A 144,179-nucleotide genomic window follows, 5' to 3' on the forward strand; every position below is an offset into this window, starting at 1 on the left:
GATACACAAGGCAATTCTAGGTCTTGTGGCATTTTTTGGTTAAACTATCCCTAATTCAATGGAATTGCAACCCTCTGCATGCACAATGCATTCTTCCATCACATGTACAGCTGATTCTCAAGATCTTGCACACTAATGAGATGCTATTGAGCCCACATTACTACACTGTCTGAGCCAAGGACTACATGCTTTCTGTTAACTTTTGATTACAATACTGGGTGGGGTGAATATATTTTATGACATGCATGATTTTGTTATTAAATAGTAGCCTACAGCAGTGTGTTTAAATCATTTCTAACTTAACAATTTCTGCTAGCTAGTTTTTGCTACCATGTGGGTTTTAGCTTACTTGAGCCTGCTAACTGAAGAGTGTTAATTCACCTGTTTATATATTCTTATACATATAGCAACAGCTCATGGTCTTCCTGGAATCTGAAGTTTTTTTTTTGACTCAATGGAGGAACGTAGTCAGAGAAATGCTGAAGAATGTCTTGCTCGAGCTGCGTATACAACTGGTTCACCTCTGATGCTCACAGGCAATGTGTATTGGAAGAGATTTATGAATGTTCTTCACCAAGTGAAGGTCAAGCAAATCATAGAGAAAGCAGACTATATTGCAATCATCTCTGATGGGTGGTCAAATGTTTGTGGACAAGGAACCAGTCTTCTACAAGAGCACAGACACAAGGGACGACAGACACACCGGTCTCACCATTGCAGATGAGCTGAAGGCAGTCAACAATGACCTTGGACCACAGAAGGTATTTGCACTGGTGACAGACAATGCTGCGAACATGAAGGCTGCTTGGTCTAAAGTGGAGGAGTCCTACCCTCACATCACACCCATTGGCTGTGCTGCTCATGCATTGAATCTGCTCCTCAAGGACATCATGGCACTGAAAACAATGGATACACTCTACAAGAGAGCCAAGGAAATGGTTAGGTATGCGAAGGGTCATCAAGTTATAGCAGCAATCTACCTCACCAAGCAAAGTGAGAAGAATAAGAGCACCACATTGAATCTGCCCAGCAACACCTGTTGAGGTGGTGTTGTCATCATGTTTGACAGTCTCCTGGAGGGGAAGGAGTCTTTCCAAGAAATGACCATATCGCAGACTGCCGATATGGACAGCCTCATTAAGAGGCTCCTCCTGGATGATGTATTTTGGGAGAGAGTGGTAAGCTGTCTGACACTCCGGATACCTATAGCATTAGCCATTGCATTGATTGAGGGAGACAATGCCATCCTGTCTGATGTTCAGACTCTACTTGCAGACAAAAGAGGAGAAATCCGTACTGCCCTGCCCACTTCATTGTTGCTCCAAGCAGAGGAAACTGCAGTTCTGAAACGCATCAAAAAGTGTGAATACTCCTGCCTGAAGCCCATACACACTGCAGCGTACATGTTGGACCCCAAGTATGCTGGCAAGAGCATCCTGTCTGATGCAGAGCTCAATGAGGCCTATGGTGTCAATACTACCATGTCTCGCCACCTTGGCTTGGATGAGGACAAGGTTCTTGGCAGTCTGGCGAAGTACACTTCCAAGCAAGGGCTTTGGGATGGAGATGCAATATGGCAGTGATGCCAACATATCTCATCAGCCACCTGATGGAAGGGACTTTGTGGATCTGAGGCTCTTTCACCTCCTGCCTCCATCCTCCAAATCCCAACAACATCAGCCACCTCGTTGCGCAACTTGTCCTTGTTTGGGAACACACACACACACAACAGGCTGACCAATACATGAGTTGAGAAATTGGTGGCCATCCGGGTAAATTTGAGACTTTGAGCCTGACAACGAGCCACCCTCGACAAGGTTGGAAAGTGATAGTGAAGATGAGGTCTCAGAGTCTGGTGTTCAAGAGGTGGACATTGAGGAGGTCCAGGGAGAAGCTTTAGTTTCTAGACTATCATTTTATGTATGTTGATGTGATGGATCATTGGGGATCGTTCAATAGTCCCTTTTTCGTGTTCAGTGAAATCATCCCATGTGAAGAGTCAACTCATTAAAGTAAAATTCTTAACTAAATCGTTTTTATTTCTATTGAAAGGATTTAATCATTTGTCTACTTATGGTAAGGTAAAATGTTTGTTTCGGTCTCGATATTTGGTAAATATATCCAATACAAAAAACATCTGCATGTAAATGGTATTAATGTTAATTTTCATACATTTCAGTTAGCCCGCACCCCAAACACCATCCCAAATCTGTGCTTGCAAGCTGTTATTAAACTGTCAGGCCAGTGTAGCCAGTTCAGTTCCTCTGCCTCATTTGCTGTATTAAAACATGCTTCTAGTGGAACTGTGGCTGTGGGGAAACTGTTGGTGCTGTGATATCTCAATTAGATCATTAAAAAAAATTGTACCCTGTTTTTGTGGTATCCAATTGTTGTAGTCGCTACTATCTTGTCTCATCGCTACAACTCCCGTACGGGCTCGGGAGAGATTAAGGTTGAAGGTCACACGTCCTCCGATACACAACCCAACCAAGCCGCACTGCTTCTTAACACAGCGCGCATCCAACCTGGAAGCCAGCCGCACCATTGTGTCGGAGGAAACACTGTGCACCTGGCAATCTTGGTTAGCGCGCACTGCGCCCGGCCCGCCACAGGAGTAGCTGGTGCGCGATGAGACAAGGATATCCCTACCAGCCAACCTCTCCCTAACCCAGACTAGGCCAATTGTGCGTCGCCCCACGGACCTCCCGGGCACGGCCGGTTACGACAGAGCCTGGGCGCGAACCCAGAGTCTCTGGTGGCACAGCTGGTGCTGCAGTACAGCGCCCTTAACCACTGCACCACCCGGGAGGCCTCAATTAGATAATTTAACAAGACAGGACAGCAATATCCTTTCCCTTCTGTTTTGTTTACATAGAGCAACTTCAGTATAGGGAGGTGTGGTGTACCAGGGGAAATGACGCCTAGTCAGTCTTGTTAGGCGCGGGGTAGAAGAGCTAACCAGTCATGTGACCCATCCATGTTGTCGGCTCTCCCTGGGCAACTCCACAGCCTGCGTCTCCACTGGCAGTCTCTCACACTCACTCACAGGGCTTCAGTCCCTTCCACCATCATCGTAGAGGGAGAGTTAGAGTATTGGGCATGTTTTCATTTGGAAGCGGCGCTGGCAACTCTATCCAGAGGGTCGCTATCGTGTGGCTACACTGTCGCCAGCGTTCATTGACTTTGGCTGCTGTGGCCATGCTCTGCTCTGGGCTTACAGTGAAGGTGGAAAATATTCCAGCACATGTTTGCCTTGTTGCATGTATAATATGGCCACGGGGTCTGACAATGGGAACCCACAAAGACAACCCTGTAACCTCCAAAACGTGTAGCCTACTGTAGGCTCTCCTCAGATGTTGAAATTAGTGGAATATACCATCTTGTTTGGTGATTTTGGGGGGGGATTTTAATAGCACCATTCTCAAACATTAATGTCTTAGAGTTATAAAGATTGAATCCTCCTAGTCCAATTCAAATGTGAAGTTGCTATTTTGAAACTAAACCTTAGAAAAGATAAAATAATGTTTCTGAGAATTAGATTCACTTCTGAGAATTCAAAGAATGCCTGGAGATTCACCCAGGTGTAACAGCTAAATGAGCATGGCTCTGGAGAGACCATGGCATCTTTGATCATGCAGAAACAAATCACTTGCAGTGTCGGTCTCCAACAAGATCACACTGACTGCTGCAGAACTCTCTGTTAGGTTTTCTCTTGAATTCTCGAATTCTCGCTTGTCTTACAAAACCTAAAATGAAAGAGTATCTTGAGTTCTCTCTTGGCTTAGGCTCACAGTTGCCGGTGTGTGGGGGTCAAAAGTGTCTGTTTCGCTGTGCTGTGGAGTTTTGACTCTGGGAGACCATTTTCCCAAGCTTTCGCCTCGCACCATTCCTCTGGGAGCAGCAAGGGAATTATACAAATCTGTTCTTGCACAGGCGTGCAGGGATGGGATCGGGAGCTCTCTGCAGGGAATTCTCAGGCGGAACCCCAGAAATGTGGGTGAAAACAGGAAGAGAAGGAGCATTTGGCAGCGAGTTCATTTGGGAGAGGCTGGCTAGGAGGACAAATCTGATCCGGTGCCAGAGAATAAGTGAACATGTGCATTGAAATGGGTCCATATACACTGAGGCCTATTCAAGACTAGCCATGTCAGTTGCAGTGAGAGAAACCGGCGAGAAGGGGTTTGTCGGTAGTGTTCAAGTCATAAAGTAACGCTAAACTTATTTCATGAGACAGTTCCTTGTGAATAAAACTAGTTTTTCCATCAGCTGTTTGATCTTGGTTATTGAATAGCACATTTCCTTTGTGGAGCTGACAGGTTTTGGTGTTCCAACAACAGGTCCAAGCATTAACTGAAGTACAAGACATGTTCTCGCCCCACCACCATTGTGGTTGAGGACAAGGTGAAACCTCATCGGCTGTGGTGTGTGTGGCATATTTTCTGTTGCTAGATAGCTTATTCCTCACCTTGTGAAACCCTTAGCCAACGCTTCAGCTACACACAGGAGACCCATAGCAGGGGCACTTTCATAATTTCCAGAGCTGCTTTTATTTAGCAAGTCTAATAGTTAATGGCCTGACTTAATCTGTCACTGGTTGGTTTATTGCAGCTGTATGCACACTTCATTTTCACTTACTGTATGTATGGCTCAATGGATGTTGTGCAAGAGTTTCTGATTGATCGTTGTGCATCTAGAGAAGGCCACGCTGAAGAGGTCTGAAGTGAACACGAGCAGGCTTGGATCAGCTATGAAGATTTATGGTATTCAGCAGGCTTGGATGAACTAATGCAGATTCAGACCAAAGTTGAAGGTTTGTTCAGAAAGCTCTGCAGGTTTGGATCAGCTAATATATGCCAAAGTTGTAACTATTTACATTTGAGTCATTCCGCATGTGAAATTATCCAGAGCGATTAGGTTTAAATGCCTTGCTCAAGGGCACATTTTTCACATATTCTGCTCAGGGATTTGAACCAGCAACCTTTCGGTTACAAGCTCCACGTTCTTAATCGCTAGGCTACCTGCCGTCTTAAAGAGGATTTGGATCCTAGCTGTTCTCAGTAGAGCAGGCTTGGATCACTTAATATAGTGGTAGCTAGCTGTTCTCAGTAGAGCAGGCTTGGCTCATTTAATATAGTGGTAGGTAACTAGCTAGCTGTTCTCAGTAGAGCAGGCTTGGCTCATTTAATATAGTGGTAGGTAACTAGCTAGCTGTTCTCAGTAGAGCAGGCTTGGCTCATTTAATATAGTGGTAGGTAACTAGCTAGCTGTTCTCAGTAGAGCAGGCTTGGCTCATTTAATATAGTGGTAGCTAGCTAGCTGTTCTCAGTAAAGCAGGCTTGGATTATTTTAATATAGTGTTGCTAGCTAGCTGTTCTCAGTAAAGCAGGCTTCGAGATTAGCTGGCATAGGCCATGGTCAGTGGAGCCAGCAGGGTAATTGGTAGCAGATTGGGTTGAGGGGCAGCACATGTAGGAGTCTCTTCCTGGGAGGAGGAGGGGAAGACTGGTCTGTAGAGGAGGGGATGAAGGGAGTATGGAGGAGTAGTCTGCTGTTGAAATCTGACCCTTCCCAGATGGGTTGAATGGTGATCGTTTACTCCTCTGCCTCCCTCACTGCTCATTGATTCATCTTCTCCTTTTCTTCACTTATATTATTTTGCTCTTCTCTGTTCTGCCGTCTTCTCCCTGATTTGATTCTCACCTCTTCTCGTCTGCTCTCAAGGTTACTCTTTCCATAGTTGAGTTGAGCCCAGTCCAACAACTGTCAACCTCCTTTTTAAAAGTAACCACACCAGTTTCTTAATGAGTTTTTGCTCTGCTTTCCAGACTGCGGTGTCAGTAGCTTCACCCTAAACCCCTGGTTCTGGAGCCTGGTCGTATCACTGCTAGTCTTTAAGCACATCGTTAACATACTAGCCACACCATTTGCAACGTCAGTGGAATGGGTTTCACTGGGAAGAGCAGGAAGGTCCTTACTATTAAATACTTGCTGCGGTTACAGATCGGTGTGCTGTGGGGTTTTCAACCCATTTACAACCTCCGCTCTGACAGGTGGATCGGAGTACGGTTGTTTTCATAAAGACTGGTGCTTCTTGTTTCCGCACTAGAGTAGAACAGTGGACTTACTGTGGTGAAAGGCAGAGCAGAGGAACTGTCAAGAGTTCTCTAGGTTGTTACAGTTTATCTGCCTACACCACAGTGAGGTGGGATGGAGAGGGCACAGGAAGTAGTACACTTAACCCACATCCTGCCATTCACACTTTCTCTGTCTGTATGACTGTCATAAAAAAACACAAGGGCAAACAAGACAAATGTTTGTCATAGTGTTTGCCCAGAACAGTAAGAGGTTTCTGAGTAGCCGTGGTAACCCTGTGGTCATGCACCATAATTACTGTATATCCTGTGAGGTTTGCAATTGGGGACCCATTGTGGTCATATTTAATTCATTCCTACAGTCCTTTGTGGGGTAGACTGTACAAACCCTTGTCTTGGAAGCAACTACTTACAGTTGTATACAAACCACACAATAACAAGAAATTCTATACTTGGGTGTGAAAAATGCATGACAATACATGTCAAGGTTATTTTTAGATTGGATTGATACAATTAATTGTTTGTGGTATCCCCTTGAGTTCCTGTCTCATTCTGTGGCTAACCCCGTTTTTGTTTCTGTCTGCTGTCCATCCTTTCCCTACGGCTAACAATGGAGGAAGAGGGGCAGGGCGACTCGGCTGAGCAGAGGCACGCCATGCTAGGGGGGAGTCCCGCTGGGCCTGGACGGGACGTGGGCAGCAAGGCGGCCCCTGTGTGTCTACTCGTTCTGGGTTCCCATGGGTCGCCTGATAGGGATGTTTACTACATCCAGTGAAGAAATGCAGAGACTGTTGGCGCTAGGGGATGATTGCAAGGGAGAGAGTGAGAAAGTGAGCACGGGAGAGAGATGGTGAGCGAGAGGGAAACGGGTGATAAAATAAGAGAGAGGAGGAAGGACCGGGAGCGAAGTCCAGAGGCCTGTTGCACACGCAGTCGACCTGCTTGGCTGCTAGCCAGACACCCTGCTATGGAATCAGCATGGGAAAGAGGCTGGGACCCAGGACAGGCAGTGGAGGGAAGAGACAGAGGGAGAGAAAGAGAGAGACTTACTGCTGAGCCTAGATAATATTCCATTGTTCATTTGCCAAACCCTCCTTCCCTCCATACAGCCTTAATGTCTCCCCCACCCCACCCCCCTCTTCTTTCTCATGAATCTTTGTCAGACTGAAGCAGGTCAAGTCAGCATGTGAGCAGGTGAAATCCCTAGCACATAATTTGAACCGGCACATTGTTTCATATCTGGCCGGGGTCCCTACAACATCCTGCAGCAGGGCTGACAACAAATTGGCTTCGCATTACCTCTGGCATACCCTGGAAGTTCCTTCAGAGTAAAAATAAATTCCTCCATCTCTCTCTCCCTCCAGCTCTCATCATATTGCTCTCCAACAGCAACGGAAAAGGGAGGGAGAGAGTCTGCGAAGTTCGCTGTTCCGCAGAGAGCGTGCTAAATGTGAAGTGGTGCATTCAATTGATTGCAGACTAGACTTTAGCATTTGTTAAAGCAAACCTCACCATGTGGGGATAGACACGGCTCTACACTTAGCCATACAGGGAGAGCGAGAAATTTAATCGGAGCATCCTGCACTTAAGTTCTCTGCCACAGTTTTGAGCAGCTCTCTCCATCTGCTGCTTTGCTACCTTTCTGAAGGACTGTAGTCCTTTCTCCTTGGGCATGAAGTAGCAATTTGAGTTTAACCACTTGTGGCGAATTATCATCCTGTACAATCACTCTTTGGTGTAGCGTCCCTTCTTGCTAGCTGTGATATCTGGGGCCGCCGTGGGCGACTTGTCCTTTCTTAGGTATGTGGAAATGACTTAGCGCTCCCCCATTCCGGAGGCTCCCTGAGAAGACGGGTGATGTCATGTCTTTCTGAGAAGCAGCTGTGAGGAGCGGCTTGCAGGCCTCCACAGCTCAGAGACCTGCAACACTTCACAACAGCAGGACTTATCACTGACAGTACTACTGATAACACTACTGACATTCAGGACTTCACATTGACAACAGAACTGACACTGATAATACCAGGTCTAAAGCAGAAGAGGCTGGTGGGAGGAGCTATAGGATGGGCTCGTTGTAATGGCTGGAATGGAATTCATTGAACGGAGGCCAACATGGGGGTTCCATATGTTTGAGTTTGATAGCATTCCATTAATTACATTCCAGTCTTTACAATGAGCCTATAGCTCCTCCCACCAGCCTCCTCTGGTCTAAACTCTGACAACACCATGGACCTCAGCACTGACAACACCGATGACCACACAGGACCTCTGCACTGACAACACCGATGACCACACAGGACCTCTGCACTGACAACACCGATGACCACACAGGACCTCGGCACTGACAACACCAATGACCACACAGGACCTCGGCACTGACAACACCAATGACCACACAGGACCTCGGCACTGACAACACCAATGACCACACAGGACCTTGGCACTGACAACACCAATGACCACACATAAAGTCAAATGCTGATTCCGCACCAATAAACACACCACTTAGACTGGTACTGACAAAATTAATGACAAGTCCATGTCTAATTCGCCATGAGGTGCTGGGAGGCTAGGAATGCAGACTCTTATTTAGTCACAGATGCCATGAAAAGCTGAATTCTGAAGTCGACAGTGGATTGTTTGTAGCTGCCCTATTGTTGTGGAATGTCATGGTGCCTCCTCTGGCCTTGCTAGTCTGTTTCCTTGACCCGGCTGTAGCTAGGTTGTGAATCCTGCTTTGTTAGTGTCCTATGTAAAGCAATCCAGGGTCCTTGGGGCTCTGTCAAAGGCTTCCAGGGCCATCAGTGTGGGGCTGCTATTGTCCACAGAGCCCAGCCCCGGACCAGTATCAGGCTCAGTGGTGTGTTTGTGTGGGTTACAGCAGTTTGTCTACAGATCTTTGTGGAACAGGGATTTATAGCATCAACGCAGATGGCCATAGTCCCCCAGCTCCTCCTTTAACACATCTTGTGCTCTTCTGTTCCCTGTCATTTTGACTCGCATGCACCAGTGAATATATCACACACTCTTACAATGCTCAAACATTTATTTATTCCACGCACACTTGAATACATCTTGCACAAACATGCTAAAAAACATGATAACCATGACCCTACTTCCCTATATTTAAATTTGCATACAATCTTCCCTGTCTTACCGTGATACTGTCCACTTTGCAGTTTCCTACTTGGCTCACCCCTGTGTTTATGTAACTGTATCTGTGTCCAAACACCCAGTGACCAGCCATCTGCTGATAGGAATCTCCTGCTGTCCTGTTGGGTTTATTATGCAACTGATGGGGCCCTGATGCCCTGCTGCTGACCCTTTGGCTAAAGCTCACTCACCCTCTCTCTCTCTCACACACACGTTATGCTTTGGTCTTCTTGCAGGGCCAGGGGTTTACTGATGTGTTTTGATGACAAGGTCTGGGCATTATCAGTCAGTCCTATCCATCTTCAGTCCTATCTATTCCCTCTCACACATCAACAGTCCCAAACCCTTCTGAACAATGCTCATTCCCATAGTTCCTCTGCCGCAGCGTGCATCCGCTGTCACACCAATCAGATGTCAGAGAGCAAAGGTCAGTGGGGTCACATTTCCCTGTGATGTTTTTATTGGCTGGAGCAGATGGCGTCCCTTGGCCACATCATTGTGGAGGTTGTCATCTCTCCCTTCCTGGGTCAGGGTTAACGGCTGCCAGGGACAAAGAGGTGGCTAAGCTAAGGCCCTATGTCTCTCTCTCGCGCTCTCTCCAATGGAGTTAGTTACCCTAGTAACGGCTTGGTCCCAATAAAACTCCCTGGCAGCGCTGTCAGGTTTACAACTTTACTAGATATGGATTCATTGGCTGTCACATTGAGTTAAAGGCATATGGAGCTGTAGTGCTAGGCTTTGTGATTCATTCGGAAACCTGGAGCCTGTAATGGTCAGTCAGTTACACTCAACAATGACGTGTTCCTCAGTTTGAGTTGTGGGACTGAGTCCACAGAACACGTTCAACTGTGGAGAACGCAGTGTCTCAGTGAGGCAGTCGGCGTTCCATCACAGAACTCCTAGAACAGCACTTTGCTTTCACCCTGGGGCTCCCAAAAATGAATGACAGCTGAAAGCCTCAACCTCTTTCACTGCGTAGCGTTATTCTTGTATTACAATTCACAAGATCCACTTTCCTTCCCTCTTTTTATCTCACTCCATTTGCTCTCTCCTTTCCTTCCACTCCCTCACTTTTCCCTCGGTGATGCGCAGAAGGGGAGAGGGGGATGGAGGAGTAGAGACAGGAATAGAGACGGACAGATAAAATGCACTTGGTCACGGTAAGGGGTTTGTCAGCCAAGAGCATCATTTCTCCAGTGTCAAGTTATACTTAAACACTGAAGTGGAAAAAAACAACCCGTGAGCTGTGCAGTTTCAAAACGCTGGACGAACCCCCTGGGCCAACTACACAGTTGACTCCGCCAAGGAAGAGTTCAGCAAGTCAACAACTTTTGTAATTCAGCCAAATTGGGACATTTTCTTCAATGACTTGTTCAGCTACTCTGTGGATAGCAATGTATGGCATATTGCCCGACTGGGCAGGCATTCCCTGCGTCCTGAGGGCTGGGGTGAGGGGTTGCAGCAGGGTTAGCTAATGTGTGCTTATTGGGGCGTTTGTTGGAGTGGGCAGTGCTCAGGAAATGTTTAAAGGCTCATGGATGCCCTGGAGCCCTCTAGCACATCTGGGTGAGGTCACACGTACATTCCCCCATCTGTTGCTTCTGGGAACTGCTTTGTCTAGCTATGTGTATGTGTGTGAGTGGGACGTGTGCGTCTGAGTAACTGCTAACAGGCGTTTGCCCAGATACGTCCGCTGATGCTAACACCTGAGCCAAATCATGCCAGGACGCTTGACCAGTGTTTATTGGCCTGGTCGCTGAGTGTTTGTCAAGTCTGCGTCCCAATTGGCACCATATTCCCTATATAGTGCACTACCTTTGACTATGTTTTTAGCATAATAAAGTACAGAGGAAAATGTCAGCTGGGGAATAGGAGGGGTGCCACGATTGATGGAGGGTAACACAGTAAACAAAATGCTTCAGCACTGCTCTTTGGCAAGTTCCAGGTTTTCTTGGAGAGGTAGTTAGTCCGTGAAGAGGATCGATTGTGTGATCTGTTTTCAAGTGAAAAAACGTTGCTCTCAAGTTGAACTGAATACTGCTTCTTTTGTGTTGGAATGTTGCTGATGTTTTCCTAATAGGCCTTAATTGCATTACGGTAAGCTACATGAATGGAAAACACTGCAAATTCCCCCGTGCCACATGGACTGTCCTCTGTTAACTTCTGTGGGTTCAACATCATTTAAAGCATCATTTACAAGTGTATCCTCCAATTACTAATCAAGTAGCGATCTGCAGTTTGGGGAAATTCCTCACAACCCGTGAGGTCTGTTCCTCTTTCTGCAGTTTGGGGAGATTCCTCACAACCCGTGAGGTCTGTTCCTCTTTCTGCAGTTTTGATTTACAGGCGTTTTCAAGGCTCACAGAACTCCGATGGAGGCTTAAAACCACCAGTATATAGCATACCTATTAGCCTGCCTGACTCTTAGTATTTACCTCTATCTCTGTGTGACAGTCCGACTCCAGCCTTTTGCTCCATGAGGAGAATAAGTCCTCCACAAATGATCTCCTCTAACAGACCCATAGCAATCTAATTCTACTACCTGTATACTATTGTCTGACTGTCTTTCTGTCATTCCAGGATGCCAGCTGCTAGCACAATGACAGGTGGGACGGCCCTGCGATTCTGTACCAACACTGACAACTGTGTCTACCAATCAGTCAACGGGTTTGTATTGCACTACTTCCTGTCTACATTTTACAGTCCACTCCACGGAACCCCTTAGAAATAGGCAGAGGGCAACGGTGGCAGGCAAACTGTCCCATGTGGTGCTCCCACAATGGAGGGCCGGCTGGGCAGAGGTTGCCATCTGCCAGCTGGATACTGTTACTGGTCACCCTGTTGTCACTAGTGGTGAGTAAAGCCCTATAGCCCTGTGAGCTCCCCACTGTGGTAACATTTTAACCAACGGACCTTCCTGACATGGCAGTGCATTCAAATGCATACCTGTGCCTTTGTAGACCCAACTACTGGTCATTATCTCTTGTTAATGTCAAGTCCTTTCTTTCCTTGTTTTGAATCCCCACCCCTCTTTGGCATGTAAAGCTATTGATTTCACAACTTGAAGAAATACCAACATACCTGGAAAAAGCCCAAGCAACAGATCTACCCCCCCCCCCACCAATTAGACTCTTCACCCACTTCAACTCGTTCCCCTTATCTCTTCCCGTCTCCTCATGCTCTGTTAGCTCAGCTGGCCAGAGATGGTTGTTGTAAACCTCTTCCGGCCCCATACCGCCCCCTCCACCCCCACCGTCCTACTCCCTTCATCTGTGGGTGAGATACAGACTTCCCTTAGTACCCTGCTGTTGTCCAGGCTCTCTTTTAGGAAACAGGCCTTTCCCTGCTTTTAGCCAGGCTCTCTTTTAGGAAACAGGAATTTCCCTGCTTTTAGTCAGGCTCTCTTTATGAAACAGGCCTTTCCCTGCTTTTAGTCAGGCTCTCTTTATGAAACAGGCCTTTCCCTGCTTTTAGTCAGGCTCTCTTTAGGAAACAGGCCTTTCCCTGCTTTTAGTCAGGCTCTCTTTATGAAACAGGCCTTTCCCTGCCAAGAAGAAGAAGAACCCTATTGATCCCCTTCTGCATCCCATCACTCCCTCTGTCTGTTCCTTTCCCCTCCCACTTTTTCTTGGCTTTGCAGTTTGACCTAGCTAGTTCTTCTCCTCTGCGGCTTCATAAAAACTTCAGCCTCAACTGAAGGGAGAGGCATACATTTTCTTAACATCTGAGGGATCGTTGTTGCAGGTGCATGGTAACAGTTGATTGAGATGAGATAAAAGAAGAACCCCGCACACTGCTCTTTATTGAGCTTTACATATCGGCCTCAAGGCCTTCCTCAGAGCTTTTAAAACCAAGATAATTTGCATGTTTTTCCCAATTACTCTTCTATCTTGCTCATTACAACATTTTTTTAAGGGAGCGAAGGGAAGTTGTACTGGCCGTTTCTTTTAGGTTTCCCTCAAGATTGCTGATTTCTCCATTTTCCTATATACAATAAAGCAATGTCATCAAAAGTTGCAGTCAGAGGTTGTGTTTCCTCTGTTTGTTTTAAAACCAAATAATTTGATGAACTGGCCTTGATCCAACATGGAGTCAGTAAGTGGGTCAGCTTTAGTTTAGAAAAGATGCACGTCTGCTCTCTGCCGCCTCTCTCCTGGCTGTGTACACTTTCATCCCTCCCAGAAATGGTTGTTGCTTGTGAACTTTGACCTCGTGTTCAAACAGTCACGACCCAGTCATTGTGCAGAAATGCATATTGAAGTTCGACAAGGTTGTTTTATGAGAAATCCTTATTATTTACACCATCAAATCAAGTGGCAGTTATTTTATATCTGAAGAGCCTAGACAATTTAGGAATTTTTAAACGTACTTACAGAGATATTATGTGGATATCCAGAATTGAGCTCGATGATTAGTGCTTTGTCTACACCTGTTTTTGTCTGGGATGGGTTTGGCACTGCTATCCCTAATCTGTGTGCGTATGTGTTCCTATGCATGTGTGCAGGCTCCAGTGTTGCGGCTTGAAGGTTGGGGAGGCTCCGTCTGCGGTCCCCCAGCGGCCAGACGTGGTGTGTGGGGACAGGGACACCTCCAAGCAGCCCTTCTCCCCCCTGGTCTCCACTGTAGACGGGCCAGACACCACTGACACCATCCTGGCTCACAGAAGAGCCACCTCGGACCCCCAGACCACCATGGAGCACGGACTGGTCGGCTGCAGCAAACTCAACAAGACCCCGGCGGGTCTGAAGACCAGCGCCAGCATCCGGGACAAGATCTCCCAATGGGAGGGGAAAAAGGAGACCCTCCCTACCACCCAAGTGGTTGGAAGTGGTCCATGTCTGCTGACCACAGTGCACAAGGAACCAGAGTCTGTGAGAAAGGAGATCTCTGAGGACCACAGGCCGGACAGTAAGAGGTTGGTCAGTTGGGAGAGGCAGGACTCTGGGAAGGAGCATGCAGGAAAGCTGGGGGATTTATGGCCAAAGTCACCTGAGGGCCCCACTACCAAGGGGGACCGAGAGGTGATACTGGATAGAGGACCCCTCAGAGGCAGTAGTAAACTCACAGAGACAGCCAAGGAAAATAAGTCAGTTTTGACTCACATTAAGAAACTGGAGCAGGCCATGAAAGAGGGTCCCACCAATCCCTCCTTGGTGTTGCCTGGGAACTATTTCTGCCCTCCTTCCGAGGAGCCGGAGGAGGCAGAGAGGAGGGGGGAACGAGCCCATATTTGGGACACTGGACGTTATGGGGTCAATGCCTGTAGGGTCATCGTGGCGGTCAGGTGACACTGAGAATGTGTACACTGAGCCTGGCACTGCCAGTCCCTCCATCAACCCCTTACCTAAACCCCAGCGAACATTCCAGCACCACACCCCTCCCAGCACCCCAGCCTCAGGACTGAGCCTGGGCAAGGGGAGACGTGACCTGCCCCCTCTGCCCTCCATCCCCCCGCCTCCCCTACCCACCTGCCCCCCCGCCAGCAGTCTGCAGGAGACCCTGGGCAGACCGAACCAGAGACAGCAGTAACAGGTAAGAGGCAGAGATCAGACGGAGATGAAATTAGACAATATGGGAGGAAATACAGCACCCTCCGATACAGATTCATTCATTGCCACATCAAAGATTGGCGGTGTTGTCTTTTGGTACAGCAGTCTTTCCCTGTGCATGTTTTACCCTAACCGCATACTTCATCCGATAATCCAGTGCAGCATCTCATTCTGCACATCTGCACTGAATCAGAGGGGGCGATGTCATTCTGCTAATCATAGCATTCTAGAGGGTGAGGTCATTGGTTGAAGCTGTGGATTGTACACATGGAACATGAACCTTGCCAAGAGACTCCTGGCAGGAAACAATAACATGTTGCACTGTGTTTTTGTGGTTGATTGGTCCTTGGAATATCAAGGGCTTATGGTGGAGTCATTTTTATAGCCCTTACGTGGCATTGATTTTACTTTTCATTTTCACCGATGAAGTGTGAGGCTATAAAGAGACGACGTTCATCTAAGGCTTCCAAAAGCACAGTACGTGTTTTGAAGTATAGAATTAAAGAAAACCCCTGTCTGGACTCAAGTGTTTGCATGTTTCTATTGTTGATTTCTTTAGTAGACTGCATTTTCGTAAGACTTAGTCTGGCTGTGTAACGTTCCATACCAAATATGGAAGTTTCACACAGCTGAGGTCTGTGTTTCCAAACTCTTTGTGAAGTTGGCCCAAGTTTCAGCCCAGCTAGCACTTAACCCTTTGACACACGCCAACACACGGGTGTGATCATTGTACAGTGGTCCCTGCAGCGTACGCTCAAACCGGTGTGATTAGAATGTCCAGTTTCGATTGAAGCAAACAGTCGGCTTTTGAGCTTTTTTCAAACATTTGGCACAAACACAGTCCTAACAAAGTTATCCTCTGAATTTGGATGCAATGTCCAGCCATGCTGTCGATACTTCTGTGAATAACACAATCATCAAAACCTGAAAAAATGTAGGCTACATTAATCCTAGCGCTAACTGAGGAAAGAGTGACATCACACAAACGGTCATATTTATCCAACTCTCTGCTGACAGAAACAATAATATTAATTAGCTAATAGCAATTTGTCGCATCACAGGTGAGCTCACCATTGGTCAAAATAATTGAGTAAAACACTTTCCAGAAGTCAAAAGAAATCCGACGATGGATAGTTTGTGCACGCCACATGTTTCTTTTTCCGCGTCAACCAAAGAGGAGTTTGGTCTGTTTGTAGACACACCCCCTTCAACATGCATACTCCAGAACGAAGCCATAACCAAATACAACCAAACCAAATACATGTTTCCACAACTTCCAAAGAAACAAATGTGCTAGCTGGGAGAGTGTGCCCAACTGGGGCACTGGTAAAAAAATAGTGCGCTATATATGGAATAGGGTGAGGCTTGTCCAAAATGGCAGTCTTTTGTGGGTTTTACAGAACAATAGTCCTACTGGAAGAGATACTGTCTGTTTCCCACTGGGCCAGACTGTTTGGCAGCAGTGGTGCACACACAGAGATGGGCATTCAGAGCTGGCCAAGAGGAGTATCTGTCAGTCTGCCTACACACCTTTACCATCTGGAGGGCTATGGAGATGGGTAGTTCTAGACTGAAATGCCTTTCTTTGCTTCCTTTACCTCGGTCCCAGAGGTAGAGAGGGAGCATATGCAAACAGTTCATCTTGAATCTTCACCACCAGCCAATACTGTCAAGTCAGATTATTTGTGTTCCTTAACTTAAATCCACTACTTCCACTACCAATGTGTTTCTCCCACCTGGCTGATCCATGTGTCTGTCCTACAGGAAGTCCTATGAGTTTGAGGATCTGCTGCAGTCGTCAGAGAGCAGCAGGGTGGACTGGTACGCTCAGTCCCGACTGGGCCTCCCACGCACTTTATCAGAGGAAAACGTCTACGAGGATATCCTAGGTAACACACCTTCTTCCTGGTCCTACGTATATGTTCCTAACATGGGCTTGATGGCTCAGTTGGTTGGAGCTGTGTTGGTTTGTTTGCAACATCAGAATTTCTGCACGAACCACATATACAGAGTATGTTCTTATACTGTACGTTCCTAACACTGGATAGTGGAAGTGTTTAAGGGTTGACTCGTGTCATGGGCCTTTCTGCTCAGGGGCAACTCGATGCCACAGAGTTCAGGGGCATGTTCAGTAGGTTACACTGTAGCATAACTCAGTGGAAAACAAAGCTATTTTGTTACTGAACACAACCCATGTGTTACTAAGGATTTCTTTTGTGCTTTTTAATTAAGAGGCATGCTGCTTCGGTATTGTTATTTGTAACAATGTGGTTCTCTTACCTACGTTTCTACATTCTGTCTACTGTATTGAACGAACCCCACCTCCAGCCTGTTTAATATCATGTTGGTGTAATGGAGTTTTGTGCGGTCTTAACATTTGTGTGTGTGTGTGTGTGGGGGGGGGGGCACATATTTGTGGCTTAGTCCCCTGGTGCATTTTTGGCAACATTCTCCATAGTTTCTATAGTTTTCTTCGCTCACACACTGAGTATTGGTCGTTACATCTAGGGTATATTCAGGTCCGTGCTTTAGAGCTCAACCATAACAAACAAATGGTGTATTTTATTGCATTTGGGTGCTGCCTATACTTAGTCTGTATTTTCTTAGTGTCTAAGTGGTGTACCTAGAGTGATTTCTAAGACATGGTCTACCGAACCCCCGGCCCCCCATGGGTCAAGTAACTCATGGCTCACTGTAGGAGCAGCTTTAAGTGCCTATGGGAGGAAGAGTTGGAGTTGGAGCTACAGAGAGGGAGGCAAAGGCGGGACAGCAGACTGTCAGAACTGGGTATGAGTGACTCCATTAACCCCCCCCCCCCCCTGAACAGCTAAACACAACCAACTTGAGCTTGCTCTTTCAAATGGACAAAGCAACAACCATCACTCGAGAAATCTCTACCACAGACAGTAGTAGGCCTATAATGATATAGATGTTTGCCAGTGAAATGTGAAAACCAGTATTCTAGCTGATCCCTTGTTTTTCTGAGGGGGAAGAACGGTCTGTCCCGGTCTGACGTCCCCATCCAACAGGTCCATCTGGTAGATGGATCGATAAGGGAGAAGAGACCGGCTCTGGAAAATGGGCCTCACTGTCCCTGTGTGTCTCTCTCTCTCTTATCTGCGTTCACAGCAATGGTTGGAGTTACTGGTGCTGTAGTGTAAACTGCATCTGTGCTAGAGAGGGCAGTTTATCTTGGTGAAATATGATCTTGGTTGCAAGCACTGCTGCTGGCAGGTCTGTACATACACACATCTGGAGCAAAAATATTGGAAATGCAACCAAAATATACTGGCAATGAATTAGAGCACTCGTTTGGGTAGATTGCCGTCCAATTAGAAACGTAGGACATTAAAATCGTGGTTCGATAGCATGTTGCTGAGTTTTTGTGGTGGTCTGTTTCCTTTGCAGACCCTCCGTCAAAGGAGAATCCTTACGAAGATATAGAGTTGAAGAGAAGTTGCCCTGGAAACAAGCGCTCTTTACCCATCTCCTCTCCCTCATCCCTTGTCCCCGACACACCGGCCAAGGTGCATAATGTAGAATGTATTGTCCCTGCTAGTAATGTGCATTGTGCTTCTAGTGAATGTGACCATAGTAATCAACTGCTTGTCGTGATCAGATGTCCACTATACAATTTCAGGGGGAAAAAACAACACATTAATACACATCTCGGCCTCCCGCTCTTCCTCTTCCTCTATTCTGTCTCCCTCCAGCTGTCCTCAAAGCCAGGTTTCTTCAGGCAGAACTCAGAACGCCGCAGCTTCAAGCTCCTGGACCTGCGTAAGAACAACCGGGACACCGGAATCTCCTCGCCCTCCCGCATCAGCCCCCCCTCCACCCCCAGCAGCCCTGACGACACTCCCAGTCTCTCAGGAGACCCCTACAACCGCAGGCGCAGAAAGATCCCAAAGGTAAATGGGGGGCCTACCAGATGCCTAACCTCCCCCATCCTCAGTGATTTACAGGCACAGTCTACTGCTTTGGGGTGCCTGGTGCTCTCAATCGTCCCAGTCTAGTGCCAAGGCATGGCCTGCCTCATGCAGTTGTCTGGGAATAACTTAGACAGGACAGAGACAGTTAAGAGAATGTCCCTAGACAGAACAGTTAATAATTTATTTTGACAATATATTTCCATGGAGAGATAATGTCTCCCAACAAGTGTTGTGTCCAACAACTCTCAGAATAGTACTGTGTGGTTGCTGCCGGTCTGTTAATGCCTCTGCCAGTAATACTGTCGTAATTGCCTTTTTTGGCAAGGCAATGACCAAAGGGCTGTCTAATAAAACAGAAATAGACTGGCACTCAGGTTAACCTATGTAGTGAGAGGGTGATTCTGGGAAGTTACGATGGAGGATTCTATTGTTGTGCTACTTCTCCTCCCTACAGATGGTGCTGAAGATCAACGGCATCTTCGAGTTGAGGAGAGGGAAGAAACGCATGAAGAGGGTGTCTCAGTCTACTGAGTCCAGCTCAGGGAGAGGTGAGGGGAGACCTGCCAGGAACACACCGAGGGGAAGGGGCTCAAGCTGCTTAAAGGCATACCCCTACACTGCTACACCTCTACCCCCTTACGACCCTATCCCACTATTCCCCTAGCCGTTAGTGTCACAGCTGCTTTCGCTACACAGTTTGGACAACACTGCCTCATATCTCCATAAAAGCAACAACACTCCTCCATATGTGTCCACTTAGCTTTATGGGCATGTTTACATTTTTGGTCAGTTGCGTTTGACCCATTTTTCAGATGAACATTTTGTTGTTGCTTAATCAAACACAAATGTGGAAAGAGTTTGTTATTGTGAATGAGTACTATGCCATATGTTGAAATGTTCTGCCTCAAATGTTATTTCACATTATTTACAATGTGGTGGTCACATTCACTCATTATTTTGTTACTTTTGTTTCTCTTTGATGCAGTGACCGATGACAACAGTGAGTCCGAGAGTGACACAGAGGAAAAATTGAAAGGTGAGGACATCCTCAAGACTATCTGTGTGAGCATGTGTGCGTGTACTGAAATGTATAGTGCTCTCTTCTTTCTAGAGGAGGAATGATTGGATGAAATCTGCCATTCCTTTGGATTAAGTGTATTTTAATGATGTGTCAGCTCATAGCCAGCGTCTGTCATCGGTGCAGTCCATGTTGAGGCAGACGGGGCGGTGCCGGACACTGGAAAGGGGCCCTATGGACCTACAGGAGAGGAAGCTGTTTGAGTACTTCATAGTGGTGGCACTTCAGAATACCAAGGCTGGAGCTCCTTATCTACCAGAGGTCACTCAGCAGTTCCCCATCAAGGTAGTCCAAGCTGACAGCTCGTCCTCAACCAACTGGAGTGTTCATGTGTTTATCTTATAAGTGAAAAAACATTTTAAAAATGTGTGTGTGTGATGTAATATCAGACTAGTTTGGAGACACCTACTCATTCAAGGTTTGTCTTTATTTTTACTATTTCTACATTGTAGAATAACAGTGAAGACATAACAACTATGAAATGGCACATATGGAATCATGTAGTAACAAAAGTGTTTGATAATGCGATGCTCCTGGCGGCAGAGAAATCAGGCGCAGGAGAGCGGAAACTGATTTACAACGGTTGTTTAATAACCATAAACCACCGTCAACAGAATAATACAATAAATGCACAAGCACTTCTACAAACATTTACGGCCAAGGACATGGGGGGGAACAGAGGGTTAAATACACAACATGGAATTGAAACCAGGTGTGATGGAAGACGAGACAAAACCAATGGAAAATTAAAAGTGATGGCTAGAAGGTCTGACGTCGAACGGCATCGACACCGGCCTCGGGGACTAGGCGCAGGGCGATCCGGACGAAGACTGAACTCCTGCAGCATTGAAGGGTCCAACACGCCCTCGACCGGAACCCAGCACCTCTCCTCCGGACCGTACCCCTCCCACTCCACGAGATACTGAAGGCCCCTCGTCCCTATGCCTCGAATCCAGTATGGAGTGAACGGAGTAAGCCGGGGCCCCCCTGATGTCCAGAGCGTGCCAGCTCCCACCGGCCTGAGGAGAGACACATGGAACAAGGGGTTAATAGGGTGGAAGCTGTAACCGATAACAAACCTTGCTCACTCTCCTCAGGACATTAACCTCTTACAGCTACCCCCCCCCACTTTTTTCAATTTCCGCCTGAAGACATACCAAATCTAACTGCCTGTAGCTCAGGCCCAGAAGCAAGGATATGCATATTCTTGGTACCATTTGAAAAAACACTTTGTGTAAATATGAATTGAATGTAGGAGAATATAACACAATAGATCTGGTTTAGATAATACAATGAAAAAAAAAACGTTTTTTTCTCTTTATTGTTGTATCGTCATCTTTAAATGGCCCCACAAACCGCGGACCCAGCTTCCGGGCAGGCGGAGGGGCAGGTTTCGGGACGAGAGCCAGACCCGGTCCCCTGGTGCGAACACTGGGGTCTCACTGCGGTGGCGATCCGCATTCTTCTTTTGGCACTTCACGGCCTGCTGAAGGTGGACACGGATGGCTTCCCATGTCTGATCCGCGCGCCTGAACCAGTCATCCACCACAGGAACCTCTGTCTGACTCTGCCAAGGCACCAGAACCAGCTGGTACACCAGTACGCACTGAAAGGGAGAGAGGTTAGTGGAGGAGTGGCGGAGCGAGTTCTGTGCCATCTCGGCCCAGGTCACAAACGCAGCCCACTCCCCCGGCCGGTCCTGGCAATAGGACTGCAGAAACCTACCCACATCCTGGTTCACGCTCTCCACCTGCCCATTACTCTCGGGGTGAAACCCTGAAGTAAGGCTGATCGAGACCCCGAGACATTCCATGAACGCCTTCCAGACCCTAGACGTGAACTGGGGACCCCAATCAGACAAGATATCCTCAGGCACCCCGTAGTGCCGGAAGACGTGTAAACAATGCCTCCACAGTAGGTAGGGCCGTAGGGAGACCGGGCAAAGGGAGGAGGCGACAGGACTTAGAGAAACGATCCACAATGACCAGGATCGCGGTGTTACCCTGTGAGAGTGGACGATCAGTCAGAAAATCCACCAACAGGTGCAACCAAGGCAGCTGTGGAACGGGTAAGGGGTGTAGCTTACCTCTGGGCAGGTGCCTAGGAGCCTTACAATGGGCTCATACCGAGCAGGAGGAAACATAAACCCTCACGTCCTTAGCCAAGGTAGGCCACCAGTACCTCCCGCTCAAACAGCGCACTGTCCGACCGGTCCCAGGATGACCAGAGGAGGGTGACGTGTGGGCCCAATAGATCAACCGGTCATGGGCAACAGACGGGACATAGACGCCCAGCGGGACACTAGACGGGACCGGGCTCTTCACGTAACGTAACGCCTGCTCTATGTCCGTGTCCAGCTCCCACACTATTGGTGCCACCAGGCAGGAGGTGGGGAGTATGGGAGTGGGATCCATGGGCTGCTCCTCTGTCATACACAAAACGGGTGAAAAACATGGCCCACCTTGCCTGGCGAGGGTTCAGTCTCCTCGCTGCCCGGATGTACTCCAGATTGTGGTGGTCAGTCCAGATGAGAAAAGGGTGTCTATCCCCCTCAAGCCAATGTCTCCACGCCTTCAAAGCCTTGACGACAGCCAACAGCTCCCGGTCCCCCACGTCATAGTTCCGCTCTGCTGGGCTGAGCTTCTTCGAGAAGGCACTGGGGCGGAGCTTCGGTGGCGTACCCGAGTGCTGAGAGAGCACGGCTCCTATCCCAGCCTCGGACGCGTCCACCTCCACTATGAACGCCAAAGAGGGATCCGGATGGGCCAGCACGGGAGCCGAGATCAACAGAGCCCTCAGGTGACTCAGCCCTGTCCGCCTCAGCCGACCACTGCAAACGTACCGGGCCCCCCTTCAGCAGTAAGGTAATGGGAGCCGCTACCTGACCTAAACCTTCGGTAGTAGTTGGCAAACTCTAAGAACTGCTGCACCTCCTTTACCGTGGTGGGAGTCGACCAATTACGCACGGCTGAAATGCGGACCCTTTCCATCTCCACCCCTGAGGTCTGGACTTTCCACCGTAGTAGCACCAACGGAAACCTCTAAACACCTCCCCGAGCACTCCCGCAACCACCCTGTGAGAGCCCTCTGTGGCCAAGAAACAGTGGGGTCATGACTAACCAGGGTGGGCCTAGAACCACGGTAAACACAGGAGAGTCAATAAGGAAGACGAATTCTCTCCTTGTGCCCCCTCCCTGCGTCACCATGCCCAGAGGGGCGGTGGACTCCCTGATCAAACCTGACCCTAATGGTTGACTATCTAAGGTGTGAACGGGGAAGGGCACAGTCACGGGAACAAATGGGGATCCCTAAACTATGGGCGAACGATCGATCTATAAAGTTCCCAGCCGCACCTGAATTGACGAGCTCCTTATGCTGGGAATGGGAATGTGGGGAAAAGGGACAGACAAACGTATGAGCAACAGGGCTCTGCGTGAGAATGGTGCAGGCTCACCTGGGGTGACTCCAGAGCGCACTGCCTGCTGCCTCAATCCCCAGAGGAACCAATCCGGGCACTGACCGGCAGTGTGACCTCTGTGGCCACAGATGGTGCACAAGCTGGAACCCCCTCCGGTCTCCCTGCGCACCGAAATTCCCAGCTCCATAGGTATCGGAGAGGGGGTGCAGTGGGATGAAACCACCAGATGAACTCCTCAAACTGATGCAACGCCACATCTCCCTCTCTCCACACGACATTGGCCCACTCCAGGGCTTTCCGGGTGAGGCACGAGACGAGGGCGGACACACTCTCATGACCCGACAGAGCCGGGTGGATGGTGGCCAGGTATAGGTCCAGTTGTAGAAGGAAACCCTGGCAGTTCGCAGCCTTCTCATCGTATTCCTAGGCCAGGGAGAGACGAATCCCACTTGAAACAGGATGAAGAGGGGCGCTCAGTGGAGACCCCGGTTATGCTGGTGGAGGCACTGGAAGAACTCCCTGTCTCTCCCAGCGGTCCATTGCCTGGACAACGAGGTCCATGGCAGTGTCAAGATGTTGGCGTATTGCTGCGTGCTCCCAGACGCGCTCCTCCACCCCTATACCTGGGGTATCTGCTCCTGCTGACTCCATAGTATTGGTCCGTAAATTCTGTAATGCGATGCTACTGGCGGCAGAGAAGTCAGGCACAGGAGAACGGAAACTGATTTACAACGGTTGTGTTTAATAACCATAATCCCCCGTCAACAGAACAATACAATAAATGGGTCAAACAAAACCCGGTAAATACCAGCATACGGTGCACAAGCACTACAACAAACAATTACGGCCAAGTACATGGGGGGAACAGAGCGTTAAATACACATGTAATTGATGTAATTGGAACCATGTGTGATGGAAGACAAGACGACAAAACCAATGGAAAATGAAAAGTGGATCGGCGATGGCTAGAAGGTCGGTGATGTCGACCGCCGAACGCCGCCCGAACAAGGAGAGGGACCAACTTCACTTCTAGTGGTAGCATGAGACGGAGTCTACAACCCACACAAGTGGCTCAGGTAGTGCAGCTCATCCAGGATGGCGCATCAATGCGAGATGTGGCAAGAAGGTTTGCTGTGTCTGTCAGCGTAGTGTCCAGAGCATGGAGGCGCTACCAGGAGACAGGCCAGTACATCAGGAGACGTGGAGGAGGCCGTAGGAGGGCAACAACCCAGCAGCAGGACCGCTACCTCCACCTTTGTGCAAGGAGGAGCACTGCCAGAGCCCTGCAAAATGACCTCCAGCAGGCCACAAATGTGCATGTGTCTGCTCAAATGGTCAGAAATAGACTCCATGAGGGTGGTATGAGGGCCCGATGTTCACAGGTGGGGGTTGTGCTTACAGCCCAACACTGTGCAGGACGTTTGGCATTTGCCAGAGAACACCAAGATTGGCAAATTCACCACTGGCGCCCTATGCTCTTCACAGATGAAAGCAGGTTCACACTGAGCACATGTGACAGTCTGGAGACGCCGTGGAGAACGTTCTGCTGCCTGCAACATCCTCCAGCATGACCATTTTGGCGGTGGGTCAGTCATGGTGTGGGGTGGCATTTCTTTGGGGGGGCCGCACAGCCCTCCATGTGCTCGCCAGAGGTAGCCTGACTGCCATTAGGTAACGAGATGAGATCCTCAGACCCCTTGTGATACCATATGCTGGTGCGGTTGGCCCTGGGTTCCTCCTAATGCAAGACAATGCTAGACCTTATGTGGCTGGAGTGTGTCAGCAGTTCCTGCAAGAGGAAGGCATTGATGCTATGGACTGGTCCGCCCGTTCCCCAGACCTGAATCCAATTGAGCACATCTGGGACATCATGTCTCGCTCCATCCACCAATGCCACGTTGCACCACTGACTGTCCAGGAGTTGGCGGATGCTTTCGTCCAGGTCTGGGAGGAGATCCCTCAGGAGACCATCCGCCACCTCATCAGGAGCATGCCCAGGCATTGTAGGGAGGTCATACAGGCACGTGGAGGCCACACACTACTGAGCCTCATTTTGACTTGTTTTAAGAACATTACATCAAAGTTGGATCAGCCTGTAGTGTGGTTTTCCACTTTAATTTTGTGTGACTCCAAATCTAGAACTCCATGGGTTGATAAATTTGATTTCCATTGATAATTTTTGTGTGATTTTGTTGTCTGCACATTCAACTATGTAAAGAAAAAAGTATTTAATAAGAATATTTCATTCATTCAGATCTAGGATGTGTTATTTTAGTGTTCCCTTTATTTTTTTGAGCAGTGTATATTTTGTATTCAGTAGTAGCCACCCTTTGCCTTGATGACAGTTTTGCACACACTTGGCATTCTCTCAACCAAACCATGTCAATTGGGTTGAGGTCAGGCGATTGTGGAGTTCAGGTCATCTGATGCAGCACTCCATCACTCTCCTTCTTGGTCAAATAGCCCTTACACAGCCTGGAGGTGTGTTGGGTCATTGTCCTGTTCAAAAATGAATGATAGTCCCACTAAGCCCAAACCAGATGGGATGGTGTATCACTGCAAAATGCTGCAATAGCCATGCTGGTTAAGTGTTCTAAATAAATCACTGACAGTATCACAAAGCCCCATCACACTTCCTCCTCCGTGCTTCACGGTGGGAACCACACATCAGAGATCATCCGTTCACCTACTCTGTGTCTCACCAAGACACAGCGGTTGGAACCAAAAATCTCAATTTCCACCGGTCTGATGTCCATTGCTTCTTATTGGTGTTCTTTAGTGGTTTCTTTGCAGCAATTTGACCATGAAGGCCTGATTTCATGCAGTCTCCTCTGAACAGTGGATGTTGAGATGTGTCTGTTACTTGAACTCTGTAAAGTGTTTATTTGGGCTGCAAATTTCTGAGGCTGGTAACTCTAATGAACTTATCCCTTGCAGCAGAGGTAACTCTAGGCCTTCCTTTCCTGTGCAGGTCCTCATGAGACAGTTTCATCATAGCGCTTGGTTTTTGCCACTTCACTAAAACTTTAAAAGTTCTTCGATTTCCGCATTGACTGACCTTCATGTCTTAAATTAATGATGGATTGTTGTTTCTCTTTGCTTATTTGAGCTGTTCTCTTGCCATAATATGGACTTGGTCTTTTACCAATAAGGCTCTCTTCTATATACCACTGCTACCTTGTCACCACACAAATGGTTGGCTCAAACGCATTAATAAGGAACGAAATTCTACACATTAACAACTTACCGAAGCACACCTGTTAATTGTGACGCATTCCAAGTGACTACCTCATGAAGCTGGTTGAGAGAAGCTGGTTGAGAGAATGCCAAGCGGGTGCAAAGCTGTCAAGACAAAGGGTGGCTACTGAAGAATCTCAAATATTATATTTTGATTTTAACACTTTCTTGGGGTTACTACATGATTGTGTGTGTTATTTTATAGTTGGTAGTTACATAGTTATTCTATAGTGTTGATGTCTACAATGTAGAAAACAGTTAAAAATAAAGAAACCCTTGAATGAGTAGGCGTCAACTTTTGACTGGGATCATAGCATTGAAACGAACCTGTTTATTCTGTCAGCTGGAGAGGAGCTTCAAGTTCATGCGGGAAACGGAAGACCAACTGAAGGTCATTCCTCAGTTCTGTTTTCCTGACGCTAAGGACTGGACCCCCGTTGACAACTTCCCCAGGTCAGGCTGCTCACACACACATGCACCCCCCCACCCCACCCCACATAGGTGTTGACAAAGGAAGAATGGGAGGCTAGTGAGCTGTTAATAAAGTGCTTTAGGTACTATGAAACAACCTGTCACTTCTTCCTGACACACATTGCCCAATAGTACCAAGACCAGGTCAATCTCACAAGCACTACTTTGTTTCCAAAAGTGACTGTTTCTGGTGGGAGACAGGTAATAATTACCCTTTACTAAATGTTTTATGGGTACCGGCTTTTGGAATGTTAGCTCAAGTAGACCGAGGCAGCATCCCAAATGGGATCCTTATCCCTATTTGGTGCACAACTTTTGACCAGGTTTTAATGGGCTCTGGTCAAAAATAGTGCACTATATAGCGAACAGGGTGCCATTTGGGATGCAATCAGAGCCCCATTACACACACCTGCAGGGCAGAGACATTGAGCTGGCTGACACGGTTCCTGTCAGAGAGCCAGGGTTGGTCAATGAACACCTGTCAGACAGACTGGAGCTGTCTTTGTGTGGGTTATGCAGAGTAAGTCTGCCCTGGGGGGAGGACTGTAGAACAAAGTAGAGGGTAATTGGTTTTACTGATATCAAGAAATGACCAGGGTGGTTGGATTTTTCCTTAAAACAGGATCAACGAGTTGGCAACGCAGCGAACTATCCTAGACGTTCTTAAAGTTGATAAGATAAGATTAGTTTAAAATGGTGCACAGACAGTGACTCATTTTTTTTCAAATGTCTAAATAAGTAAATAAGAGGTACGTTTTTCAAAGTTGGCTGGCTAATCTGAGGTTGTTTTGTGAAATACAGACAGGAGTTTGAGTGCTCTATTTTCAACACACAACTCACTCAATTTCTTAACAGTTTTATTGCTCCTACATATGAATAGTTTCCAACCTGTGTGAATTATCTTATTTTCCAGTGAAACTTTCTCCTTCGTCCTGACTGGTGAGGACGGGAGCAGACGGTTCGGATACTGTCGTCGTTTACTGGTAAGCTACTCAAATGGCTACTTTTGTTATTTTCACCTCATCCACTTCCATGTGTGTGTCACCGAGTGATGATAGTGATTGGAAATCCCTGTGTTGATATGAATTCAAAATGGAGGGCCCTATCATTCCCTGCACTGTCCTGCTCTGGCTCCACAGCCCAGTGGTAAAAGCCGGAGGCTGCCAGAAGTCTACTGCATCGTCAGCCGGCTGGGCTGTTTCGACCTCTTCTCTAAGGTACATTATACTATACACATATTGCCTGGAGTTTTTCCTGGTCAGGTCACATGTTCAGGCCAAACTCCCGGCCTTCAGTTCAGTATGGCCACCCACAGTGAGAGGAACTGGAGCCCACATGTACCCACAGAGCCCCTCCCTCTCCCTGTTTGTCACTTTCCCACCGCAGCTTTTCAAGCTGCAGCCCTGACCACAGTACACAAAGACACATGTGAACCCCAGCTGATGTGGTTACCACAGTGGAATATTGGCATAGGCTCCCCTGTAATGAGCCACTGATTTGTGTGTCAGCCTACATGCACGTATGTTATGTGAGTGTGCAGTTTCCCGTGCTGCTTGTGTATATTTGAGTGTATACAATATATTATAAACTGGGTGGTTCGAGCCCTGAATGCTGATTGGCTGAAAGTTGTGGTATATCAGACCATATACCATGGGTATGACACAACATGTATTTTTACTACTCTAATTACATTGGTAACCAGTTCATAATAGCAATAAGGCACCTCTGGGGTTTGTGGTATATGGTCAATATACCACGGCCAAGGGCTGTGTCCTAGCATTACTTAAATGTGTTGTAGTGCATAAGCTTCAGTTTAGTGTACTGTTAAGTGTACTTTCCATACCATATTTAATTGCGCAAGTTAATGTGCTTTAGGGTATAGTGACCTACTCCATTGTGAATGTGTGTGCCGTCTTCCCCCTAGATTCTGGATGAGGTAGAAAAGAGGAGGGCCATTTCTCCAGCTCTGGTGCAGCCCTTCATGAGGGGCATCATGGAGGCTCCATTCCCCGCCCCGGGGAGAACCATCACTGTGAAGAACTTCCTGCCTGGCTCAGGCACTGAGGTGAGGGGGAATACCTTTACAGAGTAAGGGTGGCTAGAGTCGATTCCACCACTGGCCATAGGAGGAGGCCTTTGGCTTTACTGAAAACGTAATTGACTTGAGGTGTTTATCTTGTGCGTTATACACTTTGAATGTGTGTACACTGTGCTGTATGCAAGTGTGTTTTGGGACGTTAGTAGCCTGTGTGTTTATGTAAATACATATCTTTCTCGCTCTCTCCCCCTCTCTCTCGTTCTCCATCTTTCTCAGGTGATAGAGCTGTGTCGTCCGTCTGACTCTCGTCTGGAGCATGTGGACTTTGAGTGTCTGTTCTCCTCTCTGTCGCTGCGTCTGCTCCTCAGAGTCTTCGCCTCTCTGCTGCTGGAGCGCAGGGTCCTCTTCACCGCTGACAAACTCAGGTGGGACACTACTGTGAGCTCTGGCCACTGGCGATGGGGAATCTATACAGTTACTTTGACTCCAAGTATCGATTTGTCATAGGTGTTTTTGTTGTTGCTAGTTAGCGTTAGCTAGCGCTAGTCTTCTGTACCTGTGGCAAAACGCAGCTATTTTTCATCCTATAGCTTGTTCTCCAAGGTTTTCAGCATTCCCCCCCATGACTGATCAAAACGAATTTCCTCATGTTCTCTTTTTTTTTCTCTCTACCGCAGACTTATACAGAGCAATATGTTTGGAACATCGAAATAAAATTGCAGGACTGAATCGCGATACATATAGAATCGTGAGAACCTCCATACGTATTGTATCGGCACCTAAGTATCATGATAATATCGTATCATGTGAGGTCCCTAGAAATTCCTAGCCCAAGTGGACACATCCCAAAACAAGCCCTAGCCTCTATTCGGCCTAGTCTAGTAACTAGGGGCTAAGGTTAGAGGTTGTTTATGGACTGGCTAATGGCTATGTGTGTTGCTCAGTGTCAGATTCAGAAAACGTTAATGTCCTCAGAGGCTATTTATCTTGCAGCAGACATAAAACATGTAAAATAAATAGCAAAGATATATATATATATATATATATACAAGCAAATAGGCAGGGTAAGTGCAGTTTCATAGTGCATGTGCTAAATATAATTAGTCCAACAATTTTAAGTTGCAGAATTGCATTTGGAATAAAAGAGTACTTGGCCCCATTTTATTTTGTTTAAAAATATATATTTTTTTTGCCTTTGGTAGTCTGTACCTGTGGCCAGATGGAAGGAGCTGGAATTCAGGGTGGAGTGGATGGGAAGTGTCCACCGCTATTATATTTACCTTCTGGAGGGATCTGCCCAGGTAGAGAGATGACAGTTCTTGCTGTTGCTGACCCATGATTTTTCCACAAGTCCTGACTATCTTGCCCAACCTATTTTTCTGTGCCACCTTGATATTCCCAATCCAGCAGGTCAAGCAGTAGGACAGAATGCTCTCAATGATTTATAAAAGAGAACCATGATGGTTAGATCAACATTAAAGTGCAGTTTCCATAGGAAATAGTCTGGTGGCCTTCAAAATAGCGTCAATACACTGATCCCAGGACAGCTTGTTGTCAATGACTAGCCCAAGGTATTTTTGTACTCCTCCACTATTTCAATGTGCTCACCTTATATCAGTGATGGTCTGTGCATGGTAGTGTTCCTTCAAAGGTCAATCACCATGTCCTTTTGTTTTTAATGTATTTAATATTACATGGATGACTCCGACCAGACAGTAAAATAATTCGGTTTCATCCCCTTCAAGAAGACTGACCAAAGCAGTGTCGTCAGCCTATTTGATCAGGTGGCACCCTGGGAACCGGCTCCGGCAGCTGTCTGTATACAGTATGTATAGTACTGCAAATTGGAGGGGGTCAAGAAGGTGTCTGGTGGTGGTTTATGTATGCCTTGATGATCTTATCAATAGATTTAATCAAGAGAGGTAAGAGTGACAGGTCTGTAATCATTTGATGCAGATGGATGGGAGGTTTTTGGAACAGGTACAACAATAAATTTTTTCCATAGTGATGGAATTTCCAATGTATACAGGAACTGCTGAAAGAGAGCAGAAGATACCACTCAGCTGAGTGGTACAGTGTTTCAAGACACAACCAATTACATTATCAGGCCCCTGGCTCTTTCGTGCTCCAGTGCTTTTGAATGCTCGTTGTACGACTTCCTCATCGATGACAATCACGCTCTCTGTTGCCATGACATCCTCCTCCAGACAGGCCAGGGGAGCGAGGGCGCCCCCTGTTGCAAAGCAAGTTAAGAACTTCAGTTCATTGGCTGTTGAGGGCACGCCCTCTCATCCAGGCAGGGATTGATACGTTGCCTCGCTGTGTAACATTATCTGTTGCACCTTATCCTTGTACTGGCATCTTGCCTTTTTAATCTCTTCGTTCACCTCTCTCTCTACCTCTTCGAGTGGATTCCCGGAGGAAAACACTTGTTTCTTCTTGTTAAGCACCACTTTCAATTCTTTGGTCACCCGTGGCACGCCAAGAAATATCTTCCATGTTTTTTGTGGGGGATCGCCAAATAAACACAATTCAATATAGTCAGATATTACGTGAGTCGACTCGTTCAGGTCAGCTGATGATTCTTCAAATCCACTAAATGAGATACAGTCAAAGCATCCCTGCAGTTGATCACTACTGTCGTTGTCCCACACCTGTGTTCTGTTTTTCCACCACCTGCCCCCTTTTGACTAACTCTCTAGAAGTTGCTCGTAGAAAAGTGTTATGATCTGATCCACCCACTGGAGGTCTGGCCAAGGATGAATACATTTTTGCGACCGAGCCGTAAAACAAATCAATGATCTGATTTCCCCTTGTTAGACAAGTCACATACTGGGTGAAAGTACTCGGTGTGTTGAGAGTGCAGCTATTGAAATCCCCCATGATGAATTGGGTGCATCAGGGGAAATCGCATCAAGCTCAAGCTGCTGCAATGACAGTTTGCTCTTGGATAGATATAAACAGTTGTTATAAAAAGCTGGGTGGAATTTACGGGGGAGGAAGAAGGGGTGCAGTGACGATGACAGTAGCTCTCTATCAGGAGTGCATATTTTCTTCCCTTGACAATCGTAGTTTTCTATCATTTATCAGAACAGACTCCGCCTCCGTGCTCCTTACCACTAGCTTCTCTGCCCATATAGGTGACGGTGAATCTGTCAGGGGTGACTTCAGTCGGGCACCGCCTCCGACAGCCAAGTTTCAGAGGCCATCACACAGGCCTCCCTGTATTCATATAGATACTGAGCAGGCAGGGTAGTTGTTTTGTTCCTCCTCAACCTCTGCCGCACACCTCCTTTTCCTCCTTCACCGGGTTGTTTTTGTCTCACCATCTCTGCAGGTATGTCCCCTTTGATCCATTCTCCCGAACGTGCGGTATTACATTGTAAAAGAGCTATAGCAGATGTGTGGTGCCCACCGACTTTCTCAGAAGTTCGCATGCTGTTTCAGGTACCAGCAAAATGAATCAAAGTAGGAGAATAATCCACTGTATGCACATCATGTCGCTCTACCGTAGCCTAATCAGTAATCCCGACGCAACATAAAACATTAATACACTACTATAGACAAAGCAACAAAAACAGTTTAAACGACGGACAAACGCTGCAGGGCTGCGCTGCGTCCTCCTGCCCATCCTCAATTAAGCCTCACGCTTTCAGCCACCGAAGTATTTTGAGTACATAATGTCAGCTATGGATCAGTACAACTTAGTAATTATCTAGCTACCTTTTTTTTGTTATTCTGTATGAGTAAACTGACTTGAGACCAGTGAGATCAGGTGAAAGGCAGAGGAGAGGGAACAGGATGTGACAGACACCAGACAGACGGCTCCTGGAATAGACAGAGAAAGAGTGTTAAGGAAGGAATGCTGTTGTGTTATACAGTCGTCTAGGGAACAATCATTTCTCTCTGGAAATATGTAATGGAAGCCAGATACAGGGTTGGTGTAGAAGTGAAAGCGTTAAGACTGCCGTGTGCAACCGATTTGGCGCACTAGCATCCACTACTCACCTGCTATTGACGGGTGCCTTGAGATGGACTATAAAGCATTTCCAGGGTCTTTCTTGGATGTGCATTTCCCTGTCACTTAGGTGCTGTTAACACAGGCAGCTCAATTCTGATCTTTAGTTGATCTGATTGGTCAAAAGCCTAATTAGTGGAAAAAGATCTGAATTGGGCTACCTGTGTAAACTCTGCATCATTTAAATGCTTCTGAATCCACAATAGATTGTTGTTCCACTGTGACATTGTTCTACTGTTGCATTGAAATGAGTGGAAACTTGGCCTCACAATCACTGATTTTTGTTTTTGACTTAATTAAATGAAACAGACACGCACATTGGAGGCATTAAGTTAACAGCGCTGGGTTAGTTCATTCACTCCCGCAATATATATTGTAGTGTTAAATCACGCCCCCTAAAGATTAATGAACAAGTTCTCAAAAAGCCATGCTTTACAAAGTGCAATGTTCAGTTTTATGTTCTAAAGCAAGTCTTGATAATAGCTGAAGAATCTGCTACTACCACCTTGTGGTGGAATATAGAACCGCATTGAAAACAGTACAAAGCACGCTGATTTATATTACGTGGCTATGTGTAGGCTACCACTACAGTCATATTTTTGCCGTTAGGTTTTGAATTAATGTTAACAACTTGTTCTATTCTGTCAGTTGACATCCTATTCTCTCCCTCCCTCTCACCCCTCTCTCTGCAGTACTCTGTCTCAGTGCTGCCATGCGATGGTGGCTCTACTCTACCCGTTCACCTGGCAGCACACCTACATCCCTGTGCTGCCCCCTTCCATGCTGGACATAGTATGTACCCCCACCCCCTTCATCGTGGGTCTGCTATCCAGCTCTCTGCCCAGCCTCAAAGAGTTGCCCATCGAGGAGGTGAGACTAGGCCCCTGAGCCCAGCCCACTGTGTGTGTGTGTGTGTGTGTGAACCCCTAACCTCATCGCTTTCCTCAATAAACAATGATCTCTGTGGGTCTACTCTGAGAAAGAGCTGAGGCTGCCACACTGTGCGGAAATGACATCCGGCTCTCTCCTCAGGTCCTGGTGGTTGATCTCGGCAACAGCCGCTTCCTCAGACAGGTATACATCCCTAACAACGGTACCCATAGCAACAGACAAAGAACATACTGTATGTCTCTTACATAATTGGCTACACCCATAGATGTAGATACAGCTCTCTGCTCATGGCACACGGTCGTCATTTCCTCTCACACCTCGGTCTTTCCACTCCAGCTGGATGACGAGGACTCCATTCTGCCTCACAAGTTGCAGGCTGCTCTGGAACACATTCTGGACAAGAGGAAGGAACTGGCCAGTGAGATGCCCACCGGTGAGTCGGTGCCACTATATTAACACCTCTCGCAGAAAAGTAATGTTGTGACTAATACAGGCTTGACAAGTCTATGTGACTGTTGATATATGTTAATTACCAAATTCCTACTCATGACCGCCATGTTGAATCTGTCTCTCTCCAGACTCTAGCTCCCTCAGCACGGTGGTGTCGGAGACCTTTGTACGTTTCTTCGTGGAGATGGTGGGCCACTACCCTCTCTTCATGGGCGGGGGGGATCGAGAGGACGAGTCTGTAGCCCCCTCCTCGCCCACCCCGTCCTGCTTTCAGCGCGAGGCCTTCCGCAAGGCTGTCACTTCCAAGAGTCTGAAGAGGTTTCTGGAGGTCTTCATGGAGACCCAGATGTTCGCTGGGTTTGTGACAGAGAGGGAGCAACGCAGGCAGGGTCTAAGAGGTGTGGAGATGGGTAGTAGAGCGTTTGAATCTTGTTAGTGCCTGGTTGTGAGCACTCTCATAAGATACGTCTGCTTTTGGAGTCTGTATGCCTGTCTGAAATGCATAATTATGACAATTTTGCATAATTACCTGTCTGTCCAGGTTTGTTTGAGGTGAGGTCACAAGATTACCTGGACTCTCTCCCAGGGAGCGAACAGCGTGGGGTCAACAAGTTCCTCAAGGGTCTAGGTAAGGCCCAAATCCTCTCTCATACATCTTATACACTCAAGTACCTACATACACCATATACCAAGTCACTCTGAATAACAGGTGTTGCATTCATGAAACTGCATTCCTCCACCATGTTTGAAAAGGTTGTCACTCACGCCAAAGTTATTTTGATCTGGTTCTGTTGCCTGTTTTTATTTTCAGGAAATAAGATGAAATTCCTGTCCAAGAAATGATGCCTCGGGACGGGACTCCATGAGAGGGAGCATGTTCAAAAGAGGTTGAGAACAAAACACTTTGTCTAAGGACCCAAACTCCCTGTGGATAGCATGAAGAAGGGGATTGTGTGTCCACAAGCTTATGGAGACATACTGGGCAAGGACCGAACACTCCTTGCAATATTTGGACTGAACATGAATGACTTTGGGGGGTGTTGGGGTTTAGCAATCGGACCAAAAACATTCATATTGTTGCAGCCCCAAAGACACAGACCCATCAAGGAACGTCGTTCTCCTTTGAGGTCTTATCATTCGAGAGTGTCTCTCTGTCGCCCCTGAGAGCTTACTTCTGTAAAGCTGTCTGCCTTTATAGTGTACATTGATGTACTGTATAGCACAGTCCATTTCCATTCCTAGAGTTGGGATAGAATGACTGGATGTTGCTGGGTGGGCCAAAAGACCATTCCATTTTGTACCGTACCGTTTAAACATTCCACATATTTCTATTGAGTACAACTTCTATGTTAACAGGAGGCTTAAGTTAATTTATACGGTGTACTTTTTAAGAGTAACTGTTTCTTCCATTTTCCCTCCTTCAAATGAAAGCAAAATAACATCCTGTAGTTTTGTGATGGGCTTTATGTAGTCTGTATGGAGGAGGGGTCATAGACCACTGGGTTACTATTGAGGAAATATACCACTGAGACAGAGTGAACTATGGATTGGAATGGGTGTAAGGGAAATTATCAGAAAGTCATACCTTGGAGAAGGCAAAGGAGACCTAAAATAAGTTGATATGTAATTGTCAAACACCACTAGTTTTGCCTTAAACCTGATTTGAAAATGTTATGAAATAATTAAAGTTATTTTTAATTAATAAATACAAAGATGTGGGCCTCATTCATGCCTGATTGCTATTATAACGTCATAAACTGATTATTAAATCACACATTTTCACTCACAGAGGGTTATTGACTTGATGTCACAAAACAAAAGGACAGTATTGTACAATTGAGCCCTTAACTTAAGTCATTTTCTACATGATCCACTGGAGGGCTCTCGCTATTACCCATTTCATTCAGTACTGACGCTCCAGTTGTTCAGAGTCCACTCTACCAGTGCTCAATGTATTATGGTTTCCTTAAAGATGAATAGCACAATCGATTTTCCTCGTTTGCTAAAACTAAATTACCATTGATATCGAAAGAAAAACATTATGAACGAAATATATCAACATATGTTGCCAAATGGCATTACAAGTTTTTAAAAATTGTATAGTTAGCCTATTTATAGTTAACCTAATATAAATAGTGATTTATATTATATTCCACTTGAATAGTGCCCTATAAACAAATATTGTTTATCTTCATTATAGGGTTATTTCACAACAAATACTTAGAAGAGGGCTGATAAGGTTTCGCAATAGCGTTGTCCCTTTGTGTGTTTGTCCCTCTGTAAAGAGGCAATGACTATCCCCGACCTCTGTTTTTCTTTGTGATTTCCTTTTCCCCCTTACCAAGGCTGGCTTTCTTTTCCTTTTCGGTGCGCCGTCACCTCGAATCCCCCTCCCTCATTACGTGTTGACCGGTCGGTCCTGCCTCCCTATTTCCCCTCGTCTTTTTCGCTCCCTTCCAGGCTTCATGTCATTACCACAGCTAATTCCTGACATTCCAGCCCTCTTCGCGCTTCAAACGACTCAGGAAAGGGGCGACAAAATTTAAATATATTTATTCACAGAAATCTGACCCCAGAAATTCCACTTGCCTGTTTGACCCAGCGGTGTTGTCTGTGGCTTGACTTTCAACAGGTACGTTTACAACATGTTTTTTTCTGTCTCTTTGCTTTGTTAGTTGAACATCTGTTTTCTTTCATAAACCAATGCCTCTCAAGTTGTTGCCAAACTTTCTGTTTCAGACTTCGACTGGTCAGCTCTAGCCGTAGTACAGTCGTCTGCCGGTTACATTGTTTATTAAACGCTGTATGAGGTACAAATTCTTTACATTTCTGACATTTTTTTTGTCAAATTTCTACATTTGCACGGTACTTCCTGCGTTTCAGACGGAACTTTTTAAAGGAAACTAATAACGTCACAGTCGCGCAGTTCAACGTTAGCGCTCCTCTGGGTGATGGGCTACTGATATTATAAAATGAATAGATATGTTTATAAAATGAATAGATATGTTTATAAATTGAATAGATATGTTTACAAAATATATATTTCAGTTGCATCATTTGAGTGTCAGTTGTCCGAAAATCTGAGAATGTTTCAGAAATAATAGACATGACATGAGTGAATTTTGTTGTTGTGCCAAATAAAAATACCAGTCTACTATTAATAATAACTATTACTCCGAATTACTTCCACTAACAATAACTACAGCGATTAATACTAATTTAGCACTTGAGCTATATCTTCAAAAAACTATCTAGAGAGAAATTAAAACAATTACATGTGTTATGTGGCTATGATTATTAATGTGTTATATGCCCATGAAAGTAGTTCTCATGATCTTACATGTTAATATAATGTGTGAAATGTCCACATACCACACATTTACAGAATGCCTGTTATGTCAACAACATGTGGTTTACTGTGTTGTCTGTGCCCAAGCAAAATTCAATTATCAGGCATACGTTTTACTTCGTTTTAACGTCCACATTTTCAAACCATTTTTATTTTCGCCTTTTTTATGATGTAGTGTACTTGGTATGCTGTTTTTGAGTCCCCAAATCCAACCACTGCTACCTGGCATATTGTGTGCACTTTGCGTAGCCAGTGATGACCAATCAGCACACACAGGGTTTGGTTTTGTAGTGGATGGATAAATTGTGTAGAGTCTAGTCATGGTGGTGCTGACAGGCTGTGTGAGGGAATATTTTTGGTCTGGGTCCCAGAGCAGGGTTAGTGTGTGTGTGTGTGTGTCCATCCCTCCCCCGGAGCAACAGGTGGAATGGGCCAGGGCCCTGGAGAGGTAGGGGGCAAGCACACCCCTGTTAGGGCACTCTCTTAAAACTACTGTATGACAGCCAAGGATTATTCATGTAATCAATCCTTTCTCACTTTTAGTTTTTCTGTCTTGGGGTCTCTGAGTTCACTACCCTAGTCTGTTTTTTAATTTACATACTGTAGATTATTAATGATGAATTGCTAACTTGTCATTCTGTCTCTGTCAGTGTGTCCCTATCATCAGGTCTCTGCAATTTATCAAAACTCATAAGCTATCTGCATTGGTGTTTGCGTTTCTTTTGCCTTTGTATGCCTGTGTGTGAGCGAGCATTTGTCTGTGTTTGTGTATATTGAGCTGCCCTGAGACTGTCCTTGTGCAGAGGAGACTATTCAGTGTGCTCATCCCACATAGCGAGCATTCCTCCTCCACTCACACGAGAAAACAGAATAATGCCTTGGATATGATCCCTACAGAACAAAGAAACCCCCTGGCATCCAAGCCCCAACAACCCGCGTCTACCAACAATCCTCCTCTCTCCACATGATATGTCCAACAAGTCATTGGGCTGTATCAGTGCACATGTTTGATGGATCTCTCTGTAGGGATAACCTTGGATTGAACTCCATCTTGACCCTGTAATCTGTAATTATTGTGAGTTATGACTTAAATATATTGTGGGATTTTCATGATGGTTATGCTGTGGGGTTAGTCGAGGTGTATGGAAGCGTTAGTGTCATTGGCACAGGATGTAATTGGGCAGTGTGTTTGTTTGTGTGCGCTCAGAGAGCTTAGTTGATCTGCTCCTTACAGGGCAACACAGTGGGACACCGCACAAAACATGCCAATCAAATGTGTTCCTTTCTCTCCCGATGGTTTTCCACTCCCCACCCAGGCTAATGCCTGATCCTAGAAGACTAATAGCTGTGTCCCAAATGGCAATCTATTCCCTATCTAGTGGGACCATAGGACTCTGGTCAAAAGATAAATATGGAATATATTGCCATTAAGGACACAGACATGGTCTTCTAGGATCAGGCATTTTATGAGAGTATGTTTCCGAGCATTACACTCCGGTCCCGATTAGAGGAGACTGTCCAGTGGAGCACCCCCGTCTCTCCCCCTTCACCCCTAACCCTCTTTGGCGTTGACGCCCCTTGCAGTCCTACCCACCCCACAACACACTGCGTAGGCAGTGAGCACCGTGCCAGGGGCAAGTCGTAACTGATGCAGCTGTTCCCTCTTATGACTGGGGGTCAAAGGGTGGCGGGGGAGTGGGCAACGCTGCATAGTTTGTATAGGTGTGTGTGTGTGGTGTAGTCCTGTGTATTTCTGGTGTCTGAAGTGAAAGTGTCAGGGTGTGTTTGAGTGTGCGTCTTTACGAGTGCATATCGGATTTGTTCCATACTTTTGTGTGTGCATTTCTGTGAGGTACACACCTGCTTTGTGTGTGTGTGTGTGTGTGGGGGGAGATCTGTGCCCCCTGAGTGCAGCATCAGCTGGGAGATTATCCCATTGAGTGGGCCCAGGGGAGAGGGGCCGAGATGGAGGACTGGAAGGGGACACCTGATTTTAAGGGGCTTACGCCAATTAACCCTGTTGGACACTTTGGCTGAGGAACCTAACCAGCATTAATGGTTTATGCCCCACAGCTCTCTACACTAAACTTTCTCTTTCTTCATCAGTGTTGCACTATAACATTTTAATTAACTCTTCCTCCCGGGGAAGGACTGCCCGTTCCATGATCTCGCCATCACGGTTGACAACTCCATTGTGTCCTCCTCCCAGAGCGCTAAGAACCTTGGCGTGATCCTGGACAACTCCCTGTCGTTCTCAACTAACATCAAGACGGTGGCACGTTCCTGTAGGTTTCATGCTCTACAACATCCGCAGAGTACGACCCTGCCTCACACAGGAAGCGGCGCAGGTCCTAATCCAGGCACTTGTCATCTCCCATCTGGATTACTGCAACTCGCTGTTGGCTGGGCTCCCTGCCTGTGCCATTAAACCCCTACAACTCATCCAGAACGCCGCAGCCCGTCTAGTGTTCAACCTTCCCAAGTTCTCTCACGTCACCCCGCTCCTCCGCTCTCTCCACTGGCTTCCAGTTGAAGCTCGCATCCGCTACAAGACCATGGTGCTTGCCTACGGAGCTGTGAGGGGAACGGCACCTCAGTACCTCCAGGCTCTGATCAGGCCCTACACCCAAATAAGGGCACTGCGTTCATCCACCTCTGGCCTGCTCGTCTCCCTACCACTGAGGAAGTACAGTTCCCGCTCAGCCCAGTCAAAACTGTTCGCTGCTCTGGCTCCCCAATGGTGGAACAAACTCCCTCACGACGCCAGGACAGCGGAGTCAATCACCACCTTCCGGAGACACCTGAAACCCCACCTCTTTAAGGAATACCTAGGATAGGATAAAGTAATCCTTCTCACCCCCCTTAAAATATTTAGATGCACTATTGTAAAGTGGCTGTTCCACTGGATGTCATAAGGTGAATGCACCAATTTGTAAGTCGCTCTGGATAAGAGCGTCTGCTAAATGACTTAAATGTAAATGTAAATGTAATTACAGTTGCCCTGCACTCCAGGTTACTCTGTGAGCAAAATAAATAAATGTACTCTCTTTGAGCACAGCAATGACCATTTCACCATAGACCCCTCATTTAAAAAGTTACTAAGATTTACCACCAGAGCAAAGAAAGGGTCTCTACAGTGTACGTTTGCCCTCCTCCATTGTTTCTCAGTGTTGTTAGGTGTATGAGCAGGGTTAACTGGCCAGCTCATTTACAGGAAGCCCATAGGAACGTCGGGAGGCTCAGAGGAAGAGATTGTTCCTCACTCAGACGTGACACCCTGTGACTCATCAGGACCACCCCTTCCCTCCTGTCTCACTCTTTACCACCCCCAAACACACAGTTCAGCACACTGCCAGGCAGCCCAGATACAACCAGGCAAATCACACATTATAATGACTAACCATGTCAATAACCTTAACTGTCACTTGGCAGCCCAGATTTGCCTCCAGAGGAAAACGAACAATGATTGAGATGGGCCTCACCCAGTGACCCGAGCAGGAAAAACTCCAGGCCCTAATTATGAATTACTGAGAAACCTAATGATATATTCCGGTCACATGGTCAGCAAAAACTCCCGGCCCACCTTAGTCATGTGATCGATACTGTACATCCAGGTTGAGTGTTAAAGTGTAACAACCCTGACATGATCTCCTTGATGTGTCTGTCCAAGTCTTTCTCTACCAATGGCGGTGTGGTGGGGATCTCAGTCGAATGTGTTTCCCGGTCTGTTGGCTTAGTGACTCCTCCACCCTCTGTCTCTAGGTGCCATGCTGTTTGTTTTCATGGCTCCATAATTACTTTCTGCTCCGAGGTGCTTTTTCCACGTAGGATTAGCGACTCCCCAGTGATGTGGTCCCGAGATCTTATAGCCTACGCACGCACACCGCTCTTCATTGTGACGTAACTATCACTTTTCTAGGTGGAGCGCCTCCTTGGGCGGACGTCAATGGACCGGAATATTGTTTTGTTTTATCTTCATTTCTTGATGTTTGAACTTCTTGAGGGAGATCTGGCAAGATGTTGAATAGTCACAGACCAGTACTATGGACCCCAAGACATTTCAAAGTACCGAATGCTTAGCAGCATAATCAATATTTGAAACCGATCCTTGTTATCCTGACAAGCGCATAATATGGTGCTTCATTTATTTTACAATGGGTATTGCTTTCCTATGTTGTTCTAACATCCTCCAAGCCAGCACTCCTTGACTCAACCTCCCCTTACCTAAATATTGTCTCTTGCTTCCTCAGGATCACCCTGTCCTATCTTGTCATTGGCCCCTGGAACGCACCCTCTACCCCCTGCTCCTCCCAGCCCGGTCCTGTGGTCCTCTCGGCCCCCCACCACGTCTGCGGAGTGGGTGCCGGCCCCCTCCCCTGGGGGCACCAGTGAGGAGCTGAACGAGCCTCTGGACAAGCCTCTGGAGAACGATGCGGAGGGCGTGTGGAGCCCCGACATCGAGCAGAGCTTCCAGGAGGCCCTGGCCATCTACCCGCCCTGCGGACGCAGGAAGATCATCCTCTCCGATGAAGGAAAGATGTACGGTACGCCCCACCCTTTTCTGTCTATTCCCCGGTGTTGTGTGATGGCTCTGCCGTCCCCTCGCTCTTATATGGACATGTTCTCAGGCGCTGTCCCTTGATGTGCAAGATATTGCCTTTTTTTCCCGGTGATATTTGTACGTAGCGCTGTCCCTCACATATTTGTGCAACCTTTATGTACAAATACACACCGTCTTCATGTTTCAGAGCGCTCTTCACACAGCTGTCCCTGTTTTTAATGTAGTTCTGTCCTTGCTGTTCCTGTCTATTCATGTTCTGTATTATTTCATGTTTTGTGTGGACCCCAGGAAGAGTAGCTGCTGATTTCACAGCAGCTAATGGGGATCCTAATAAAACCCTTTTCCTCCATCCACGTGGCTGAGTAGCACGATTTGATGTGTGCCACTCTCCTCTCCAATGTTTCTGCTCACATTCTGATTGATTGATACTTCACAGGATCTGCTGAACCCCCCCCCCCCCTTCCTGACATTCCTGTATTTTTCCAGTATTTAATTCAGTAACTATGTAGCGAGGAATTGGTTTGGCCATACCTCATTATCAGTCACAGGTACAGTATACTGTATAGCGTTACTTCATTGGCCTTCCTACCTATGTTATGTCATTGGCTTTTAAGTGTTGTAGTCCAATGAAAAGTGAAGAGCAAAAATTGAGACGTTGTACACGGAGTGTGGAACACCTGCTCTTTCCATAACCGACTGACCAGGTGAAAGCCATGGTCCCTTATTGATGTCCCTGAGGGACGCTTTTGACAAATTGAGGCTGTTCTGAGGGCAAAAGGGGGTGCAACTCAATATTAGGAAGGTGTTCCTAATGTTTTGTGCACTCTGTATATAGTGATGAGGTCAAATATTTAGGTTTTGTAAACAAAGGATTGTATTGTCTACCATAGAATGCTAATAGTATAGAGTGCTCATAGACCCTTCAGATTGTCATACAGTGACTATAGGTCAAACTGTCTTGCTGATAGAGGTCTGATAACATATGGCTAGCTGATAAGACGTCTGCTTGACTGTTTGATAGCTAATCCGGACCCCCGGTGGTGAAAAATCAAGGGGCCCAAACAGAATGGGTGATTGTGTGCTTATCATATGCGGTCTGCCATGGCTTCTGTCACTGCGCCAGCTCCTCTAGCCATTAGCCACACGCTAGGCTAGCTAGGTCCAGTGAGGTCATAGCCGTCCCCTGATCAACTCTAAACCCTTATAAAGCTTGCAATAATGGGGGTGGAGGAGCGGGGGCAGGTGTCACAATCTGTGTATAGGGGGGAAAAGAGGGGAAGGGTGTTGAGGGCTGGGAGGGGGGGTGGGTGCTGAGGTACCCCTTCCTCCCCATGGGGGTCAGGGGCGGGTGATGTGCACCAGGGAGTACGATGGCCCGTTAAGAATGGTATGCGTTTCGAGCCGGAGTTCAAGGCAGTGCCGCTGTAACCCTATACCAGAATAGACGTTTACCCTTTGAGCGCCTGGAGGGGGGGAACAAATAAACACCAAGGTAGTGGCGGTGTCTTGTGGGGTGCTCTGCACCTGTCCCTGGTGTCTTTATGCCTCCCTCTGTTCCCTGCTATTTATGTGATTTACCAGCCTCTCATGCACTCTATCCCCCATCCACACCGCGCACACACAAACACACACACACACACACATACACTGTAGGCTCTGCCAGAGTCACCCCCCTCCGGGTCTGTCCACCAGTCTGTCAGTGAGTCTGGCTGCCTTTCAGCTAACCTCCAGCTGCTCCCTAAGTTCACCCCAGCCTCGCGGCCAGCCCAAATTTACAACATGAGAAAAAGGACAAAACTAAGCTCATATCCCCCCCTCCACCCCATCAGCCCCTAAACAGCTAAAGCTTCCCCCCCTCCAGCTCTGTCAGGGTCACCCACAGCCCTTTTGACTCTTTGCTACAACTCAACCTAAAGCTATGTGACTCTCATTCTTATGTTGAGGTTTTGACATGAGCAAATTGTTAGGCTACATTAAGTGAGAGGAAAACCTATGAAAATGTCTATTTTAAGATGTTACATTTACAAGGTTCCTAGAAATCAGGAATTTAGAGTGTTGGATTTCCTCTCTACAACACAGACAGGTTCATTTCAGAGGCAACAATGCCATACTAAGATGGCAAACCGTTAATTATATGGTGTGTGTGTGAATCCTCTTCAATCCTTTGTAAATTCTTATATCGGAGAATATATTTCCTCATGCATTAATGGCATTGTTCTAGTAATAGCCTGCATAGCGCTGGCCGTCGTGACGATTACACATTCAAGTTAGTAGCTCTTTTGTGTTTTTGTTTTTTTTGTGCGGCAGTCAGTCATTCGACATGCATTGCCAATTAAAACATTTCCTATCTTCCATGGGTCCCTGTTGTGCTAGGCCCCACGGGACTTACCCCACTTACCCCACGGGACTTACCCCACGGGACTTACCCCACGGGACTTACCCCACTGGTGTGTAAGGAAATGGGGGATCCACCGGGGAGACTGTCTTTTCAGAGCCTGGGTGACAAATGATGTGTGTTAAGGGAGGAGGGAGGGACTGTTGGATAAGTGCTTTGTCCCGAGGTATAGGATACCCATATAGGCCGTACATGGAGAGGAAAATGACATTGGAAATGTGATTATGTTGGCTGTTTATTCACAGTGATTGGATTATCAGCCATAACTCTTCTTGTAATCCCTTTTTATTATTTACATAATCCAAAAAAAATGTGTCTCTTCTTATGCCTAATGCAGAAATAACTGACATGATCATATTTTGTTCAGTCTTTCACACCTGCTCTCCCTCTGACACCTATAGGGATCATCTGTTTTCCGTGTCCTTCATTACAAGGGTTTTATTGCCGATAAACATGTTGACATGTTTGACTTTGTACACAAGACAGACAAAGTGCCCTGCAAGCAGAGGGCAGCAGTTTCTCCTGTCAGCTCAACCCTCGTTAATAAAGTACATGATGTAGAGGAAAGGCCCAATGGAAAGAGATTGTTCTCCTCCTCACCTAGGTCCCAACTTCCCCAGTCAAGTGAGAGATTCACTGACCGAAGGCTGTGTGTGGCCAGTAGCCTTTTGAGAAAGTACTTGTGTGTTATGTTTTTTAGTCTTTGCAGCTGAGAGGACTGAGTTCTCTGTACGGTCATCATATCATTTGCTGAGTCTCCACAGTGTGTACTAGGGCAGTGGGGGGTCACTGTCTCCAGAGAGAGTATGGCCAGGTCAGTGGGTTGCTGGCTGGTGGGGTGTGTGGTGCTGGAGGGGACAGCCCTCACATGGGATGGTCCGGAGTCTGAACTGGACCCTGGCTGTAACCCTAGCCCCTGTCTTGACCTTCACTCTCACCTGGGATAGGATCCCCTCAGCGACTGAGGAACCAGTACTGCCTTTCTGCTAAGGTGCCGCTGGAATTCAGACATGGCTGTCTGCTTGGCTCCGACATGAATCTCATTATAGGGCCCTGATCGAGCGCTCGCTCCCATAAGCGTAATCCAAGATCAAACATGACTGTATAGAAAGATAAAAGCTATGTAATGAAATCCCTTGCCCTTGCTTGCACCTATCCAATGGTGGAAAATCAGTGATTACTTTTGGGACCTATTCCCAGAGAGGAGATGGGGAGAATATTATGCAACCAGTGTAGATATACATACTGTATGGCCAGGATTCACTTCATTCAAATGAAACTGACGGTAAAAAGTCAGCTACTGCTGTTACCATGGTAATGTCTCCGAATGAATCGCAGTGCTATGTGGACGTACCTTTTTTAAATCTCTTAAGTCTTTGTAGGGACGACACTGTATCAGACAGTGTCCCTGAGAGAGGGGTGAAATAGCCGAGTGGCTTTAGAGACGGGCCTGTTCGCCAGGAGTCTCCACGCTGCTCGGCTCACTATCCTATCAGAGGGGGAATTGTACCCTGACAACACATTCCTGCGGCCTAAATGTGATTATTAATATTGTTATTATTTTTTTATTTTTGTCTCGCCTACAGAGGCACGTGTGCTGGCGGAAGCCTTACGGCTGGAAGATGTGTGTTCAGAGAGGGGCTCGCTGTGTGTGTGCGCTCTCCCTGGCTGGCATATTTGGCCTCCTATCGTGCCCATCGATTGCCACTTCAGAATAGAGAGTAGATGTAAGAAGCTGAGTCCTGTGTTGTTGTCTGGAGGGGGGGGGGCTTATGTGCTAAGGTGTGAGTCGCTGTCCTTCTAGGCAGGGTCATGAGGGTGTGAATGTTTTAGCAAAAGGGTTAAAGGGTGTGCGTGCATATACACACCCAACCCAGTAAGCCTCCCTGAGGCCGGCAGTAGCAGAGAGAACAGATGCAGGGCTGGTGCTGCAGCAGGCAGTGTGTTGGTATGTGAGGAACGCCCGGGAGGATAGAGGTCAGAGGGTAGGGTAGGCTGTTTAGGGTCAGAGAGGAACCCATCCTTTTGAGAGGAAGCATATGTATGACTGGGAGGAGAGCGCTACACCTTCGCGTGGCACAGTCTGCAACCACCGCTAACCCCCTCTGACCCCAACAAACAGAACTGGAAGGGGGGCGGTAGGGCGAGGGGGAGACCAACTCTCACAGATGGTCCCAGAGTCGGACGAGTAGAGTGTTGTTGTGGTCGGTCACTGACTGCTCTTGAGAACTAACACGGGGTCCTTTGACCTGATCCCAGTCCCTGACTATTTATCCTTAAACAATGAGAGCGAGCTACACATTTCAAACTGGCCTTGGACCAGTGGTTAAGGACTTGACCGGGGTCAGGTTCTGTCTCTCTCCGTCAACCTCTCTGGACCGCTCCAAGTGGACACGGTCACACGATGACATCATTGTGTGACTGACCGACGACTCCTCTGATCTGTGATCTCACACTTGCCTGAATATTTTTTTTAATCATACCACCCGTCCATTTGAAGGAGTGGCAGGGACATCTGATATAAACACCTAAAGACCAGCCTCTTAACAGCTCATTAATGACTTGGTGTAATGGTCACAAATACACTATGCTAATTTTGAATGGACTGGGAGGATGCTGTGTGTGTGCAGACTGTGACAGTATGTAAGCATAATCCTGAGTCATGGCTAAAATTGTTTTATAAGCACGATGCTGAAAATCAAGATTCCACTGTCAGTGAATGGAAGAGATCAATAGTTAAGATTACAAAAAATAAAATAAAAATATATATTTTCAGGAGGTTTTGTGTAACACAACACTTACAAAGTTAGATGAAGATGGAACATAATGTAGTGGTTTCCTCAAGTACATATGAAGTACACTGCACTCACCTTTTTGCTACTTTTTAAGTAGCCTACGGTCACGGTTGTCGTAAGAACGGGACCAAGGCGCAGCGGATGTTGAGTTCCACATATTATTGCAAAGTGAAACTTAAAGAAAAAACAAATCAATAAACAAACAACTAAACGTGGCTACGTGGTGCACATGCACTAACGCAAAACTATCCCACAAATGCAGGTGGGGAAAAAGCCTACCTAAATATGACCCTCAATTAGAGGCAATGATAACCAGCTGCCTCTAATTGGGAACCACACAAGCCACCAACCTAGAAATGTATCAACTAGATAAACCCCCCCCCCCCCCCATTCACACTCTGACCTAAACACCATAGAGAACCGAGGGTTCTCTATGGTCAGGGCGGGACAGTAACTCACCCCCCCCCCCCCCCAAAGGTGCGGACTCTGGCCGCAAAACCTGAAACCAAATGGGGAGGGTGGGTGACTAGTGGCGGCTCCGGTGCGGGTCTTTGCCCACGCCCAGAGTTGGGAGCTGAGTTGGCCAACGTGCCTGGACTGGGCATCAGTGCAGAGGAAGGCACCGGCCTTGGAGCGGGACTGGATGCCGTGCCTGGACTGGACATTGGCGCAGAGGAAGACTCCCGCCCTGGAACGGGACTGGACACCTTGCCTGGAAGCTCCGGACCGTGGACAGTCGCGGGAGGTTCCGGACCGTGGACAGTCGCGGGAGGTTCCGGACAGTCGCGGGAGGTTACGGGCCATGAACAGTCACCGGAAGCGCCAGACCGTGAACCGTCGCCGGAAGCTCTGGACTGTGAATGCGCACTGGAGACCTAGTGTGTGAAGCCGGTACAGGTGAAGTGCGTGTAACCAGACCACTTCAGGGCAAGTGCGTGGAGCAGGCACTGGACGTACCGGACTGGGGAGGCGCACTAGAGGCCTGATGCGTGGAGCCGGCACAGGTGGCACCTGACTGGTGACACGCACTTCAGGGTGAGTGCGGGAAGCTGACACAGGACGTACCGGACTGGGAAGGCGCACCGGAGGCCAGATGCGTGACACCAGTCATTAACTACTGGTGGCATCCACCAGTCTTCAGCACGCCTGTACGGCAGCATTCTCATCGCTACCACCTCTCTCCGGAATCATTCATCAAATCAAATCAAATCAAATTTATTTATATAGCCCTTCGTACATCAGCTGATATCTCAAAGTGCTGTACAGAAACCCAGCCTAAAACCCCAAACAGCAAACAATGCAGGTGTAAAAGCACGGTGGCTAGGAAAAACTCCATAGAAAGGCCAAAACCTAGGAAGAAACCTAGAGAGGAACCGGGCTATGTGGGGTGGCCAGTCCTCTTCTGGCTGTGCCGGGTAGAGATTATAACAGAACATGACCAAGATGTTCAAATGTTCATAAATGACCAGCATGGTCAAATAATAATAAGGCAGAACAGTTGAAACTGGAGCAGCAGCACAGTCAGGTGGACTGGGGACAGCAAGGAGCCATCATGTCAGGTAGTCCTGGGGCACGGTCCTAGGGCTCAGGTCCTCCGAGAGAGAGAAAGAAAGAGAGAATTAGAGAGAGCATATGTGGGGTGGCCAGTCCTCTTCTGGCTGTGCCGGGTGGAGATTATAACAGAACGTGGCCAAGATGTTCAAATGTTCATAAATGACCAGCATGGTTGAATAATAGTAAGGCAGAACAGTTGAAACTGGAGCAGGAGCATGGCCAGGTGGACTGGGGACAGCAAGGAGTCCTCATGTCAGGTAGTCCTGGGACATGGTCCTAGGGCCCAGGCCAGTTGAAACTGGAGCAGCAGCATGGCCAGGTGGACTGGGGACAGCAAGGAGTCATCATGTCAGGTAGTCCTGGGGCATGGTTCTAGGGCTCAGGTCCTCCGAGAGAGAGAAAGAAAGAGAGAAGGAGAGAATTAGAGAACGCACACTTAGATTTACACAGGACACCGAATAGGACAGGAGAAGTACTCCAGATAAACAAACTGACCCTAGCCCCCGACACATAAACTACTGCAGCATAAATACTGGAGGCTGAGACAGGAGGGGTCAGGAGACACTGTGGCCCCATCCGAGGACACCCCGGACAGGGCCAAACAGGAAGGATATAACCCCACCCACTTTGCCAAAGCACAGCCCCCACACCACTAGAGGGAAATCTTCAACCACCAACTTACCATCCTGAGACAAGGCCGAGTATAGCCCACAAAGATCTCCGACACGGTACAACCCAAGGGGGGACCCAGACAGGCCGACCACAACAGTGAATCAACCCCCCAGGTGACGCATCCCCCCCAGGGACGGCACGAGAGAGCCCCAGCAAGCCAGTGACTCAGCCCCGTAACAGGGTTAGAGGCAGAGAATCCCAGTGGAAAAAGGGGAACCGGCCAGGCAGAGACAGCAAGGGCGGTTCGTTGCTCCAGAGCCTTTCCGTTCACCCTCCCACTCCTGGGCCAGACTACACTCAATCATATGACCCACTGAAGAGATGAGTCTTCAGTAAAGACTTAAAGGTTGAGACCGAGTTTGCGTCTCTGACATGGGTAGGCAGACCGTTCCATAAAAATGGAGCTCTATAGGAGAAAGCCCTGCCTCCAGCTGTTTGCTTAGAAATTCTAGGGACAATTAGGAGGCCTGCGTCTTGTGACCGTAGCGTACGTATAGGTATGTACGGCAGGACCAAATCAGAGAGGTAGGTAGGAGCAAGCCCATGTAATGCTTTGTAGGTTAGCAGTAAAACCTTGAAATCAGCCCTTGCTTTGACAGGAAGCCAGTGTAGAGAGGCTAGCACTGGAGTAATATGATCAAATTTTTTGGTTCTAGTCAGGATTCTAGCAGCCGTATTTAGCACTAACTGATGTTTATTTAGTGCTTTATCCGGGTAGCCGGAAAATAGAGCATTGCAGTAGTCTAACCTAGAAGTGACAAAAGCATGGATTAATTTTTCTGCATCATTTTTGGACAGAAAGTTTCTGATTTTTGCAATGTTACGTAGATGGAAAAAACCTGTCCTCGAAATGGTCTTGATATGTTCTTCAAAAGAGAGATCAGGGTCCAGAGTAACGCCGAGGTCCTTCACAGTTTTATTTGAGACGACTGTACAACCATTAAGATTAATTGTCAGATTCAACAGAAGATCTCTTTGTTTCTTGGGACCTAGAACAAGCATCTCTGTTTTGTCCGAGTTTAATAGTAGAAAGTTTGCAGCCATCCACTTCCTTATGTCTGAAACACATGCTTCTAGCGAGGGCAATTTTGGGGCTTCACCATGTTTCATTGAAATGTACAGCTGTGTGTCATCCGCATAGCAGTGAAAGTCATCAAATTCCTCCTCCGATTCCCAAACAGGCTCTGGCACTCTCCGCTCGACCGCCAGCTCTGTGCAACGATTACCAGCTGCCTCTAATTGGGAACCACACAAACCACCAACCTAGAAATCTATAAACTAGATGACCCCCTCCCCCCAGTCACATGTGACACCTACATGTACTTTTCCTAACAACGTGCTTTCTAAATGATTAACTACTGGTGGCATCTAGAGTAAATTGCAACAGAATAATGGGGATTTATATTAAAGTTGCCTTGTTCATTTGAGGTAATGAAATAAGAGTGCTCTCTGCCTTCACCATTCCACCTTGTAGTCCGTCGCCTGACTAAGCATCTCTACGGAATCCAGAAGTTACCTCAGTGACCTCACCAAAAAGTATTCGCCTTCAGTCAGCATCTGCAAAAAGGGCACAAGAAATGTGGAACACGTTTTTCATCCAAAGGGATTAAAGAAATATGTATTCAGGTGCTTAAAGGATTGGTGCGCGAGTGCACCTTCCGATATAAACACTGAACGCTTGAGCAATTCCAGCACAGAAATTCAAATAAGATTGAGGGTGAATGAGTGCCGTGACTGGGCCTTGTGTGGAGGCAGACGGAGACTGAGCGAAGGGTTTAAATCCACAAAAACCTGACACAAAGGGAGCCCTACTGCTGTGTGTGTGTGTGTGTGTGTGTGTGTGTGTGTGTGTGTGTGTGTGTGTGTGTGCTTGCGTAAAGAGGTTAGCGTCACCCTCCTTAATATTCCTCCTTTGTGAACATGTCACTACTTCACAGAAAACCATCACTGCCAAAATTGACCGCAATACCCTCTGATTTTTTATATTTCACCTTTATTTAACCATTTAGGCTAGCTGAGAACAAGTTCTCATTTGCATCTATATACAGCGTGTGCAAATGAGGTAGGATAAGAGAGGTAAAGGCAATAAATAGGCCATGGTGGCAAAGTAATTACAATATAGCAATTGAACACTGAAATGGTAGGATGTGCATACATACAGCTGCTACTTTCAGAAGGCGGTGAACTAGTCCCCTATTAAACTTGAATCTTTTTAGAGTTTGATTAGTGGAAAGTAATGTCCTTACAAACGCCGTCTGCTTGAACCTTATCCCCACCAGTGTGGCTCAGAGGAGGGCTGGAGAAACCATGTTTTGCATTCCACTCGGAGGCTGGCATCCTATCGCCTACATAGTGCACTACTGTTGACCAGGGCTTGTCAAAAGTGGTGCACTATATAGGGAATAAAGGGTGCCATTTTGGGACGCAAGCTGAATCTGATCACTTTTAATTGCCTGGCAGCGTTTCTGGGCTCCTTAGGGTTCGGGTTGCCTTTTCTCAACCCGACCGGGCGTTCTGATTGGTCAGCGGCGTAGGGCAGGGTCTTCTGACCCAAGCATCACTATGTGAGGAAAGTCTTATGCTGGTTGTTCCAGGTTGCGATGTGTGACTGATCTCTGTTAATTCACATGGAGATGTGGTGTGAGAACGAGAAATGACAGTGTTTAAGAGGTGGCGCAAACTCAACCCTTCTACAGCTGGGTGGCTGGCTGAGTGTGTTAGTGTGTGCGTGTACGTTGTGGGTGTCTGTGCGTGCCATAAATGTGCATGTAAGTGCAGGGCCAAGAAGAGGTCACATGAGGTCACAAGTCCCTCGCCCTTGATGGTGAAACAAGCCCAAGATTTACTGCAGGCGTAAAGGCATATTCCATAAACATTGACACACGCACACCAGCTGCCGAGCAGCCTTTCCAGGCCTCCATCATCGCGCTCCAGTGTGGCCGTGGCGTGTCTGTTCTGAGCGTGGCTGCTATACCTCTTCACCTGCTCAGCCGCTGTGACCTGTCTGTCAGCAGCATAGCCCCACAGGGCACATGGACCAGGGCAAGCACACACACACACACTCTTGGTCTTAAACAAAATTACACTTTTACTGAACACACACACACACACACGAGCACACCCCTCTCACCTCTGCAGCTAATTTGCCCAGCACGTCCAGCTTGCTGAGGATGAGTTAGCTTCAGTAAACATTTTAATTCCTGACGGTTTAAAACATCCTCATCGTCTACAGTACCTTATCATCCCATATCAACTGGTACCCAGCTTGTTGTATTTAACTGTATTCAACTAGGATGAACACCGTTGGATGATGTGATGTGACACTATGAAACCAAAATCAAGCTTTGTATCTAAACAAATCTACAAATATCACCTTTTTATATTGGATTATTTGAATATTCTTTATGCCATTTAAAAAAAGAAATGTATATTGTCTGGATTTTACAGGACGGAACGAGCTGATAGCACGGTACATCAAGCTACGCACAGGGAAGACACGGACAAGAAAGCAGGTGAGTTTCACGTAGCACCAATCCACTCCTGCTCTGTGTTCCGAGCCCTGTGCACCCCGTACACAACACACCCCCACCCCAACAAAGACACAGAGAAAGCCATAGAACAGCTATGACGGGGAAGTGATGCTGCCTTCGCTCCTGCACAGTCCCCGAGCCCTAGCCCCCTTCTCATGCTGAAATGGGCCACTGCTGAGTGATTTTAGTGGGCCGGGGCCCAATGCACAGATGCTATAGGATCAGTTGACGGTGTGTTTCTTCACTACCTCACGTAGCGCATAGCCCAACCTTGTTAGGAGAGCAAGACGTACAGGATCTTTGCAGCAGAGAGGACGCTGTAAAGGGCTGGATGAGGCAGGGATTTGGAGCCCTATCTGGGACATGGAATTTGATATGGAGAGACTGACTGACAGGTTGGCACTGGCTGATGTTGCGTTACATGGAGGGGGGGGGTCATCTTTGACATCTTATGGGATGGGGGTAAAGAGGGAGAGGGGTTGGGGTTAACAATGAGTTGAAGTGTCTAGCAATGTATGTGGACATCTGCTTGTCGAACATCTTAAAATCATGGGCATTAATATGGAGTTGGTCCCCCCCTTTGCTGCTACAACAGCCTCAACTCTTCTGGGAAGGCTTTCCACTAGATGTTGGAACATTGCTGTGGGGACTTACTTCCCTTTAGCCACAACAGCATTAGTGAGGTCGGGCACTGATCTTGGGCGATTAGGCCTGTGCCCAAACCATTACTCATCCACCAAACTTTACAGTTGGCACTATGCATTGGGGCAGATAGTGTTCTCCTGGCATCCGCCAAACCCAGATTTGTCTGTTGGACTGGCAGATGGTGAAGCGTGATTAATCACTCCAGAGAACACTGCTCCTGAGTCCAATTATGAGCTTTACACCACTCCAGCCAATGCTTGGCATTGTGCATGGTGATCTTAGGCTTGTGTGCGGCTGCTCGGCCATGGAAAACCATTTCATGAACCTCGACATGAACAGTTGTTGTGCTGACAGTGACGCAACCGAGGACAGACGCTACGTGCTTCAGCACTCGGTGGTCCTGTTCTGTGAGCTTGTATGGCCTATCACTTCGCGGCTGAGCCGTTGTTGCTCCTAGACATTTCCACTTAACAATAACAGCACTCTACAGTTGACCGGGGCATCTCTAGCAGGGCAGAAAGTTGACGAACTAACTTGATGTTAAGGGGGCATCCTATGACGGTGCTACTTCGAAAGTCACTGAGCTCATCAGTACAGGCCAATGTTTGTCTATGGAGATGGCATGGCTGTGTGCTCGATGTTACACACCTGTCAGCAACGGGTGTGGTTTAAATAGCTGAATCCACTCATCTGAAAGGGTGTCCACATATACTTTTGTAGTGTAAATCAATTTGTAAATATGCCATTCTTAATTAGTAAAAAAGCTGAATAACATGCCCACATCCAGGTACTTTTGCAGATGCTGGAGTTGTAGGTTAATTGTTTGATGAAGACCTACGGGTTGAAACGTTGTTATAATGACATCCCCTTGGAGCATGAGCAGCAGTGTGCAGCATTTTCCTATTCATTTTCCATTCTTAATGAGTGCCATGTTGGTACCAAACGTTTCAAGACAATGACATTGCACTGTGGTAAGAATGAGAATATCAACCTTATTGTTTTGTCGCACCTTTTGGCGTCAACATGGAGATAGACACATCTACCAAAAAGACCTGATCTCCGTCCTTCTCCTCCAGGTGTCCAGTCACATCCAGGTGCTAGCGCGACGGAAGGCCCGGGAGATCCAGGTGAAGCTGAAGGTACGCTACGTGAGTCTCCCTCGTTTTTTGGATCTTCAACTGTTGCGTTACATCATAGGTTTGCTCAATACGGCAATGGAATGGGTAGACAAACCAATCACAGGGTCTAAATTCTGCAGGATCTGCCAATATGGAGGCGCAATTCAACCTTTCACGATTGCGTTTAGAACACAAGACATTCAAATTCCAATCCTCCTCACCAATGTATCTCGGTCCACATACCATTTGTCGGGACCTTGCTTTCAATGGGAATGCCTACCATTCTACCCATTCCAATTCTGTCTGCTACAGCACTAGCTATGCAGGTCATTTGGTGTAGCATGCTGATGTTTTTAACGTGTGAAGTTAATATGGAGGGTTATTGGGAAGGCTGTGGGGGTGCTTGGCTGTAGCCGTGGTGTTGTTCCTTTAAAGCCACGGAGCTGATATCAGCAGGAACGCTTCCTATGGTCTTCATTGTACCTTAACCCATGTTATTCTCTTCTCATTTTGAGGCTTGATTCCATGACTAAATAACTAAATATACCATGGCGTTGATATCCGATAGGGAATTTCTAATGGATTCCCATTCCTACATTTCAGTGAAAACAATATGGAGAGACAAAACCAATTAGAAACAGAGAGAGAGAGTGGGTTGTATTAAATATCAACCCCTTCATTTGTATGAGCGTTTTATGCAATGCTCAGTACAGATGATGCATCCCTACAAGTCCCCACAGTCAATTTAAATATGCTCCAGCATCCCTGGCTTGAGGCTTGCTGTGCACAATATGAACAAATGCATTTGTCAGGATATAAATTAATGTTTGTAATGCATTGTTCCTTCCAGGCATTTCATAAGTATTTCAAAAGAAGTGTTCCTGTTTGGTGGGTGAAAACTTTCCTTACACATTCCGTCCCCTGCACTTGCGTGTTTACGTTTCTCACCACAGACACATGCAACCATGCGCCCGTACACACGCACGCCAGGTGACACAGCTCTCCGTCTCTCTGGACGGCGGCCACTGGGCCTCAGCGTTGGTCACAAGCCTTTGACAGGCCTTTTTAAATAGGTCTTTCTTGTAACTGAGAACATTAGCAGATGTACTCCGCATATTTCGGCTATGCCCTTGTGTCGGACGGTTCTGGGGAAAAGAATGTGCTGGTTGGCCTTTCATTAAAGGGTTGGGTTGAGAGTGTTTGTAGTCCCAGATGAGTTGGAAACTGCTGAAGTCAACATGATGGACACACGCGCTCACAGAACAATAACGCTTTACCATAAACATCAGACAGGAATGACTCTGCCGTTTCTGGTAGCCACCATGTCTCCTGCTTACCTTTAGCATTTGTCTGCGAACCAGCTTGATTAGCATTAGCATGGCGCTAGCCCTCTGACGTGCCCGGGCCAGCTCCCACTCTGACCTCTAGCAAAGACGTAGACTGCTTGTCAACACCTCCCGGCCTCTGCCAAGGCTATAAACTTTCCTTTCGACTCCAGGGCCCTTGACTGCAATATCATCCAGCCTCCCAGACCAGCACCGGATGATGCAACCTTCCACCCCTCTTTTCCCACCCAACTAACATAGTGGGGCAAGTGTTCCCAGGAAAACAGGTTGCTGACTAAAGTGGAAAGTGTGTTTGTCTGACCCCTGGGGCCTGTTGTGTGTGTCTGCAGGACCAGGCTGCCAAAGACAAGGCACTCCAGAGTATGGCCACCATGTCCTCTGCCCAGATCATCTCCGCCACCGCCTTTCAGAACAAAATGGCTCTGCAGGGGCTGTCCAGGCCGCCGTATCCCACTGCCGGCGGGGTGAGTATGTGCATGGACACACAAACCCTGTCCTTGGGCAACACTGAGGGACACATATAGAAGGAGAGGTAGTGTGTGTAATTAAAGATGTTTCCATGTTTTCTTTTCTTTAGTTTTGGCATGGTGGCCTCCCAGGACAGCCTAGAGGTCCTGAAGAGTAAGTTAAAACCCTGTGTGTGCGTGCCTGACTCTCTGTATGTCTGTCCTGTCTGTCAAAAGGCATTGGTTTACTGCAATGGAATAAATGGAAATCGCAATCCGTCCAAACTGAATATGAGAAACATATTATTTAAAAAGCACTTTAGTTGATGAAGCTGAGCCCCCAGTGTGTTTAAGGGTCAGTCAAGTGTGTGTGTGTGTGTGTGTGTGTGTGTGTGTGTGTGTGTGTGTGTGTGTGCGCGCGGGGTGAGGGTGTAATGTGTCTTCTGCCTGTCTCGTCTCTCCAGCATTAAGCCCTTTTCCCAGCAGAGTTACGCCATGCAAGCCTCCGGCCATCCCCCCATAACAGGTGGGTTTTCCCAGCTTCCCTCACATCCATGTGTCGACAGATGCTGTCATGGTCTGCAAGTGATGAAATACACAAGATGCCGATGAAGAGCTCAGAGAAAGACAGAATGTAACATTTTCTAAACCTTTGGTATATTTGGTTGCCCCTGGCCCCCACCCTTCCTCTCCACCAGGCTATGAGAGCACGGCGGGCCTGTCCATGTCGCCGGGCACCCCCCCGTGGCAGGGACGCAGTATCGCCAGCTCCAAGCTTCGCATGCTAGAGTTCTCTGCTTTCCTGGAGCAGCCTCAGGACCCAGAGACCGTGAGTAGTCACTTAGTAGCCCCTCGCCCTGCCTGATTAGCCTCCGTAATCATCTCACGTAGGCTGCGTTGTCACCGACAACTTGTGAAAAAAGAATCCGAATTGAGCTGCCTTTTTTTTTTAAACGCAGCCTTAGTTAATAGGGGCACTGCAAATTAGTAAGCAACATTTCAGATCTCATCAATGTACAAGTGTGCGACATACAGCTTTAAATAAATATCTCACTTTCATCCAACAAGCCTCTTTCTAAAGTTGTTACTTCCTTCCTCAGGCCATGACAGCATCTTGACCATGAACTGAAGCAGCGCTTTGCTAGTAATCAACATCTCTCTCTCCCCTTTGTTTTGCAGTTTAACAAGCACCTGTTTGTGCACATTGGTCAGTCCAACCCGACCTTCAGTGACCCGTACCTGGAGGCAGTGGACATCCGGCAGATCTACGATAAGTTCCCTGAGAAGAAGGGAGGGATGAAGGAGTTGTTTGAGAAGGGGCCGCCTAACGCTTTCTTCCTCGTCAAGTTCTGGGTGAGTCAGAGCGAGGTGTGTGTTAGAGGCCAATTTATAGTGTTTGTGTGTGCATGCAGGTGTGACTCTGCTCGTGTGTGTTTTTGTTTAACTATCCTTTTGGGTACCAGATGTCCTTACAATTTTGACAGTCCCCGCAAGGAAAAATGCTATTTAAGGTTTAGGGTTACAATCAGGGTTAGAATTAAGGTTAGGGGATACGGTTTGGGTTTAGGGTTACAATCAGGGTTAGAATTAAGGTTAGGGGATACGGTTTGGGTTTAGGGTTACAATCAGGGTTAGAATTAAGGTTAGGGGATACGGTTTGGGTTTAGGGTTCGGGTTAGGGAAAATATAATTTTGGATGGGAATCAATTATTTGGTCCACACATGGGTTGCAGTGAAAGAAAATGTGTGTTTTTCTGCTTTCTGACAGAGAAGCAAAGCAGAGAATCACTCAAATGTGTATATATATTATAACATCTTTGTTTTTTTGCCTCTTGGTCTCCTATGGGCTTGGGCCCAGCCCCTGACTCACACAATTGACCCGTCATATTGATTTATTATGCAGTTAAATGTTTTGTTTTTATTAATCAGTGACCCAATTAAGGCAGGTCCCCCCCCAGAATTCTCCTGAGGTTGGCGGGTGCAGTAAAAAAAATGAGTATTTATTTCTTGCTGCCCCACGGGCCTGGGTCCAGGGGATTCAGCCCTGGTAAGCCGCCATTCATCCGGCCCTGCTTACTGTAACAGATTTCCATAAAAATGGACAAAGATGGCTTTTTAGCTAAATACTTTCTTAAGCAAGCATTTTGCTAGGACTGTGAGTTGGGAGGGGGAAACTGAAAACCAGCTGTTATTGGCAGATCGGTTTAGAATTCTCTTTGTTATTGGTCTATTAATTTATTTACCGCATTGTGATGTCACCATGGAGAGCCCCCCCCTATCTAAATCTGCTAATTAGAAGGTCCTGTGTAGATTGTACTTTCAACTAGCAGTAAATAAACCCGATGAAAATATATACACTTTTAGAGTATTTTTCATCATCTGTTGTACAATATGATATGGAAAACTGAATTTTGACTCCACTGGGCCTTTAACTGTGTTAGGGTAGCTTTTGGACTGGAGCTAAAGGAATTTATTAGCGATTTTCTGTTTGAAACAAATCTAAAAGTAATCTGTTAAGACCTGGCTGTTTTCTGCCCATGGGTACAGCGGGTATAGAGGACACATTGTGGTGTGTGTGACGGCAGCCTTGGGCAGGAGAGTGGCAGGGTTGCTCTTTCACTGGTGAAACCTGAGCCTGGGCACCTGTCCACTAGCTATTAGGCTGAACCCACCCCACACGCATCCACCTATTTATAGATTCCCCCCAACCAAGAGAGGGAATGCACAGAGTGAGTGACCATCTTCTCTGACCATTTCTTTGCGCAGAATGTGCATAACTTGCTTCAGAAACTTTACTTATACACGCTATATTCTACAGAATGAAGATTTTCAGAGTCGCACCTTTACATCCCAACTCTACATTCCCAAATATAGAATGTGCCCCTCCCCCCTAATGACCTCCCCCTCCAGTTAACTTGTACATGAGGTGTTAGTCACCCTCACATGCTCCTCTGAAGCCTTATTTATTGTTGAGAGATAAGCCATTGGTGACACCCAAGTGACACCCATATGAAGCCGCCATCTCCCCCCTTGGGAGAAGCAGCTGCTGAGAGCCATGGCATTTGATGCAGGGTTAATGGGAAGCAGGGAGCGAGGGACCCAGCCATATGTCATGAAAGTGGGAGAGAAAGGGAGGGGAACATGTCCACGCCATTCATTACGGTAGCCTCTTAATTTCAGTGCTCTGTTGGGCTCATATATATACACACACACAGCTAGCTCAGATCCCTCACCACATCATATTATAGTGGGTCCGATTGTCTTAACCCTCATGGCACCCATGACAAAACACACAATCAACCATCCATGCATCCAGCCAGCCGGGTCATGACTTGGGGGCGTCCTGAGGCTCTGGCCGGGTTGTCATGGCGACCGTGACAGGCTGCTTGCACATCTCCAAAGCTATGGCATTCTAGATTGAATTTCCAGCTCCACAGCCGGCCCAGCCTGCTCCCCCCGTAGTGCCCATGGCCCTGTCCTAACGTATTGTCTAGCGCCTTTGAAGTGCCCGGAGAATCCGATTTGAGACGGCCCTTGTAAATTGTTACACAGGAGCCCGGCCTGGCTGATCTAATCAGCCAATTGTGGGCTGTTGATTGTAATTGGATGAATTCCCTCGCAGGCCGTTAAAGAAGGGGGGGAGCGTGGGTTCTGGGAGGGTCACAGGGCCCCGGGGATGAAGACAAATGATAGAATTACAGGAGCGAGAGGTGAAGACGAGGAGCAGGGCGATGAAGAGAGGCTGAGCGCTGTATTAATGGCCAATTAGGAGACAAGAGCCTGAGAGGGGAAAAGGTAAAGCCCTCTCAATGTTTGTCTGTCTTTCTCTACCATGACAGAGATGACACCTTGTCCAAATCTATAATCAGATCTAGGATCAGATTACCTTGACCCAGATCCTTCCCTTAACAGTTAGGGGGGAGATTCTACTTTCTCAGACAGACAGGAGGTTGGATGCACCTGACGGAGAGGCCCAGATGGGTCTAACGCCACAGCTAGACACAGCATCTTGGGAATGCAGTGGCTGGGGTGGCAGCCTAAGCTAAGTCAACACAGGCAACGGCAATAGAGGCTGCTGGGCTTTGCAGAGAATCAGTCGCAGGCTTTGTTGAGCTGTCACACTGGAGAAATACGTTTTGGAAAGACAACTAAGACATACAAACACGTTCCTTAAAATTAAGTATAATAACTGAGGAGAAGAACCTGACAATACTGAAAGAAAGCTTGATGTGTTACCACTGAAATAACATACAGGTTTCTCTTCAGATTTTTTTATTTGAACTGTCGAACTAAAAAGGTCTCCTCTTCAAGACTGGCAGGTTGTTTGATTAATGCCTTATCGGCGCTGACAGAAATGGCCGCCTTACTTCGATTTCCTTGGAAACTATGCAATAATTAGTTTTTTTTATGTGTTATTTCTTACATTGTTACCCCAGGAAATGTTAGGTTTTATTATATTACATATCACCTCCACCCTACCTGAAACCCTAGGAGGAATTATTGAATATAAGAGCAACATTACGACCAGGAATACGACTTTCCCGAAGCGGATCCACTGTTTGGTCCACCACCCAGGACAATGGATCGGATCCCAGCTGGCGACACAAAACCACGGCACCGCAGAAGGGGCAGACAAGAGCGGTATTCTGGTCAGGCTCCGTAGACGGGCACATCGCGCACCGCTCCCGAGTATACTACTCGCCAATGTCCAGTCTCTTGACAACAAGGTAGAAGAAATCTGAGCAAGGGTTGCCTTCCAGAGAGACATCAGAGATTGTAACGTTCTTTGTTTCACTGAAACATGGCTCACTCGGGATACGTCATCAGACTCGGTACAGCCACCTGGTTTCTTCATGCCGACAGAAACAAACATCTCTTTGGTAAGAAGGGCGGGGGTGTATGCCTTATGATTAACGAGACATGGTGTGATCATAACAACATACAGGAACTCAAGTCCTTTTGTTCACCTGACCTAGAATTCCTTACAATCAAATGCCGACCCCATTATCTACCAAGATAATTTTCTTCGATCATAATCACTGTCGTGTATAAACCCCCCAAGCAGAAACATCGACGGCCCGGAAAGAACTTCATTTGACTATGTAAACTGGAAACCACATCCTGAGGCTGCATTTATTGTAGCTGGGGATTTTAACAAGGCTAATCTGAAAACAAGGCTCCCTAAATTTTATCAGCATATCAAATGCATGTCCCCGGGCTGGCAAAACCCTGGATCATTGTTATTCTAACTTCCGCTATGCATATAAGGCCCTTCCCCGCCCTCCTTTTGGAAAATCTGACCACGACTCCATTTTGTTGCTCCCAAGCCTATAGACAGAAACTAAAACAGGAAGCACCCGATTCAGTGAACGAGTTAATTAGCAAGTGCATTGGTACCCACAGCGTCTATTAAAACATTCCCCAACCAGAAACCGTGGATTGATGGCAGCATTCGCGCAAAACTGAAAGAGCGAACCACAGCTTTTAATCAGGGCAAGATGAACGGAAACATGACCGAATACAAACAGTGTATCTATTCCCTCCACAAGGCAATCAAACAAGCTAAGTGTCAGTATAGAGACAAAGTAGAGTCGCAATTCAATGGCTCAGACACGAGAGGTATGTGGCAGGGTCTACAGTCAATCACAGATTACAAAAGAAAAACCAGCCTCGTCGCAGACCACGATGTCTTGCTCCCAGACGAACTAAACAACTTCTTTGCTCGCTTTGAGGACAATACAGTTCCACTGATAGGGCCCGCTACCAAAACCTGCGGGCTCTCCTTCACTGCAGCCAATGTGAGTAAAACATTTATAGGTGTTAACCCTTGCAAGGCTGCCGGCCCAGACAGCATCCCCAGCCGCGTCCTCAGAGCATGCGCAGACCAGCTGGCTGGTGTGTTTACAGACATATTCAATCAATCCTTATCCCAGTCTGATATTCCCACATGCTTCAAGAGGGCCACCATTATTCCTGTTCCCAAGAAAGCAAAGGTAGCTGAACTAAATGACTATCACCCCATAGCACTCACTTCCGTCATCATGAAGTGCTTTGAGAGAAGTCAAGGACTATATCACCTCCACCCTACCTGACACCCTAGACCCACTCCAATTTGTTTACTGCCCCAATAGGTCCACAGATGACGCAATCGCAATCACTCTGCACACTGCCCTAACCCATCTGGACAAGAGGAATACCTATGTAAGAGTGCTGTTCATCGACTACAGCTCAACATTTAACACCATAGTACCCTCCAAACTCGTCATTAAGCTCGAGACCCTGGGTCTCGACCCTGCCCTGTGCAACTGGTCCTGGACTTCCTGACGGGCCGCCCCCAGGTGGTGAGGGTAGGTAACATCTCCACCCCGCTGTTCCTCAACACTGGGGCCTCACAAGGGTGCGTTCTCAGGCCTCTCCTGTACTCCCTGTTCACCCACGACTGCATGGCCATGCACGCCTCCAACTCAATCATCAAATTTGCAGACACAACAGTGGTAGGCTTGATTACCAACAACGGCGAGACGGCCTACAAGGAGGAAGTGAGGGCCCTCTGAGTGTGGCGTCAGGAAAATAACCTCGCACTCAATTTTGACTAAACAAAGGAGATGATCATGGACTTCAGGAAACAGCGGTGGGAGCAGCCTCCTATCCACATCGACGAGACAGTAGTGGAGAATGTGGAAAGTGTTAAGTTCCTCAGCGTACACATCACGGACAAACTGAAATGGTCCGCCCACACAGACAGCATGGTGAAGAAGGCGCAGCAGTGCCTTGCAGTGCCTTCCAGCAACAGTGTGAGAACCTTGTGAAGACTTACAGAAAACGTTTGACATCTGTCATTGCCAACAAAGGGTATTTAACAACGTATTGAGAAACTTTTGTTATTGACCAAATACTTAATTCCCACCATAATTTGCAAATAAATTCATTAAAAATCCTACAATGTGATTTTCTGGATTTTTTTTCTCATTTTGTCTGTCATAGTTGAAGTGTACCTATGATGAAAATTACAGGCCTCTCTCTCATTGTAAGTGGGAGAACTTGCACAATTGGTGGCTGACTAAATACTTTTTTGTCCCACTGTATAAAGTAGTTGTGAAATTTTTAAGTTAGATTACTCGTTGGTTATTACTGCATTGTCGGAACTAGAAGCACAAGCATTTCGCTACACTCTCATTAACATCTGCTAACCATGTGTATGTCAAAAAAGGGGGGAGGGACTGGAAGGTTGTTGTTGCTTGGGTGTGTGGTTCCTCTCTCTGCAGGCTGATCTATTGTTGTTGCCTGGGTGTGTGGTTCCTCTCTCTGCAGGCAGATCTATTGTTGTTGCCTGGGTGTGTGGTTCCTCTCTCTGCAGGCTGATCTATTGTTGCCTGGGTGTGTGGTTCCTCTCTCTGCAGGCTGATCTGTTGTTGTTGCCTGGGTGTGTGGTTCCTCTCTCTGCAGGCTGATCTGTTATTGTTATCTGCGTGTGTGGTTCCTCTCTCTGCAGGCTGATCTGTTATTGTTGACTGGGTGTGTGGTTCCTCTCTCTGCAGGCTGATCTGTTATTGTTGACTGGGTGTGTGGTTCCTCTCTGCAGACTGATCTGTTATTGTTGCCTAGGTGTCTGGTTCCTCTCTCTGCAGGCTGCTCTAGTGTTGTTGCCTGGGTGTGTGGTTCCTCTCTCTGCCGGCTGATTTATTGTTGTTGCCTGGGTGTGTGGTTCCTCTCTCTGCAGGCTGATTTGAGTGCCAACCTGCAGGACGACAGCAGTTTGTTCTACGGCGTGTCCAGTCAGTACGAGAGCTCAGAGAACATGATCATCACCTCCTCCACCAAGGTCTGCTCCTTCGGAAAGCAGGTGGTGGAGAAAGTAGAGGTGAGCGAGAAACAACTGATTGTTCCAGGCCCATGAATAGAGATCAGGTAAATATACATACAGTATACACTGAGTGTACAAAACATTAGGAACACCTTCCAAATTTTGAGTTTCACCCCCTTTTGCCTTCAGAACAGCCTAATTTCGTCAGGGTATGGACTATACAAGGTGTCGAAAGCGTTCCACAGGGATGCTGGCCTACGTTGACTCCAATGCTTCCCACAGTTGTGTCAAGTTGGCCGGATGTTCTTTGGGTGGTGGACCACTGCAACATTGCAGTTCTTGACACACTCAAACCGGTGCGCCTGGCACCTACTACCATGTCCCGTTCAAAGGCACTGAAATATTTTTTCTTGCTCATTTACCCTCTGAATGGCACACACACACAATCCATGTCTCAATTGTCTCAATGCTTCTTTAACCTGTCTCCTCCCCTTCATCTACACTTATTTGAAGTGGATTTAACATAAATAAGGGATCATAGCTTTCACCTGGATTCACCTGGTCAGTCTGTCATGGAAAGAGCATGGGTGTTCCTAATGTTTAGTACACACGACATACTGTTTACATTAGGGTTTGGTGGTATCCGGATATTCATATCTTCATACCGTTTCTATACCATACCGGGGTATAAGGTATTACCGGAAATGCACACAAGTGCCGCTATTAAACTTATTTTTATTCATTTTTTTATGTTACGCACAAAACTATTAAGGCAACAGGGATCTTGATCCAGGAGGGGATTGAATGTCTCTGCGGTAAACAAGAAACTTGATCTGGACATCTAACCACTTAGCAAGTTAGCAAACCAAATGCATAGCTAGAGGCCTGAGCTGGATATCATTTATTAGACACATCTTAGATTTCTTATAGTTATACTTCACTTATAGTTAGTTATAAGCAGTGGCTTAGCACCCACCCCTGAAATACCGATGGTATGATTTTGAATACAGTTTATTTTTTGCGGTATCGGAAATCACATCGGTTTTTCGAAATACCCCGGTATAAGGTATAAGCGGTATTTTGCCCAAGCCTAGTATACATACAATATGCATATACAGTACAAAATACATACCATAGATGTGTAGATAAATACAGAAATACATGTAGGTTTACAGTACCTAAATAAACATACCTTTATATTGAGCATTTCGAGATGGTCAACAGAGTTTTTATGTAGACTCCGGGATTGGCATGAAAATGTTTTAGACCTGCGATCTCAACATTTGAGATAATGACTGTCCGTGAACGGAATGATTATCACTCTGAGAATAAATGAATAACCCAACCAGTGGGATTCAACTCACTACTTAACAATCTGTGGTCTAGAACAGACGGCCAAACAATTCACAAGACACCACTTAACTCCTCCTCACCCTGACTCACTGGACGCGTCCCAAGGACCCTACCAGGTAAAACCCTATATCCGTAACCATGGCAACCCTCTTATATCATCCTGACCAACTTGCCATCGAAATACACCGCTGCTGTCTTCAACTAGGATCTCAGCAATCATTGCCTCATTGCCTGCATTCGTAATGGGTCCGCGGTCAAACAACCACCCCTCATCACTGTCAAACACTTCAGCGATTAGGCCTTTCTAATCAACCTGGCCCGGGTATCCTGGAAGGATATTGACCTCATCCCGTCAGCAGAGGATACCTGGTTGTTCTTTAAAAGTGCTTTCCTCACCATCTTAAATAAGCATGCCCCATTCCCCCAAAAAATGTAGAACTGGGACTCCCGGGTGATCTAGGGCACTCTATCGCAGTGCTAGCTGTGCCACCAGAGACTCTGGGTTCGAGCCCAGGCTCTGTCGCAGCCGGCCGCGACCGGGAGGTCCATTGGCCTAGTGTCGTCCGGGTTAGGGAGGGTTTGGCCGTTAGGGATATCCTTGTCTCATCGCGCACTAGCGAATCCTGTGGGGCGCACTAGCGACTCCTGTGGGGCATTTTTCTACGGCTGGCCATGTTTTCCACCTGGCTACCCCTACCAACATCTCTGCAACCCCTGCAGCAACTTGCCCAAGCCCCCCCCCCCTATTCTCCTTCACCCAAATCCAGACAACTGATGTTCTGAAAGAGCTGCAAAATCTGGATCTCTACAAGTCAGCTGGGCTTGACTAAAATTATCATCTGAAATTGTTGCAACCCCTATAACTAGCCTATTCAATCTCTCTTTTGTATCGTCTGAGATCCCCGAAGATTGGAAAACTGCAGCGGTCATCCCCCTCTTCAAAGGGGGAGACACTCTAGACCCAAACTGTTATAGACCTATATCCATCCTGCCCTGCCTTTTTTTACATCTTTGAAAGCCAAGTTAAACAGATCACTGACCATCTTCATCGACCTGGCCAAAGCTTTCAACTCTGTCAATCACCAAAGCCTTGGCTTCTCAAATGACTGCCTCGCCTGGTTCACCAACTACTTCTCAGAGTTCAGTGTGTCAAATCGGAGGGCCTGTTGTCTGGACCTCTGGCAGTTTCTAAGGGGGTGCCACAGGGTTCAATTCTTGGGCCGACTCTTTTCTGTATATATCAATGATGTCGCTCTTGCTGCTGGTGATTCTCCGATCCATCTCTACTCAGATGACACCATTCTGTATACATCTGGCCCTTCTTTGGACACTGTGCTAACAAACCTCAGACGAGCTTCAATACCGTACAATACTCCTTCCGAGCCCTCCAACTGCTTTTAAATGCAAGTAAAACTAAGTGCATGCTCTTCAACCGGTTGCTGCCCGCGCCCTCCCGCCGGACTAGCATCACTACTCTGGACGGTTCTGACATAGAATATGTAGACAACTACAAATACCTAGGTGTCTGGTTGGACTGTAAACTCGCCTTCCAGACTCGCATTAAGCATCTCCAATCCAAGATTAAATCTACCGGCTTCTTATTTCGCAACAAAGCCTCCTTCACTCATGCTGCCAAACATACCCTCGTAAAACTGACTATCATTCTGATCCTTGACTTCGGCAAACACTCTACTCAGACTACATCCAATTTGCTATCACAGTGCCATCTGTTTTGTCACCAAAGCCCCATATACTACCCACCACTGCGACCTGTATGCTCTCGTCAGCTGGCCATCACTACATATTCATCGCCAAACCCTCTGGCTCCAGGTAATGTATAAGTCTATGCTAGGTATAGCCCCGCCTTATCTCAGCTCACTGGTCACCATAGCAACACACCCGTAAAACGCGCTCCAGCAGATATATTTCACTGGTCACCCCCAAAGCCAACCCTTCCTATGGCAGCCTTTCCTTCCAGTTCTCTGCTGCCAATGACTGGAACTAATTGCAAAAATCACTGAAGCTGGAATCTTATCTCCCACTAACTTTTCTGATTTTTCTATTGCTATTGACTGTACGTTTCTTTATGTGTAACTGTTGTTTTTGTTGCACTGCTTTGCTTTATCTTGGCCAGATCGCAGTTGTAAATGAGAACGTGTTCTCAACTGGCCTACCTGGTTAAATAAAAAAAATAAATGGCACCCTATTCTGTATGTAGTGCACTACTTATGACCAGAGCCCTATGGGCCACTAGCTATAATGTAATGATATTCAACGGGGACATCAATTTGATTATGGTAACCATTGCCTACAGTATATGTTTAATGCTATAGCTATCTTGCCATATATCAGCTACATTATACATTTATTTCCTTGAATTTCATTTATAAAATAATCTAATTTATTTTCAGTGTGACCATCTCATGATATATTAAACATACAGTAGCAGTCAAATCTTTGGACACTTCATTCAAGGATTTATTTGTATTTTTACCATTATCTACATTGTGGAATAATAGTGAATACATATAAACTTTAAAATAGCACATATGTAGTAACCAAATAAGTGTTGAACAAATCAAAATATATTTTAGATTTGAGGTTCTTCAACGTAGCCACTCTTTGTCTTGATAACAGCTTTGCACAAGCTTGGCATTCTCTCAATCAGCTTCACCTGGAATTCTTTTCCAACAGTCTTGAAGGAGTTCCCACATATGCTGAGAACTTGCTGGATGCTTTTCCTTCACTCTGCGGTCCAACTCAATTGGGTTGAGGTCGGGTGATTGTGGAGGCCAGGTCATCTGATGCAGCACTCAATCGCTCTCCTTGGTCAAATAGCCCTTACACAGCCTGGAGGTGTGTTGGGTCATTGTCCTATTGAAAAACAAATGATAGTCCCACTAACTGCCAACCAGATGGGATAGCGTATCGCTGCAGAATGCTGTGGAAGCCATGCTGGTTAAGTGTGCCTTGAATTCTAAATAAATCAGTGTCACAAGCAAAGAACCATCACACCACCTCTTCCATGCTTCACGGTGGGAACCACACATGGGGAGATCATCCGTTCACCTACTCTGCGTCTCTCACAAAGACACGGCGGATGGAACCAAAAATCTCAAATTTGGACTCATCAGCCCAAATGACATATTTTCACTGGTTTAATGTCCATTACTATGGCTTCTTGACCCTTGTCACAAAACACAACTGATTGGCTAAAACACATTAAGAAGGAAGGAAATTCTACAAAATTAACTTTTAACAAGGCACACCTGTTAATCTAAATGCATTCCAGGTGACTACCTCATGAAACTGAGATTCTTCAAAGTAGCCACCCTTTTCATTCTCTCAAACAAATATAAAATATATTTTGATATTATTTTGATATTTAATACTTGATTCCATATGTGTTGTTTCATAGTTTGTCTTCACTATCATTCTACAATGTAGAAAATAGTTTAAAAAATACAATTAAAATAAAAAACCTTGAATGTAAATCATATTTTGGATATATTTTGTTTCCCCAGACGGAGTATGCACGGTTTGAGAATGGGCGGTATGTGTTCAGAATCCACCGGTCCCCACTGTGTGAATATATGATCAACTTCATCCACAAGCTCAAACACCTGCCAGAGAAGTACATGATGAACAGTGTACTGGAGAACTTCACCATCCTACAGGTACACAAGCACACACAAATGCACATTTTAAATATTATATACATAATTCATACAATAAGGATTCAAATATTTCTGGACAGGGATAGCTGGACATCTAGGGAAACAGATACCCAGTGGTGGCAAAAGTAAAGATGCCTTCATAGAAAATGACTCAAATAAAAGTGAAAGTCACCCAGTAAAGTATTATTTGAGTAAGTCTGAAAGTATTTGATTTTAAATATATACTGAACAAAATGATTAATGCTCAATGCATTAATAAGGAAACTCAAATAAATAAATTGGGCCCTAATCTATGGATTTGACATGACTGGGAATACAGATATGCATCTGTTGGTCACCGATACCTTAAGGTAAAGGCGTGGGTCAGAAAACCAGTCAATATCTGGTGGGACCACAATTTGCCAAATGCAGTGAGACACAACTCCTTCGCATAGAGTTGAACAGGCTGTTGATTGTGGCCTGTGGAATGTTGTACCACCCCTCTTCAATGGCTGTGCGAAGTTGCTGGATATTGTCAGGAACTGGAATACGCTGCCATACAAATCTATCCAGAGCATCCCAAACATGCTCAGTGGGTGAGTATGCAGGCCATGGAAGAACTGGGACATTTTCAGCTTCCAGGAATTGTGTACATGAGGTGGTCGGCGGATGAATGGCATGACAGTGGGCCTCGGGATCTCTTCACGATATGGCTGTGCATTCAAATTGCCATCGATAAAATGCAATTAAGTTTGTTGTCCGTAGCTTATGCCTGCCCACACCATAACCCCACCTCCACCATGGTGCACTCTCAGCAAACCACTCGCTCACACAACACCATGCACGTGGTCTGCGGTTGTGAGGCCTGATGGACGTATTGCTAACTTCTCACAAACTAAGTTGGTGGCTTATAGTAGAGAAATTAACATACAATTATCTGGCAACAGCTCTGGTGGACATTCTTCAAGTCAGCATGCCAATTGCATACTCCCTCAGTACTTGAGACATCTGTGGTATTGTGTTGTGACAAGTGCACATTTTAGTGGCTTTTTATTGTCCCCAGCACAAAGTGCACCTGTGTAATGATCATGCGGTTTAATCAGCTTCTTGATATGCCACCTGTCAGATGGATGGATTATCTTGGCAAAAGAGAAATGCTCACTAAAAGTGACGTGTAAAAATGTGTGCACACATTTGAGAGAAGTAAGATTTTTGTGCGAATGGAGCATTTCTGGGATCTTTTATTTCAGCTCATCAAACATAGAACCAACAGTTGAAATATTTTGATTATATTTTTGTTCATTACACTTAAGCACCACAAGTGAAAGTATGAATCATTTCTAATTCCATATATTAAGCAAACCAGACTGCACAATTATTATTTTTTATTTTTTAAATGTACGGATAGCCAGGGGCACACTTCAACCTTCAGACATCATTTACAAACAAATAATGTGTGTTTTAGTGAGTCTGACAGATCAGAGGCAGTGGGGATGACCAGGGATGTTCTCTTGATAAGTGTGTGAATTGGACCATTTCAATGTCTTGCTAAGCGTTCAAAATGTAATGTACTTTTGGGTGTCAGGGAAAATGGATTAAAGTACATTATTTTCTTTAGGAATGTAGTGGAGTAAAAGTTGTCAAACATATAGTAAAGTACATATACCCCCAAAAACGACTTAAGTACTTTACGCCACTGCCGATAGCATCTTTTCCACACAGCAAGCCTGGGATGGCTACGTGCTAAACTAAGGCGTGAGTTGGTGTCCTCTAGGCAGGGTCATGAGGGTGTGAGTATTTGTACACACATACATTGTATCAATGCTACAGATCATGATGCAACAAGTTTTTCATTCGGTGCTAGGGGGAATAAAATTGTGACAGTATCATTCTCTGAAGGAGCTCATGCATTTTTGACAATTCAAATTTGTGTAGTTCGCTTTACATCTCTGTCATGTTCTTAGTGAGAATTGAGACCCACCTGTATGCAAAAGAATGAACAATTGATTTGTTATTTCTTCACAAAGGAAGTGTGCATTGTAGTGGTGGTATAACAGGACAATGTGTGTGTCTCTCTTTAGGTGGTGACCAACAGGGACACACTGGAGACGCTGCTGTGTATAGCCTATGTCTTTGAGGTGTCTACTAGTGAGCATGGAGCCCAGCACCATATTTACAGGCTTGTCAAAGACTGAGAGAGCCCTGTGGACAGAACCAGTATATAGCACAACAACAAACCCAACATTGGACAATCTCCTCTATAAGCTGCAAGCACCATACAATTGTCTGTCAGGACCCAAAGAAGCACTAGGAGAGTTGCTTGCCCAGTGAAACGACTGTGGAAGAGGTGGATTGAGAGCATTGGGAGCTAGAGTGAACTTTACAACTGTGTGATGTGAAAGTGAGGAGCAGAGGGTGGGAACCTTCATTGTGGTATATCTATATGTACCAGAGAAGCCAAACGTCAAGACGATGCATGAGAACGTTGATTTTCATCTCATTTTACTAGTGCTTGCTTGTTTGATTTATTAGATTTTATGCAGCTGCATGAGCGGGATTGTGTTTGGTTGTCCATGGGTGACACCTAATGACTTAATGTATATTGCACACAGAAGAAAGAAAAGTGGGCAAGAGGACAAAAAAAGAACTTTCAACCCCAAGACTGCACATCCATGTCATTGTTTTTGGTGTCAATATTTGTTATGAGTAAAAATGTCATGTACAGTACCCATCTTCACTGAAAAAGAATCCCAATGGAAATAACAGGCAAATTAAAAATAAATATTGTATTCACCTGGTTTAAATTACGGAATTAAATGCCGAACTAACCTTGTCTCGCGCCTCTCCTGCAGGTGGCGATAGCGCAAAATGTCTTTACTTGTGTCCGACCAAGAGTTCAAATGTTTTACTCGTCCATGCAACCGGATACTGCCTTAATTTTGCCGGTCCCCAGGAAGAGGAGCTGTGTAGTTGCCTTGGCAGTAGCTAATGAGGATCCAAAAATACAAATACAAATGCTTTTGTCGCTGATGCAGCACGTGATGAAAACAACACCGCGAGCTAGCTCGTAAACTTTCATGATCTAAAAATGTCTCAAATACAGTTGAGGGGTTTCCTCAACGAGAGATCAACAGCTGCTACTGAGGAAATGTAATGGTTAGTAAAACAAAACGATAGTATCAGGAGGAAGTTGTTTTCAGAGGCTGCTCGACATTGTTCTTCAACCAAAGATAAAGCTAACGTTGCACAGAGCAGGTTTGTTACTCATTACGCTTGTCTAACTTACTCAACCTAAAATGTATCGACGTTCGAGTAATGTTAGTTTAAGTTGTTTTTGAGACTAGGTGTAGGGTTACAGTTGAGGTTAGTGTACTTATTAAGCCCACGTACCCAATTGTGCGCCGCCCTATGGGTCACCCAATCACGGCCGGATGTGATACAGCCTTGAATTGAACCAGGGATTGTAGTAACGCCTCTTGCACTGAGACGTCACTCGGGAGCCGCTTCCATATTTGGATATAAATTTTAAAAATGACTTTTTCTACCATTTTAATATTTCAACCAGTTCATGTGGTTGTTGTATCCATACCCATTTGTATTCTAAGCCAATCAGATGTTTTAAGTTATTGACAGGTGTGTAAATTCCTACTACTGTGGAGGTGACTCGCAGATAAACACATTTTACCAATATTTTTAGTACCTTCTCAGATAAGTGATCATAATTCATGTATTGTCATTTAAGCTTACATAAGACATGTCATTTTGTAATTTTTTTTTACGTTTGGAAATTCATTCATGTATTATTTAAGAGGTGGGTGGGCTTATTCAGAACACCAATAAGGTTAAAGGGTACTTTCAGTACCCATGTGTTTGATACCACCCCCCCCCCCCCAATTAAAGTTCCACCAACCTTCTGTGTTAGTCTTACCCTAATTTCACAGTATATTTTACGAGGAGGGTCCATTTCCATTTCGGCAAGCCATGTCACACACCATCTTAGATTTTTTTCTGTAATGTTTTCCGCAGTTAGAAACCCATAGCTAAGCGTTCTTGCAAAATTATTTTGTTGAAAGACAATTTGACCTCTGAGAAATTAAATTCATTGCATTTCAATTTGTGATTCATTGAATATTCAATAAATATAGTACTCAAAGTCCGATTTGGACCAAACCTCTTCCTAACAATGACTAAGTTGTGAGGAATCCAAATGGTCAAACATTTCCCTTCCCTGGAACAAAGGGGCCTGAACCATGAAAAACAGTCCCAGAACATTATTCCTCCTCCACCAAACTTTACAGTTGGCATTATGCATTGGGGTAGGTAGCTTTCTCCTGGCATCTGCCAAGCCCAGATTTGTCCATCGGACTGCCAGTTGGTGACGTGTGATTCATCACTCCAGAGAGCGCGATTCCACTGTTCCGGAGTACAATGACGGTGCCACGTTGAAAGTCACTGAGTGCTTCAGTAAGGCCATTCTACTGCCAATGTTTGTCGACAGAGATGGCATGTCTGTCTGCTCGATTTTGTAATACCTGTCAGCAACAGGTGTGGCTGAAATAGCCAAATCCACTGATTTCAAGGGCTGTCTACATTTGTGTGTGATAGATATAGATAAACGTCCCTTTTTCAGGACCCTGTCTTTCAAAGATAATTAATAAAAATCCAAATAACTTCACAGATCTTTATTGTAAAGGGTTTAAACACTGTTTCCCATGCTTGTTCAATGAACCATAAACAATTAATGAACATGCACCTGTGGAACTGTCGTTAAGACACTAACAGCTTATAGACTGTAGGCAATTAAGGTCACAGTTATGAAAACTTAGGACACTAAAGAGGCCTTTCTACTGACTGAAAAACACCAAAAGAAAGATGCCTAGGGTCCCTGCTCACCTGCATGAACATGCCTTAGGCATGCTGCAAGGAGGCATGAGGACTGCAGATGTGGCCAGGGCAATAAACTGCAATTTCCGTACTGTGAGACGCCTAAGACAGCCCTACAGGGAGACGGGATGGACAGCTGATCGTCCTCGCAGTGGCAGACTACGTGTAACAACACCTGCACAGGATCGGTACATCCGAACATCACACCTGCAGGACAGGTACAGTATGGCAACAACAACTGCCCGAGTTACACCAGGAATGCGCAATCCCTCTATCAGTGCTCAGACTGTCCGCAATAGGCTGAGAGAGACTGGACTGAGGGCTTCTAGGCCTGTTGTAAGACAGGTCCTCACAGGACATCACCGGCAACAACGTCGCCTATGGGCACAAATCCACTGTCGCTGGACCAGGCAGGACTGGCAAAAAGTGCTCTTCACTGACGAGTCGTTGGTTATCAATGTAAATAGTCCGGTGGCCATTTGAATAATTGTTCAGCAGTCTTATGGCTTGGAGTAGAAGCTGTTAAGGAGCCTTTTGGTCCTAGACTTTGCGCTCCGGTACCACTTGCCGTGCGGTAGCAGAGAAAACGGTCTAAGACTTGGGTGACTGGAGTCTCTGATAATTTTATGGGCTTTCCTCTGTCTATTATATGGATGTTAGGATGCTTGGCCCCAGTGATGTACTGTTTCCATACCAGGTGGTGATACAACTGGTCAGGATGCTCTCGATGGTGCAGCTGTGGACCCATGCCAAATCTTTTCAGTCTCCGGAGGGGGAAAAGGTTTTGCCCTCTTCACGACTCTCTTGGTGTGTTTGGGCCAAGTGGTGCAGTCGTCTAAGCCACTGCATCTCAATGCAAGAGGTGTCACTACAGTCCCTGGTTTGAATCCAGGCTGTATCACATCCAGCTATGATTGGGAGTCCCATAGGGCAGTGCATTGTTGGCCCGGGTTAGGCTGTCATTATAAATAAAAGAGCAACCTGGCTTTATGTTTTTGCTGACGTGTGACACAATGACACTGCCCCCGGTTAGAGGTAAGTAAAGGCATCAGCATGCTTCAGTTCGGCTGGAGCCTAGTCGGCTAGGTGAACCGCACGAGTGTTCTGGAATACCTCCAACTTCTTAGGGATCGGCGTCCCGTCATCGGGACAGTTGTAAATCATGCAGCGCCTTGTATCAAGATCGCAGATTTTTGAGAAATTACAATGTCGGTACATATGTCTTATGTCGGCTGAAAGCTTAAATTCTTGTTAATATAACTGCACTGTCCAATTTACAGTAGCTATTAATGCATAAAAATGCCATGCTATTGTTTGTGGAGAGCTCCTAACAACAAAACACTTTTTCACTACGATAGGTTTGATAAATTCACCTCTGAAGGTGAAATGTATACTTACATTCTGAAATATTGCTCTGATTTATCATCCAAAGGTTCCCAGAGATAACATGAAGTTTCGTTTAGTTAGATAAAATCATTTTTCATATCCTAAAAAGGTCCATATAGCATGCACAATCGATTTTGTATTTCCACTCGTTCAATATGCAAAGAAAGGAATCTGTGAAAATCTCCCCCTAAACGTTGTTTCAACGAGTCAAATCACATTCATATGTATTCCTCAGAGATCCTAGAACGTAACGAGACTTGACTATATCATTAGGGGTGTAGTATATCCTATAGGACACCATATTTGGTCAGAGAGCGACATGTAGGTCCTACCTTTTGCGACAGCATTCCTTTTCCTTTTGGATAAAAATTATATGAATATTCAGAGTTTTGAAAACTGGTTGTTTTGCAAATGTTGAACTTATAATATGGCTACTATTACTAAAAAATTCTTAGTCAAAGTATCCAGATTTTTTTATTTTTAAATCTTCTTTATTTACCTAGGCATGTCAGTTAAGAACAAATTCTTATTTTCAATGACGGCCCAGGAACAGTGGATTAACTGCCTGTTCAGGGGCAGAACGACAGATTTGTACCTTGTCAGCTTAGGGATTTGAACTTGCAACCTTTCGGTTACTAGTCCAACGCTCTAACCACTAGGCTACCCTGCCGCCCCATTTGACGATATTCTTGCAGAACATTTTGTTATGAATGCAATTGTCTCCTTCATGATTTGCCCAAATGTACCTGGGTGACTTCACACTAAATGTCATGGAGAACGCTCATACTTCACGTTATCCATCTGAAACCTTGCACATACACTGCTGCCATCTTGTGGACACCATCTGAATTACAAACCGAGTGATGGCTAGAACTGTGACCTTTCTCTTGCATTTCAAATATCAAGTTATCCGTCTGTATTTTCTTCTACCAGACCTATTGTGTTATACTGTCCTACATTCAATTCACATTTCCACAAACTTCAAAGTGTTTCCTTTCAAATGGTACCAAGAATATGCATATCCTTATTTCGGGGCCTGAGCTACAGGCAGTTAGTTTTGGTTGTCTATTTGGAGAAAATTGAAAAAAAGGGGGCTATCCATTCTGAAAAAACTAATAAAGAGTAGCAATAGTACTGTTTGTCCATTTTTTTGAGACATCGGACCCAGAATACACGTGCTCAAAATATTCCTGATTAATCTAAGATAACAAAAAAAATCTGTCATTTAATTTTGAAGTTTTTGCCGAGGAGATATTCCATCTCATTTAACATTGAAGATGTTTGGTGCAGTATCTCTCAGTGAAAACAAAATTGCATGAAAATGAGTCATGAATGACCACAGACTTTATTGAAGAATCCCTACTGTTGACCAATCACTAACAAAGGGGCTTGACTTAGGCTTGACTTGAGAAAACATTGTGTGCCCGAAACGAACAAAAACGTCACAATGTCATCATAATACATGCAAACTCTACCAAACTGCTTTGGCTGGGAAGCATGTGGACACCTTCAGTTAGAACAAGAGTTAACACTCATAAGGAATTTTATTCAAACACACTGATGGTTTTTGAGTTCACGCATCCAATGCACAACTCCGCCCACAGTAACGCCATCAGGCTCAGGGCAATATTTATACCTTTGCAGGAGTGCGCAACGGATCTGTCTGACAAGTGCAACTCGGTAGACAATGGACCTGATCGGACAGCTCAGAGCCTCTGCTCTTTTCTGTCCATAAGAAACAATTGGATTGGTGGAAGAGGCAGGGCAGGCCAGGCGCAAGGAAGGGGGGCATCCCCAGAGGCTAGAAGCCCTAAGGTTTTTTATCAGAACGGGCGTAGATTAGTTTTGCCTTTTTTATTTTCCCGAGTTTGTGGTGTTTACTTAAAAAAAAAATAGAAGTGAAAAAAAAGGGATAAAAAAACTTCATTCAAATTATAGCTCACAACTGTGCAGGGGGAGAGGGGTGGTGGCGCTAAGGAGTGTATTCACATATCTACACATTTTCATACACACAAATTATTTTTGTAAAAAACAAAATCTCCTCTAGGTCAGTTTCAGCATTATGGACATGGGTGTATCTGTGGTCCATTTGGCCTGTCCCGCGGCTTCCTTCAGTGACGGGTTGTGAGTGGCTCTGTTGATGAACTTCTGGCCAATGATTGACTGTCTATTGTTGATTGATGTCAGTCCAGATATGCTGTTAACGTAGTGGTTGCTGATGTATCTTGGTAGTCTGTAAGCCATTTTTATTGCCATGTTTTGGACCCTCTGTAGCTGATTCATCTGCTGCGGTGAAGCTGTTATCCAGGCTGGCAGGGCGTATTCAAAGAGGGATCAGATGTAGCAGATGTAGACTTTCAGCACTGTCTGAGGTGAGGCTCCATATTTTCTTCTGCACAGCGTTTTTAGGTGTTTCCGTCTTTTTCGTCCCTCTCTCTCTCTATGTTCGCTGTATGGATTGTCCAGCGCATGTTCTTCTGGAAGGTGACTCCAAGAAATGTTGCTTATTTTTCTACTTTTATTGTTTCACCGTAGAGTTTGAGATCTATGGGTTTCCTGTTTTTTTTTTGCTGGTGCTTCTTGTGAAGAGGACACATTGGATCTTTTGTGGGTTCAATTTTACTTGCCACATGTTAGACCATGTCTCGATCATTTCAATAGACTTCTGGAGTTTTTTTGCAGCAAGTTGAGGACATTTGGAGCTGGACCAGTAGCAGAGGTCATCGACAAACTGTGAGACTTGACCTATGGTGGGTGGAGGGTAGTAGATATCTGATATGTAGGGTAGAAAAAGTAGTGGCCTTAGAACTGCCCCCTGTGGGACACCTGCTTCCGGGGTGAAAGGTGAGGATATTGCTGTTGAGACCTTCACTTTAATTGTACGGTTGTGGAGAAAGCTAGTGATGATGTTTCTGATGGAGAGCGGTAGTTTGAGATTGGAGTCTGCGAGCCGGTAACACAGTCCATTGTGTCACATCTTGTCAAATGCTTTCTCTATGTCAAAGAAAACTGCCAGGGTAAGTTATTTTTTCTTGAAGTTCCGAAGGATGTCCTCTGACAGTCTTAGAATGTTATCGGAGGTTGATCTTGCTTTCCTGAAGCCAGCTTGGTGGATTCCAAGGAGGCCCATTACCTCAGTGTGGCCGCTCAGTCTTTGGGTGAGTACTCTCTCCAACAGCTTCCCGACATGACTGAGGAGGCTGATTGGTCTATAACTTGTGACGTTGTCTGGTTCTTTGCCAGGTTTGTGGATCATTGTGTCAACTGCAGATTTCCAAGGTAGGGGAAAGTAGCCTTCCATGAGACATGTGGTGAAGAGGTTAGAAAGGAGGTGCAAGTATTCATCAGGTGCTTGTTTGATGAGTGTGCTGTCAATGTTGTCTTCCCCTGGTGCTTTGCTTTTTGTTTTTTTCAGGTGAGTCTTGATTTCTTCAATGCTAACAGAGCGGGTGAGAGGATGGTCTTCTGGTGTCGGATTTGAGGTGTACACTGTTTTCTGCATTTCTCTGTCGACGATGATTTTCCAGTCTTTGTCAAAGAGGATTGTCGGGACAGGAATGAACATTTTGTAGGTGGTTTCTGAATAATGTTGCTTTTGTTTTGTTGTCCTCGATGAGTTGGTTTTGAGACTTTAGCACAGGTATGATGTTATTGGTTTTGTCTCCGTTGATTGTTTTGATTTTTTGCCAGAAGGTCTGGGGGTTGGTGTCTGCATCTAGCTGGTGATAGAAGGTAGTCCACTGTTTCTGTTTGTGGAGGGTGAGTTGATGTCTGATGTGATTCTGCAACCGATTAACTTCTTCTTTAACAGCCAAGTCCGGGGAGCAGAGGACAAGATCAAGGATGTCTGCCGTGGAGGTTGAAGAATGGATGTGTGTGGGCTCGTTGGTGTTGAGGATGGCCAGGTTTGTGCTGTCGAGGATATCCCTTAATACTCTTCCTGAGTGATTTGTAGTATTACAGTTGAAGTCGATGTGTTTGGCATTAAAATCTCCCATTATGATGGTACGGCCATTGTTGTCTGCAAGTGCAGGGCTAGCTGTGAGTATTTAACCAATCAGAAAATGCGTGATCAGTGCATGGGCAGTGGTGGGGTGCATGTGGGAAGAGTCTGATTGGCTGAAGCCACAAGCTGGGGTGATCGATAACTCTCACCTGAGGGGGAGAGCTAGACCAAACGGTGCCAGACAAATGTAGATAACATACACGCTGGAAATCGGCACGGGGATTCTGTAACACCTTGGATGCCCTACTTCTTGAAGTTTGCAGTTCAAAACATACTTTTTTTTGCCCTTTAGTGTGTGTACTTTATACTTGGGATATCACTTTTTAACATGAAAAATTACAACAACAAAAACAAAATTGCTGGAAGACGTCTTTAAGATTTGAATTAACATGGGGTGTGTTCTTCACACCTTTTACCCGAAACTAGTAACACCACCATCTAGTGGTCAGATCCTGGTAATATCCGATTGTATGATTGGACATAAACCTAACAACTTCAATGCCTAATTTCTCTGAACAGGGGAAATAAACATCCCTAAATTCACTGAGGACACATTACATAGCTTGAATAAGCAATCCTCCAAGCCACAGGTTTATACTACTTGTCAAACACAGAGTATTATATACTGGCCATTGGGGTGTGGTTTGGGAGGGTCTGTGGGTGAATTTTCCTTATTGTTAGGAAGAGGTTTTGTCCAAATCGGGCTTTGGGTATTATAGTTATTGAATATTTATATGAATCCTATAAACTGAAATAGTCAATTTGGGTGCAATCAATTAGCTTAATTTCTCATATGGGTGGCTTTCAACAAAATAATGTTTCAGAAATGCTAATCTTGTCTGTTTCTAACTATAGAAATGATTTTAGAACAATTTGAGATGGTGGTTGTCAGTTCTCTTTCTTGTGCTTGGAGATGGAACTACTCAGAAGGGAATTATTGCAGGATTACCCCCCGCCTGGTGTCAGCATCGAGTTCTGTGTTTTGTTCTTCCTCCAGCAGCTCACTCACTCTCTCTGAAGCAGAGATTCCCCCTGAACAGCAGCACTGTGAGCAGAAGTAGAGACTCAGTCTAGTGCAGGAGGATCCAGAGCCCACACAGATCAAAGAGGAAAAGGGGGAACTCAGTCTTGAGACTCAGTCAGGAGGAAGAGCAGCCTCAAGGGCTTGAGGCTCACACTAAAGACTCCATATTCACTCCTGCATATGATGAGGACCCAACTCAACCCTCACATCCCTATCAAGTCCAAAATGAAGGAAACAGAGAGAGAGACACTCTACCCAGCACTACAACTGAACAGATCAAAACAGAACCTGATGGAGAGGGCTACGGAGAATCAGAACCAACCAGTGCCGTTTAGCCCCTCTCTGCAGTAAATCCATAACGTTCTGCAGCTCAGAGTGAAAACAGTGAAAGTGGGATGGAAACTGGCGGGCCTCCGTCAGGTTTTAAGTCAGTCAAATCACGGAGAATAAAGATGGTAAAATTACAAAGCTCCCTTATCAACACTAAGGATAACAAATCCACAGTTGTCCCTCCTGAAATCACCCAGTCAAAGTCACGCTAACCCCTGTTGTAAATTGTGTGGCACATCTTTTCATCACATGGGCTCATTGTTTGAACATGTTCAAACTCATACTAAGTATAAAGAACAGTTTTGTGGAGTATGTGGGAAACATGTTCAGTCCACAGAAAGCATGAAAGATTACCTCAACTCACATTGCACCTAGGTTTTGTTGTTATGTTTGTAGTGAATGGTTCACCTTCAACAATAAGCTGATAATGCACATGAGAAGCCACACAGGGGAGAAATCTTTTCCCTGCCCTGATTGTGGTGCATCCTTCAATCAGAATGGTCTGAAAATACACATGAAGAATTACACAAAAAAGAAACCACATCACTGCCCTTATTGTGGCAAAGGATTCAGCAACAGCAGCGATCTGAAAGAAAAACACATTACGATTCACACAGGGGAAAAGCCATTTTGGCTGCCCTGATTGTGACAGTGTTACTGTAATTTAATTATACCAATATGTATTCATTAATTGAATTCCCTTAATCTATTTTATGAGAATTTGTAAGATTCTTGTTTGCATAAAATAGACGGAGACCAGTCTTTTCAATAATAGGTAACATCATTTATTCTCGGAGCGCGCTGCCACGTTACCACGAGCAACAGTTTATATACAATAACATGACGTCATTTCATTGCTTATCAGAATCCCCTCCTCTTGACCGGGACAAAGGGAACTTTAAAAGTTCATTCTGAGTTCATTCTGACCCCCCTAGCACATACACAGGACACACAACATAACTGAATTAACTTTTGACCCCTCAACACTATCGATCACCACTTAGCTGACAGTTCTAACTAACAGAAAACCTAGGAATGCACTCACAGCCTTATCTAAAACACCCTAGAGCTCAGTTTTGTCGGTTCAACCATAGGTTAAACTACCTTATCTGCTGACTTAATCCACAACCCATTAGTTTCTGCCTAGTTGGAATGGTGTTCATTAACTTTAATTACTCCTTGTCTGTGTCACACAATCCCTTCATATGAACTCATATTGTTAATCAGATATAATAAACACAGAGTATAAGTTTACTTAGTTTACCGTTCCATTTAAAATGATTTGTTCAGTCACTTAATCATAATTTTCCTAACACAAAGGATTCAGAGTTGCCAGTAATCTGCACATGAAGATTCACACAGGGGAGACAGAAGAATCCTGAAAGTGCATATAAGGCACGTGTCAAACTCCGTCCTCGGCTGGCGAAGGGTCTGCAGGTTCTCTCTCCTCCCTTGTACTTGATTGATGAACTAAGGTCACTGATTTTTAAATAACTCCCCTCAACTGGTTGTCTAGGTCTTAATTGAAAGGGGGGGGGGGGGAATGCAGACACTAGGCCCTCCGCAGAATGAGTTTGACACACCTGACATGAGGACTCACAGGGGAGAGACCACACTGATGTCCTCATAGTACAAAATGCATTTCCTAATCAGTTACACTGAACAACAATCAAAGGCACACGGAGGAAGCACAGTGTATCATACAATGCTTTCTCTGTGTCTGATTGTTATTCGGTGTAACCATTGAACATACAAGTGCAATGATTGCAGCTTTTTTAAATGATAGAACTCCTACAGAGGTGCATCACTGGGGCTGAAATCCCTGCCGTTCAGGACCTATATACCAGGTGATGACAGAGGAAGGCCCTAAAAATTGTCAGACTCCAGCCACCCAAGTCATCGACTGTTCTCTCTGTTATCGCACGGCAAGCGGTACTGGAGCGCTAAATCTGGAACCAAAAGGCTCCTGAACAGCTTCTACCCCCAAGTTAAGACTGCTAAATAGTTAACCAAATAGCTACTCAGACTATCTCCATTGACCCTTTTTGCACTAACTATTTTTGATTCTATGCCCACACACTGGACTCTACCCACATACTCACACTAACACTCCACCACACATAATACTTACAGACAGGCATCCACTTCCACACTCATCATATACGCTGCTGCTACGGTCTTATCTATCCTGTTGACTAGTCCCTTTACCCCTACCTATATGTTCATATCTACTTCAATTACCTCGTACCCCTGCACATAGACTCGGTACTGGTATCCCTTGTACAGTACCAGTCCAAAATTTGGAAACACCTACTCATTCAAGGGTTTTTCTTTATTTTTCCTATTTTATACATTGTGGAATAATAGTGAAGATATGAAAACTATGAAATAACACATACGGAATCATGTAGTAACCAGAAAAATGTATTTTTTATATTTGAGATTCTTCAAAGTAGCCACCCTTTGCCTTGATGACAGCTTTGCACACTCTTTAGCATTCTCTCAACCAGCATCATGAGGTATTCACCTGGAATGCATTCAATTAACAGGTGTGCCTTGTTAATTTGTGGAATGTATTTCCTTCTTAATGCATTTTTCGCCAATCAGTTGTGTTGTGACAAGGTAAGGGTGGTATACAGAAGATAGCCCTATTTGGTAAAAGACCAAGTCCATATTATGGCAAGAACAGCTAAAATAAGCAAAGAGAAACAACAGTCCATCATTACTTTAGAACATGAAGGTCAGTCAATCTGGAACATTTCAAGAACTAAAAACCATCAAGCGCTATGATGAAACTGGCTCATGAGAACTGCCATAGGAAAGGAAGACCCAGAGTTACCTCTGCTGCAGAGGATAAGTTCATTAGAGTTACCAGCCTCAGAAATTGCAGCCCAAATAAATGCATCACAGTTCAAGTAAAATACACATCTCAACATCAACTGTTCAGAAGAGACTGTGTGATTCAGGCCTTCATGGTCGAATTGCTGCAAAGAAACCAATCCTAAAGGACACCAATAAGAAGAGACTTGTTTGGGCCAAGAAACACGAGACATGGACATTAGACCGGTGGAAATGTTAGATTTTTGGTGCCAAACGCTGTGTCTGTGAAACGCAGAGTAGGTGAACGGATGATCTCTGCATGTGTTGTTCCCACCGTAAAGCATGGAGTAGGTGTGATGATGTGGGGGTACTTTGCTGGTGACACTAAGATTTACTTAGAACTCAAGTCACACTTAACCAGAATGGCTACCACAGCATTCTGCAGCGATACGCCATCCCATCTGGTTTGTGCTTAGTGGGACTATCATTTGTTTTTCAACAAGACAATGATTCAAGACACCTCCAGGCTATGTAAGGGCTATTTGACTAAGAAGGAGAGTGATGGGGTGCTGCATCAGATGACCTGGCCTCCACAATCACCCGACCTCAACCCAATCGAGATGGTTTGGGATGAGTTGGACCACAGAGTGAAGGAAAAGCAGCCAACAAGTGCTACGCTTATGTGGGAACTCCTTCAAGACTTTTGGAAAAGCATTCCAGGTGAAGCTGGTTGAGAGAATGCCAAGAGTGTGCAAAGCTTTCACCAAGGCACTTTTGGAAAAGCATTCCAGGTGAAGCTGGTTGAGAGAATGCCAAGAGTGTGCAAAGCTTTCACCAAGGCAAAAGCTGGCTACTTTGAATAATCTCAAATATATCTTGATTTATTTAACACTTTTTCAGTCACTACATGATTCCATATGTGTTATTTCATAGTTTTGATGTCGTCACTGTTATTCTACAATGTAGAAAATTCTAAAACTAAAGAAAAACCCTTGAATGAGTATGTGTGTCCAAACTTTTGACTGGAACTGTATATAGTCAACCTATCATTGCTCAATATATTCCTCGTGTTACTATTCTTAAATTGTTTTATTGAATTCTGCATTGTTGGGAAGGGCCCATAATTAATCATTTCAATATTTGTCTACACCTGTTGTTTACGAAGCATGTGACAACACACATTTGATTTGATTTGAATAAAGGGTGGATGTCATGTTTTGGCTAATAAATGTACTAAAATGTGAATAAAGTTGATATTTCAACTTTCAAATGGTATCACAAAGATGATGTGGTGACCCACACATCAAATAATGTCGACTTGAGAGGGAATATCCATTGTTGTAAATTAAACTGTCAATCTTCCATGGAAACCCTATTGGAATCATAGAAACATAGATAATAGAATAGACATTCCCATTCAAATTGACATTCGACAGTGGGTGGACCGGTGGCCATCTTACTGGCATTAATTGGAAGTTAAAATGTCAATTTAATTTCAATGATGTAGCGTCTAAATTGCAGTGGTCTGAAGGGATAGGTCCATTCTATGAATTATATTTCTATGATTGAAATGACACCTACACTGTATTCAAGATAATGCTGTATCTTACCCGAAGATGGGGCCCCAAAACATATTTCAGATGATGTAAAATAGGATCTAAGCTACAGCATTTGTGAAAGAGAACAAAACAATTAAAATGTTTTAACTTTATTTCAAGATATCATAGAATACTCTGGCAACAACCCTGTATTGTAAGCTTTGAAATGAAATCAAATTCAACCGTTTTATTTTTTTTAGCGATGACGACATGGATGTCTCATGGTAGGGTGGGGTTTATGCAAAATAGGTCAACTTTGAGCACCTCTATCTCCTGAATGTGTTAGAGATCAGGTCAAAAAAGTCATTTTCTGACCACTTCCACCATGAGCAAGCATGTATGAAAGGTTTCGTTCAAATCTAAAAAGGGTGCAGTCAGAAAGTGATTGAAATCATATTGAATGACCCGCAGGAAGACTCTTGGGTGGATAATATATGACTGAATTGCTGCTTGAACATCAGAACTCCCCATTGCTGTCTAAAAGAGTGTAATTGGTGGAGTTTTTTTCTGAGCAACAGGAGTGCCTGCTCATTACCTGTAGAAAGACCATTTTGAACCTATGTCCTCGTTTTGCACATAAAACATGTTTTTGTTTTGGGCGTAAAATTTGTCAATATGTTGAAATAGGCTACATTATATCTGTTTTGGTGTTGTTACTTTGTGTTTATGTGCCCTCTGGTTTCTATATAAGCTGAGAGAATCTTAAACACACCAATTGTTTTGTCAGGATCTGTGGCCTTGATGTCAATATCCACTTTGCGGGAATGTTTATTTTTATAGAGTTTTTGCATGTTTTGACTAACATTAAGACAATTGATATGATGAGCCCAAGTGAACTATTCATATAAATTAACCTTCTGAAACAAGTTGCATTTTTCATCCAGAGATTGTAGGTTTTAAATACAAAGATTTACAGAATACATGTTGATATTGTCTTCACATGCACTCTTCTCTTTCTTCTGACAGTTTTGCATGATTATATGAAAACTCAAAAATGTTAATGTCATTGAAGTGTCTGATCACCAATTCGTCCTTCTGTAGCTCAGTTGGTAGAGCATGGCGCTTGTAACGCCAGGGTAGTGGGTTCGATTCCCGGGATCACCCATACGTAGAATGTATGCACACATGACTGTAAGTCGCTTTGGATAAAAGCGTCTGCTAAATGGCATATATTATTATTATTACAATGTGTTATGTTTCTAAAGCACTATAAAAAAGGCCAATCAAGTTACATTTAACTGAGGTTCTTAGTTGTTTGGGGTATGATTGGAGTATTTTGATCATATTCTTGCGGGCCCTGAATGTATTATTAATAATATACTATAATTATTTACTATAATATTATTGCCTATTTATCAAGGAAACGAGGATGCATTTTGCCCGTAGGCTATTTCAACCGGCTCTTCGAACTGACCCAGTCGCACTCCACTCCAGCAGGTGGCGATAAGGATAAACGTATTGACCCTTGCACGACCAAGAGGGCACATTTTTTCCTTGTTGATGCAACGTATTATTGTATCGCTGATGCCGCATGTGATGAACAAAACGTGTTTACCACAGACATTATTCGTCGTTTATACAAAACCCTTACAAAAACGTCATTAATATCTTTATAGGCTTTGTCCAACGAACCCTGGCGGAGTTGGTGCCTGCAAAAAGACACCGTTACTATTTCTCTCTCTTTTCGCGTCATGAAAGCAACATTAGTGTGCCGGCACAAATATTAACACTTCCGGTTCAGATTTGGCCTTCAAAATAAAGGTATGTGGTAAAACGCTGATTTCGTATACACAGCTAATCATTTTTGCAGCTTTGCATAGTGCGTAATCTTAAAATAATATTACAAAATTATAACTACATCGGGGAAAAATCTAAACTAAAGGGAATTACTACTTTAAATAAGATAAATACTATAAAGTGGAGAACAATGAGAAATGGTTGGAGCCTGTACATGGTGTTATTTCTTGAAAAAGTGTGGTCTAAATACCCAGCAGCCTTTTCTACTCCACATCAAAACTATGAAATAACACATGGAGTCATGTAGTAAGCAAAAACGTGTTAAACAAATCAAAATATATATTATATATATATATATTATGTTTTTTTCAAAGTATCTTCCCTTTGCCTTGATAACAGCTTTGCATTCCCTCTACCAGCTTCACCTGGAATGCTTTTCGAACAGTCTTAAAGGATTTCCCATATATGTTGAGCTTTCCCACATATGCTGAGCATATGTTGGATGCTTGTCCTTCTCTCAGCGGTCCAACTCCCAAACCATCTCAATTGGGTTGAGGTCAGATGATTGTGGAGGTCAGGTCATCTGATGCAGCAGACCTTGTTCAAACAGCCCTTACACAGCCTGGAAATGTGTTTTGGGTCATTGTTCTGTTGAAAAACAAATGATAGTCCCACTAAGCACAAACCAGATGGGATGCTGTATCACTACAGAATGTTGTGGTAGCCATGCTGGTTATGTGTGACTTGAATTCTAAATAAATCAGCGAATCAGTGTCACCAGCAAAGCATCCCCACACCTCCTCCTCCATGCTTCACGGTAGGAACCGCCATTTTGGGGTGTCTGACGCACAATTTTGTGCCAAAAAAAGTTGAACATCGCCAAATGCATCAGTTAAATGTGTAATTAAATGTGCAATAAAATATAGTGCCTAGGCCAATTTTAATGAAACCCTGGCTGTTGCAACAAACCGCAAAACAAGGAATCTCCGATTCCCCACTGAGCTCCTTTTTGGAAATGGCAAGTTCCATAAACGCATATCAAGGGCAAGTGCACTGCCCAGCAGCTGACATCAGCAAGATGGGGGGGCCTTTTCATTAGGAGGGACGTCTAACGTGGATCGCTAAAATAATGATTTGGCTATGATCACATTTCCTCAATTTAAATATTAGGCTTATGGCTGGGGAAACATATACATTTGGCAGCCAAGCACAAGTGATCAGTGTAGCCTTTTATCATCTAGACTTTTAGTGTGCAAGTTCACTAATTATTTCTGTCAATTCAGAAAGTTTCCTAAAGTAGCTTGTCTGGACTACATCAATTAATAAGAGAAGATGGACAAATAATATAACTTAACCGCATGTTCCTTAACGTTGCCATGGAAAATGTTCATGTTGTTTCCAACTATCAATTAGCAACTGCGCCATAAACCATTGAGATAGACGAAAGGCCAGTCTTCTTGGCAAATGACAAGGAGTGGAATGTTAGCTAAAAAGACTGGTACCCAGGCTAAAGGATCATAGATCACAATACAAAAAATAGGATGAGCATGAAGGGTAATTATAGCTAATTACAACTTAAGACCTTATATTTCTTCAGAGTCGGGAGGTTTTGGAGCTGTTTTTAATGTGGGGAAGGCTTTTCCCTCCAGGCTGCTGGTGCTGAGGGTTACTGAACCCTATATTGACATGGTGAATTCTTTCACAAACATGGAATCTCTGATTTGCAGATTTGTTTTTCAACTGGTCCAGGTTCATATTTATATCCAAAAATCTTAGTTTACGTTGGCGCGTTATGTTCAGTAATGTTTTGCCTCAAAAACATCCAGTGATTTTGCAGAGAGCCACATCAATGTACAGGAATACTCATCATAAACTTTGATGAAAGATACAAGTATTATGCATATAATTAAAGATATACTTCTACTTAATGCAACCGCTGTGTCAGATTTCAAAAAAGCTTTACAGCAAAAGCACACCATGCAACAAAAGTCAGAAATAGCATTATAAATATTCACTTACCTTTGATGATCTTCATCAGAATGCACTCCCAGGAATCCCAGTTCCACAATAAATGTTTGTTTTGTTCGATAAAGTCCATCATTTATGTCCAAATACCTCCTTTTTGTGTTCACACGTTTAGTCCAGTAATCCAAATGCACAAGGAGCGAGCACTTAGTCCAGACGAAAAGTCAAAAAAGTTATATTACAGTTCGTAGAAACATGTCAAACGATGTATAGAATCAATCTTTAGGATGTTTTTATCATAAATCTTCAATGATGTTTCAACCAGACAATTCCTCTGTCTATAGAAATGAAAAGGAACAGAGCTCGTGCTCAAGGCTTTCTGCTAGAACCCTGATTCAAACAGCTCGTATTCTCTCCCCTTTCATAGTAGAAGCCTGAAAAAAAGTTCCAAAGACTGTTGAAATCTAGTGGAAGCCGTAGGAAGTGCAATCGGACCAAATTTACACTGTATATTGGATAGGCAATCACTTGAAAAACTACAAACCTCAGATTTCCCACTTCCTGGTTGGATTTTTCTCAGGTTTTCACCTGCCATATGAGTTCTGTTATACTCACAGACATCATTCAAACAGTTTTAGAAACTTCAGAGTGTTTATCCAAATCTACTAATAATATGCATACCTTAGCTTCTGGGCCTGCGTAGCAGGCAGTTTACACTGGGCACGCTTTTCATCCGAATGTGGAAATAGTGCCTCCCAGCCATAAGAAGTTAAAAAATAAAGAATGTTTGAAACCACCAAGACTCTTCCTAGAGCTGGCTGCCCGGCCAAACTGAGCAATCGGGGGAGAAGGATCTTGGTCAGGGAGGTGTGTTACTGTGTATAACTTAACAGTCATTCACCATACAGTCTGACAAGATGGCCTTGAGAAATGTAAAACATTTTGTAGAATAAAATAACTAGAAAAGATAAAGTAAACACAAACAGCAACATTCACACGACAGATACAAATGCTTACAAGGTGTACAAGATAATAAGATAGTCACACATATTTTTATATTTTTAAACCCGTACTGATGCAAGTACATTACTGTTACCGGCTCTTGGGTTTAATAGGTAAAGACCCGAGTCTACACCCTTATGGCAGTATTGTATATGGATGTTCAGTGGATGTGTTAACTTTAGATCGAACATGTAATTACCCCTCTTAAGTGTGCTATTCCTTTATACAGTTAGCCAGCTAAAGTTAACAGTAGCTGATAAGTAATCTTGACAAGTGACATGGACAATTAAGGAGCAGGTTGTCAAAGAGTCTTGTACATTTTTGGGGTTAAAATATTTGATTTTGTATATTTCTATGGTGGCCTTGAATCCGTCTTCATACTAATCGACATAAGCATACGCGGCTAACGTTAGCTAGCTAGCGAAATAATCAAATAGCTTTCTAATTTAAATACAGGTTATTGACACGATTATACTACTACGTGGGGACTTTTACTTTGAATTTTTGTCGAAATTCCGTGATCCGGAAGTACTTTTTTAGTGTTGCGGAATTTCAGACGATTAAAATAACACAGCTTGCTAGCTACTCATCTTGCATTATCTAAATATGTCTAAAATACAGTTGTTGAGAGTTTTTCTCTACGATAGATTAACAGCTGCCGCTGAGGAGATATTCGAGGTCGTTGAAAAAACCATAGCAGAGAATCAGGAGGAAGTTGTCCGTCTACAGAGGCTACTCGACATTGTTCTTCGACCTGAGATAAAGCAAGACAGAGCAGGTTTGTTACTCATTGCTTATGTCAAACTTACTTAACCTTCATTTTATGAAACACAAGGAGCAATGTCAAAGATAGTTATTTTTGAGAGGAAGTGTACCTGTAGTAAGTAGGTCTAAATGTCATAATGCAGTGTTTCCCCTATATTCATTTAGCAGTGGTGGCCCACCCCAGCTAAATTTTTGCCACTGCTGCAAAACCTATATTTGATACATACACTCACTCACCGGCCAGTTTATTTTGTACACCCATCTAGTACCAGGTAAACCAACTTTTTCTTGTTTTTAGCTGATAGGAGTGGAACCTGTGGTTGTCTGCTGCAATAGCCCACCCATTCTGCACACCACTGTGGTACTGCATCGTTATTTGCCTGTTTGTGGCCCGCCTGTTAGCTTGCATGATTCTTGCTATTCTCTTTCGACCTCTCCCATCAATGAACCGTTTACACCAATAGGACTGCTGTTGACTGGATGTTTTTTTGTTTGTCGCTCCATTCTCGGTTGTCGTGGGCGAAAAGCCCAGGAGGGTGGCCTTTCTGTGACCATAGATCCCATTCTAGCCTTCAGTCGAACAGTAACTGAACACCTCGATGTCTGTCTGCCTGCGTTATACAGGAAGACACAGCCATGAGACTGACTGTCTGTAGAAGTGAACGGGGTGGAAGTCTACAGGAACAGCTAGCTTGTCATTGCACTAACGTTAGCAGCAATGCACCCCTCCACCCTACCCATCATATCCTATTTTATTTGTCATATGCGCCGAATACAACAGGTGTAGGAGGTGTAAACTTTACCGTGAAATGCTTACTTACGAGCCCTTTCTCAACAAAAGTAAGAATAATTAGCATAAAAGGAAAAAGTAACACAATAAAATAACAATAATGAGATGATGTACAAAGGGTACCGAGTGTACAGGGGTGCGAGTTAGTTGAGTTAATATGTATGTATGTCGGTAGGGGTAAAAGTGACTCGGCAATCAGGATAGATAATAAACAGAGTAGCAGCAGAGTATGTGAAAGTGTTTCTACACAACCGTTCAAAAGTTTGGTGTCACTTAGAAATGTCCTTGTTTTTGAAAGAAAAGCCCATCAAATTGATCAGAAATACAGTGTAGACATTGTAAATGACTATTGTAGCTGGAAACGGCTGAATTTCTTTTCATGGAATATCTACATAGGTGTACAGAGGCCTGTTATAAGCAACCATCACTCCTGTGTTCTAATGGCAGCGCAAACAGGCTCTAGCCAAGATAGAAAGAGGAGTGGGAGGCCCCGGTGCACAACTGAGGAAGAGGACAAGTACATTAGTGTCTAGTTTGAGAAACAGACGCCTTGTAGCTCCCTTCAGTAACCACGAGCACAACCGTTCCTTGATTTTAACTGGCGGCTTTATTCTGTAGTTTTAGTCAGAATTATCACCTTCCGTGAGAACTATAAAGTAAATGAAAAATACAGTAAAACACACTCTTACAACCTTATCTTACGAGTGACTTATTAGCTTGGTATAACTCTCAAGTGCTTACATACATAACAGTTTAACCGGCGTTATAACAGGTTCAGATTAACACATGAATAAAGGAACAAATACCTCATTGGCTGCTTATTACAGAAGGGAGGAAATCAAACTTCACACTTATTATTCCTGGCATGAATTCACACTTCATCCTAACATACACTCTTCAACCTTTATGAACTACACCCTATGACATGAAAACTTAGCTAACGCAGCGCAGGATTGCCTTCCCTCCAAAGGTGTGTTGCTACAATAACGATCCCCGTTACAACAGTATTAGCTACGTAGTTCCGCTTGTATTATCATTTCCCCCGCACAGCGGGCACAAACAATTCAAACAAAAGACAACGACATAACCTGTAAGTCTAACTGTCAGTTACACGCCTCACAAGTCCTCAACTGGCAGCTTCATTAAATAGTACACGCAAAACTCCAGTCTCAACGCCAACAGTGAACTCCAGGATGCTGGCCTTCTAGGCAGTTCCTCTGTCCAGTGCCTGTGTTCTTTTGCCCATTTTAATCTTTTATTTTTATTGGCCAGTCTGAGATATGTATTTTTCTTTGCAACTCTGCCTAGAAAGCCAGCATCGCCTCTTCACTGTTGACGTTGAGACTGGTGTTTTGCGCACCAGGGCTTCCCACTCCTTTTTCTATTCTGGTTAGCGCCAGTTTGTGCTGTTCTGTGAAGGGAGTAGGTCACAGCTTTGTACCAGATCTTCAGTTTCTTGGAAATTTCTTGCATGGAATAGCCTTCATTTCTCAGAACAAGAATAGACTGATGAGTTTCTGGCCATTTTGAGCCTGTAATCAAACCCACAAATGCTGATGCTCCAGATACTCAACTAGTCTAAAGAAGGCCAGTTTTATTGCTTCTTTTATCATGACAACAGTTTTCAGCTGTGCTAACATAATTGCAAAAGGGTTTTCTAATGATCAATTAGCCTTTTAAAATGCTAAACTTGGATTAGCTAACCCAACGTGCCATTGGAACACAGGAGTGATGGTTGCTGATAATGGGCTTCTGTATGCCTATGTAGATATTCCATAAAAAATCTGCCGTTTTCAGCTACAATAGTCATTTACAATATTAAGAATGTCTACACTGTATTTCTGATCAATTTGATGTTATTTTAATGGACAACAAAATGTGCTTTTCTTTCAGAAACAAGGACATTTCTAAGTGACCCCAAACTTTTGAACGGTAGTGTATGTGTGAGTGTGTGTGCCGTCAATATCCATGTGTGTGTGTGGGCAGAGTCCAGTGAGTGTGCATAGAGCCAGTGCAAGAGAGTCACTGCTGAAAAAAATCCTAGGATAAACCTTGGCATAATGTCAGCACTGATTTTCATTCTTTCTCCTTTACCCCAGACCTCCAGCAGCTCTGTCTCTCTGTCTCTGAAGTGGAGATTCTCCCTGAGCAGCAGCACTGTGAGCAGGAGTGGAGCCCCAGTCTGAGGCATGAGGACCCAGAGTCCACACAGATCAAAGAGGAACGTGGGGCCAGTCAGGAGGAAGAGCAGCCTCAAGGGCTTGAGGCTCACACTAAAGACTCCATATTCACTCCTGCTTATGAGGACCCAACTCAACCCTCACATCCCTATCAAGCCCAAAAGGAAGGAAACAGTGAGAGAGAGACTCTACCCAGCACTACAACTGAACAGATCAAAACAGAACCTGATGGAGAGGACTACAGAGAATCAGAACCAACCAGTGTCTTTCAGCCCCTCTCTGCAGTAAATCCAGACTGTTCTGCAGCTCCGAGTGAAAACAGTGAAAGTGACAGCGGGATGGAGACTGGCGGGCCTCCGTCGGGTTTCGAGTCAGTCAAATCACAGAGAATAAAGATGGTAAAATTACAAAGCTCCCTTATCAACACTAAGGATAACAAATCCACACCGTTGTTCCACCTGAAATCACCTAGGCAAGGTCATGCTACTCCTGGTTGTTGTAAGGTGTGTGGCAAGTATTTTCATTACATGGGCTTATTATTTAAACATGTTCAAACTCACACAAACGATAAAGAATCACTTTGTGGAGTGTGTGGAAAGCATATGGCGTCAACAGAAAGTATGAAAGATCACCTCCAAACTCACATTGCAGCTAGGTATTGTTGTCATGTTTGTAGTAAATGGTTCACCTTAAACAGCAATCTGATTGTGCACATGAGAAGCCACACAGGGGAAAAAACGTGTCACTGCCCTGTTTGTGGCAAAGGATTCAGCACCAGCGGCGATCTGAAGAAACACATCCGGATTCACACAGGGGAGAAGCCGTTTCGCTGCCCTGATTGTGGCAAAGCATTCAATCAGAGTGGAAATCTGAAATATCATAGGAAGTCCCACACAGGGGAGAAATGATATCGTTGCAGTTGTTGTGACAGATGTTTCAGGATTGACACACATCTTAAAAGTAGACAAGGACTCACGGGGGAGACAAGTAAGATGCAATGATTGATGATATGCTCAAGTGGGACGATTCATATCATGAATACTTCTGGAAATTATATTTTCTTCATCCTGGGATTGTATGTTTGAATCACTTTCCCGCTCTACATTTACAAGTGCATTTATTCAGTACATTGGCCATGTTGCACCCATGGCTGTGCCCCTGCCCAGTCATGTGATATCTGTAGATTAGGGCCTAATGAATTTGATTTTAATTGACTGATTTCCTTATATGAACTGTAACTCAGCAAAATCTTTGAAATTGTTGCATGTTGCATTTATATATATTTATTATTATTATTTTATTTTTTTCCAGTATATCTGCATACATGTATAATACTTAAATGCTCATGTGTGACATGTAGTATTAAAATGTTTATTACAAATATGTCCCTTCTATGTTAACATTATGTGTTAACTTATATGTTACGGGATTTCAGTGATCCTTGTAGTCATGGTAATAAAACAGTAGAACAAACTACACTAAACACTCAACTTAAATGTAATCCTATTCATTTCATTGTTGTTCTTTCATCACTTCTCAATTCAGCCATTTTACTGTTTTACACCGTTCCCTCTTGTCCCTTTTGTTGCATCCAGGAAGTGCGTCATGACAGCATCTGCAGGGGGAAAGCAACAAATATAAAATAAAGAGCACATAGAACAGTTATGGGTTGTGTTTGGGGTCATGAAATGATCCAATTCAGTTTCATTTAAAAGTCCTTGAACATGAATGCCCTATTTGCAATGATTGATTTGTCAATTTAAAGGATAGTTAACTTTTTTTACGCCTTAGTCAGTCGGATGGTTCCTTACCCTGAAAGTAGTCCATGGGCCAGGAGAAACTGTATTCCATTACTTAGAGTTGTTTAAATAACCACTGGCAACTTGAGGGGATTTGGCCACAAACTTTGAACTTTGACTAATTGCCCCTATCACCCCCATATTTTTGTTTGTTAGCAATCTGACTATAAGGTGTAAATCAGCAAACTCCCTTTAACATCCTACAATGTATTTAATTGAAATTGACCCCAACCATGTTATGGTGGATGCATTTTTAATGGGATACTGCAAGATTTTGAGATTTAGGTAGTTTTTTGACTTACCCAGAGTCAGATGAACTCATTAAAAAATGTATGCCTCTGTGTGCAGTTTGGAGATGATTGAAGTTAGCATATCATTAGCTTAGCAAAATTGCTGGAAGTCTCCTGGTATAGTAGCTAGCAGATCACAACGTTGTATGTCTCAATGGTGCTGCCCATGCGCTCATAGATGCCTTGAGACCGATACATTATATATACAAAATGTATATGGACACCTTTTCAAATTAGTGGATTTGGCTATTTCAGCCACACTTGTTGCTGACAGGTGTATAAAATTGAGCACACCGCCATGCAATCTCCATAGACAAACATTGTCAGTAGAATGGCCTTACTGAAGAGCTCAGTGACTTTCAACGTGGCCCCGTCATAGGATGCCACCTTTCCAACAAATCAGTTTGTCAAATTTCTGCCCTGCTAGAACTGCTCTGATCAACTGTAAGTGCTGTTATTGTGAATTGGAAATGTCTATGAGCAACCACGGTTCATCTGCGAAGTGGTGGGCCACACAAGTTCGCAGAACGAGAACGCCGAGTGCTGAAGCGCGTAAAAGTTGTCTGTCCTCGGTTGCAACATTCACTACCGAGATCAAAACTGCCTCTGGAGGCAACATCAGCAAAATAACTTTGTCGGGAGCTTCATGAAATGGATTTCTATGGCCGAGCAGCCGCACACAAGCCTAAGATCATCATGCACAATGCCAAGCGTCAGCTGGACATTGGACTCTGGAGCAGTGGAAACGCGTTCTCTGAAGTGATGAATCATGCTTCACCATCTGGCAGTCCGATGGACGAATCTGGGTTTGGCGGATGCCAGGAGAACGCTAGGGGAAGACGCTTTCCTGTTTCAGCATGACAATGCCGCCGTGCGCAAAGCGAGCTCCATACAGAAATGGTTTGTCGAGATCATGTGGAAGAACTTGACTGGCCTGCACAGAGCCTTACCTCAGCTCCATCGAACACCTTTGGGATGAATTGGAACGCCGACTGCGAGCCAGGCCTATTAGCCCAACAACAGTGCCCGGCCTCACTAATGCTCTTGTGGCTGAATGGAAGCATGTCCCTAGTGGAAAGACTTCCCAGAAGAGTTGAGGCTGTTATAGCAGCAAAGGAGGGACCAACTCCATTTTAATGCATTTGATTTTGGAATGAGATGTTTGACGTGCAGGTCTCCACATACGATGGGTCATGTACTGTATCTCCGAAACAACACCTGTTATCCTTATACTTGCATTCTGAGTTGGAGACCTCCAAAGAAGTGACAATTCTATTGAGCCTGAGAAAGCTACTCCCTGACCCCCAAGGCCCCTCCTAGCCATGATATCGGCAAAACGGAGCTGCTCTTCCTCCTGGGATGGCCACTCCAAGACCTCTCCATCACGGTTGACAACTCCGCCATCCAGACATTATTTGGGACAGTAACATTTGAGCCTGGGTGAATTTCAATCTACAAAACATAAATAATTCACTCAGATGCTGTAAAAGACTAGAAAGTACTGTAAGTACAGTAATAACACATCCTCTGTATTTAAAATAGTCCTATTAGCTAATACATTGACTTGTATTTAAAAAATATGTCCTCATTATTTATCTTAATTTCAGATTATGTAAAAGATAACGATCGTGTACTACATTTCAAGAAAAAAGAATACACATGTAACCGATGTGAAATGGATAGCTAGTTAGTGGGGTGCACGCTAATAGTGTTTCAATTGGTGACGTCACTCGCTCTGAGACCTTGAAGTAGTTGTTCCCCTTGCTCTGCAAGGGCCACGGCTTTTGTGGAGCGATGGGTAACGATGCTTCAAGGGTGGCTGTTGTCGCTGTGTGCAGATGATCCCTGGTTCGAGGCGAGGAGAGGGATGGAAGCTATACTGTTACACACATAGGGCCTCCCGAGTGACGCAGCGGTCTAAGGCACAGCTAGAGGCGTCACTACAGACACTGGTTCGATCCTGGGCTGTATCACACCGGTCGTGATCAGGAGTCCCATTTTATTTTTATTTAACTAGGCAAGTCAGTTAAGAACAAATTCTTATTTACAATGACGGCCTAGGAACAGTGGGTTAACTGCCTTGTTCAGTTGTAGAACAACAGATTTTTACCTTGTCAGCTCGGGGATTCAATCTAGCAACCTTTCGGTTCCTGGCCCAACACTCTAACCACAATTGGCCCAGTGTCCTCCGGGTTAAGGGAGGGTTTGGCTGGGGGAGCTTTACTTGGCGCATCGCACTCTAGCGACTCCTTCTGGCGGGCCATGCACCTCCTGGCTGACTTCGGTCATCAGTTGAATGGTGTTTCCTCCAACACATTGGTGCAGCTGGCCTCTGGGTTAAGGCAGGGTTTGGCTGGGGGAAGCAGGCGGGTGTTAAGAAGTGCGGTTAGGCGGTTTTATCTTTTAAATAGATAAATGAGCCATAAACCAGCTAACAGTAAGCCAGCTAACGGTAGCCGCTAAGCTAATAGCTACCCTATAGGCTTGACAGGCTAGCTTTAGCGCAGTTAGCTTAACATATACAGTTTTTCTCTAGAAATACAATTCTGTAATACATAAGACTTGGGTGGGGAAATGTCAGTCCCTAGACCATGTAAGCGGAGTACAAAATAAACCACAATATTACCTCAGAGGAGCTATAAATCAATCATTTCAAACCAGAAAATTATCTGCCTCAATTTTTCTTTTTTTCTCATGTTATTCTGTGGGCTAGCCTTGTATAGCCCCAAACCCAGTCATCTCTATGTCAAGATCGCTAACCGTATTCACTCAAATCAATTTACACATTTCAACTTTACAATTTCAACCTAAAAGGTAAGTGTCACTCAGATAACCATTTAGACTCTAATATTTTATGTAGATTATGTGCTTGTCTACACCACATGCCTGTTTATGATAACACAGAAAAAATAGACGGGTGAAGAAACGGTTTTAGTGGAGATCTCAAGGATTTCAACCATATACAGTCATTGTTTACAACAACCAGTTGTAATATGATAATATTACCTGTTTTGAGCCCAACATTTTTATGGGGGGTTTGCCTGTTTTCCTGTTTTGCATTAATACGTGACACATTGCAAACGTGATACCTTGCAAACAATTTAAAAATAATATCATTGAGTTAATAAAGCTGCATACAAACATGGTATCTTTTTTTTGTTTTCTTGAGTAAGACAGCTTCAAAATGTAGGTGTTCCAGCCTAGCTCAGTGCTTTCTGTGGTGGTGGGGCAAGCCAGCAGAAAATACAGAGCATTGCGCTGTGATTGACTCAGTGTTCTGTCACTCACGGGGACACGACGTCACCGCAAAGTCTAAGAGGTGACCTCGGTAATTCTAGCCCTTTGGGTGCTGCCATAGACTTACATTAGAAGTGTTCATCCAAGAAGGCTTAAGGTCATTGTCCACAGATAAAATTATGTCAAATCACATTATATGTACAGTAGCTTTGATTGGACGAATCATGTCAACATCATACTTTCAAAATCTTAGCTAGCAGTCATCATCCTGAATCAAGTTGACAATCTACTGGCAAATCCTTTTTAATCCTTGTCATATAAAGAGAAAGAACCAAGTGATCACAGCACAACAAGGTGAGTCCAACAATGTATTGTTTGCTGCTACATAAATTATGTAATATTCCAGGGAGATATGTATACTGTAACTAAGAAAGTAATACTAAGTGTATGTTTTGTAGCAAGCTGTTAGTAGCCCATGTGCCTCACCCTAATAATTTGGTCTATTTACCCCTCTTAATTTCACCTACTGTTCTGACTTGGTGGTGCACATGTAGCCTATAACCTGTTTTAGATAAATATTATCATATACTTTAAGAGCTTTCATTGTCTGCTTATATGCCCCCTTTATTTATCCTACAGTTCTGACTTGGCGTACAGGGAGAACACTGTAAGAAAGGTCCATGTTCGAAATTCTGTCGCTGTACATTTCAAAAGTGCTAACCAAATAGTTGTATTGACTAACATTAAGTCCGTCCTAGCTCGCTCATTAATGTCTTAATCAAAATTATGGATCGCCTCTTATCCGCTTGTCGTCCCCTTATGCCATAGTTTGTACATCTCAATTGTCATTAGAAACCACATGTGTTTAAGCAAGTCAGCCATATCAGCTATGTTTTTTTTATACAAAGGCAGTAAATAAGGTTGAATGAACTGTTTTGCTGCCAGACAAGGCTCCGCTGATAGCCAGGTGTAGCAGTGGTAAGATGTTGGGACTGCTGTTGAGGCAGTTTTATGTAGGCCCTAATAGTGTGTGGGCACTGTTTGTCACCATTATCGTGCAATTCATGTATTGTTTAGTGTTGTGTTGTGGCTTTGCTGGCATTTTTTATTTTTTTGCCCCATCAAGATTTACAGTCTAAAATCACCACTGGCAACAACAATATCTTAGCCATGTTTTATAAAAACAAGGTGATTCCACAACCTTATGTGCAACCACAACCATAGTGTACGAAGATAAACATTCATACTTAGATAGGTTTCTGTTGGTTTTTAAAGATCATCACAAATGATAAACCTACAATAGTCTACGCATTCTAAATCTAATCTCAAAATGAGATGGCAAGTATCATCTACAGTAGATACAGGAAACAGCAAAGTAGTCATAAGGTTGCCTAACACTAAATGCAGTTAGAAAATAATTCACCAGTAAGTGTGAAATGGATGTGTTGATTTTAAATATATGCCATGTAAAGAAAATGCATTGAACTAAAACAAACTAATATTCTCAGTACATCCATACTATTATTGTTTGTATGGGGTTGTGGAATTGATATATAGTAGGCTTTTGAAATATAAAATTATATATTTTTAAACGTATGTCACGTTTAAATATGGGTTTTAAATAAATTAACATATATTTTAAAATATATGTCACGTTCTTTGATATATAAATCCATATATGGCCATGTTTTCTGTATGGATTTTCTCAATGACAGATTAACAGCTGCTGCTGAGGAGATATTATCTGCAGTAAATCCAGACTGTTCTGCAGCTCAGAGTAAAAACAATGAAAGTGACAATGGCATGGAGAATGGAGGGCCCATGTCAGGTTTTAAAACAGTCAAATCAAAGAGAACAAATATGGTAAAAGGACAAAGGTCCCGTATCAATACTAAGGGATAACATCCACACAGTTGACCCAGGCAAATCATGCTAATCCCTGTTGTTGTAAATTGTGTGGCACGTATTTTCATCACACGGGCTCATTGATTTAACATGTGCAAACCCGGATAATTAACAGACATGTGGTCTGTGTGGAAAACATACAAAGTCCACGGAAATGATAAAAATAAACTCACAATGCAGATAGCTTCTGTTGTCATGTTTGTGGTAAATGGTTCAGCAAGAAGGGTAAACTGATGCACATGAGAAGCCACATAGGGGAAACATATTTTGCCTGCCCTTAAGTCAGAGTTGACATCTACAAATGCATATGAGGATTCACACAGGGGAGAAATCATTTAATTGTCGTCATTGTGCCAAGGATTCAACCAGAATGGAAATCTAAAAACACACATGACGATTCACACAGGAAAGAAAAAATGTATCTCTGTCATTTTTGTTGCAAAACATTTAATCAGAGTGGAACTCTGAGCTATCACAGAATGATCCACACAGGGAGAGATAATATAATTACAGTCGTTGTGGCAAAAGTTGCAGCTCCAGCAACGATCTAAAAATGTGCATACAAATTCACACAGAGGATAATCTAGGCTGTTACTGTCCTGATTGTGGCACATACTTCAATCCGATTGAGTGTCGAAAGATACACATGAGGAAACAATATAATTGAGGCAGCTCTATTGGGCTGGTCTGGGTTTAACCGTCACGTCATCGGGTGAAATCTGGGAGGGGTGAGCGCCCATCTCAAATGAAACATTAATCTGCGCGGCTGGGTCATTTATGTCAACAAGTCAGCATGATGCATCTTCCAGAAACATACATATATTTTCCATAAAACACATGTTTATATTTTCAAACTAGTTTTCATATGCAGATAAAGCGTGTTTATATAAAGCAATCACTTTTGCAGGTGAAAACACAGATTCCTACTCATCACTCCACGTGCTTAATTTACGTCTCTTTTGTTTTGAGCCGACCTCCCTGTCGGCCAGATCAGGGGCCTGTTGCACAAAAGTAGAATTAAGACATCCGGGATAAATGACTCAGCTGAGCTCAATGAAGCCAAAACATGTGCGTCCAGGCTTAATTGGTTCCACAAAGACCAAGCCAGGATGAGCAGACACGGATTCATTAAGCCAGGTGAAACCAATCCTGGATAGGTGCGCGCTCACGGCTCACTCAAATAGACCCCGCCACAGATCACAGATTAACTGATTTACCATGGCAACTAGAGCCGCGTACTTTTCCCCGTCGGAAGCACAAATCCTCATGGAGGCATACGAGGAGGTAAAAGATATAATTAAGAAGAAAGGCAACACCACCACAGTGATAAAGCAAATAGAAAAAGCGTGGCAAAGTATTGCAGACCGCCTGAATGCGTAAGTAGTGCACAATTACACACTCACGGCTCCGCTGAAACATCACAATTACAATTCAAATATTTAATTCACATCTCCAAAAACGCAGTTGTACTGTAATTATGAAACGGTTAAATTTTTAATTGAAATGCACTGCAGATATGAGTGAAATTGTGTAAAGTAAGTCCATCACACTGTATAAAGCTATGATAAATTATTATTAAAGCCTTACATTATTATTTAACGTTACTACGCTCAGTACGGTTTAATCTTAGCCGTTGTACTCTGCTTCTTATGTTGTCCACCGTTTTTTTTTGTGTTTCTCCTGCTTTCATTAATGTAAAGCTGCTTTGACAGAATGAAACAATTGTGAAAAGTGCTATATAAATACAATTTAATTGAATAAATAGATGAGCTATAATAATAATCACTTTAATTTATATAGCGCCTTTCAAAGGACCCAAGGTCGGTTGCTCACTGCACTGCAAAAATGTCTTTCTTACTTAGTATTTTTGTCTTGTTTTCAGTAAAAAAAAAATATCTAAAAAACATCTTGAATATTTTCTTGAGCAAAATTACCTAGGAAAATAAGCAAAAAAATCTGCCAGTGAAACGAGAACTTTTCTAAAATTAAGTGTTTATGGAAAAAGTAAACTTATTTCAAGAGAATTTTTATTATATTGACAGATTTTTTATTTGCTTGTTTTAAGCACACATTTACTTAAAGTTTATATTTTTTTGTCTAAACTATACTTATTTTGCTAGGTCATTTAGCAAATCAAGAAAATACATCTTTATTTAAGTTTTTTTTTTGTGATATTTTTACTGAAAACAAGACAAAAATACCAAGTAATCTTTTGCAGTGTGACTACTTAATATTCTGGCACATCAGCATGTCTTTGTTTATGAAACCATACTGAAGTACAATTTCACGAAATGCCCCGCATCTGTCATTTTAACAACTGTCCTCCTTTAAAACAACTGGTTACAATATTATGACTTGTCTTTTTTTTCCCTCTGTGGCCCTAATATTCTATCATTTTATATATAGTCTATGGGAAACTGTAAATTATCTAATGATAGCAACATCTAAAAATCATTTTTTATCCAAAATCATTGAAATTAATGATCACAAACGTTTAAATAATGACAGTGGGTCTAGTTATATGTGATAACAATGTATAGTGAGCAGTGAAATAACTATTGGTTTCCATTTGTGGTGACTGCTGACTGACATTAGGGATGAGATTAAATAGATCCTGGAATTTAGCCTGGTCTGGAGCAGGCTAGCTCCACAGAATAAATCTCCATGGTAATTTATACCATAACATATCCTCCTGCCCCCTATCCATCTTTAGTGCAACCGGATTACGGATCAATTGAGCCAGGATCACCAAGATATCCTGGCTTAATCCCTTATCCTAGTTTTGTGCAACAGGCCCCTGGACTCCAAACTCTGCATAAACACTTCAGTTTGTAAGTATTCTATCTAAACCTGTGAGACAGTACCCTACATGGGCCAAGATGTGGATAATGACATTTTTGGCACCGTGGTTGACAGACATGCTGAAAATGGGTGGGAAACAAGTGGAACAAAAGAGAGTGAGGGAGAAACATACCTTAGTCTCGTAATCTAGTTCTTAAAAATCTAGGCTGCTAGTTGCAATTATGGTAATCCTCTCTCACATGTCTGCCCCTGAAAACAGAGATTGTGGAGAGTGGGAGTGGGCTGTGGCATTCCCTGTCTGTTTGGATTTACCGATGACGTTTTGAGGTAGGGTCAGTGTGCACTGATCTACCGGTCTAATGGTAAAACATAAATAATAACATAAATAAAGTTCACTGAATTGAGTTGAGTCTACAGGCTACACTGCTACGGGCTATAATGTGAATAGCAGCAACCAGATGGTGACGTTTGGCACCCACTTGGCAAGCGTAATGAAGCCTATTTGGCAAGAACCGCTAATCTACGTTTTCTTCGCTGCTGCTAATAAAGACAGGGCTACATTACTGCTGGTGGTAGGGTACATAAATTAACAGTTGACAGAGATCAGACATACCGGCCTCGCAAATAGAACCGCGAAAACAATGTGGGCTTGACTCACAGAGGTTCCGCGCAAACTCGTCCTCTGGTAGCCTACGTAGTCGTGACACACCTGGCTAGGACACACATAGCTGTCGCAAGCAGTCCGACATAATTTCAACCCACCAAGTTCAAGAAACCTCGCAGATGTGTCCGAAAATGTTCACGATCCTCTATTCAACTTCAATTTTAACATGATTTGATTACATATTACACGCGCAATGACTGTTCCATGGAGTTTGCTAACGATTCTGAGTTTGGTGCACCACACGGAATCGAGGTGTTCGCCGACTACTTATTATAAAAACTGTTGGATTCGTCAGTACCCTGGTATATTCATCGACATTGAGGAATCTCAGAGAAGAGGCGCTCAACTTCTGAAGTATTACCAAGAAGAGACAGCTCTGAAATGCAGCCGAACCTGTTGCCTTACGAGAAATTGTAAGTTTACTGTAATTGTTCGTTTTTGTATCGGATTTTTACTATTGATTAGATGCGCAGCGAAATCAGTTTACCCCTACCATAACCCAGTGTACTATTATGTAAATGTCGACATTAACAAAGTCTTCTTAAATGTTTAATTCATGATTTATTGGAGGCAATTTTGTACAATACTTTTATTTGCAGGAGCCCTGCCAGGTGGACAGGCGTAGCATGTCATGTGTGACTGCGCCACGCAAAAGTCTATTAATCTGTTGCAGGGTGCGTCGATGGATAATTAACATTTTATGTAACTCCTTAGTTTCTTGTAACCTGGCGATATTCCACTATGACACCATCCAAGAGAATGTGAACTGTTTTCATATGCACTGTCCAACATTGGAGAGCTGCATCCTAAGCTACAGAGGCAACGTCATCCTGTACAACATCACCAAAGGTGAGCCTCCATAGGAAACAAATGTTTAGACCCAGGAAGCCAAACATAGATGTTTATTATTGGTTATTAATAGACACACGTAAAAAGCTTTACCTAGAACATTGCAGGCACTTTATACACTGTTATAGCTTGTGGTATAGATGTTTATCACCTGCTACTCTGACAGCATTTGACTGTGGGGTTGGATGCCTTGGGTCTCACACAGGTGTGGATCCAGACCTGTTGGTGTTTGGAAAGTACTTCACCTCCAACGTGCGGGTGTTACCCCACCTCTACACTAGAGTCAACGCCTCAGAGCCCCTAGCCTCAGACAAGCGCCAGTTCAACCGGCCACCCGTCCCCCCTGTCCAGCCTCTAACCATAGCCCCTACTACCAGGATCCCCACCACCACCACCACCGCACTCCAGAGCCCTACTCTGGGCACTACTCATTCCCCCACCCCCTCCTCCACCATAATGCCCACCCTGGGAACCCAGGCCCCCACCACCACTCCCCCGACCCCCATCACGACTGCCCCTGTCCCCTACACCACCCAGACCATCCCTGCCTATTCATCAACCCACAGAGAATCAACTACCACTCCACATCCCACCACACCTACCCAGCAGCCCACATCCACAGCCAGGATGGCCACCACCACCAGTCCCCCCAGCCCACCGACCTCCCTGGCTCCTGCAGCCAACGTGGATGACAGTAACAAGCAGGACCTCAACGACACCAAGGGCTACGTGGGCAGGAACCAAACAGCAGCCGCAGGGGGAGAAGGCGACCAGGGTAGCCAGGGCGGGGTGGAGTCCCCCTCACCCGGTGGTTTGGGCCCAGGGTGGCACGTAGCGGCACACACCCTGCTGGTTGCCGCGGTGACGGTCGTCACGGTGCTGCTGAGCTGCTGCTGTTCCGTGCTGCTAGTGGTGAGCTGGAGGGGTCGGAGGAAGAGGAAGGGGCGGTACAGGACCACCTGGAGGGGGAAAGGGGGGTCCATGCGCCTCATTAAGTATGCCATTGTCAGGGAGAGCTCGTGAGGTAACCATGGGGACAGGGACTAAAAGCTTTTACAGGGAACTGCACAGTTAAAAGTAAAAGTAGTGCTAGTCCACTAGAGAAGTAATGTTTACATCAGAAACAATCGTGAATTTAGCAAAGAGACCTGCTACCAACCTGCAAATGTTGTTTTCCTCCCTCCAAACTAAATGTGTGTGTGTGTGTAGTCTGGAAGAACCACTGAAACTGAAAAGCAAAGATCGGGACCATCACTGGTGTAAATATATATTTTTTTAATGCAGCTGTTATTTTTCCCCCCATTCTGACATGTTCAGTATCATCTTATGTATAGCTATACTTTAGTGGTTTTGAAAAGATGAGCTGCATGGAGCATATTTTAGATTCCGTAGACCTGGTAGAGAATGAATTGAAGTACATGCCAAAACTGTGAGACCAAAGTTGCTGCGAGGATTGTGGTTAATACTGATGTCATGGCTTGAGACTGACAGTAACTGCTGATGCATTTGTAGGTCATTTGCCTAAAGAAAGATACCGTGCGTCCTTTTGGCAGACCTACATTTTGATGCGGTCGAACGAAATCAAACCGATGTTGATGCCAAACTCCATGGACAGTGTCTGCTCTGCTTTAAGTGCATCGATGGGGGCTTCCAAGCAAGAAAAGCTGCTGCAACAAGCCAAGTTTTGTTCTGAGGCAGTAAGATGCTAAATGGACTGTGGTGTATGCAAGTGGAGGTGTATCTTAGGCTCAGACCCATCTTGCCACCGCTCCTCTCTCCTTCAGAACATCTTTCCTGCGCATCGGGTTTCACCTGACCCAGAATCACATGGACCAGAGCAGGAACTCTTTTGAAGGGTTTGGTGATTTCTTTTTTTTAATAGGCCTATTGCTGAATGTGCCCTTTCAGTACGGTGCTTCTCTTTGTCCCCCTGGGCCAGAGGGGAGAAGGTGATGGGTTTGAAGCCAGGAAGAGAGGGTAATATAGTAAACATGTGTCCACTGTCAAGTGATGTAAAAAGCACTTGTTGAAATAAAAGTAAGAACAAATTTCAGAACTTGAGGAAATTAAAGCTTTTTATTTAAAATGCAAGGAATACATTTTTGCTTCAGGCTATCAGTTTAGCATAACTCTATACGACAATTGTATTACAGACATATAAACATAGGCCCTTTCATTTATTGTTATTTTATTTATTGTCAATAAATATTTCACAAAAGACAGTTACAGGCATCAAATGCTGTGTGTGGTGAAATCAGATAGGTTTGTCGAACTGGTCACCCCAAGTGTGTAGCAGTCGAGTTCTGCTCTTGCTCACTCTCCTGTGTGTTTGTGTGTATCTGCATGTATAGAAGAGGGCATATTAAAGGTTGAGCAGTTTCTTCACAGCGTCTCTGTACTGGTGCATGCTGCTCTCGCTCTCTCCCTCGTTCTTCAGTCTGGTCACAGAGTCCCTGTACTCCTGCACCTCCGGCCTCCCCAGCAGCTCCTCCCTCACCGCCTCCCCCCCCTCCCCTGCTACCTGCATGCGGACCAACGTGGACATGATGTTCTTCTGAGAGGGGCTGTCCTCCCAGCTGTACTCTTCCATGTCTGCCACAGTCTTCTCTGACTCCCAGGCCTCCATTTTCTAGAAAGAATAAGTGGAACAGCACAGCATTGTTAGCTACAGTGCATTCAGAAAGTACTCAGACCCCTTGACTTCCCCCAAAATGTTACAGCCTTATTCTAAAATTGATTCAAACACCCCCCTCATCAATCTACACACGATACCCCATAATGACAAACAAAAACAGGTTTACAAATTTTTTGCAAAATAAAAATATTAAATTACATTTACATATGTATTCAGACCCTTCACTCAGTACTTTGTTGAAGCACCTTTGGCAGTGATTACAGCCTCGAGTCTTCTTGGGTATGACGCTACAAGCATGGCACACCTGTATTTGGAGAGTTTCTCCCATTCTTCTCTGCAGGTCCTCTCAAGCTCTGTCAGGTTGGATGGGGAGTGTCTGTGCACAGCTATTTACAGGTCTCCAGAGATGTTCGATCGGGTTCAAGTCCGGGCCTCTCAAGGACATTGAGACTTGTCCCTAAGCCACTCCTGCATTGCATTGTCTTGGCTGTGTGCTTAGGGTTGTCCTGTGGAAGGTGAACCTTCACCCCAGTCTGAGGTCCTGAGGGCGCTGGAGAAGGATTTCATCAAGGATCTCTCTGTACTCTGCTCCATTCATATTTCCCCTAGATCCTGACTAGTCTCCCAGTCCCCGCCGCTGAAAAACATCCCCACAGCATGATGCTGCCATCACCATGCTTCCCTGTAGGGAATGTTGCCAGGTTTCCTCCAGATGTGACGCTTGGCATTCAGGCATTCTTGGTTTCATCAGACCAGAGAATCTTGAATCCAAACGTCTTCCATTTCAGAATGATGGAGGCCACTGTGTTCTCGGGTACCTTCAATTCTGCAGACATTTTTTGGTACCCTTTCCCAGATCTGTGCCTCAACACAATCCTGTCTCAGAGCTCTATGGACAATTCCTTCAACCTCATGGCTTGGTTTTTGATCTGATATGCACTGTCAACTGTGGGACCTTATATAGACAGGTGTGTGCATTGTGTGTATTGTGTGTAGATTGATTAAAAATATAATTTACTACATTTTAGAATAAGGCTGTAACGTAACAAAATGTAGAAAAAGGAGTCTGAATACTTTCCGAATGCACCATAAATAACCTCAGACAATATATGACAATAACGAGAGGTATGTGACACGTTAACATAAGGTGTCCCACAGGGGTCCGTGATGGCCCGTCATGGGAATGTGGGTTTGGAGACAACGCAGTGTGTGGAACCCCTGGAGTGCCCTAGTCATCACCCCTAAACCATCTGTGGTGCTCTCCTCTCCTGTCCTCTCACAGAGATAGTGTTTCTCCAGACGTGGTGCTGAGTCCCTTTACCATAGCCGGTCTCCCTCCCATCACATTCCCCAGAGGACAATAGGCCCGTTGTGTGGGAGCTTAAAGCAGGGGCTGCCACAGGCTCTCCCGCAGCCCAGGTGTTTGGGGTTAATGGACCTCATTACGTCTATATGGTCCCCAATATCAAGACTGGCTGGAGGCCAACCCCTTCAGCGGACAGGTGGTGCGGTGGGGATGGCTGGAGAAGAGATTGGTCCTCTCCCCCTTAGCCTGACTGTCAGGATTATTACACCACTACAGAATCGTCACTGGGCAAAATAGGGCCAGCTAAGGTAATGTAGTTCCTTCAAATCACACTGATTCTGTACTATAGTTTTATTCAGAATCTAGCCATCTGATTGTAAATTAAAATTAAACTACACTGGGTATGCAAAATTAATTTGATTGACAGACTGACCAGGTGAATCAAGGTGAAAGCTATGATCCCTTATTGATGTCACTTCAAATCAGCGTAGATGAGGGGAAGGAGACAGGTTAAAGAAAATGTTTTACACAATCCATGTCTCAATTGTCTCAAAGTGTATGTGTTCCATTCAGAGGGTGAATGGGCAAGACGAAATATTTAAGTGCCTTTGAACAAGGTATGGTAGTAGGTGCCAGGCGCACCTGTTTGTGTCAAGAACTGCAACGCTGCTGGTTTTTTCACGCTCAACAGTTTCCTGTGTGTATCAAGAATGGTCCAACTCAATATGCAACTCGATATTAGGAAGGCGTTCCTAATGTTTGGTATACTCAGTGTATATAGCTATAATGGTTGACCATTGGCCTGACAGACTCCATATCTCCCACCACAGAGTGTATCCCAGTGAATGAAAAGAGGGAGATGATTGACAGACGGCTATGTGGCCAGACCAACAGCCACCTGTTCTTCAAAGTTGCCGAGGAGGAAGACATTTTTGGGTTTTATTACTGGAATAGGGCACAGAGTACTGGAGCGCTCAGATAAGGGGTTGACATATTAGATAGTCACTTGGGGATTGGAGCGACTCTAGTGCCCAGCGGGCCAGATGGTAAAGTACGGTACAGTACTGTAGACTTCCTGCTGTGGTGTGGTGGAGGACTGTGGTCCGTCCCAGTAGAGCACTGGCCCGGATCAACAGCCCACAGCAGAATTAGCAACAGGCCCAGAGAGTCAAGAGTCCTTCTCACTGAGTGAAGAGATAGAATCACTTCAGCGGCAACTAACAATTGGCCTCTTTGTGGGCTAGCGTTACTACCGGTGTATGGGCCCCCCCCCCCAGCGTCCACCAACCTGCGGGCTGCACTGTGCCTTCCATTGTGTGTGTAAAGGGCAGCGGACAGTGTTCCGCTTCCCGGCTCCGACGCCATTTCTTAGAGAGACTAAAAAAAGCAGAGGCTTTTTACCAGCTAAACTCCTGCTGCCTTGGCGAGAGAACTGCCAGAGGCACAACAGGGAGAGTCATTAATTCCCTTGTGGATCTGATGTGAAAGCAGCCTGTGCTGGTGACCCTGGTGGTGGATTTCTCAGGTGTGTGGTGTTGGTTGTAGTTGGCGCACTGTGAATAAGTGGCGGTGTCAGGATCTTATTCTGGTGTTGGTTTTCTCCTGTTTAGAGGGGAAATGCCAGTGGGACAATGCTGCTGTATGCCATCCGTTTGCCTATTCACCACTCATAGCTCCCTAATAGGCTTTCTCCTTCACACCAAGGGTAGAGAAAGGTGTCAAGTCCATTGGTGCTAGCTAGATTGGCATGGTCTTAGTAGTTGGAAATGAAAACAGACAAATGGAGGGAGGAGGAGCATTGGCCATGGAAAAGCCACACGAGTGTCTCAGCAGGACACGGGGGTTTGGTGGGGAGGGGCAGTACTTGTGAATAGTGAACTCTTGAAATATTAATTACTTGGTTGAAAGGAAACAAAAAAAAGTCTGTCGTGCTCTTTCTACTTAAAAGGCCCTAATGTATACGCTAGCCCTTTACCTCTAGGGACAGCTTAAGGTATCAGGCATCCCTTTCCTAGTACATCATGGATTCTCTGGATGGTGATGGACTTGGCTGCCTGACCACCTGTCTACTCATCGTCCACATATTGGCTGGGTGGTGAGGTTAGGTAGAAGATTAGGTCTACTCAAGCTCTTTGGCACTGACCAGGGTCACGTTCAGGAAGATGCAACGTACTGAACGTAGCAGATAGACATGTCATGAATAGAACCGAGGATCAATTGTACATCGGGACTTTCTGAACGCGGCCCCGGCACTAGCAAGACACTTACCCAAGACTCGTGATAGAGGACAGTCAGGAGGTACATGGCATAGTCATAATTCTGCTTTCTCACAGGGCAGCTGGCAGGGCAAAGGTGAGAAGAAATAAAACATTGATCAGAAAGTACAGGGCGAGTTGACGTAAAAACCTCCCCATCAAAAGACATCACTGTAAAGCAATGACGACAGTGAAGGACCAATAACTTACTTACTTTAGCCTCTTAAATGAAGAGGAACTAGTAGATATTTGTAATAGTACATTTGAACAACAGGAAGCGCTGCTTACCTGTCAGTGGTGATGGCGAGTGTGTCCGTGTCCTTGCAGTACCGCTCTCCTACCAGTTTAACCATCTTCTTCCTGGCATGGTCGTCCAAGTTCAGACAGGAGAGCTTCAGCTGAGTGGACAGAAACACAATCTGACATCATAATACTGAAGCTTATTTGGTTTGCCTAAGCTGCTTCAAAATGAATCCCTCAAATGCTCGATTAGCATGCAAAAAAACAAACAATAGACGCAACCGTCCATCCCTACTCATGATATCTGAAATAATAAGCACTGTGCCTCACTAAATGTTGAAACTCTGCAGAGGTAAAACACTTTATCACAAAAGATGCTTAAAATGATTCCAAAGAACTGCAGCTGTCACAGCTGTAAGGGGGGAATAATGTTTTCTGCAGCATGAATCATAATCTGCTTGTCTTTCAGTAAACTGAGTTTAAAACACAGGCTTGAAACCTAACAACCGTTTGTACACTTAACATAGGCCAGGCCTGTTGTTACCTCATATCCCAGCAATAATGTCTTGCATTACGCTTGGGAAGAAAACACATCAATTTGCCCCGAGGCAAACATTTTGAATATACTAGCCCACACAGCTTCAAGGATGCACTTTCATGCTAGGTTTAGGACCTCATATTGAAGCTTGAAACTTTGGCCAAGATAGCTGCCAACAAATGCTTCTTGTAGCCATCAAATGAGCTTTCTGCACCTTTCTACTGGGAATTGGTTTCACTCTTCAGCAGCAAACTGTTTTAGGTGTGCCCTCCACCATCTGCTGTTTTCAGCTCACGCCGTAGGTTATAGATGTGATTCAGGACTCCTCACTGGCCACTCCATAACAGTGTTTCTTCTTGAACCATTCCTGAGTGTGTGTGGTTGTTGTCATACTGGAAAACACACAACCTTCAACAGATACACCATTTTTGGACACTGGGTTGAACATTGCATTGCAAAGCAGTCCACAGCATTATCAAACCTCCCCCATAATCAATTAGTTATTTTCTTTGAACGCTTCATTTGGTTGTTGGTAAACATAGGAAGGCCCCACTGTTGAAGGAGACAAGCACGCCTGATTGAACTACTCAAAAACCCATCTAAACAAGCCCAAATCCTGGAGAAAATGTTCTGTGGACCAATGAAACTAAATTAGAGCTCTTTGTCAATACATATCAGCGCAATGTCTTTACTGACAACCAAATGAAGGATTCAATTTTAAAAAAGACCACCCCCCCTACAATCAAAGATGGGGAAGGGTTTGATAAGGCTGTGGGGTTGCTTTGTTGCCTCTGGTACTGGGGGCCTTGGAGGTGTGCAAGGCATCATGATTTGTATGCCAATGTTCAACCCAGTGTCCAAAAAACTGTAGAAACTGTATATTAGGTCGTAGGTTTTCCAGCAGGACCAATGACCCCAAACACACATAAAAACATGCATCCAGGAATGGTTAAAGAGATGCTGGTCTGTTCTGGATAGGCCAGCGAAGAGTCCAGATCTGAATCACATCCAAACAATGGCGAGATCTGAAAACAGCAGTTGGTAGAGGGCACCCCCCAAAAATTGAATTTGAGTAGTTTGCTGCTGAAAAGATGACCAAATTGTCAGCAGAAGGTTGTAGCAAGCTCATTGATGGCTATAAGAAGCGTTTATCTGCAGTCATCTTGGCCTTAGGCTGTGCAACCAAGTACTAGCTCCGGGGTGCCAATAATTTTGTCCATATCATGTCTTTATTTTCTACATTACAATTGTAAACATATGTTGACTAAAAAATAAAATTGGTTCTGCAATGTTGAAAATCCAATAAGGTGTGGTGACCAAAAGTTGTTCTACATTTCTACTTATTTGAGATGAAATGGGGACTGATTTAATAAAGGTGCAAGGGTGCTAATATACTGCATTTGCCCACAACTGTACAAGCATCTGAACAAACTGAAAGCTCTAACACAAATTAATATATATATTTTTTAACCTTTTACCGTTATTTAACTTGGCAAGCCACTTAAGAACAAATTCTTATTTACAATGACAGCCTACCAGGGAACTGCGTTGTTCAGGGGCAGAACAAGAGATTTTTTACCTTGTCAGCTCGGGAGTCGATCTAGCAACCTTTCGGTTACTGGCCCAATGCTCTAACCACTAGGCTACCTTGACTTGTTGAAAATCTTTTTTTTTTTTTTACCTAACTTGCTTAACTTTTTATATGTGGTTTCTTCCTCCAGACTCCATAGAATGACCTCTTCCTTAATATTTGGTAAAATTATTAATTTAGCGTATGGTTTCCTAGAAATAAGGGTGGCACAACATTACCCCACTCTCCCCATAGCATTTGTTTTTATGTTCCACTTTAGTGCGGCTCTCTATTTGTGGCAAGTATGTCACAGCAGCATTTCATAGGCATAAAAGCATAGATACGGACAATGGAGGTCTTTCTTGAAAGGTCAGCCAGCCGGACATGAGCTGAGAGCTGTTTAGGGAATCTCTAGATCCCTTCTATACAAAAGAGGAAAACCCTGCACTTTCTATGCATTTCGTAGAGGGTCAAATACAGGTCAAAGAGTCAAATTGAAATATTAGTATTTTAATCTGTAAACTAAACCCAGTGAGTCCCAGACCATATAGGCCTATTACACAGGCAGACAAACTTACTCTGAGGTGGACTATGCGGGCAGATGGATTTCTGAGGGAGGTGCCGGCAGACACGTAGTCCTTGCTCTCTACTTTGACAGGGAAGTGCTCATCACATTTAGCAGCTGTGTCCAGGGCAGAGGGCCACTCTGTGCAGAACGCTTCAGGGAAAAGAGAATCAGAAATACAATTAAATACTGTTGCTACAGTAACATTAGTGCGTCTCTATAAGCAATTTTGTGACTTACGTTTCAGAGCTTCACAGTGTTTCTTTATGGCTAATGGAGTTAAATGCAAAAAGTTTGGAATCTGAAAAGAGAAGAGTTTTGATTCAAACCCGAATTAGCTACAATAGACAGAACAGAAATACTGCTGTACAAGTAAGGTATGTGGAACCAGTATGACCTGACAGCACAATACAATATATAGCTTTAAATGGTACAAATTATTTCCCTCCCATTGCCAGATAATGCTAAAATCAAAAGATCTGATATCATGCCAAGTTGGAGATAAGACCTCTGACCTTGATGAGCTCCAGGTTGCCCTTCTTCTCTGGGGGCACCCCTTTCTTCACTGGGAAGCCCATGCGGACAGGCAGGGGCACAGAGCCCTGTCTGAAGGGGGTAGCGGTCGGGTACACTGTAGTCCAGTCCTGGTCTACAGGCATCCTGTCTGTCCTGGGGTCGCCCGCCTGACACACACCACGGAGACAGGGAACAGATGGAAAGGAGTCCGTATGTGGGTCCACTTCAAAATACATATACATCTTTCTGTCAATATACAGCTTGGAATAAACTTGATCAAAAAAAATTATTCATTCCTTATTTTTTAATAGTAAAGAATCTGGGCTGAATTCATGACATGCCCCTCTCCCCCCAGGGACCATAATGTGCTGTAGGAGCCATGTTGCCCTACTTAGAGTGCCTTCAGATTCACAGCCCTTGACTTTTTTGTTGCATTTCACCCTGGAATTAAAATGGATTCAATTGAGATTGTCACTGGCCTTCACACAATACCCCGTAATGTCAAAGTGGAATTATGTTTTTTTAAATTGCAACAAATTAATCAAACATGTAAAGCTCAAAATGTAATTCAACCCCTTATGGAAAGCCTAAAGCCTAAATAAAGTTCAGCGGTAAAAATGTGCTTAATAACAAGTGACATGCTTGTAATCGTTAAGGACTGGGGAGTTTTTCAGGATAAAATTAAAAATAAACGGAACGGAGCGAAGCACAGACAAAATCCTAGAGGAAAACCTGGTTCAGTCTGCTTCCCACCAGACACTGGGAGATTCACCTTTCAGCAGGACAATAACCTAAAACACAAGACCAAATCTACACTGGAGTTGCTTACCAAGAAGACAGTGAATGTTCCTGAGTGGCCAAATTACAGTTAACTTAAATCTAATTGAAAATGATCAACAATCGATTTGACACAGCTTGAATAATTGAGGGGGGGAAATGATCCAGGTGCTTCTACAAAGTATTGACTCAGGGGTGTGAATAGTTATGTAAATTCGATATCTGTACTTCATTTTCAATACATTTGCAAAAATGTCTAAAAACATATTTTCACTTTGTAATTCTGAGGTAGTGCGTGTAGATCAGGCTGTAACACAACAACATGTGGAATAAGTCAAGGGGTATGAATACTTTCTAACGGCACTGTTGTGTCCATACAGCTTGTCTGTCTTTGTATATTCCACTTCATTTGTAGACTAGAGGGCACTATTTTTTACTTAACCTTTATTTATACAGGTCGTCCCATTGAGATAAAATACATTTTTCAAGAGAGACCTGGTCCAACCAAGACAGCAGCAGGGGGGGGGCAAAGTTTCAGACAAATCTCAGACATAACCTACAGACATAGAAACACAATGAACAACCGATAGCCGTAGACACCCATAAATAACAATCACATACAAACACCATAGATAAAAATCTGTCACGTGTACCACTGCATGAAATCCTAATGACAATCACGTTCCTCAGTAACAGGAGGGTCGAACTTTAAAACTCCAAAGAAACAAGACCCCGGAGTTTCAAATGGGTCTGGAGACAGTTCCAAGACCACGAAGCCGAGTAACAAAAAAAAAAAAAAACGTTTTTGCCATGATCCGTTCGATGGAAAGTGGGAGTGACACCGTAGCTGACCTAGTCAAAGAAGAACAGAAAAAGCAGCAGTTTTCCCAAAACAGTCTTGTAGATCAGAGTTTACCAATGTTTAAGCCTACATAGACTTAATGAAGACCAGTCAACAGCACTGTACAGATCATAGTGATGTGTCAGATGCGTTTGGTGCTTGAGGTCTGCTTATAAATAACATCAACGTAGTCCCAGACAGACAATAACATACACCGTACCTTCTCTTTTGTGGCCTCAAAGAAAAAAAGAGTCTTATGCCAGTAATAAAAACCTATTCTCAACTTGAGTTTCTTAACCAGGTTCTCAGCATTATTATTGAAGCTCGGCTTCTCACCCAGCCAAACTCACAGACATCTGTGCGTTTTGACTTGCTCTGTGGGAATGTCCTTTCAAGGTAGCAATGACATGGTTTTCAGAGTGTTGTTCAGAAAACACCATGCATTTTGTGAGGAATTTCGAACACGCTTCAAATCGCATAGAGTCAAACTTCTGCCACTCGACTAGAGAATAGTGTCATTTTGAGGCTCCCGAGTGGCGCAGCAGTTTAAGACACTGCATCTCAGTGCTAGAGGCGTCACTACAGACACCCTGGTTCGATTCTAGGCTGTATCACAACCGGCAATGAATGGGAGTCCAATAGGGCGACGCACAATAGGCCAAGCGTCCTCCGGGTTTGGCCGGTGTAGGCCATCATTGTAAATAAGAATTTGTTCTTAACCGACTTGCCTAGTTAAAAAGTTTTAAATGTAAAAAAAAGATTATGCATAAAAAAGTACATCAGCTGTCTCAATATGTCTCCCAATGTTGTTGATATAAGTAATAAACAGGGGACCTAAACTGGATCCTTGAGGCACACCTGAGCTGTGTTGGGTCATGGGTCACTTATGTGGGAAGGTGGTAATTATCAGTTGTGAAGTCATAAATACCAGTTGGATACATTCACATGCTTTGACTAGATTGACTAATGGCCAACAAGCGGAGTCAACCATAAACTCAAAGTACAGTTATCATGCCCGGGAAAAAAAATAAGAGTTAAAAAACCATATTAACAGATTATTTATTAAAAGTAATGTTTTTGTTGCATTTAACTGGTGAAAGTGCTGTTATCAAGGTAATTTCCTTAGTAGGTGACGTCAGAGGTTAACACGTGGGAGTAGTCGGAGCTCAGGGGTGATAGACGAGTTTCCCACTAGTAATTTCCTGCTGGAGGGGCGTTCAAGTGGATTTTTCCCAGCCGTATGTGGTAAATCCCACCTTCCCACTTGGTTTTGAATGCAGCATTAGGCACAAAGGCAGTTGAGATTTGGAATGATGGCCTCTCAAGACTAGCACACAAGTGACCAATTCTTCCCGTGCTCATCGTTTACATCAGTGTTTCCCCAAATCCGGTCCTCAGTACCCCCAACAGCAGACATTTTCGTTGTAGCCCCGGACAAACAACTCAATCAACTCATCAAGCTTTTGGTGATTAGTTGACAAGTACTCGAGGACTATGTAGGGTTCCCACCCCCAGACATAACACTCTCCATATGTCGGGTTTTCAGCTGTTACAGTCGCCCAAGTTAGGCTACATGTGAATTACAATTCCGATGCAGTCTAATAATGTTTAGAAACGTCAATCAACATCACTTTCTAAATGCCCCTGATCATTCATGTCAGTGAGAAAGAATCTTTAAAAAAAGATTTTAAAAAGACTGTGTGCCCCCAGTTGATGAACTACACTTCCTCCCCAGTTACGCTCACACAGAGATGTTCGGAGCACACTAGATAGATAATTAGCACTGGCGGCCGCCTATGTCTTCCATCTGTTCTCCATAAACAAGCGTTGTAACATGGAGATATAACCATGTGGGAACACTAAACCTAACACTATAAAAGGTGTGTAGTGATTTAATGTTTTTATTTTCTTTAAAAAATTTGCTGATATGAAAGATACGTTCCTTATGTTTCCCAAAACAGTACTGCAAGTGATGCGTGTTAACTTTCAGACCGAGCATCAGGGCTCTTCTTCCTGATAAAGAAGATCTTATCGCCAATAGGCGCTAAAGTAGTAAGCATTTATGAATGGGGTACTCAAGGACTGGAGTTGAGAAACACTGGTTACACACTAGCGATGCTGGGAATAAACTTGAAAAAATATATATATTAGAATCTGCCTGAAGCCAGGAGTTCAATCAAATTACACTTAAATGTACTCTGTCGATTGGATGAAGGCTTGGTCCTTATACAGTGGGTAATAATAATACTTTTAAAAATCTAATAGAACGTATAAAAACAGAATTTCCAAACATGGGTCTGTTGTAGACCCATGCAGCTCCTTGAGCTTACCTCATGTCAAAAATAAAGGTTACCCACAAGTTCTTGCTTTTTTGTGTGCAGGTATGGTACACATGCAGGACTTTGACATGCGGTAAGTGGAGAGGAATCAGGTCGACAACAGACCCACATTTGTAAAGTTTTAAATTGTCATCATTTCTCAATTTCCCCCCTGCATGAGGACCAACCCTACGGACAATCAGCAGAGTAAGTAGACATTTAATTTGATTTAATTTCTGGTGGCCTTTGCGTTTTTTTTTTTGCAAGCCAATTCCTACCAATGCTAGTGTGTAAATACTACCGTTGCTAAAAGCAATACATGTATGTTTTGTTCGATAAAGTGCATATTTATATCCCAAAATCTCAGTTTACATTGGCACGTTACGTACAGTAATATTTAGCAGAGCCACATCAATTTATAGAAATACTCATAAAACATTGATAAAAGATACAAGTGTTATTCATAGAATTAAAGATAGACTTCTCCTTAATGCAACTGCTGTAACAGATATGAATGTAACCAAATGACGGGGATTAACGGTACACTTACTATTGGTGACATATGGGGAATTGATCAAAATAAACAAAAGGGCAAATAATTTCACTGACAGCCGCAACTTAATAATCAGCTAGGGCTTTTGCCGCCTATGAAAGAACCTCATATGCCATTTCTCTCCTGTTCTATTGGTTTTCATGTCAACTTTCTTTCGTTGTCCAGAATCCTAGTCATATTAGCAACTCATCCTAGTTGTTGCATCTTTAGATTCACCCTCTTTCTAAGTTTCTAACTGAGATTTTCATCGCTGTCATATACCGCTTGCATCAGGTGAGGTGTTTGGAATTGCATTTTGGCGAATGTTTGAAAATGACATTTCATTGGAGGCTTCATTACAGGTGTTGCATACTATGTTAAGATGAATTGCCATAATCGAAATGTGATTTCTGACCCCAATGGATGGACACCCTAATGGGTTACACACCTAATGCATATGGGTCCAGTTTATTTCTCAAATGGCCAGTAAATTAAAATATTGCTGGTCACATTGTCTGGCGCCACATTTTCCTAATGAGACCCTGATATAGGGTTAGACGGCATTATATCAGAACCGACCCAGGTTCAAGACAAAAGTCAGAATTTTGGACCCGGAAGCGGTCGGATCTTGGGTCTGTTGGACGCGTACAGACATCTACTACAAACATTCCTTGTTCACTCACCTCTCTCCTTGATCTTCGGTTGAAAGGTCCTCTGTTCCCTCTGTCAGGAAAGCCTGAAAAAGATATCGATCGTATCAGAAAAACACGATACAGCCCAATTAAATATGCTAGCAGCTATGCGTTCTCCAACTTTCTATATGAAACTTTGACATCATTGCGACCATGATTCATAGTTATTTGGACCAGGCTAGCAAGCTAACTAGCAAATTAGCTCCTCGTTGTGACGGCATGGAAACTCACCTTTATTTTGACTAGAATGATTGGTAGACAAGGCGGTTGCATATGTTGCACTGTTTAACGGGTTACGCACATTAACTCCATAAATATGACAATGTATTCGTCCTAAGGACCAAATTGATTTCTTCAACGTATGTGCAGCCATGTTTGAGGAGGCAATGTCAACCTATGGCGAGTCGAAAGGGACAGTCGTTTGGCGCTTGCGAAATAGAACATGAATACAACATTGGGTATCAGTGCCCCCCTTTGGTATAGATAATGAACTGCAATATGGGAAAAGGTGAACGCATTAGCAGTAGCCAATTACATTTTTTTATTACGTATTGTCGTAAAAATTTAGGTCTGTTTTAACATTTCTAAACTTATTCTTCTGTTAGACTACATTATAGGAGCTCAACAATATTTTAATGGTGTTTATGCTTGGGATTACCTAATTACTCGCATGATCAATATCTAAAGAAGTACGGTTTCTGATTAGTGCATTCTTGATAGACCAAAACATTTATTTGAGCTGTTGAGGTCACGTCCGTCAGGTGGATAACGCTGTGCGCAAGATGATAGGCTCTGTCCACATGTGTCCTTCAGCACCCCTGCCATCCTGAGCGCACCGCCAGCTGCTGCTTTAACACATAGTAACACAACACTACCCTGTTCCTGGCAGACACACATCAGAGACGAGCTGTTAGGGACAGAAACAGCGAACCCGAGTTTCTGTATTCTAATGTTTCATTTTCCATGGTGTCCACTGTCATTTACGCACACAAAAAACTATTGCCATTGGGTACCACTTTGAAGAGAAAGGTAGGTTCACTATTCATTTAACACAAAAGGAATTTAGGCTACTACGCTGTCTGAAATGATTTATTTTTGATAATTAAAATGTATATTGGATTTTTAGGCCTATTAGGACTTTTTGTAATAACTCTAGCTCAAATGGAAACATCTTATTATAATATTCTATCGCAAATATTTCGGTATTTTGTGTTATGTCCGGCAGAGACCTTTTTCTAATGCTCACCTGAAGCATCTGATCTGTGCACATCTGTTGGTTTGATAATACATAATACAACTACTGTAGCCTGAACACAATCACTAATGACAGCTGTGACAAAGGTCACAGTTATAGGCCTGTTGTCTTTCCTTGAAACGTTTTGTTTGTGTTAAATACTGTTATGCACTAAACCATGTGCTTTAATCATCATTTGTGATGGCATCATCATCACAAACTATGTTTAGACCTCAACATTTGAATATTAAAACTAAAAAGATGTAGTGTATGGTTAAGATTATGATATTCCTATGTGGAATGAGTGATGGATTTGCATGTCCATTTTTCCATGTATCCCTTTGTAACAGAAGGAAACATAGGAGTCCTATGCCTGACAGAGTTATTGTGTGTTTGATGGTTGTCCAGCGTAGCTTAAACAACAGAGAAACTCAATCTATGAACTGGGGACAGCAGCAGTGTTTCTGAAACCAGACTGTCTTCACATTCTCTGCTGTGGAGGACAGACATGGAGGGTTGCTAGCTCCTGTTACGTTCCAGCCTCCCACCACAAAGGCGTGTTTCCAAGGGCTTAAGTGACCATGATCCGTTCGTCTCTTTTCAGACCCACTTCAGTTTCCAGAAAATACTGTATATTGACCCCTACTAATTAGTGCACTTGTCTTTTCTGGTGGATGATACTAGAGAAGTAGAAGGAGAGGGAGAGAGAGGGGGTAGAGCTTGGATAGGATAGACTATGCCTAAAGTCAATGCTAGTTGGGTGGCATCTCACCTGAGACTGCAAAATAGCTAACAAAATGGCAACACTGACTATATGCATTGAATCTTTTATTTTATTTTTTGCACAGAATCCATGCCACTCACTCAGGACAATACACACTCATTCACACTGACACTCCAACACACACACACACACACACACACACACACACACACACACACACACACACACACACACACACACACACACACACACACACACACACACACACACACACACACACACACACACACACACACACACACACACACACACACACACACACACACACACACACACTCATCCTATATGCTGCTGCTACTCCGTTTATCAAATATCCTGATGCCTAGTCACCTTACACCTATACATACAGTATCTACCTCTACCATTCCAGTAACCCTGCACATTGTAAATATGGTTTTGGTCCTGTAACTGACCCTGTATATAGCTTACTTACTTTCTTGTGCTCTTCTTATTTCTATTTCTTGTGTGTTTTTGTTCTACTTTACTTTATTTTATAGTACTATGGATATTCATTACTGCATTGTCGGGAAAGAGCTTGCAAGAACAGCATTTTACTGTACTTGTGCACGTGACAATATAACTTTAAACTTGAGTCAGGTGCCCAGTCTGAGTCCTGAGAGATCTCACAGAGGATTCTGGTCCATTAATGTTGCATGAGAAATTGGATGAGGATAGACAGGGGATTACTATTGTAACTATGGATTTGGAGAAGTGTGGCATCTCTATGCATCTCCTTTCACATGTGATCTGTGTTTATAACAGCATAACAAGCAGACAATATACTCACAATGTCCAGACAGGTAATGATGATGCATGTCAAGCAGTTCTCAAGGTTGAGAGCCATGAGACCATCTGAGTTTGGTGACAGATAGCGTGTGAGTGGCATCCTAAGCTCTGTGGATCCACTGACACCGCTGAGTAGAAACAATGCATGATACAGTACACAGCCAATGGTACAGACCAGAGGTCACCATACACAAGGTATACAACACACAGAGAGGATCACCTCTTAGGGCTTGGGGATAGAAGCTGTTCAGGAGCCTGTTGGTGTCAGACGTGTTGCTCCGGTACCGCTTGCCATGCGGAAGCAGAGAGAACAGTCTATGGCTTGGGTGGCTGGGGTCCTTAACATGTTTCCGGCCTACCTTTCACACTGCCTGATATAGAGGTCCTGGATGGCAGGAAGCTAGGCCACAGTGATGTACTGGGCTTTCCGCACCACCCTCTGTAGTGCCATGCGATCGAGGGTGGTGCAGTAACCATACCAAGTGGTAATGAAGCCAGTCAAGATGCTCACAATGGTGCAGCTGTAGAACATTTTGAGGATTTGAGGGCTCATGCCTAATTTTTTACAACCTCCTGAGGGGAAAGAGGCATTGTTGCGCCTTCTTCACGACTGTGTGTGTGTGTGTGGACCATATTAAGTCCTTAGTGATTCGGACACAGAAGCACTCAACCCGCTCCACTACAGCCCCCCCTCCCCGTGTTTCCTGTAGTCCCCGATCAGCTCCTTGGTCTTACTGACGTTGAGGGAGAGACTGGTGAACAGGCCTACCACTGTTGTGTTGTCAGCAAACTTGATGATGGTTTTGTAGTCATGTGTGGCCATGCAGTCGAGGTTGAACAGGGAGGACAGGAGGGGACTAAGCACACACCCCTGTGGAGCCCCCGTGTTGAGGGTCGGCCCGTCAGGAAGTCTAGGATCCAGTTTCAGAGGGAGGTGTTCAGTCCCACGCTACCAAGCTTGGTGACGAGCTTGGGGGGGGGACTATGGTGTTGAACACTAAGCTGTAGTCAATCAACAGCATTTTCACATAGTTATTCCTCTTATCTAGGTGGGTGAGGGCAGTGTGGAGTGCATTTGAGATTGCAAGTACCCTTAGAGTTCTTGTGAACAGGAATGATGGTGGTCAGCTTGAGATGTAGGAATTACAGACTGGGACAAGGTTGAAAATGACCGTGAATATGTCTGCCAGCTGTTCTGCACATGATCTGAGAACACGCCCTGGAATACCGTCCTGCCCCGCGGCCTTGCGAGTATTGACATGATTAAAAACCTTACTCTCATCGGCCTCTGAGAGCGAGATCACCCTGTCCTCTGGGATGGCGGGGGCCCTCATTGCACAACTCGGTGTTGTCTTTGTCGAAGCGTACATTAGATGCATTGAGTTTGTCTGGTAGAGAGTCATCGTTGGGCAGATCACAGCTGGGTCTTTCTTTGTAATCCGTAGTGGACTGTAGCCCCTGCCTATGTAATAGGATTCCACCTTGTTCCTATATTGTCCTTTTGCTTGTTTGACGGCTCTGCAGAGGTCGTAGCAAGACTTAATGTACTTGTTTGTGTCCTCAGCCGTAGCCTTGGGTTTGGCTGTGATAACCCTGTGTGCAGTATCCCTGCTCTTTAGCTTAGCGCCAACCTCAGTGTTAATCCAAGCAGCGATCCTTCACTGTGGGGACAACATCGGTGATACATTTCCTAATGAAGCAGGTGACGGTAGGGGTTAGCTCCTTGATGCTATCGGCTGAGTCCCAGAACATTTTCCAGTCAGCGCTAGCAAAACAGTCCTGTAGCATAGCCTCCGATTTGGAGGACCATTTCTCTATGGCACTCGTCATGGGTACTTTGAGCTTCTGCTTGTAGACAGGAAGCAGGAGTATAGAGTCATGATCTGATTTTCTGAAGGCTGGACGAGGGAGTCCCTTGTATGCTTGCTTGTGGGTAGAGTAACAGTGGTCTCCTACTTAAGTACAGGCACAAGTCATCAGACTCTTTTAACTAAAGCCCAATACTCCACTGGATCCTTTCTGAAAACTCTAAACCTTGGCACTGGATCACCGCTGCTACCGATTGGCTATTGTGGCTAACGCCACTGCCACGAAGCTAGCACCAGTTAGCCGTGAGCCAGGCACATCTCCCGGCTAGCAAACTAAATTCCACAATAATTCTTTCGCCATCTGGCTTGGATTCTCTGTCGATACAGCGCCCCGCACCACCACGACTGGTCTGCCGACTAATACTCCATCCGCTGTGCCTTCAACCGGCCTCTGTCAGAGCAGACGCTCCTACTAACCCCGGGCTAATAACTTTAAACGCCATGTCGCTAGCGTAGTGGCGGTTTCCCTGTTCCATCTACTGCTGCCTCCTGGACACTATGATCACTTGGCTACATAGCTGATGCCTGCTTGACTGTCCGTTAATCACGGTACTCCATTCTGTTTATTTATTTTTTTATCTGTCGGCCCCAGCCGCGAACTCAGGCTCTGTGTGTAGTTAATCCGACCCTCTCTGCCTAGTCATCACCATTTTACCTGCTGTTGTTGTGTTAGCTGAATAGCTGTTGTTGTCTCACCTGTTGTTTGAGCAAGCTCTCCCAATCAACACCTGCGATTACTGAATGCCTTGCTGTATGGCTCTCTCAAATGTCAATATGCCTTGCATACTGTTGTTCAGGTTAGGTTGCAGGTCCCCAGGCAACCTCATTTGTTGACTTCTGTGATCGAAAATGCCTTGGTTTCATGCATGTCAACATCAGAAGCCTCCTCCCTAAGTTTGTTTTACTCACTGCTTTAGCACACTCTGCCAACCCTGATGTCCTTGCTGTGTCTAAATCCTGGCTTAGGAAGGACACCAAAAATTCTGAGATTTCCATACCCAACTATAACATTTTCCGTCAAGATAGAACTGCCAAAGGGGGAGGAGTTGCAGTCTACTGCAGAGATAGCCTGCAAAGTAAAGTCATACTTTCCAGGTCCATACCCAAACAGTTCGAACTTCTAATTTTAAAAATGTATCTCTCCAGAAATAATTCTCTCACTGTTGCCGCCTGCTACCGACCCCCTTCAGCTCCCAGCTGTGCCCTGGACACCATTTGTGAATTGATCGCCCCCCATCTAGCTTCAGAGTTTGTTCTGTTAGGTGACCTAAACTGGGATATGCTTAACACCCCGGCAGTCCTACAATCTAAGCTAGATGTCCTCAATCTCACACAAATCATCAAGGAACCCACCAGGTACAACCCTAAATCTGTAAACAAGGGCACCCTCATAGACGTTATCCTGACCAACTGGCCTTCCAAATACACCTCCGTTGTCTTCAATCAGGATCTCAGCGATCACTGCCTCATTGCCTGTATCCACTACGGGTCCGCAGTCAAACAACCACCCCTAATCACTGTCAAACGCTCCCTAAAACACTTCTGCGAGCAGGCTTTTCTAATCGACCTGGCCCGGGTATCCTGGAAGGATATTGACCTCATCACGTCTGTTGAGGATGCCTGGTCATTCTTTAAAAGTAATTTCCTCACCATCTTAGATAAGCATGCTCCGTTCAAAAAATGCAGAACCAAGAACAGATATAGCCCTCGGTTCACCCCAGACCTGACTGCCCTTGACCAGCACAAAAACATCCTGTGGCGGACTGATATAGCATCGAATAGTCCCCGCGATATGCAACTGTTCAGGGAAGTCAGGAACCAATACACGCAGTCAGTCAGGAAAGCAAAGGCCAGCTTTTTCAAGCCCCCCCAGCTTCTCCTTTACCCAAATCCAGATAGCAGATGTTCTGAGAGCGCTGCAAAACCTGGACCCGTACAAATCAGCTGGGCTTGATAATCTGGACCCTCTATTTCTGAAACTATCCGCCGCCATTGTCGCAACCCCCATTACCAGCCTGTTCAACCTCTCTTTCATATCGTCTGAGATCCCCAAGGACTGGAAAGCTGCCGCGGTCATCCCCCTCTTCAAAGGGGGAGAAACCCTGGACCCAAACTGTTACAGACCTATATCCATCCTGCCCTGCCTATCTAAGGTCTTAGAAAGCCAAGTCAACAAACAGATGACTGACAATCTCGAATCCCACCGTACCTTCTCCGCTGTGCAATCTGGTTTCCGAGCCAGTCACGGGTGCACCTCAGCCACGCTCAAGGTACTAAACGATATCATAACCGCCATCGATAAAAGACAGTACTGTGCAGCTGTCTTCATTGACCTGGCCAAGGCTTTCGACTCTGTCAATCACCATATTCTTATCGGCAGACTCAGTAGTCTCGGTTTTTCTAATGACTGCCTTGCCTGCTTCACCAACTACTTTGCAGACAGAGTTCAGTGTGTCAAATCGGAGGGCATGTTGTCCGGTCCTCTGGCAGTCTCTATGGGGGTGCCACAGGGTTAAATTCTCAGGCCGACTCTTTTCGCTGTATATATCAATGATGTTGCTCTTGCTGCGAGCGATTCCCTGATCCACCTCTATGCAGACGACACCATTCTGTACACTTCTGGCCCTTCCTTGGACACTGTGCTATCTAACCTCCAAACGAGCTTCAATGCCATACAACACTCCTTCCGTGGCTGCTCTTAAACACTGTAAAACCAAATGCATGCTTTTCAACCGTTCGCTGCCTGCACCCGCACGCCCGACTAGCATCACCACCCTGGATGGTTCCGACCTAGAATATGTGGACATCTATAAGTACCTAGGTGTCTGGCTAGACTGTAAACTCTCCTTCCAGACTCATATCAAACATCTCTAATCTAAAATCCAATCTATAGTCGGCTTTCTATTTCACAACAAAGCCTCCTTCACTCACCCCGCCAAACTTACCCTAGTAAAACTGACTATCCTACCGATCCTCGACTTCGGCGATGTCATCTTCAAAATAGCTCTATTCAGCAAATTGGATGCAGTTTATCACAGTGCCATCCGTTTTGTTATTAAAGCACCTTATACCACCCACCACTGCGACCTGTATGCTCTAGTCGGCTGGCCCTCGCTACATATTCGTCGCCAGACCCACTGGCTCCACCATCTACAAGTCCATGCTAGGTAAAGCTCCACCTTATCTCAGTTCACTGGTCACGATGGCAACACCCACCTGTAGCATGCGCTCCAGCAGGTGTATCTCACTGATCATCCCTAAAGCCAACACCTCATTTGGCCGCCTTTCCTTCCAGTTCTCTGCTGCCTGTGACTGGAACGAATTGCAAAAATCATTGAAGTTGGAGACTTTTATCTCCCTCACCAACTTTAAACATCTGCTATCTGAGCAGCTAACCGATCGCTGCAGCTGTACATAGTCCATCTGTAAATATCCCCCCCAATTTACCTACCTCATCCCCAGACTGTTTTTATTTATGTACTTTTCTGCTCTTTTGGACACCAGTATCTCTACCTGCACATGACCATCTTATCATTTATCACTCCAGTGTTAATCTGCTAAATTGTAATTATTCGCCTACCTCCTCATGCCTTTTGCACACAATGTATATAGACTCTTCCCCCCCCCTTTTTTTCTACTGTGTTTTTGACTTGTTTATTGTTTACTCCATGTGTAACTCTGTGTTGTTGTCTGTTCACACTGCTATGCTTTATCTTGGCAAGGTCGCAGTTGTAAATGAGAACTTGTTCTCAACTAGCCTACCTGGTTAAATAAAGGTGAAATAAAATAATAAAAAAATAAAAAAGATAGGTTCACTTCACTGCCCTTTGGACAAGAAAAGACCATTCTAAGATTGACTTGGAAGTGTTAATGTCTGGTTTCCTATTGTAAATTACAAAAAGCAACGACGCCTATGTAGGATGAATACAAGGTAAGAGATGTCATCTCTTAGGCATAGTCAATCATGTCCAAGCTCCTCTACCCCCTTTTACTTCCTCTCCTTCTCTAGCATCATCCAACAGAAAAGTAAAGTGCACTAACTAGTAGAGGTCAATATATTTTTCTTAAGGAAACCGACCCGTGTCTGAAATGTGATGAACAGATTATGGTCACTAAAGCAGTCCGAAACTAGCATTTTTGGTGGTAGGCTGAAAGGTAACACTTGTTACCCTACTCTGGTCAGCAACCCTGGTCCTGGAGAGCTACAGGGTGGGACTGACTACTTTTGTTTCAGTGCAGCACTAACACCCTGTTTCATCTAATCCAGGTCTTGATGATTGTTTCATTAGTTGGTGTTAAGGGTCTAAGTGGAACCAAAGCCTGCAAAGTGCCAACAGTCTCAGGACCGGGGTTAGTGAATGTACTAGTTACAGGGTTCAATTGTCACTGTGATCACCCTGACCATTAGATCAAACCGCTCTGATGTCAGCATCTTCTCTACTGCAGGTCTGGTCACACATGTAGCCTAACACAGAGTGCTTAGACCTCTGGGGTGGACGTGCCTTGTTGTTAGCTGTTTATCTCCTCCCACCTGGACCTCAGGTCGGAACTTTGACCCAGCCTCCTCTTCCTCTGATCAGGACCGTTCTCTTTGGCAGTATGGGTGAGAAGCGGGGTAGTCCCTTCCAGTTGCTGAACCGCGTGCACAGAGACTGCGATGGTAGTGGTGGAGGATCCAAGACCTTAGAGCCAAAAGGTCATGACACCACCAGCCTCACCAACCCGGACCTGGGCACCATGGACAGTGCTGCTGCTGCTGACAGTACACGCTTCTCTCCTGTTTCACTGGAACTGGACCCCACAGCGGTGAATAATGGATCAGACATTCCCTGCAGCCCGCAGATGGACACAAAAGACCCAGCGCTGCAGATCGACAACAGCCGGCCCTCTACCTGCGGCCCTAACCCTCCTCCTCACCCTCCAGCTAGCCGGCTGCTCTCCTCCAAGCACTTCCAGAGCCCCTACATTACGAAGACTAGCATGCAGGGGGATGTCTACAACTTCCTAGAGAGACCCACTGGATTGAGATGCTTCCTCTACCACTTCTTGGTGTGAGTACCTCTGCCTTTTCACCCTCTACTGGTCACTTCAACATACCGGTAGCTAAAAGGCTAGACTGCTTCCCTAGATGACATTATTTTGTGAATATAACATGACATATATTCTTATTACTGACATTAACATTTTTGATTTAGAAATATTCAGAATTAGTGGCTTTCAAATGTTCCCTAAAAATATATCTCCCCCAGAAATAACAGTGGATTTGGAAAATGCCATTATTAGACCAAAGGCGAGGACACAACACAGAGTCCAAACATTTAACATTTACTGTGTTTTCCTCTGTATTTGTTGATAACGAAATCTGAAAATACTCTGGATACATTCAGTAACATGATGAGAATATTCCTGGAAAATGTGGGGTAGGTGCAACATTAAAACAAAAAATGACAAGACTTTTAGGACTAACTGGTGTCTCCAAGTGTCTCCAAGTGGCCACACACCTCTCCAAAGTGTGCACAGTTCCTAAGTCATTTCAATGCACTTTTATGACTTAAAGAAGAGTCCTCAAACTTAAGGTGCTTTTTTTGAGGTCTCCTAACTGTGCCGTCTAGGAACTAACTAGTTTTATTTGGAACACAAACACCATCACAATATGACTGTTGTGCCATTAGAAATCACAATCTGAGTCAGATGGACATAATTTGAAAGCTTGTTCTATTGTTAACATGGCTAGCTAAGTTACAGTGGGGCAAAAAAGTATTTAGTCAGCCACCAATTGTGCAAGTTCTCCCACTTAAAAAGATGAGAGAGGCCTGTAATTTTCATCATAGGTACACTTCAAATATGACAGACAAAATGAGAAAAAAAATCCAGAAAATCACATTGTAGGATTTTTAATGAATTTAAAAATGGCAAATTAAGGTGGAAAATAAGTATTTGGTCAATAACAAAAGTTTATCTCAATACTTTGTTATATACCCTTTGTTGGCAATGACAGAGGTCAAACATTTCTGTAAGTCTTCACAAGGTTTTTACACACTGTTGCTGGTATTTTGGCTCATTCCTCCATGCAGATCTCCTCTAGAGCAGTGATGTTTTGGGGCTGTTGCTGGGCAACACAGACTTTCAACTCCCTCCAAAGATTTTCTATGGGGTTGAGATCTGGATACTGGCTAGGCCACTCCAGGACCTTGAAATGCTTCTTACGAAGCCACTCCTTCGTTGCCCGGGCGGTGTGTTTGGGATCATTGTCATGCTGAAAGACCCAGCCACGTTTCATCTTCAATGCCCTTGCTGATGGAAGGAGGTTTTCACTCAATCTCACGATACATGGCCCCATTCATTCTTTCCTTTACACGGATCAGTCGTCCTGGTCCTTTTGCAGAGAAACAGCCCCAAAGCATGATGTTTCCACCCCCATGCTTCACAGTAGGTATGGTGTTCTTTGGATGCAACTCAGCATTCTTTGTCCTCCAAACACGACGAGTTGAGTTTTTACCAAAAAGTTATGTTTTGGTTTCATCTGACCATATGGCATTCTCCCAATCTTCTTCTGGATCATCCAAATGCTCTCTAGCAAACTTCAGACGGGCCTTGACATGTACTGGCTTAAGCAGGGGGACACGTCTGTCACTGCAGGATTTGAGTCCCTGGCGGCGTAGTGTGTTACTGATGGTAGGCTTTGTTACTTTGGTCCCATCTCTGCAGGTCATTCACTAGGTCCCCCCGTGTGGTTCTGGGATTTTTGCTCACCGTTCTTGTGATCATTTTGACCCCATGGGGTGAGATCTTGCGTGGAGCCCCAGATCGAGGGAGATTATCAGTGGTCTTGTATGTCTTCCATTTCCTAATAATTGCTCCCACAGTTGATTTCTTCAAACCAAGCTGCTTACCTATTGTAGATTCAGTCTTCCCATCCTGGTGCAGGTCTACAATTTTGTTTCTGGTGTCCTTTGACAGCTCTTTGGTCTTGGCCATAGTGGAGTTTGGAGTGTGACTGTTTGAGGTTGTGGACAGGTGTCTTTTAGACTGATAACAAGTTCTAACAGGTGCCATTAATACAGGAAACAAGTGGAGGACAGAGGAGCCTCTTAGAGAAGTTACAGGTCTGTGAGAGCCAGAAATCTAGCTTGTTTGTAGGTGACCAAATAGTTATTTTCCACCATAATTTGCAAATAAATTCATTAAAAATCCTACAATGTGATTTTCTGGATTTATTTCTTCTCATTTTGTCTGTCATGGTTGAAGTGTACCTATGATGAAAATTACAGGCCTCTCATCTTTTTAAGTGGGAGAACTTGCACAATTGGTGGCTGACTAAATACTTTTTTTGCCCCACTGTATATGATATTACAGTTTTAGTCTTTTACAATGCAATTCAGCCCAACTGATTATTATTTTGGTGCGCATAGAAAGTGGTCCTGAGTGCATTTAGGTGCATGTGCTTTGGCAAATGTTCTGCACAATAGACAAACACAGGCTCACTCTGTTCAGAACAACCCAGGGTATGACACCATGTCATCTTGTAACTATATAAAATACGGTGATCATATATCAGTATATGACACAAGTTTTATAATATGGAAATCTGAAATGCGTGTTTGGCTTGCTTGTATGACATCAAAACTATTTATTATCTTTGAAAATACATCTTAATTTACAGCATTTCAGCAGTTGCCAAATATGTCAGTAGGGATGGGGGACAACTTCTTCCGAAGTTCAGAACGGCTGTCAGTCAAAACCCATACAGAGCTGTGAAGCGCAGAGCAGAGCATGTTACTGTACAGCCACTACGTTCCAGTTTAGGCGTTTATCAGTTCCCAAATATGCCATTTTCAACCCATATACAGGTACGAGTGTAAATCACTACTTATAGTTATTGTAATGGCTGTAAGGATTATGTTCTGGTTCCCAGTAACTAAAGGAGAGGTTGTCTGTCACTGTGGCCTGGCTTCTCTGATTATTTCTCCATGAGACCACAGAGCAGGCAGGAGGAGATCAACACGATCCTGTCACCCACACCTCTGTTCTTGTTCGACTGCTCTCTTTTCTTACCTACCGGTCAACAAATCAGCCCTGTATGTTCTTAACCCTGGGCAGCATGGGTCTGGGAGGCTCACGGGGATATTGGTATCCACAGTCTGTCAGGACCCGGTTACGAACCCGGGTCTCCGGAGTGAGAAACATTCACTAAACCAACTGAGCCACGAATAGTCAGCAGAATCCAGAAGATGAGGCAGACACAGCAGTACTTGAGACTGTGTATTTAATGAAGTAAAAAGTGAAGTTCTTCAGGAAAACATGTAACTCCACAACCTCAAAAGGAATTCCACAAGAACAAAGGTAATCCTCCAAGACAAAAAGGTAAATCCACAAGGTGGAAGGTATAGCACAAAAAGCCTCAAAAGATACTCAAAACAAACAAACAAGAACAAAAAAACAGAATTCCACAAGAGAGTCCACCGGGATCAACAAGAGTTCACAGAGTACTAGGGCTGGGTGCTAACATACAAACACAGAGCAAAGAACTGAGTAAAACAAAGGGTTTAAATACAATCAGGGGAAACGAGGCACAGGTGCAAATAATAATGGGGATCAAGGGAAAACAAAAGGTCAAAAGGCACAATGGGGGCATCTAGTGACCAAAAACCGGAACAACCCTGGCCAAATCCTGACACAGTCCTCCACCAATTATACATTTAACTCCATACTTCTTGTATTAAAAAATGTTGGCACATAAATGCACTTTAATTCAAGATTTAAAACTGAAATGATGTTTCTCTGCCTGCCTCATGGCAAAATGTGTACAATAAGCAGGATTTTTGCTTTAAAGTTGGAACAACAAAAAGCCTCTATGCCCCAAGTGTGCAACAACAAAAAAAGTGTACAACAACAACAAAAAAATCTAACTTTTTGCAAAATATGTCCCTTACCACAGCCCCTAAAACCACAGCTGGTTGAGGGAATGCTAAGAGTGTGCAACGCTGTCATCAAGGCAAAGGCTGGCTATATGAAGAATTTCAAATATAAAATATATTTTGATTTGTGTAACCCTTTTTTGGTTACTACGTGATTACATATGTGTTATTTCATAGTGTTGATGGCTTCACTATTATTCTACAATGTATAAAATAGGAAAATTAAGAAAAACTCTTGAATGAGTAAGTGTATATCGGTAGTGTATACCATTCATATGTAAGTCCAAATATGGATATAGCAACTGTACATTGAGGTAAAGCGGTTGCAACAATGTATACAATATGTACTGTAGCTATAGAAATCTATGATGCATGTTTCATTCCATAATCCCAGGATATTTAATGGTATGAGGATGGGGAATGAATGGTCGACTCAATAAGTGACTCGGCATGACCATGTAAATGGAAACGCCGTTGAGTCGTCCAGCTCTTGTTTTCCTCCCCTCTCTGTTTGTTGTGTGTGTGTGGCCTGGCATCTCTGATGATAATCTTCCCCAGCAGTAATTGAGGCTATAATGTTCCCCACTCACACAGAGAGAACCCGAGAACCCCTGGACTCGTACAAAATTAAACTCTGATTCTGATTCATCCTCGCTGACGCTCCTTTAAGTAACCCTTACTTGTCAATGGGTATTAATGATTCTGCTGGGCCTCCTCTCCGCTCTGCTCCACTCTGCTCTTCTATATTAGGCCATCCAGGAGAGACGTGAGAGGATAGAAAGGAAGGCTACATCAAGGGCTGTGTGCAGCAGCCATGACGGGCTAAGTGGCCTGCTCTTCATTACGATGACACAGATAGATAGGCAGAGAGGGTTGAGTGGTTGTGTGCCCGGCTGCCAGCGTTTCCAGCCCTATCCGTCACTCCTCTTATCTGGCTGAGGTCAAAGCCAGAGCCAGGCCAGGGACAGTGTCCCGCTGGGGACTACGTACTTCAATGCCTCAGCCAGAGATGGAGGAGAAACAGACTCAACTCACGGCAATTACATCCGTCCCTGGGCCACACACGGACATAGACTCACAGGTCCACACAAAATGACGGGCACAAAGCCATGCATACACACTCTCTGTCTCTCTCTGACACACACACACACGCACGCACGCACGCACGCACGCACGCACGCACGCACGCACGCACGCACGCACGCACGCACACACACACACACACACACACACACACACACACACACACACACACACACACACACACACACACACACACACACACACACACACACACACACACACATAGTCCAGTAGAGAATAAATCCATCTGGTTGCCCACAACGTACTGGGGCAGGTGTCAATAAAGGATCTTATGCAATGTCATGCAGTGTAGTCAGCAGGCACTTCAGGCTCAACATAGAACATACCAGACACTTTGGATCTCTGATGAATATGTCTCTCTGGTGAATAAGGATCCAGTAGAACTCAGTCTTTCACATTACATTATCTTACACAGGAGATAAGGCATGTGTTACCACAGCCTCACTCAGCCCCTTAAACCACAGGCTCCTTTGATCCGTGGCTTGCCAAGCTTCTCACTCTCTCTTCAGATCATCAATGGCACTGGACTGACTAGTCCCTAACTGATTTGATTTCTGAAGGAAGTGCATCTTCAGGGAATAATCTACCATACACGACTGATACAACCACAAACAGCAGATGATTAGGTTTTGTTGCTGTGGATGCTACGTATGTGCTGTATGGGTGATTCAACAGAAGTGATGTAAATTACTTTCCCCAGAAAAACAGTTAAGTCTCCAAATGTAGGACATTTATTTACGTCATGATGTGTTTTATTTAAATCCAAGGCAAGAACAAACATATTCAGAGCTTTTTATGCCATTAAACGTCTTTGGCAGGTTCGCCTAAAATAATAAAAAAAAAAAACATTTTCGAGATGGAGAAACACTTTCAGTGTTAACTTAAACGACTAAAACCACATCTAAACTATGAACCTATATATTTTTTTAGAATATCATATTTGAGAACGATGTTGTCTCAGCGCTGCAACTCCCCAACAGGCCCTGGAGAGGTGAAGGTCGAGTCATGCGTCCTCTGAAACATGACCCACCAAGCCGCGCTTCTTAACACCCGCTTGCTTAACCCGGAAGCCAATGTGTCGGATGAAACACTGTTTAACTGATGACTGCAGTCTCCAGGGCCCACCACAAGGAGTCGCTAGAGCGTGATGAGCCAAGTAAAGCCCCTCCTGGACAAACCCTCTCCGACCGCTGCGCCACGCAGGAGGCACTATAAACCTATTTCCATGTACGTGGCTATCCTAAACTTCATATTTGAAAATAAAGCCATTTTTTAAACACAATTATTTCAATAGAACATCTTGAGTTGTTCTATTATTACATTGAAAGATACTGCATTTACATTACATTTAAGTCATTTAGCAGATGCTCTTATCCAGAGCGACTTACAAATTGGTGCATTCACCTTATGACATCCAGTAGAACAGTCACTTTACAATAGTGCATCTAAATCTTAAAGGGGGGGGGGGGTGAGAAGGATTACTTATCCTATCCTAGGTATTCCTTAAAGAGGTGGGGTTTCAGGTGTCTCCGGAAGGTGGTGATTGACTCCGCTGTCCTGGCGTCGTGAGGGAGTTTGTTCCACCATTGGGGGGCCAGAGCAGCGAACAGTTTTGACTGGGCTGAGCGGGAACTGTACTTCCTCAGTGGTAGGGAGGCGAGCAGGCCAGAGGTGGATGAACGCAGTGCCCTTGTTTGGGTGTAGGGCCTGATCAGAGCCTGGAGGTACTGAGGTGCCGTTCCCCTCACATCTCCGTAGGCAAGCACCATGGTCTTGTAGCGGATGTGAGCTTCAACTGGAAGCCAGTGGAGAGAGCGGAGGAGCGGGGTGACGTGAGAGAACTTGGGAAGGTTGAACACCAGACGGGCTGCGGCGTTCTGGATGAGTTGTAGGGGTTTAATGGCACAGGCAGGGAGCCCAGCCAACAGCGAGTTGCAGTAATCCAGACGGGAGATGACAAGTGCCTGGATTAGGACCTGCGCCGCTTCCTGTGTGAGGCAGGGTCGTACTCTGCGGATGTTGTAGAGCATGAACCTACAGGAACGGGCCACCGCCTTGATGTTAGTTGAGAACGACAGGGTGTTGTCCAGGATCACGCCAAGGTTCTTAGCGCTCTGGGAGGTGGACACAATGGAGTTGTCAACCGTGATGGCGAGATCATGGAACGGGCAGTCCTTCCCCGGGAGGTAGAGCAGCTCCGTCTTGCCGAGGTTCAGCTTATCAGTAGTTTTGTTTATTTTTAAACATCTTTCTCAAAAAAATGCTGTCCTCACTTTTAATGTTACTTACGGACTGCAAAGGGAAACGCAGTCACGAGCTGCCCTGTGACGCGAGCCTACCAGACAGGCTAAATGCCTTTTATGCTTGCTTTGAGGCAAGCAACACTGAAGCATGCATGAGAGCACCAGCTGTCCCGGATGACTGTCTCCATAGCCGATGAGAGCAAGACCTTTATCCAGGTCAACATTCACAAGGCCGCGGAGCCAGATGGATTACCAGGACATATACTCAGAGCATGCGCGGACCAACTGTTATGCAGGTGAATGAGGACCCAAAAGCGACTTGGCGAAAACAGAGTCTTTATTCCAGTTAAAGGAAATAGCAATACTCCTAGACAAATCGGAGGGGTAAATAAAGCATAAAAAACAATTCCACTCGTAATCACGAGAACTGACTGGAGACTCGATAATAAACTGCAGGTTGCCTCGGGAAGGCACTTGACCGTAGCAGACTCAGACACCTGCTCACCACGCAGCATGTGAGGGAAACACGACACGACAGGGCGATACAAAGACACAGCACGGCGAACAATATACAAGGATCCGACAGGGCAGAAACGGAAAACAAGGGGAGAAATAGGGACTCTAATCAGGGGAAAAGATAGGGAACAGGTGTGGGAAGACTAAATGATTGATTAGGGGAATAGGAACAGCTGGGAGCAGGAACGGAACGATAGAGAGGAGAGAGGGAGGGAGAGAGAAAAAGGGGAACGAACCTAAAAAGACCAGCAGGGGGAAAACGAACAGAAGGAAAAGCAAAATGACAAGACAATATAAGACAAAACATGACAGTACCCCCCCACTCACCGAGCGCCTCCTGGCGCACTCGAGGAGGAATCCTGGCGGCAACGGAGGAAATCATCAATCAGTGAACGGTCCAGCACGTCCCGAGACGGAACCCAACTCCTCTCCTCAGGACCGTAACCCTCCCAATCCACTAAGTATTGGTGACCCCGTCCCCGAGAACGCATGTCCATGATCCTACGTACCTTGTAAATAGGTGCGCTCTCGACAAGGACGGGAGGGGGAGGGAAGACGAACGGGGTGCGAAGAAAGGGCTTGACACAGGAGACATGGAAGACAGGATGGACGCGACGAAGATGTCGCGGAAGAAGCAGTCGCACAGCGACAGGATTGACAACCTGGGAGACACGGAACGGACCAATGAACCGCGGAGTCAACTTACGAGAAGCTGTCGTAAGAGGAAGGTTGCGAGTGGAAAGCCACACTCTCTGGCCGCAACAATACCTTGGACTCTTAATCCTACGTTTATTGGCGGCTCTCACAGTCTGTGCCCTGTAACGGCAAAGTGCAGACCTCACCCTCCTCCAGGTGCGCTCACAACGTTGGACAAACGCTTGAGCGGAGGGAACGCTGGACTCGGCAAGCTGGGATGAGAACAGAGGAGGCTGGTAACCCAGACTACTCTGAAACGGAGATAACCCGGTAGCAGACGAAGGAAGCGAGTTGTGAGCGTATTCTGCCCAGGGGAGCTGTTCTGCCCAAGACGCAGGGTTTCTGAAAGAAAGGCTGCGTAGTATGCGACCAATCGTCTGATTGGCCCTCTCTGCTTGACCGTTAGACTGGGGATGAAACCCGGAAGAGAGACTGACGGACGCACCAATCAAACGACAGAACTCCCTCCAAAACTGTGACGTGAATTGCGGACCTCTGTCTGAAACGGCGTCTAACGGGAGGCCATGAATTCTGAACACATTCTCGATGATGATTTGTGTCGTCTCCTTAGCGGAAGGAAGTTTAGCGAGAGGAATGAAATGTGCCGCCTTAGAGAACCTATCGACAACCGTAAGAATCACAGTCTTCCCCGCAGACAAAGGCAGACCGGTAATGAAGTCTAGGGCGATGTGAGACCATGGTCGAGAAGGAATGGGGAGCGGTCTGAGACGACCAGCAGGAGGAGAGTTACCTGACTTAGTCTGCGCGCAGTCCGAACAAGCAGCCACGAAACGGCGCGTGTCACGCTCCTGAGTCGGCCACCAAAAGCGCTGGCGAATAGAAGCAAGAGTGCCTCGAACACCGGGATGACCAGCTAACTTGGCAGAGTGAGCCCACTGAAGAACAGCCAGACGAGTGGAAACAGGAACGAAAAGAAGGTTACTAGGACAAGCGCGGCGACGCAGTGTGCGTGAGTGCTTGCTTAACCTGTCTTTCAATTCCCCAGACTGTCAACCCGACAACACGCCCATAAGGAAGAATCCCCTCGAGATCAGTAGAAGCCACAGAAGAACTAAAAAGACGGGATAAGGCATCAGGCTTGGTGTTCTTGCTACCCGGACGGTAAGAAATCACAAACTCGAAACGAGCGAAAAATAACGCCCAACGAGCTTGACGAGCATTAAGTCGTTTGGCAGAACGGATGTACTCAAGGTTCTTATGGTCTGTCCAAACGACAAAAAGGAACGGTCGCCCCCCTCCAACCACTGTCGCCATTCGCCTAGGGCTAAGCGGATGGCGAGCAGTTCGCGGTTACCCACATCATAGTTGCGTTCAGATGGCGACAGGCGATGAGAAAAATAAGCGCAAGGATGAACCTTATCGTCAGACTGGAAGCGCTGGGATAGAATGGCTCCCACGCCTACCTCTGAAGCGTCAACCTCGACAATGAATTGTCTAGTGACGTCAGGAGTAACGAGGATAGGAGCGGACGTAAAATGTTCTTCGTTCTTTTAGAAGATCAAAAGCTCCCTGGGCGGAACCGGACCACTTAAAACACGTCTTGACAGAAGTAAGAGCTGTGAGAGGGGCAGCAACTTGACCGAAATTACGAATGAAACGCAGATAGAAATTAGCGAAACCTAGAAAGCGCTGCAACTCGACACGTGACCTTGGAACGGGCCACTCACTGACAGCTTGGACCTTAGCGGAATCCATCTGAATGCCTTCAGCGGAAATAACGGAACCGAGAAAAGTAACGGAGGAGACATGAAAAGAGCACTTCTCAGCCTTCACATAGAGACAATTCTCTAAAAGGCGCTGGAGAACACGTCGAACGTGCTGAACATGAATCTCGAGTGACGGTGAAAAAATCAGGATATCGTCAAGGTAGACAAAAACAAAGATGTTCAGCATGTCTCTCAGAACATCATTAACTAATGCCTGAAAAACAGCTGGCGCATTGGCGAGACCAAACGGCAGAACCCGGTACTCAAAATGCCCTAACGGAGTGTTAAACGCCGTTTTCCACTCGTCCCCCTCTCTGATGCGCACGAGATGGTAAGCGTTACGAAGGTCCAACTTAGTAAAGCACCTGGCTCCCTGCAGAATCTCGAAGGCTGATGACATAAGGGGAAGCGGATAACGATTCTTAACCGTTATGTCATTCAGCCCTCGATAATCCACGCAGGGGCGCAGAGTACCGTCCTTTTTCTTAACAAAAAAAAAACCCCGCCCCGGCCGGAGAGGAAGAAGGCACTATGGTACCGGCGTCAAGAGACACAGACAAATAATCCTCGAGAGCCTTACGTTCGGGAGCCGACAGAGAGTATAGTCTACCCCGAGGAGGAGTGGTCCCCGGAAGGAGATCAATACTACAATCATACGACCGGTGAGGAGGAAGGGAGTTGGCTCGGGACCGACTGAAGACCGTGCGCAGATCATGATATTCCTCCGGCACTCCTGTCAAATCGCCAGGTTCCTCCTGAGAAGTGGGGACAGAAGAAATGGGAGGGATGGCAGACATTAAACACTTCACATGACAAGAAACGTTCCAGGATAGGATAGAATTACTAGACCAATTAATAGAAGGATTATGACATACTAGCCAGGGATGACCCAAAACAACAGGTGTAAAAGGTGAACGAAAAATCAAAAAAGAAATAGTCTCACTGTGGTTACCAGATACTGTGAGGGTTAAAGGTAGTGTCTCAAATCTGATACAGGGAAGATGACTACCATCTAAGGCGAACATGGGCGTAGGCTTGTCTAACTGTCTGAAAGGAATGTCATGTTTCCGAGCCCATGCTTCGTCCATGAAACAACCCTCAGCCCCAGAGTCTATCAAGGCACTGCATGTAGCACCCGAACCGGTCCAGCGTAGATGGACCGACATAGTAGTACAGGATCTAGATGGAGAGACCTGAGTAGTAGCGCTCACCAGTAGCCCTCCGCTTACTGATGAGCTCTGGCTTTACTGGACATGAATTGACAAAATGTCCATCAAATCCGCAATAGAGGCACAGGCGGTTGGTGATCCTCCGTTCCCTCTCCTTAGTCGAGATGCGAATACCTCCCAGCTGCATGGGCTCAGTCTCTGAGCCAGAGGAGGGAGATGGTTGCGATGCGGAGCAGGAAAACACCGTTGACGCGAGCTCTCTTCCACGAGCTTGGTGACGAAGATCTACCCGTCGTTCTATGCGGATGGCGAGAGCAATCAAAGAGTCCACACTGGAAGGAACCTCCCGGGAGAGAATCTCATCTTTAACCACTGCGTGGAGTCCCTCCAGAAAACGAGCGAGCAGCGCCGGCTCGTTCCAGTCACTAGAGGCAGCAAGAGTGCGAAACTCTATAGAGTAATCCGTTATGGATCGATCACCTTGGCATAGGGAAGCCAGGGCCCTAGAAGCCTCCCTACCAAAAACTGAACGGTCAAAAACCCGAATCATCTCCTCTTTAAAGTTCTGGTAATTGTTTGAACAATCAGCCCTTGCCTCCCAGATAGCTGTGCCCCACTCTCGAGCCCGGCCAGTAAGGAGTGAAATGACGTAAGCAACCCGAGCTCTCTCTCTAGAGTATGTGTTGGGTTGGAGAGAGAACACAATATCACACTGGGTGAGAAAGGAGCGGCACTCCTTGGGCTGCCCGGAGTAGCAAGGTGGGTTATTAACCCTAGGTTCCGGAGGCTCGGCAGACCAGGAAGTAACAGGTGGCACGAGACGAAGACTCTGGAACTGTCCAGAGAGGTCGGAAACCTGAGCGGCCAGGTTCTCCATGGCATGACGAGCAGCAGACAATTCCTGCTCGTGTCTGCCGAGCATGGCTCCTTGGATCTCGACGGCAGTGTTACGAGCGTCTGTAGTCGCTGGGTCCATTCTTTGGTCGGATCCTTCTGTTATGCAGGTGAATGAGGACCCAAAAGCGACTTGGCGAAAACAGAGTCTTTATTCCAGTTAAAGGAAATAGCAATACTCCTAGACAAATCGGAGCGGTAAATAAAGCATAAAAAACAATTCCACTCGTAATCACGAGAACTGACTGGAGACTCGATAATAAACTGCAGGTTGCCTCGGGAAGGCACTTGACCGTAGCAGACTCAGACACCTGCTCACCACGCAGCATCTGAGGGAAACACGACACGACAGGGCGATACAAAGACACAGCACGGCGAACAATATACAAGGATCCGACAGGGCAGAAACGGAAAACAAGGGGAGAAATAGGGACTCTAATCAGGGGAAAAGATAGGGAACAGGTGTGGGAAGACTAAATGATTGATTAGGGGAATAGGAACAGCTGGGAGCAGGAACGGAACGATAGAGAGAAGAGAGAGAGGGAGGGAGAGAGAAAAAGGGGAACGAACCTAAAAAGACCAGCAGGGGGAAAACGAACAGAAGGAAAAGCAAAATGACAAGACAATATAAGACAAAACATGACACCAACTGGCAAGTGTTTTCACTGACATTTTCAACCTCTCCCTGACCGAGTCTGTAATACCTACATGTTTCAAGCAGACCACCATAGTCCCTGGGCCTAGGAAAGCGAAGGTAACCCAGCTAAATGACTACCGCCCATAGCACTTTGAAAGGCTGTTCATGGCTCACATCAACACCATAATCCCAGATACCCTAGACCCACTCCAATTTACATACCGCCCCAACAGATGCATAGATGATGCAACCTCAATCACACTCCACACTGCCCTTTCCTACATAGACAAAAATAACACCTATGTGAAAATGCTTTTCATTGACTACAGTTCAGCGTTCAACACCATACTGCCCACGAAGCTCATCACTAAGCTAAGGGCCGTGGGACTAAACACCTCCCTCTGCAACTGGATCCTGGACTTCCTGATGGGCCACCCCCAGGTGGTAAGGGTAGGTAACAATAAATCTGCCATGCTGATCTTCAACACTGAGGCCCCTCAGGGGTGCATGCTTAGTCCCCTCCTGTACTCCCTGTTCACCCACGACTACGTGGCCAAACACGACTTCAACACCATCATTAGGTTTGCTGACGACACAACAGTGTTAGGAGTGATCATCGACAATGATGAGAGCCTATAGGGAGGAGGTCAGAGACCTGCCAGTGTAGTGCCAGGACAACAACCTCTCCCTCAACGTGAGCAAGACAAAAGAGCTGATCTAATATGCCCCCATTCACATCGACAGGGCTGTAATGGAGCGGGTCGAGAGTTTCAAGTTCCTTGTTGTCCACATCACCAACAAACTATCATGGTCCAAACACACCAAGACAGTCATTAAGAGGGTACGATAACACCTTTTTCCTCCTCAGGAGACTGAAAATATTTGGCATGGGTCCCCAGATCCTTAAAGTTATACAGCTGCACCATCGAGAGTGTCCTAACTGGTTGCATCACCGCCTGGTATGGCAACTGCTCGGCATCTGATCCTAAAGCACTACAGAGGGTAGTGCGTATGGCCCAGTACATTACTGGGGCCAAGCTTCCTGCCATCAAGGACCGATATACTAGGCGGTGTATGGCCCATAAAATTGTCAAAGACTCCAGTCACCCAAGTCATAGACTACTCTCTCTGCTACCGCACTGCAAGCGGTACCGGAGCACCACGTCTAGGTCCAAAAGGCTCCTTAACAGCTTCTACCTCCAAGCCTGCTGAACAATTAATCAAATGGACACCT

The 144,179-nt window shown here is 45.0% G+C and overlaps 6 protein-coding genes and 1 pseudogene across 8 annotated transcripts in view; 6 read left to right on the top strand and 1 right to left on the bottom strand.

Moving 5' to 3' along the window:
- The first annotated feature begins 6,702 nt into the window (after positions 1–6,702).
- LOC124043935 (DENN domain-containing protein 2A-like) lies at positions 6,703–36,033 on the top strand. The gene is made up of 23 exons (XM_046363140.1): positions 6,703–6,804; positions 11,531–11,553; positions 11,826–11,912; positions 13,750–14,378; positions 14,530–14,772; positions 15,530–15,542; positions 16,559–16,683; positions 18,203–18,321; positions 18,508–18,705; positions 19,181–19,274; positions 19,712–19,762; positions 19,902–20,089; positions 26,803–26,912; positions 27,844–27,913; positions 28,070–28,147; positions 28,855–28,995; positions 29,245–29,393; positions 33,679–33,856; positions 34,019–34,060; positions 34,214–34,310; positions 34,456–34,725; positions 34,869–34,955; positions 35,139–36,033. Exons 1-23 carry the CDS (start codon positions 6,703–6,705, stop codon positions 35,168–35,170), a joined length of 3,126 nt encoding a protein of 1,041 aa, XP_046219096.1. The 3' UTR covers positions 35,171–36,033.
- A 5,326-nt stretch (positions 36,034–41,359) lies between these two features.
- Positions 41,360–72,349, top strand: LOC124043992 (transcriptional enhancer factor TEF-3-like). The gene is made up of 12 exons (XM_046363278.1): positions 41,360–41,399; positions 41,927–42,220; positions 53,101–53,165; positions 54,905–54,976; positions 56,622–56,756; positions 56,870–56,913; positions 57,203–57,264; positions 57,437–57,567; positions 57,918–58,091; positions 64,459–64,599; positions 69,420–69,572; positions 71,633–72,349. The coding sequence occupies exons 1-12, from the start codon at positions 41,360–41,362 to the stop codon at positions 71,744–71,746; spliced, it is 1,425 nt and encodes a 474-aa protein (XP_046219234.1). The 3' UTR covers positions 71,747–72,349.
- A 3,099-nt stretch (positions 72,350–75,448) lies between these two features.
- Positions 75,449–81,824, top strand: LOC124044038 (annotated as a pseudogene).
- Positions 81,825–90,831: 9,007 nt separating this feature from the next.
- Positions 90,832–95,934, top strand: LOC124008782 (zinc finger and SCAN domain-containing protein 2-like). 2 transcript variants are annotated; one of them, XM_046320367.1, is made up of 3 exons: positions 90,832–91,081; positions 93,752–93,790; positions 93,958–95,934. In XM_046320367.1, exons 1-3 carry the CDS (start codon positions 90,910–90,912, stop codon positions 94,944–94,946), a joined length of 1,200 nt encoding a protein of 399 aa, XP_046176323.1. In that variant the 5' UTR covers positions 90,832–90,909; the 3' UTR covers positions 94,947–95,934. The 2 variants fall into 2 exon arrangements, with proteins under 2 accessions (XP_046176323.1, XP_046176399.1); XM_046320443.1 differs by lacking the exon at positions 93,752–93,790 and having other exon boundaries at positions 93,958–95,932.
- An 8,917-nt stretch (positions 95,935–104,851) lies between these two features.
- LOC124038444 (MANSC domain-containing protein 4-like) lies at positions 104,852–108,249 on the top strand. The gene is made up of 3 exons (XM_046354339.1): positions 104,852–105,148; positions 105,450–105,584; positions 105,790–108,249. The coding sequence occupies exons 1-3, from the start codon at positions 104,929–104,931 to the stop codon at positions 106,605–106,607; spliced, it is 1,173 nt and encodes a 390-aa protein (XP_046210295.1). The 5' UTR covers positions 104,852–104,928; the 3' UTR covers positions 106,608–108,249.
- Positions 107,642–120,789, bottom strand: LOC124038450 (28S ribosomal protein S35, mitochondrial-like). Its single transcript, XM_046354351.1, has 8 exons — positions 120,601–120,789; positions 120,361–120,413; positions 115,209–115,376; positions 114,934–114,994; positions 114,707–114,846; positions 112,069–112,178; positions 111,794–111,863; positions 107,642–108,213 (listed from the first exon to the last, which is right to left on the bottom strand). The coding sequence occupies exons 1-8, from the start codon at positions 120,740–120,742 to the stop codon at positions 107,947–107,949; spliced, it is 1,011 nt and encodes a 336-aa protein (XP_046210307.1). The 5' UTR covers positions 120,743–120,789; the 3' UTR covers positions 107,642–107,946.
- Positions 120,790–121,284: 495 nt separating this feature from the next.
- The window catches only part of LOC124038456 (potassium voltage-gated channel subfamily KQT member 1-like), a 298,643-nt gene continuing 275,748 nt past the window's right edge, over positions 121,285–144,179 (top strand). The window contains exons 1-3 of one of the 2 annotated variants that reach the window (XM_046354363.1): positions 121,289–121,398; positions 129,309–129,391; positions 129,488–130,092. In XM_046354363.1, the coding sequence (XP_046210319.1) occupies positions 129,641–130,092 (452 nt within the window). In that variant the 5' untranslated portion in view covers positions 121,289–121,398; positions 129,309–129,391; positions 129,488–129,640. Of the gene's footprint in view, positions 121,399–129,308; positions 129,392–129,487; positions 130,093–144,179 lie in introns of both variants that reach the window. The other variant, XM_046354373.1, reaches the window with a different exon arrangement.

This window comes from Oncorhynchus gorbuscha, linkage group LG01, assembly GCF_021184085.1.
Source record: "Oncorhynchus gorbuscha isolate QuinsamMale2020 ecotype Even-year linkage group LG01, OgorEven_v1.0, whole genome shotgun sequence".
NCBI classification, from domain to species: domain Eukaryota; kingdom Metazoa; phylum Chordata; class Actinopteri; order Salmoniformes; family Salmonidae; genus Oncorhynchus; species Oncorhynchus gorbuscha.

What these genes read in the sequence shown, in the direction of transcription:
- LOC124038444 (XM_046354339.1), top strand. Translation starts at nt 104,929, where the DNA reads ATGACTGTTCCATGGAGTTTGCTAACGATTCTGAGTTTGGTGCACCAC. An exon ending in CTGTTGCCTTACGAGAAATT is followed by an intron (nt 105,149 to 105,449) that starts GTAAGTTTACTG and finishes GTAACTCCTTAG; the next exon opens with TTTCTTGTAACCTGGCGATA. An exon ending in CCTGTACAACATCACCAAAG is followed by an intron (nt 105,585 to 105,789) that starts GTGAGCCTCCAT and finishes GGTCTCACACAG; the next exon opens with GTGTGGATCCAGACCTGTTG.
- LOC124038450 (XM_046354351.1), bottom strand. Translation starts at nt 120,742, where the DNA reads ATGGCTGCACATACGTTGAAGAAATCAATTTGGTCCTTAGGACGAATA. An exon ending in TCATTCTAGTCAAAATAAAG is followed by an intron (nt 120,414 to 120,600) that starts GTGAGTTTCCAT and finishes TATCTTTTTCAG; the next exon opens with GCTTTCCTGACAGAGGGAAC. An exon ending in ACCGAAGATCAAGGAGAGAG is followed by an intron (nt 115,377 to 120,360) that starts GTGAGTGAACAA and finishes GGTGTGTGTCAG; the next exon opens with GCGGGCGACCCCAGGACAGA.
- LOC124008782 (XM_046320367.1), top strand. Translation starts at nt 90,910, where the DNA reads ATGTCTAAAATACAGTTGTTGAGAGTTTTTCTCTACGATAGATTAACA. An exon ending in GATAAAGCAAGACAGAGCAG is followed by an intron (nt 91,082 to 93,751) that starts GTTTGTTACTCA and finishes CTTTTCTTTCAG; the next exon opens with AAACAAGGACATTTCTAAGT. An exon ending in TGACCCCAAACTTTTGAACG is followed by an intron (nt 93,791 to 93,957) that starts GTAGTGTATGTG and finishes CCTTTACCCCAG; the next exon opens with ACCTCCAGCAGCTCTGTCTC.
- LOC124043935 (XM_046363140.1), top strand. Translation starts at nt 6,703, where the DNA reads ATGGAGGAAGAGGGGCAGGGCGACTCGGCTGAGCAGAGGCACGCCATG. An exon ending in GGAGCAGGCCATGAAAGAGG is followed by an intron (nt 14,379 to 14,529) that starts GTCCCACCAATC and finishes CGTGGCGGTCAG; the next exon opens with GTGACACTGAGAATGTGTAC. An exon ending in CGTCTACGAGGATATCCTAG is followed by an intron (nt 16,684 to 18,202) that starts GTAACACACCTT and finishes TTTCCTTTGCAG; the next exon opens with ACCCTCCGTCAAAGGAGAAT.
- LOC124043992 (XM_046363278.1), top strand. Translation starts at nt 41,360, where the DNA reads ATGGCGGTGTGGTGGGGATCTCAGTCGAATGTGTTTCCCG. An exon ending in CAGCCTAGAGGTCCTGAAGA is followed by an intron (nt 56,914 to 57,202) that starts GTAAGTTAAAAC and finishes TCGTCTCTCCAG; the next exon opens with CATTAAGCCCTTTTCCCAGC. An exon ending in TCTTCCTCGTCAAGTTCTGG is followed by an intron (nt 58,092 to 64,458) that starts GTGAGTCAGAGC and finishes CTCTCTCTGCAG; the next exon opens with GCTGATTTGAGTGCCAACCT.